The sequence below is a fragment of the Phyllostomus hastatus genome, unplaced genomic scaffold, assembly GCF_019186645.2.
Source record: "Phyllostomus hastatus isolate PE091 unplaced genomic scaffold, TTU_PhHast_1.1 phas_scaffold_1674, whole genome shotgun sequence".
NCBI classification, from domain to species: Eukaryota; Metazoa; Chordata; class Mammalia; order Chiroptera; family Phyllostomidae; genus Phyllostomus; species Phyllostomus hastatus.
In genome coordinates, this window is record NW_025334011.1 from 26,953,558 (window position 1) to 27,059,565 (window position 106,008).

A 106,008-nucleotide genomic window follows, 5' to 3' on the forward strand; every position below is an offset into this window, starting at 1 on the left:
TATTATCGACCCACCAACCAATTACCCACCAGTTATTATCCACACCTGGCTTTTAGAGTCTGGGCACCACCTTTTCATCTGGTAGATACACAGTGTAGCTGGAACTGCTTGTTTATTTCATTTTCCAAGAAACAATAATTTCAAAGACATTTGTATGTGTTGTAACAATCACATCTAAACAGATGAGCTGAATAACACTGACAGGTTAACAACAGCCTCGAGGGCCAAGAATGGGAAAATGGCTAACAAAAAATGTAACATCCATTTTGTGGAGTATTATGCAGCCATTAATAATAATCACAAGGTCTATGAAAAATGTTTGTAGTATAAAGGATAAAATCAGATTACACAATAGTATCAACAGAATGATTGTAATTAGGTAAAAATACAAATGCATTGACATAAAAACTAAGGGGGGGATGAAAACAAGGGGTGTGTTAGTCTCTGGCGATATCTCTTCCTACAATATTTTACTCTTGTTGAAAGGCTGTTTGTTCCACAAAGACATTAGGAGAGAAAATAAAAGAAACAAACATGTTGCTAGTGTGAAATAAATGAAAGGAAAATATGTGTCATTAGCAGTTAATCATTTAATAGCTCAACTATGGACTATTTAAAAAAAAAAACATGCAACCAATAAGAAGTGACAGTAGCTGGTCCCACAAGATTTCTACAATAAAACCATTGGTAGAGAAGAGCTTTGAACTAAGTCAAAGGATTTCATTTTTACCATCTACCATAAGTTGTGAATGTGTCCGATGCTCCAGCCCAACTTAGAGGTTAGTCCTAAGTCTTCTGGACTCCCGTCTCAAAAGAAAGATACCTACTTGTGAACTAAAAGTTGAATTTTGGAAAATCCAGGTTATTTGAAAGGGGACAGTAACAGCTCTGTCATTTCAATCCTCCCAACAGAACTGGGACCACATCTTTGTGTCTCCCCTTCCTACCACCCCTCTCCCACTGATCCCTGTTTCTGACCTCATATCTGTTCTTTGTCCTATTTGTCTTAACTGATTTCTGCAAAAGTACAACATTAAGAAAAGTGAGCTTCATTTTCTTCACCTTGTAGGACTCTCCGATTCTGCTCCAGACCTTGGTGCTTCTGCATTGTTCGTGTTTGTTTTAAGGCCAGTTTCCCCAACTGGAACAGAAGTTCCTTGAGGACAAGGATCTTCCGCCACGTGTAGCACTTTGCTGACTATAGGGTTATCACTTAATGAAAATTTGATGAATAGTATTAGGCCTGAGGGTCGGGGTGTGGAGGAGAGACTGTTCCATGACTGCTGTGTGTCCTGCAAGCTGGACCAGGTCCAGAATGGAGGTCGTCCTGTGCAAAACCTCTTAGAGACTGTCTGACTGTAAGTGATGTCCATTCCGACATAAACCAATACCCCTTCCTTGCCTTCTGCTATGTGCTCCTTCCTGGAACAAGTTGTCTGACCTGGTCAAGCATTAAAGCAGTTTCCTGTACCTGGTAGTATTCATGTATTAGTACTTGTGACTATTCCCTTTGCCCTACACCATTCTTTGGTCCCTGCCAAGAGGCACAGGGATCCATTTTATCTTGCAACTGCCCAAGACACACCTCATACATAAGCTTCCCTTAATAAACTCCATTAATTATCAGGCTGGAGTAACCTGCCTGTTTCTTGGCTCTTTCCCTGCCATTTGCTTAGGAAGGTAGATTTTCAGTCTTGGGGCTTTGCCCTGAATTGGCATGTGTGAACAAGGGCGCCTGGGCTGACTGCGCTATGGAAGGGGAGGACTGGGCTATTGTCTGAACTTGATCATTATCAGGCTACATGGCTTGAGAGAATTTCTAAACTTCCTAGGATTTGCACATGTAATAGCCTAGGCTTCTATATGACATCCAAGCATTTCTATGACCAAGTAGAAGTGGGTTTTAAAACCAGGTGGATATAATAAAGGAAGATCCAGTGAAAGTTTTCCAAACTGTTCATGAGCATAGGCAATTATTTATTTATATGGCCTTATAAATAAGGATGCAAAAGTTAACTGTCCCCCCAAAAGGGGCTGAGGTGTCCCCCCACACTGATCCTTTGATGCCATGTTTCTTTCTCTTTCAGGTCCAGGAGGAGATGATTTTCCAGTTTGAAACTACTGAACTCCTAGAACTTCCAAGTTGGAAAAGACCCTAAAGGACATCCTGCCCAACACTCTTTTTCCAAGAGGACACTTCAAGGGGCTTGCCCAGGACCACACACCTATTAGAGACAAACTACCAGCAAGGCTCCAAGTGTTCACTGACAGAAATCTAAGCCCAGGGCTCAGCAGCAAGTGTGAGAATAAAGAGGAACTGCCCTCTGCAAGAGGCCTTCTGTGCCAGCTCTTTCAAGAAAACATCTCGCCAGGTATTTGAAGGATGGGCCAAGGATCCCCAAATTTTAGAATCAGACTCCTTGGAGTTACCAGCTTTATCCTGGTCTCCCCATTGAGACTGCTAATTGATGGACCCAAAGCCAGGGCTGCTCTAGCCAAGGCAGAGACTGATGAAGAAAAGGAAGCTTGCGCATTTGTTTTCTTTTTCTCTCCTTTGAATTTAAGCCCTGATGCCTCCTGATTTCTGTATACAGCTGCTCTGAGACTGAAGCCCTTCCCAAGTCCTCTGGGCACCGCCTCAGTTTCATCCTCCCCTTCCCCCAGCTCCCTTCTGAGTGTCTATGAGGCCATTGTTCTATTCTGGGCTCATTTACCACTACGTCTCACCTTTTTATCTGCTTATATGACCTTGTGTTTCTCTTGGACCCCTGACAGTTTTGCATAATTGCTATAGTTTCTTACAACCTTGGCTTTCTTCCCCTTCTGAATCAAAGACATTGGAGAGGAAAGGGATTCCTTTGGCTTTAGCTCTATGATTTCTCAGGAGCCCTCAGTATCTTAGGAGTCTAGTTACACCCACTTTTTACGCACTTTACCAACCATTGAGTTTTATCTACAGACAAGAATTGTGGAAGGGGAAACAGAGAATGAAGTTTTCTAACTTCCTCTGACTGATGATTTTGCTGAATTTATCGACTATTCACAAACTGCAACACATCATATTTTATTTTAATTATCTGTGTAATTAGACTCTGGTTTCCCCATGGGCAAGGATTATCTCAGGCACGTTTTTATATTTCCAGTCTCTGGCACATGGCCTGGAATAGAGTCGACATGTAGTATGTTTGAGAGATGAATGAGGGAATGTGTATCTGCCATTATTCTGTCCTGTGATAGCTGTGTGTGATACAACCAAAGTTTAGACAGAGTCTATGACCTGGAAGAATTTACCATGTAGATCTGAAGGTGGTAGCAAAAAACATGTGAGATGCTAAGTGGAGAAGAGGGTGAGATTGTAATTGTGGAGTAGAATAATTAAAGAAGTCTTTCTGAAAGAAGTAGACATTACTCTTTGCATGAATTGGATTTTGAAACCAAGATGGAGAAGAAAGAACACTAAGAAGACAGGGAAATGACCGAGTACAAGAGCAGAAAAGGCTTTGACATTTGAGGAGTGACAACACAAAATACTGGAGGAAAGTCTCAAATTTGAGGAGCTACCTGTAAATTTTCTTGAGTGAAAGGTGGGAAAGAAGAGTACAGGGGTCTTCAAATGCCAAGTTGTTGACCAGCGGTGTCTCATGAGAATGTTTTCTCTGACTTCTTGCAAAAGGAGAAAAATAAAGGCATTGTGATAATTATTTTCCATTAGGCCATTTTTTTTAAATTTGAAGAACTATCCTTTGCTCTGAGATTCTTTCCCTCCCATTCATGACTATCTCACTGTGGGCCCATGCGATGGAAGAGTGAAAGGGGGGTATGTCCTCAGAGGAGGATGTATGTTGGAGGTAAGAGGGAGGAGATGGTGAACCAGAATCTTAGGAAGGCATTGGGAGTGGCAGATGTCATTTGAAAAATCTCCCAGATAATTTAGAAATCCTGCCCACACACCCCACAAACATTGCGCCAGATATCTGGAAATAATAGGAATTATTACTATTTCTGTTTCCCATGCTCACTACCCTTATTAAGACTATAAAGTGAGTGGATGAATACAAGTACTTTTTAATGACATCAGTGCTATTAACTCTGCCCCCAAGATTCATCTGGGTTAAGTGACTGCCTATAATTACATATTTAGAAAGCTCTATAGATTAATGTGATGTGCCTAATAATTAATGTAAGCCTCTGGCAGCAATCTTTATCAAATCTGCACACATATATCTATTCTTTGTCCCATCAAACCCACTTGGGGAATTTATCATACAAATAAACCTGCTCAGAAACAAAATGATGTAGGTAAAAGTTATTCATTACAGCATTGTTTCTAATGCCCAGAGACTGGAAACAATCCAAAAGTTTATTGACAGGAGTCCAGTCGAATATAACATAGTACTCTGAAGCTGGAAGAAGGAATGGGGAAACTTTCTACATATTGATATAGAAAGACATCCAAAATACTATATTATTAGGAGAAAAAAGAGCAAATGTAGTATATACTGGAGGTTGTCTTTAATGTAAGAAAGGAAGAAGATTAAAGAGCATATTCATAATGAAATAGATTTGCATAAAGAAATTCTAGGAAATGTAAACAGTGAAGAAGCACAAGGGGAAGAGGGAGTGATGAGAGGATGGGGACAGGGCAGAATCCAGCAGAGGAAGGGAAAGGTTTGTTCCCACATTTAATATTTGGTTTTTGAACACTGAGAATGTACTACTTGTTCAGGATTAATCTCTTCACTTACATGTCTGTCTTTCTCACTAAATCCAGACCCAGTGGAGGACAGATTCCACGTTCTATTTATATTCATACATTTTGTCAGCATCCAGCACATCACCCGACCTTGAGAAATGGTTTTTGATAAGCGAGGAAGTCTCAGGTAAATGGTATGTCTTCCATGTTGTGCTTTTCATTGGCAGTGCCTAGAATACCAGTCTGCATGGTCACTGACTGCAAGCAAGACCTTACATACAAAAAGGATTTACCTGAGACTGTTACAGAACAGGGCCAAGGGGGGTGACAATATACTGTTACCGAAAGGACCCCCACTAGGTTCGCATTGTCTGCCGCCAGAAGAAAGACATCTTTCAATGCCAGAGATTTGTGAAAAAGAAAGGAAATGTTTATTTAAAGCTATACAGACTTAGAGTAGTGACCCAATGTCTTCATTCAAATATTAAAGTCTTTTAGAATACCCACGGATACACACAGTCCTTTCTTCTCCCTCTGCCCTAATCCGGGGTACCTATTTCAGGAAAAAAAGTAAATGTCTGTGATTCAGGCTTCTAGCACCATCACCATCCAGGCAGGATCTCCAATTAATCCAAAGTCATGTGGCACCTTCTCATGGCCCACCAACAAAAGTCCTTGCACCCTCCTTCCAGGCAAAGTCTCTCTTGCTTCCTAGGGCACGTGGCCAAAGGGTACACCCCAAAGCCACGTGGTCCTCTTCTAACAAAGCTGCAGGGGTCCCCACCCTGGCCAAAGGCACGTGGTTCTCCTTTTACCAAGGCTATGGAGGTCCCCACTCTGGCAAAACCATGTGGCTCTCTCTTCAGTGGCTGCCCTGTCTGGGTTTAAATCCCCAAGCCAACCTTCCTCTGCAACCCCATTTCCAACTCCTCCTACAATCAGTTACACCTGCCAGCATTCCTGTATTCTTCCAAGTTTACTAGGCTGCCATCATGAATCTGGGCAGGTGTGGACCCATGTCATGGAGCCAATCTTGTCCAAGCTCTCACGCAGGCACTGTAACCAGGGGGAGCTGCCCCTAGTTACATCTTGGGTGGAAGTCCCTTCCATCCCCCTGGCTCAAAGCATGGCCACAGCTATTTAACATATCTATGCAACCAGTTAAAGGTTATAGATATGTTAAATGGCCACACCAGAGGTTAGCTGCAAAGCTTTTGCTGTACAAAACAACTCTGCATGTTTCTTCTCCATGTATCCCTTCCCCCAATTAACACCTGTGGAAGGGAGGGGTGAGCACATCTTGTGTATCTTTCTAATATTTCCTGGACACCTTGAGTTCTGGACCTCATTCCAAATTCCTATTTGGGGTCCCCCTCTTGGCTGCACACTGTTTCAAGACTTCTGGCCAAGATGGAGGCATAGGCAGATACACTTTGCCTCCTCACACAACCAAAAGAAGGACAGCAACAAATTTAAAAACAAAAAAAATAAGCAGAACTGCCAGAATATCAAACTGTCTGGAAGTCTGACAACCAAGGAGTTAAAGAAGAAACATTCATTCAGACTGATAGGTGGGGGCAGAGACAAGCAGCTGGGATGGAGAGGAGACATGGCAAGGCAGCAGCTATAGGACCAGGTGGAGGAATGGGCAGTCCCACATTTTCATGGATAAACTGGCAGGAACAACTGGGGAGCAAGACAGACTGCACGATCAAGGTTTCCAGCATGGGAAAAGAAAGCCTCAAAACATCTGTTTGAAATACTTATGGGTATTGTGGTGGTGGGAGAAACTCCCAGCCTCACTGGAGAGACCCATGGGTGCTAGAATGTACACAAACCCACCCACCCAGGAATCAGCACCAGAATGGCCCAACTTGCTTGTGGGTAGTGGGGGAAGTGACTGAAAGCCAGTACAGAGCCAAACAAGTTGCATTGTTTCCTCTCCAACCCCTTTCCCACAAGTAGCACCAAAATGCAGCAAAGTGGGATGCCCTGCCCTGGCAAACACCAAAGGCTTCACCACTCACAATGTAAAGCGCAGGCTGAGACAAAGAAATATGGCCAAAGTGAAAGAACAGATCAAAGCTCCAAAAATAGAACTAAACAATGAAGAGTTATCCAACTTACCAGATGCAGAGTTTGAAACTCTGGTAATCAGGATGCTCATAGAAATGGTTGAGTATGGTTACAAAATGGAGGAAAAAGGGAAGGCTATGCAAAAGGAAATGGAGAGAAATGTACAGGGAACCAACAGTGAAGGGAAGGAAATTGGGACTCAAATCAACCATTTGGAACAAAAGGAAGAAATAAACATCCAACCAGAACAGAGTAAAGAAACAAGAATTCAAAAACATGAGGAGAAGCTTAGGAACCACCGGGACAACTTTAAACATTCCAACATCTGAACCATAGGGGTGCCAGAAAAAGAAGAGGAAGAACAAGAAATTGAGAACTTATTTGAAAAAGTAATGAAGGAGAACTTCCCCAATCAGGCAAAAGAAATAGACTTCCAGGAAGTCCAGGAAGCTCAGAGAGTCCTGAAGAAGTTGGACCCAAGGAAGCACACACCAAGGCTCATCATAATTACATTACCCAAGATTAAAGATCAGGAGAGAATCTTAAAAGCAGCCAGAGAAATAAAGGCAGTTACCTACGAAGGAGTGCCCATAAGGCTGTCAGCTGATTTCTTAAAAGAAGTATTCAAAGTCGTGAAAGGCAAGGACCTACATCCAAGATTACTCTCTCCAGCAAAGCTATCATTTAGAATGGGAGGGCAGATAAAGTGCTTCCCAAATAAGGTCAGGTTAAAAGAGTTTATCTTCACCAAGCCCTTATTATATGAAATGTTAAAGGGACTTATCTAAGAAAAAGAAGATGATAAAAAATATGAACAGTAAAATGACAACAAAGTCACAAATATCAACAATTGAACCTAATAAAACAACAACAAAAAAAGCAAACTAAGCAAAGAACTAAAACAGGAACAGAATCACAGAAATGGAGATCACATGGAGGGTTATTAGTGGGGAGGGGAAGGAAGGAGAATGGGGAAAAGGTACAGGGAATAAGAAGCATAAATGGTAGGTACAAAATAGACAGAAGGAAGTTAAAAACAGTATAAGGAATGGATAAGCCAAAGAATTTATATGTATGAGCCATGGACATGAACTAAAGTGAGGAATGCTGGTGGAGGGAGTGCAGGATGGAGGGGAATAAAGGGGAGAAAAAAATGGGACATTGTATTAGCATAATCAATAAAATATATATTAAAAATAAATAAATAATAAAAATAAAAAACAAAGAGGATTTACCTCTCTGCAGGTGAATATTTTCAAAGAAAAACATTGTATTGCCTACTCAACTGCCAAAAATGTTTTAACACACAATTATCCCTCTCTATTATTTATTCATCTTTGTTACAGTTAAAAGAACTGGGAAAAGAGAACTGAATTACAGACTCTTAATACAATGTTCTATCTGGTGCTTAATCTTCTCTCAGAGTATTACATTTCTGATAGACTTGTATTCTACCTGATGAGAAGCAAGTTCTGATCCATCAACTTCCTCACTCCTACCTCTATTTTTCTTTTGCCCCTTCAAGATCTCCCCTCAAACATCTGCACTCAGAAACTGCTACAGTCTTTCTCCAAATACACACACTAAGAGCATCTCTCACTCTGAAAAATGTTTAAAGGTTATTTTATGTAGTACTATAATATTAATATTCCTGTGGTCATCAGAAGACACAATGAGCGTTAATTTTGCCTCCTTTCCTAAAGGAGAAAATCATAGCCAGTTCTTCACTCTTGGGCATTAGCTGTGGATAGTTGTCTTCAGTCATCTGTGTCTGCATTCATGTGTAGTGCAAGGTCAGGCAAACAGTGCTGAAGATATATCTGTCAGTTGAGTGATGGTTTGTCTCTACAGAAGTGTTCATTAAACACCAGACCATCTCAGTGCAAAGTTAAGAATCAGTTTTTTTTCTTTTCTAAATCAAATGTTTTAGTTTTAGTCATTTTTATTTTCTTTAGAAGGATGCCTAGAAGGACAAGTGGTATTCTGGTTCTCTTGGCTTTAGCTTGGGCCCACAGGAAACTTGGAAGAGCACAGAGGCTTTGCTGACACTCTGATAGAGAGGGAGGTTCGATGCAGCCTGCCTCAGTGCCCACATGAACGCCCCACTCTGCTACTTTCTTTGACTCCCAGGCACGAAGACAGAAGCCAGAAAGGCCTGAAGTTGATCCACAGGGTGTGTTTTGTCCCTGAAGACTTGCCAGATCTTTTCCAGATGTTGAGATATAGCCAGAGAACTTTTGCTAAAAGCCACAGGTGTGCCTTTGGAAGGGTTTGACTGAAGCAAAGTGTTGGTTTTGTGGTTGATGCCGAGAGCTGTATCGCAGTCCATGAAATCAAGACCTGTCAGCAAAGCTGTCATCAGGTTGTTTTGGTGGTGCTCAGGGGCTTGCTACCTGGCTGACAAGGGAGAAACCCTCTTTCTTGTCTGTGTCACATGCAGCAAGTTTAGATTGCACAGGTGCAGACTTGCCCAACAAAAATACATAATCCCATTTTTCAATATCTCAAGGTTATCTCCATACTAAGTTCCCACGTAGCATGAACTTTACTCTTGCCAATTTATGATAAATCATTCATATTTTTTGAATCAAATAATTGTTTTCAATTTAGGTTCTTTGTCTTCCCATGTATCTCTCCATTGGTTCTAAGTGCCATAAGTCATGAGGGAGAGGAACCACTGGTCCTTGGTCATCACCTGCATTATGGACTAAATGTTCATGTCTCCCAAAGTTTGTATGTTGAAGCTCCTCACCCCCAATGTGGAGATGGGGACTTTGATATATATAAAATTCTCCAAACCCAACTGTAAATAAACACTCTGATTAGAAAATGAGCAAACGCCATATAAAGACATTCCACCAACAGTATATATGAATGGCAAGTAGAGATGGGAAAAGACAGTCAACACTGTTAGCTCTTAGAGGAATGCAAATTAAAACCACAATGAAATATCACTACATACCTATTAGAACCACTAAAATAAAAAAAAACACTGACAATACCAAATCCTGGCAAAAATACAAAAAAAAATAGAACTCTCAGAATTGAGGGCAGACATGTGAAATGACACAGTCACTTTGGAAAACAGTCTGGCAATTAAAAAAAAACTAAACATACATTTACATGCAATCCAGGAATCCCACCCCAGAGCATTGATGCCAGAGAAACAAAAACTTATGTCCACACAAAAATCTGTGCATGAATATTCATAGCAGCTTTATTCATAAAAACCAAAAATTGGAAACACCTTAGCTATTCTTTAGTGGGTAAATGATGAAACAAACTATTGTACATTCTGCCTATGGAATATCACTTGGCAACGAACAGGAAGAAAGTGGTGATACATGCAGCAGCTTGGATGGATGCCAGGGCATTATGCTGAGTGGAGAAAAAAACGAAGTTCACATATTATATAATTGTTTGTATAACAATCTCAAAATAATAAAATCATAAAAAATAGAGAAGAGACTAGTGTTTGCCAGAATTTAGGGACAGGGCCAGAGGCTGAAGGAGGGAGAGATTGGGTGTAACTATAAAGGGGTCATAACTCAAGGGACATTTTTATGGTGAGGGAACAGTTCTGTATCTTGGCTGTGATAGTTGGTGGCTACACAATTCCAGATGTGTGACAAAGTTGCATGTGAACCTGGTGAAATCTGAGTGAGTCTGTGGATTGCACCAACAACAGTTTCCCTCATTTTGATATTGTGCGAAAGTTATCTCAGATGTGACCAGTGGAGAAATAGAGTGAAGGGCACATGGAATGATGTATTATTATTATAATTTTTTGTGAACCTATAGTCATTTCAAAATAAAAGTAAAATAAGAAAACAAAGTTTAATTTACCTACATCTTTGTGGAAAATGGAACCCTAAGTGGAGGAAGGGTCAGGGGAAGGAAAGAAGGGTCTTTTCCTGCTGTTCCCGAAGTTTCCAGCAACTGTGTGTGTGTGTGGTCACCTTCTCTCTCCTTTATTCCATAGTCTGACCACCTTTATTTTTTATCTGCTCACTCAAAAATAGAGAATAAAGAAAGTCATTCTATCTTGGCTTATTCTATCCATTAGGCAAGACAAAACTCATGGAGGAAACTGTTGGCCAACAAAATTCTACTACCCAGGGTCATTTCTTAGCTTTGCCACTGATTACTTAATGTAACTTTCTAATAAAGTATCATTTCTAAAAACACTGCCACAGTTTTCCCATCATTTAAAGGGAAATACCATTATGTTCCTCCTTCTGCCAAGAGTCTTGCTAAGACAACTTTACAAACACAAGAGAGACAGCTGCTTTGTTTCTCTTAATCCAACCCTATGTCAACATTATACCAGGGGTTGTACATGCCATATCTTACTTCCTCCTCAGGCAATCTCCATCATGCAGACAAATATTACTTCAAAGTGATAAAGTAACTCCTCCAGGTTTTGAAATAGTGGAACTTGGATTTAAGAAATCTATACGTGAACCTTAAAACCACAACATAGCTTGTATTTCCTCATAAGGCTGCTGTGTTTTTAATTAATATTTGGTCTGTGTTATTCTCTATTCTAAATTTTTTAAGTCATTGTATACAGCAGGGAAAATGTCACTGACTATGCAATTGAATGTCATAATGGAGTATCTTTTTTATTTTTACATTGCCATGGTTTTACCACCTTTCAACTAGGAATACCACTAAGGTCCCCCTAATATCAAAATAATTTTATGACCACAACAGGGAAATATCCTTTTCTATATTTGTATCATGCATGCATGTTGTATTTCCAGTGGTAGATGGCCCAAAAGAACATTGGTATTTGTCTCCTGTGGCTGCTGTAAAAATGACTACATATTTAACAGCTTGTAACAACACATCTGTATTCTCTTACAGCTCTGAAGGTCTGAAGGCTAGAGATGGGCTGGCAGGGCTATGTTGCTTCTGGAGACTCTAGAGGAGAATTGTTTTGTTGCCTTTTCCAGTTCCTGGCAGCCACCTATATTGGCTCGTGGTCCTGCATCACTCCAACCTCTGTTCCTGTGGCCACATCTCCTCTCTGACTCTGACCCTCCTTTCACCCTCTTTCTTTTATAGGGATCCTCGTGATTACATTGGATCCAACCAGATAATGCAGGGTAATTTCCTCATCTGAAGATACTTAATCATGCCTACAGAATCCCTTTTGCCCTGTACAGTAACATATACAGAGGTTGTGGGGATTAGGACGTAGAAATCTTTTGGGGTTCTTATTCAGCCTAGCACACCCTCTAAATATTCACTTGATGTTCTGCCCTAGATCCTACACTTTGCACACCTGAGGAGAAAAAAAGAAAAGCATCTTCTACAGGGACTCTTTCAAAGATCAAAGACAAAATGATACATCATGCCACACTGCAACATGAGTGCCACCCTTACTCTCCATGCAGGTCTTAAAAAGATGTGTCCCCAAGCCAGTTTTGTGCCCCTTCACTGTCCACCCTCCTCAAGGGATGATGGTGGAAGGACTGAGGTAAGGGACCCTTTGGAGAAGGTTGTCTGGTGCTCTCTGGTGTCTCCACTCCCCAAGTGGCTGGCTGAAGCCATCTACGAGGGGAAAAGGCAAACTTTTCCCCTCGTAGGGGAAGTGAACTGCACATTGCCTGGGGAGCACATGCGTGCATTCTGGGAATAGGGGAGCATCCTGTGCAAGGAGCTGCAATGGAGTCACTTGGTTTCCAAGCATGAGGACTGCAAGGAGAAACTCAGTGTCACCCCAGAAGAAGGGATTGAGAGCAGGAAGACTGTGGCTGAGGGAGGAGCTCTGAGCAACTGCAGAACAGACATGGCCATCGCCAAGGGATTTGCATTTGGAGATTCCTGCACTGGAGAAAGTGTCCTGACTGCCTGTTCATGAGAGAAACAAAATCAGCCCCACTCACAGGGCACCTGTCCTCATCAGGGTTCTCCAGAAAAACAGGATTGTGGACATAGGAAAGATGTTTATTGTGAGACATTGGCTCACGTGGTTATGGAGGCATTGGCAAGTCCAAAATCTACAGGGGGAGATGCAGGAAAGTGTTTCAGTTTGAGTTCAGAATTCTCCCTTACTTGGGGGAAAGATGAGTCTTGTTTTATGCAGGCCTCCAACTGATGGCATGAAGCCCACCAAAATCCACCAGTTGACAAGTTAATCTCATCCAAAACAGCCTCACAGAGGAATGTTTGTCCAACATCTAAGCACCATGCTCCAAGCCAGTTGACACATAACGCTAACCATCACAGAGCCTCTGCTGGGTTACAGCTGTGTCTTTCCTGGCCCTCTCCTATCCTCTCTCTCCCTGTATATCCCAGAGGACATATCTGGTAAGGTTTTGAAAACCGGAAGTAAGGGAGGGAAATGAGAAAAGAGACCCACTCACACCTATGGGGGACTTCCCAGTCTAATGCAAGGACCCTGTGGGAGCACCCACTGCTTACCTCTGAATTCTGTTCGACTTCCCTGTTCTCAATACAAGTGCAGCTTGTATCACTTTGTGAATGTACTAAATGCCACGAAACTGTCACTGTAGAGTGCCTAATTTTGTGTTATGTTATTTCATCTCCATTTTTAAAAACAATTTTTAAAAATTTTCCCCATACTCCAGCCCCTGGCTGGCATAGCTCAGTGGATTGAGCACGGGCTGAGAACCAAAGTGTCGCAGGTTTGATTCCCAGTCAGGGTACATGCCTGGGTTGCAGGCCATGACCTCCAGCAACCACACATTGATGTTTCTCTCTCTCTTTCTCTCTATCTTCCTCCCTTCCCTCTCTAAAAATAAATAAATAAATAATAAAATCTTTGGAAAGAAATTTCCCATATTCCAATATCACCAATATGGAGAACTGACACTTAGGATAACTTGGAATCATAAATTTGTAACAAATACAAGTATGCTGGAAGAAAATAACTAAATAATGAAACTGTTTTTCTGGAAAAGTGGTCCTCATGGGTACTCATGCTAGTTTTATTTTCTTTTATCTATATTTTGAAATGTTTTGTGATAAGATTTAAAAAAAAAAGCAGTGATCCCACAAGACAGGATGTGTTCATCTGCATGTGACAGAACACCCAGTGAGCAGTGACCAGCTCCACATGATGTTTATTTTTTACTTAACAAGAATTCCAAACAGGGTGAGCAACTTTTCAAGGTGGTAGCTAGTAAGTGGTAGGAACTAAGGCATAAACCCAGGACCCCATAGACTCTGCTCTTAACCACTCCCCTGGATGGCTGTTGCATATGCCATAGACAGCCTGACAGCATGCTTTGTGTATAGAAAAGTATTCAGTAATATTGATTGCTTGGCTGGTTGATTATTTTCTGCAAGTATATACTCATATCTCCTATTTTGTTAAGTACAGTGTATCCATAATACTTATAAACAAATCATTCTTGTCTGTTCATTATGTATTATATGTCAGAATCAATCAATTGCTTTAATATGTGATGATTTAAATATGCTTTTGGAGAGGAAAACCACATAATCGGTTCTAGTGATATTGAGTTATGCTCATTCAACACACTACAGTAAAGTTTCTTATTAGAGAAGTTCATGCCCCCCTCCCACCCTGCCAAAAGTATGATCCATACTTTCAAGTTCTTCATCCCCTACTTTGCACAAGTCCTGTAGATCAGTTCAAAATAGGTGAGCACCTTTCGCCATCTAGTGGAGACACATTTTGAAAAACATTTCAAGTGAATTTCGTATTCATACCATGCAAATAATATTTTGGGGGACTTATACAATATAAAATCAGGAACATGGAATAAAAATGGGCTCTTTCTCCCAGTAAACTGTGGTTCTAAAATCATTCTTCCAGTCTCTCCCAGATTGTTGCCCCCTTTCTTCTGATTCCACGCAGCAGCTTCCTACTGAAAACACCCCTAGCGTTTGCTAGGAGACACCACACTCCTGATCAGTTGATCCCAAGGATTTATTTTCTTCACAATATGTGGAAGGGGCTCCTGACTAAGTCAGTACTGCTGTCTGGGTACCTGAGGGAGAGGAGCTGCAGGGTGTGATGGAAAGTGGAAATTTGTGATGGCAGTAACCCTTTCTTAGCTACTCGCCTTTGCTGTTTAGGTTAAGGGTATTTAAATGTGCTCTTCTGTGCTTTGTGGGAAGTTCAAGGGCCTCCTTAATATTTCCAAAAATTCTGTATCCACCTCTTGGTAACACCACTTTTCTTCCTGCTGAACTCCCAATCTCAGTTCCAGCTTTCCTCCAGTGGTAGACACTATTCTATACCAAAACCCCAAATCCCTATCCTTTCCAGCATAAGAAAAGATTGCAGTTCCCCACCCACATTCAAATTAAGCATAGCTATGCACCTTGCTCTGTCCATTCACTCATGGTTAGAAATAACATGTCACTTCCAAATAGAAGCAGGCTGATATTACACAAGAAAACTTATCAGAATAAGACTTCAGTTAGAAAAATACTAAAAATAGCCCTGGCTGATGTGACTCAGTGGATTGAGTGCTGGCCTGCAAACCAAACGGTCGCTGGTTCGATTCCCAGTCAAGGCACACGCCTGGGTTGTGGGCCAGGTTCCCAGCTGGGGGCATAAGATAGGCAAACATACACTGATGTTTCTCTCCCTCTCTTTGTCCCTCCCTTCCCCACTCTCTAAAAATAAATAAAGATTTTTTTTTAATTTTTTCAAAAATACTAAAAATTATTTTACTACCTCAATAGCTATTAAGAAGGATTTGGTAAATTGCAAAATTTGTTTTAAAGTGCTGAAAATCTTAGTTTTAGGGGGCATTTTTAATCCTCACTTGAGGACATGCTCACTGATTTTAGAGAGAGGGGAAGGTAGGGAGAGAGAGATGGAGAGAAACATCGATGCCAAAGGAAAACATCAATAGGTCGCCTTTCATATGTGCCCCGACCATGGATGGAACACAAAACCTAGGCATGTGCCCTGATCTGACATTGAATCAGCAACCTTTCAGTAAATGGGATGATGTTCCAACCAAATGAGCACACCAGCCTGGGGAAGAGGCAATATTTTTTTAACATGACAAGAGGTTGTGTGTGTGTGTGTGTGTGTGTGTGTGTGAGAGAGAGAGAGAGAGAGAGAGAGAGAGGGAGAGAGACTATTCAGAAAGGTCATTTTTTTCTTAAAAAGAGAAACCAAAAGATTCATTTTATAGAGGATGTGACTCCTTATCTAGAAAATCTAATAAAAAATTACTAGACATAGTACATTTGTTTAGCCAAATAGCAAGACACAAGATGGAGTGCAAAATCAATTACATTTCTCTTAACTAGTCATTACACAGAAGATAGCAAAAAAGAAGTACCTTATTTTTCCATTCTTCTTCCGATGCCTCTCTGGGCCTGGGCCTCTGAGTGAGGGCAACAGTTAGTATGTCCAAGAATCAAGGAAAATTTTACTGCTTTAACCCCACACTTTCTAATTTTGTATTTTTGGCTTATAATGCATCTACCAATTTCCAACATTTTTCTTTTGAAACTTTTTTCTGTCTGGCCCCAAATTACATTAACCCACACCTGTGCCTAAGAGAGAAGAAAAAAGATAATGACAGAATGATAGAATACCATCTTGAGAAATTAAAACAAATAGTCTTTTAAAACCTAAAACAAAATGTCTTAACCTCAGTATGAGAAGGAAGCCATCAGAGTTCAAATATGTGTAGAATACAGAATTTCTCTATATTATTTCTCACCTGAACTAATGAACAAGCAGTAAATTGTCAGACACAGCTATTTGTAAATTAATTCACCTTTGGCTTTGGACTTTTAAAACTGTATTTTCAGGACTTCCAGCCAAGATGAAGGCATAGGTAGTTACACTTGGCCTCCTCACACAACCAAAAGAAGGACAACAAATTTAAAAACAAAATTTGAACTGGATGGAAATCCAACAACCAAAAAGTTAAAGAAGAAACATTCATCCAGACTCATAGGAGAGGCAGAGATGGGCAGCCAAGATGGAGACAATGTGTGTCCAGGTGGCAGCTGGAGGACAGGGCAGTCCCATATTTGCATGCAGATAAACCAGGAGGAACGACTAGGGAGTGACACAGACCACACAACCTGGGGTTCCAACACAGGGAAATAAAGCTTCAAAACCTCTGCTTGTAAAAACCTGTGGGGGGTTGTGGCAGCGGGAGAAACTCCCAGCCTCACAGGAGAGTTTGTTGGAGAGGCCCACAGGGCTCTAAAATGTACACAAACCCACCCACTTGTGAATCAGCACCAGAAGGGCCCAATTTTCTTGTGAATAGCAGAGGAAGTGACCAAAAGCCAGTACAGAGCCCCACAAGTGGCATTGTTTCTTCTCTTACCCCTCCCCAACATACAGCACCACAATGCAGCAAAGTGGATTTCCCCACCCTGGCATATACCTAAGGCTCCACCCCCTGTGACATAACAGCTGCACCAAGACAAAAAATATGACCCTAATGAAAGAACAGATCAAAGCTCCAAAAATAGAACTAAGCTACCAAGAAGCAATCAAGTTTCATGACATGAAGAGGGTGCACACAGCCCACACAGGGGGCCACACCTCGAGTACCCAGCTTGAATGATAGGGGAGGCTGTGCCACCAGACCATGCAGGATATCTACTACATTAGGCCACTCTACCAAGCCTGGGAGATGTAGAAGTTCTGCTTAATACATAGAAGCAAATATGGGGAAGCTGCCAAAATGAGAAGACAATGAAACATGACCCAAATGAAAGAACAGAACAAAACTCAGGAAAACAGAGCTAAACAAAACAGAGACAAGCAATCTACTAAATGCAGAGTTCAACATACTGGTTATAGGGGGGTTTAATGAACTTAGTGAGAACCTCAACAGCATAAAAAAGAACCAGTCAGAAATTAAGGATATGCTAATTGAAATGAAGAATAATTTGCAGGGAATCAATAATAGAGTGGATGAAGCCAAGAATCAAATCAGTGATTTGGAATATAAGGAGGCAGAAAAAAAATACCCAATCAGAACAGTAAAAAGAAAAAAGAATTCTCAAGTCACATGCCTGGGTTATGGGCCAGCAAGAAGCAACTACACATTGATGTTTCTCTCCCTCTCTTTCTCCCTCCCTTTTCCTCTCTCTAAAAATAAATAAATAAAAACTTTAAAAAGAAAAAAGAATTAATAAAAGGATGATAGTGTAAGGAGCCTCTGGGACAACTTCAAGCATACCGACATTCACATCATGGGAGTGCCAGAAGGAGAAGAGAGAGAGCAAGCAATTGTAAACCTACTTTGAAAAGTAATGACAAGAAACTTCCTTAATGGTGAAGGAAATAGACATACAAGTCTAGGAAGCAGAGAGAGTCCCAAAAGCCTACACCAAGACACATTATGATTAAAATGTCAAAGGTTAAAGATGTAGAGAGAATCTTAAAAGCAGCAAGAGAAAAGCAGTTAATTACCTACAAGTGAGCTTCCTGAAAAATCAAACTGTCAGCTGATTTTTTCAAAAGAAATTTTGTAGGCCAGAGGTATTCAAACTGATGAAAAGCAAGGACTTACAACAGAGATTACTCTATCCAACAAAGCTATCATTTAGACTCGAAGGACAGATAAAGAGCTTCCCAGACAAAAGAAATTTACAGGAGCTAATCACCACCAAACCAGTACTATATGAAAGGTTAAGGGTCTTCTTTAAGAAGAAGATCAAAAATATGAACAATAAAATGGCAAGAAATACATATCTATCAACATCTGAATCTAAAAAATAAAATAAATGAATAAACATAACAGAAACAGAATCATAGATACAGAGAATGTTTTGATGATTGCCAGATGGGAGGTGTGTTGGGGGTGGGTGCAAAAAAGGTGCAGGGATTAAGAAGTACACATTGGTTAATACAGGATAGTCATGAGATGTAAAGTACAGCATAGGGAATATAGTCAATAGCAGTTTAATAAATATGTATGGTGTTATAACACTGTGGGATGATCATTTATTAGGTTATTTAATGTCTAATCACTGGGGTATACACCTGAAACTAATGTAATAATGTATGTCAACTGTAATTGAAAATAAAAATTATTTTTTTAAAAAAAGTGAATATTCTTGTGGCATTTGTGGTAGCGATTTCCATTCTATAAACCAGGAGAGTTTAAGTAACAGTGGATACTTTCAGTTCACCAGATTACAGAGTCCCAGGCCTGAAGCTGGTTGGGAGAGCCCCAGGTTCAGCACCTAGTGACCTGAACACACACCAGCCCTGATAGGGACCCATGGAGCTTCTGAACATCAAGAGATCAAGCATGGTATTTTGTCCAAGACCTTGGAATTTGGAGATAGGCTATCAGCATGAAAAGAGAAGACTGACCCAGGCTGCCCTCGGTTTGGTTGTTCTGAGGTCATTCCAAATACCACATAACAATAAAGGGGCCATAATGTTGGGAATCATAAATATTTTTTAAAACATGCCATAGGGTCTCAGTTGCTCAGAGGTATTATCTCAATAAAGAATGCAAAACTATGACAGGATTTTTCCATGAAAGTTGGGCAGAGGTAACTACAGGGCTAGAAGCTCACCTGGCCCATTTTAGACAAGGGAGGGAAGGGTTGGGTTAAGGTTAGTTCCTTCATACCAGTATCTAATTGTTTCACTACTATTGATTTAGGACTGAATTCATTCCCCATTATTTGTTGCTTTAGATTTATAATACATTCTATATGAAACATTTCTGAACTCACTATTTTATTGCATTGATTAGTTAGTGTATATTTAAGCCTCAAGCCATGTTTTTTAATCTGTGCTTTGTAATATATTTTAGAATCTAAAGAAAAGAATGAGGCATAATTCTTATCATTTAAAAACCATTGCTTTTGGCTTTTATTGTCTTTTCGTTCTCTAGAGTTTTCAGGTTTTAAAAACTCTTCTATGGAAACACTAACATCGATATTTTATAAAATATATATATTAATTTAACTAATGAATCACTTATTAGCTAACTCAGTCATTAGTATGAACTAGTAGTATTTCTAACAGTAGAATGCTCCATTTATTCATGTCTTCTTTTATTTTACCAGAGTTAAAGATATTTCCTCTTATAAATCCCTACTTTAATTTCCTATGTGCTTTTAATACAATTGGTTAAAAAGGTACTTCTTTCATGCTATTTTCTATGTAATTGCTATTTAAGAAAGTGTAACTGATTTTGCACCTTGTATCTTGCTGTTTGGCTAAATAAATGTACTACGCCTAGTAATTTTTAATTAGTTTCTCTAGATATTCTAAATAAAAATCACATTCTCTACAAAAGTAATCTTTAGGCTTCTCTTTTTAAGAAAAAAGTGAAGTTTTCTGAATAGTTCTCACATATACACACATACATACACCTCCTGTCATATTAAAAAAAAGTCCCTCTAAAACTATTTTTAGTACTTTAATCTGAAACAAATTTTGAAATTTTTTGAATGGCTTCTCCATAGCTATTAAGATAGTAAAATAACTTTCAATATTTTTTACTTAAGTCTGATTTTGGTAAGTTGTCCTGTGTAATATGATCCTTGATTTCTTAGGCTATTCCATTCTCAGTTTTACTGAATTATTCTTTCATGGTATAAAAACGTTGTCCAGGAGCATATTTTTTATTTTTTATTTTTTTAAGTCTTTCAAGTCAGGAACGCTTTAATAAAATGAGTAAAACCCATTGTAACAACGGCTCTTCATTACGTGGATTCAGATACACAGCAGGCCAATTTTGTTCCCTGACATTTAACAACCACATTCAATAAAAGCCTGTTAGTTCATTCCTCAACACTTTAATTCTAAGGGGCTTCCTCTTTTCAAAGCTTGCACAAAGAAGTTAAGCACCAATAAGAAAGACTGTTAGCAGTTTTATTTCACCATCTTCCTCATCATCAATACACATTCCGATTCTTCCTTCTGTGTACATGACATGGTCAAATGGGTGCTACACTCTGCCTGTGGTACAAAGTTTATGAATATATATGCCAATACAAAGCTGAAGCCGTTAAAAAGAGTTTAATAACAACTAGGAGGTAATTAAATCTATAGTGTTGATGAAATGTATGGAAGAGATTTAAAAACAGCACACAAACTCAAACGTTTTACTTGGGACGGGGTGAAAGAGGAAAGTTTTTTGTGCTACTGAAGGGTTTTCTAAGTTGCTCCAAGTTTACTTTCTTTCTGCGATTATCTTGAAATGCTGCGAAGCATTGCGAGCAGCATCACTGTGTGCACTGCCACAGGACATCCCAGAGCCATGGCAGACCGCCAAGGGGCGGCTGGGCAGTTCAGTGAGACTCTGGTCCTGCCCGTCGGCACTCGGCTCTTCTGTATCCAAACATGTTCTATGAAAACCTTGTTACTTGGCGGTTTCACTAAGCAGTGGGATGTAATCTGATTTGGAATACTGAGGAGGCTTCTTTGCAGTTGGTTGATCTTTTCACCAGGAGAATCATTCCTCAAGTGCATCCTAAAGAACGCGCTAACCACATTTGTAGAAGAAATGGTTCTCTGGAGAAACATTACTGATTTTGGCGAGAAAATTCTCAACAATATTTCTCTTGGCTTGTTTCCAGTTTTTATAAATGACTCTAGCCTGCAAATGGTGGTATTTTCTCTCTTACGCTCAGATCTTCTTCCCTCCGGGAAAGAATGTGTTCAGGAAGTCTCCAGCCATGCTGAGTAGCGGATTCCTGCAACCAGCCAGCAGGACTAAGCTGGTTCGTTGGTTGCAGGGAAGGGTCGGGCATCAAGGGGTCAGAACTGCAAAGCAAATCCTTTCATTGGCTTTCAGAATGCTTATGGCAGGCTCTGCAGCTCCGTGTTTCGCCAACATCTTCCTTGTAGCTCCTTCACCTGTGCAGGTTCTGTCACCAACAGTTACTCACAAGGTGAAAGCGGGCACGTGTGTTTGCATATCGGATCTTTCACATTCATAAACGGGGATGTTCTTGGTCTTCGCGCCGTATTCGTGTAATACCTGAATCGGCATTTTCCCTGGTTTAGCTGGAATCATCTTCCCCGAGCTGAAGCTCTCGCTATTTTAGCGCTCCAGCATCGGGCCGGCGCGAGGCCGGCTCTGGGCCGTGGAGAGAAGGGAGGCTCGGCGGCGGGAGGAAGAGCGATGCGTACCGACCTCCTCGCCGGGGTCGGCGGCCCGAAGGCAGCTCCAGAGCCGCCACAGCCTCCCCAACTCTCCTCCTCCTCCGACCCGCATCCCCTCTTGCGTCCCTCTTGCGGTATATTTATTATGTTTAACAGATAAAGATATATTGGACCTAAATGTGTGTGTGTAGTACTTTTCAGATTTGGGAGGTAAGAACAATGCTTTCCTCATTAAATGAAGAACCACATTATCACTTTATGTTGTACAGATATTATATATTCAATGAAGATCAAAAAACTGGACAGGCTGCAGTCTTTTTTATGTAATTTTTATTTCTTTCTCTGTTTTTGGTCTGTTTACCTCCATATCATGGGCCATTTAAAATATTTTACATTTCATATTAAGATTTCTTATGAATTTGACAAATGGATCAATATCTCTATTAGTAATATCTACACTTACTATAGAAATATCTTTCCTTGGCCAGGTCACTCAGTTATTTGGAGCATCATCCCCTACACCAAAAGGATGCAAGTTCTATTCCAGGTCAGGTTGCAGGTTAGATCCCCAGTAGGAACATGAACAGAAGGTAACAGATTGAAGTTTCTCTCTCACATCAATGTTTCTCTTTCTCACATTTCCTCTCTCTCTAAAATCAATAAACCTATATTTGGGTAGGGATTTTAAAAAGTATATATTTCATGTTAATCATCATATACTTCATTTTATTTTTAATTTATTATATTTAATTTATTCTGTTTCCATAGAATTGGACAAATCATCACTTTCTTCTAATTTAAAATTTTATTTTATTTTCATCTCCTTTCCCCAAATAGTTGATTTCTAATCTTAGATTTATTGATATCTTCTGACTTTTTTATTATTTGTTATGACATACATTTAACCTGATACCATCTTTGTAATCCCTGTTTTTGGAGTATTTGAAGTAGTGTAACTAGAACAGATGTTAATGCAATCTTGACTTTTATTCTGTTTTTGTCTCATGGAGATAAAGTGTAATTTTTAGAGACAAAATATGGTTGACCTTTTAAAAAGTTAGAAACCCTTTATAATCTTACAGATAAATTTAATCAATTTTAACTTTATATCTTAAATGATCTTTGGCTTGAATATAATAAATAAAATCATAGTTTTTAAAATACCATCCTACATATTTTAACACATAAGTTTTTCTTTTTGGCATTGTTTCTCATGGTCTCTTTTCATCTGGAATTATTTAAACCATTTCCTTTCAAACCAAATCAGAAAGCTATCTCAGACAACTGACCTACTTATTTATCTAGAGTTCTATGTAATCCTCTCAGTGACTCTCTGAGGAGCAAGGGAACCTGCTGAGTCTAGTCAGACAGAGATCTGGTGGGAACAGCCTACATCCTCATGTTTCAGAGGCCATGGCTGACTTCCTCATCCCATTTTAGGGCAAATTGCCTTGGAGAGTAGAGGTTCCCAGCAGCAGGTCTGTGACTAGGTGCTAGATTAGGGCAAGCAGATGTCTGGAATAATAGAGACTCAAGAAAAGGGCTCGTCTCCCTGGCTGGTTGGAACCCCGTCCCATATACTCAAAGGTTGTGGGTTCAGTTCCGGTCAGAGCACGTACCTAGGTTTCAGGTCCCATTCCTAGCTGGAGTGTGTTTGGAAGACGGCCAGTCAATGTTTCTCTCTCACATCTCTCTCTCCCTCTCTCTCTCTCTCTCTCTCTCTCTCTCTCTCTCTCTCTCTCTCTCTCTCTCTCTCTCTCTCTCTCTCAGCAACGAAAAAATGTCCTCAGGTGAGGGCTATAAAAAGGAGGCTTGTCAAGTAGACTTCTCACCCAAGTTGGGGAATACAGGCAAATTCTAGTCTAAGTTCACACCCGGGACAGTGGATCCTAATGATGGAGGGCAGGTTACCTTCCTTGGGCATAGTCATGAAGAGCAAAGACTTTGGGGTCAGGCTGACCTTGAATCTTGTCTCCACTTAGCAACTGTGAGATGTAGAATAAATTATTTATCCTTATTGTCCTCAATTGTAAAGGAGGATAAATACAGTACACTCCTCACATGGCTCTTTCATAGATTAAAAAAAATATTAAAGATTGTGAAAGTAAAAGTGCCTGGCACCAGGAAGGGCTCAATAAATCCTAGTTGGCTTTATTATTATATCTAGACTTTGAGTGAGAAGGAATAATACACTCTGCTTCCAAGCTGGGCTTCCCCTGATTCTGGGACTGGAGAGAATTGATTTGCCACTGACCTGAGCAATGGCTGATTAGGGCAGCAGGAACACACACTGTTCTCTTAACCACAGCTTCATGAAGCGTCCTCACTGAAGAGTGTGCTTGTGTGCCCAGCACAGCTGCTGGCCCAGTTCTTCACTTGTAATAGGTACTCAGTTACCAAAGTGAGGGAAAACACTGACAAGGAATGCTTTGCTCAGAAAAGCTTTCAGTTCCATCTCCCACTTTTGCTAGATTCCTCCTGTTTTCATGTAAATCAAAGGGTTTTGTTTCTAAAAACTTCACTTAGCATTTTTCCTCTCTGACTTTATTTTTCAGTATAGTTCCTCTTTGGTCCCTCAAAAAGTATGGCACTTATCTCTAGGTCTCTCTGATTTTCAGAGGAACAGAAACCAGCAAAGGAGTGGGGAAAAGCAGCAGCAGAAGCAGCATGTCCATCCGACCCTGACTTGTCCTCACAGCCCAGGGACTGCCTCCGGCTTTGCTGTTTGAATAACCTCTGGGCGTCCGATCCACCCCCACAGCTCAGTTTGACCTCCAGAACAAATATTTGTCCCACTTTTGAGCAAAGTTTGAGAGCTTTCTTCCTCATTTTTCTACTTTTTAAAAACTAACTGTGCTCCTCTGTTGTTCCTTTGAACTTTGGTTCAGCAAGGAGTGGAATTCTCCACAGCCCCTGCACTGGAGACCTTGGCAAAATGAAATGGCTCACCAGCTTTCTCATCTGGCTCTTTCTCTCTGAGGCACAAGGCTTCGAAATCCCCACCAATGAGCTTCCAGAAGTAAGTACTTTCAGAAGCCTCCTTGTTGTTGGCCTATATATATGCTCAGGAACTAACTTGTTGCTGTTGCTATTCAAGGACTGTATTTGGGTTGGGAAGGAAATTTATGATAAACTCATCTAAGTAGAAGTGTTCACTGTTGTAATAACTGGAGTGTGTATTTACCTTTTAAATCATTAACAGTTTCGCGCAAGATGAAGTCAAGGGCAATGTGCTAGCCCCATCATGTTGCATTTAGAGAGTGCAGCTGCCTACTTCCTATCTAAAAAATGGGAATAATAAGTGACCTAACTCAAAGGGTGTTTGGGAATTAAATGACATATGTAAATTACCTAGCCAGGACAAACACTAGGAAGCACCTAATAATTATTAGGTATGAGTATGATGAGGGTGATGATGACATGTCATCACCACTGTTATACTAAAAGTATAAGAAAAATCACTATCAAAGCACTATATTTTTCATACTTAAGTGGACAATGATTTCTGTAATAAGGACACATTAAATATTCCTATTAAAGGGGAAGATGGGACATGGGTTGAGAGAGTGCAGGAATTCTTCTGAGAGCTCAAGGTTTCCCACTTTGGTCCTTCGGCCATCCCTACATGAGGAAATTCTTGGACTGAGTCATTTTGAAAGTCATACATACAAGAGCTATTTTGATGCCAGAAAAGAAATGTGCATTATGGGAGTATCCTAGGAGATAGAGCAGCTTATAATACTTGCAGAGTGGATTACCTACAAAAAAAAATGCCAAAAAACAGGGTAGCATGCAAGGGAAAAAAATCATTCTCTCTGCTTAGAAACTACCATATTTTCCAACACTTAAAAACCACGAGAGTGTATTGGAAACTACTGGAATTGAAGCCAAGACATCCAAATTAGTTTGTGCTCTTTCAGTCACTTCGTATTAGTATTCCTTCTATACAGACATTATTAATCTGATGGGTAGCAGTTCACATTTATCCAGGCAGACACTGTTGATACTCCCAAGGTCTATGCAATACTTTCCCCAGGTACCCACCTGATCACTGGGTAATTTTTATCCCTACCTTATGTCCCATCATCTTCTAGAAAACTCAGAAAAGAACTCCTTCCACTTAATAACTAGCAAATAAACATATTAACGAAATCCTTGTGTAAAAATGTGAGATTGGTCAGGGTCTAGGAAACAAGATAAAATAATATAATGAATAGCTTTGTGTCTGTCACCAGCAGCCTCTTTTCTTTTGATCTTTTTTATTAATAGAAATAAACATCCTACACTCTTTTTTAAGTTTGCAGAATATGGAGATCTTGAGGAACTGGCCCCAGGCAAATTTCAACTTGTGCCCGAGAACCGGAGGCATCAGGTACAGTAAGACTTAAGTTAGCAAAGAAGAGCCCAGCCATGGATACCCAGGTGGAAGCATTGTCAAGGTGAAATCAAGTGAGGCCTCCACAGAGCTGTCCATGAGCTCCCATACCATAGTGGTCATCTTAGTCCCTTAAAGGATATATAGTTATGTGTTTTCTTCAGATTTGAGGATTACAGGATGATTTTACTGCCTGATGAGGAATAATTCCCTCCTAGGAGGGTTTTCCCACTGCAGCCACATGTTCTCTTTCTTCTGGTCACTGCTCTCTTGGGTGCTTAGAGAGCATGGGAGTGACTCAGAGAACTGGCCACACTGAGGGCTGCCCCTGGAGGCCACCAGCAGCAGCGCAGACAAAATCCTCTCATTCATGCCCGTGAGTTCTCCAGGAAGCCAGGAAGAGTTTGGCTTCTCCAACCTATATCCTGAGAAAACAGGTATTTTTGGAAGCGACCCTAAGCTGACTGATGACTTATTTTGTGTGGGTATTAATTTTTGACTTTCCAGAAGTCCAGGGTTTTTCCCGTTTATGTTTTGATTTTTTGTTTACTTACTTTTAGACAGAGGGGAAGAGAAGGACAAAGAAAGGGAGAGAAACATCGGTGTGTGGTTGCCTCTTGCATGGCCCCAACTGGGAGGACCTTAGAAATCAAGGTTTTTGTAGACTAATAATATTAAAACCCAATAGGCAAACCCTCACATCAGGGTCTTCATCTACCCATAAGAGAGAAAACTTCGTCACTGAGAATTGCACTAAAAAAATCTAAAAGTAGGCAACTCTTGACCTCAGTATGTCACATAATACCCCTTAAAACCTCAATTCACTCCAAATTGGGAAAGCTAAGCCTACACCTGACAAATTATTTTAAAATCCATCAGACATTAAATGTTTATCCATCACTGTAAAGCCATTCAGCTTTCCATGCCTACAAGACAATCTTGCCTGTGAATAATTACCTGGCAGAGCTGTTAGATTATAGAATTTTCCACATGGCAGTCACCTTGCTTAGCTCCACCAAGGATGAAATATATAAAGATCCCTACTCTCATGCAGCTTAATCTAATGGAGAAGACAGACATGTATCCCAACTGTCTTGCATTGCAGAAGGGCTATGCTGCTATAAAATGCTTAGTAAAGTAAGCTTACCTAGCCTGGGAGTGACAGGGGGTCAGAGAGAACTTCACTGAGAAAATTCTGCCTGAGCTGAGATCTGAAGGATGATTAGGAATTAATGATATCGAGGTAGGGGACAGAGGTGATCTGGAAAGTGGAGTATGGCAGACAATTGGGATGGCGTGTCCAGAGCCCCGTGGGAGAAAGGAGCACCCAAACAACCATCCAACTGAATAAAGAAATCAATCAGACAAATAGGATAAAGGTGCTATATGCTACTTGGCATGAGTTTGGTCGAATATTTTCATTTAAAAACATTTGTTTCAGCATTATATAAAAACTGATGTGTATGCAACACAAAAGAGGCTGGGAGATTTTTTCAGAGAAATACATCAGTGGGAAATAGTCTTTCAGAATGTTTGATATTTACATCTGGGCTCCAATGAATGAGTTACAGGGCAGTATTAAAGAAACTTCTGAGAGAAAGCAGTTTTTACCCTCAAGGTAATCAGTAACACACTTTTGAAGAATGATTATCTAACTTCTTTTCACAGAGAAGTGTTTCTGGAGAATCTGGAGAAACCATGGTAAGTTTGCTTAGATTTTGTTAAAAATTGATGTGTGAATGATTTTTCTGTTACCTATTACCTAGAAGCCAGTACTGTTGCCTCCTTTGTCTCCATCACTGAGAGCATTTACCTGACTTTCGAAATGCCCCCTTGCCCAATTCTGTTTGGAAGAGTGTCTCAAACTCAGCATGAAAGAGAACTGTGAGCATGCAGCCAGGAGAGACAGCACCAAGAGCTGAGAATGCCCTTTCTCTTTATTATCTCAAGTTTCACCAACATAGATTTCATCCAAGTGTATATATTTATTCCAACTTAACAGTTTTGATTTAAAATATGACATCTCACAGCTTTAGAGGAAAAGGAACTCTTAAACATGAAATGACCCAACTCCCTAAGATTTTCAAAGCCATGCTTCTTGTGGCAAGAAAATGTCAAAAGGAAGTAGTTTATGTTGGCTTCCTGCTCTGAACTGACAGAAATGGTAAAAAGCACGGGTTTAAGGTGTAGGAAGGACAAATAACTTAGCCTGAGTTTTCTCTTAGCTGGAGGTGAGCTGTGTATCCAGTTGGAAGGTTTCATTATGAATGAGAAAGTTTGGGGGATGACACCTGGTATTGAAATAAGCAAATCCCATTTTTAAAAAAGCAAAATCTAATAGGGCTACCTAGTTGCCCCAGCAATTCTCAGGCAGCACCTCAAAGATGTGTCTTTGTAATCCCTTGCCTCTGATCATACTCATAGTTTTTTACTTTGGGGCTGCCTTAAATGAGTAGAGAAAAACCAGCAAAGAAGATTCAGAATGTCACACCAATAATTGTATCAAAATGATATTCTCTTTGCTGCTCACACCCATCAGCATTGTTACATTTTGTTTTAATGTGGGGAAGGATAAGAACACTGGGGAAAGATTAAATTGCAATGGATGAAATCAAAGACAGTAGACAGTGATATGGGGACCACGTGTGTCTTCCACCCCTCTGTACTCCTGGCTGTACCCCACTCTGGAGGTGCAGCCAAGGTCCCCTTCCCACATTTCAATTCTGTGCCCCTTTTCTCACTACGACCCTGCATTTGAAGTTATTTCATGGACTTTCTCAATCCAATCTTGCTTCCCACAACCATTTTATACTTACGTTCTAACTTTAAAAAATCATTTTTAATAGAACTTACAGAGCTGAAAGGCATCTCAGGATAGCTCAAAATAAAGGCAGATTTCTCGCTGGGGTGCGTTTCAAGCTAGGATAATGCTTTATAATACCTGAGATATACTCATATGCTTTACGTGCCTTGGGTTTATTCACAAGAAAATGTACTGCTCTTTACATCAAATATATAGTGAAGTTCTGTGTAATTTTTCTCTGAATACAGTTACACTTTCTTGTCAATTACAGGAAGATGTTGACCAAGTAACTCTTTATAGCTACAAAGTCCAGTCCACTGTCACTTCCCGCACAGCCAACACCATGATCCAGACCAAAGTGGTGAACAACTCCCCACAGCCTCAGAATGTCGTGTTTGACGTGCAGATCCCCAAAGGGGCCTTCATTTCCAACTTCTCCATGTGAGTGCTTCTCCATAACCAGGAACTGGGTCTGCTCTCCTCACAGAATCACCATTAGAATGGACCTCACTGGCCCATTGGTCCATTGGTGCTCATTCTCAGGGCTTTGGACCCACAGGAGGTCAAGGGCCATTGTGAAGTGAGTCTCACGACTTTGTTTCTGTTCAAAATATCATAATTTGTGAAGAATTTGCTTTTCTTTTCTAATAAATTTAAAGTAAACTTAAGCTATCTCTATAGTAATAACCTCCCACTTACTTGCACTTTAATGTACTTTCTTGGGGGGAGAGAAATATGAGTTGCCCTGGCTTCCACAAAACCATACATGAGTGTGTGCAGAGCACTTCAGTGTCATCTGTCATATGTTTCTCCACGGGTAAAAAAAAAATGAGACCCACTGATTAAGTCCAGCCATCTGTCCAGTGATTGACTTCTTCTATTTTACCACTGACAAGTGAGTTATCCAGGCTTGACTTGATTGCCTCCTTAATGACAAACTCACTATTTTCCATGGCAATCCACTAAATGTTGATAGATCTGTTAGAATTATTTCCTATACTTAATTGAAGTCTGTTCCATTTTCTGCCCAATGAATATACAATTATTTTGGTCTCCCTCAACACAGGGCTGAATTTGCAAGACCAGTGAAGATAGTTGCTTATATAACCACAGTTTAATAGGGGCTGTGCAGATCTCCATATCCAAAATATTTCTTCTGCCTTTTTATCAAGCTTCCAAATCTTCTACCATCAGAAATGATTTCCTTTTGTCTTAAATACTTTTTGGTCTTAGAACCTTAGCATGATTTGATAGAAATAGTGCTAACCTGGCCACATGAGGTCCAGTTCTAACTCAGTCTCTGACCAGCTGTACAACCTTGAACAAGACACATGTCTCCTTAGCTCTGATTTCTCTCATGTATAGAGGCAAACCTAGATGTGTGCCTCAACACGCATGCTATTGGCGTTTGGGAAGGGAAAATTTTTAGTAAAACTTTCCCTCACATTGCAGAATTTCTGGCATTTTTGGTGCCCTCCCATCATGCCAGTAGTACTTTGAGTCATCGGAACAACCAAAAACTTTGCCACATAATTCGAAGTTCCTTCTTGGGGAAAGATACTGTCCATTTGAGTGCCATAAGCTTCCTTTCATTTCTAAAATTCTGTAATTAAACTGCTCTGATGAATCATTTCTTGGTATGGATTAGATGACAGCCAGCTAAAATTCAGATGAGTAGAATGGAGATGCAAAGAGAGGACAGAGATCCCCAAGGGAGATGTTAGTGGGGTAAACACAAACTTTGCAAAGGGGTCATTTGCCAACACCTTCCTCCAGCTTTCTTTACTTTCTGCTACCCTTGTAGGAGAGCAAAATGTCCCCAGGCTGTGGCAGATTCTTGACTCATAGAAGATTGATTTTATAAACCAAATGTAAGCCAGATAATACGACTTATCTCTTACCTCTCCTAAGCACATTTGTGATTCAAAAGAGATACTCAAAGCAACCTAAGTGCCCATCAATAGGTGAGCAGATTAAAAAAAAGATGTGGTACATATATACCGGGTCCAGCACAAATAACACCCCTTTTTATTACAAAATCATAAGCATGTATTTCTGTAACATAATAATATCATACTCAAGCACACTATGTGACATTTTAGGATAAATGTTCAAATTAATACTATAAGTTATTACACCCATATTGTTACCCTACCAACCACACTCAAGCAGGCCTTACTTCTGCTGGACCCTATACAATGCACTATTACTCAGCCATAAAAAAGAATGAAACTTTACCTTTTATGACAACATGGATGGACCTAAAGAGTATTATGCTAAGTGAAATAAGTCAGACAGAGTAAGACAAATTCCATATCATTTCACTTATATGTGGAATCTAAAGAACAAAATAAATGAACACACAAAATTGAATCAGACTCATAGAGGCAGAGAGCAAACTGACAGTGCCACAGCGAAGAGGGGTTAACGGACTGTTTGAAAAGGTGAAGGAATTAAGAAGTACAAATGGTCAGTTACAAAATAGCCACAGGGATGTAAAGTACAGCATAGGAAATATAGTCAATGATATTGTAATACCAATGTATGGGGCCAGGTGGGCACTAGACTTATAGGGAAATCACTCTGTAAGTTATATAAATGTTTATTCACTATTCTGTACATCTGAAACAAGTATAAAATAATATTGAATCTCAACCATAATTTAAAAGATATAAGGTTTTTTTAAACAGACACCCAAAGAAAACAATGTTTAATCTGAAGGGTAAAATTTGAAAATGAGGAAACTTTTAAAATACAAACAGCAGTAGTGAGGGAAAGCCTTTAGGATGGGAGTCTACAGGTCCCTCTTAAATCACACTCAGATAAAGAGACTCCTATGTATGAAATATGCAAATGTCTTTCTTCTCTTTTCCTCCAGATACAAAAGGATCAGTGCCCCCATTCAGTAAATCCATCTGGTTGGCACGTTTGCTTGGTTTTTGTTTATTTGCTATTTTTGTTTGTTTTACTATTCAGACCAACTGGTACCTTTCTGTCATTTGCTAGGAGTGTAGATGGTACCACATTCACTAGTTCCATTAAGGAGAAAACTGTGGCCCGGGCGCTCTACTCACAGGCCAGAGCAAAAGGCAAAAGCACCGGATTGGTGAGGTAAGGGCTGGACAACAGACCGAAGCCCTCGCAACTGCTGTTCCCACTCACCCATGCCCCCTCCCCCAACCTTCCCATCCCTTCTTCAAGAGCACAACAGGCTCGGAAAAACAAAGGCTGTATGGTCAGCTGGTAGAGTTGGGTGGTCCAGTTTCTATTCCCTAAGGCCTCTCTGCAACAACTGAGCTTCCTTACATAGCTTGCAGTTCTGTAGTTAATGGTGACTTGCTAAAGTCAACTACAGAAATATTGGTGATCTGGTGATAACACTCAGCACAGAGAGCTGACCCCTGATGGATGCAATTTGAACTGTGCGGGTCCCTTTATGTGTGGATTCTTTTCAATAGATACAGCCGACCCTTCACATCCCCAGATTCAACCAACCTCCGGTGAAAACAGTATTTTTGCATTCCCAACCCTGGATCCCTAATCCAAGATCAAACATACTGTATTTCTTGCACAGTTGGTTGAATCTGCAGATGCGAAACCGGTGGAGTAGGAATGGGGGACTGCAGAGTCAAAAATTACGTGTGAATTTCTGTTGTGCTGTGGCCTGCGTTGTTTGAGGGTCAGCTGTACACAGGAAGAAAGATTTGGAATTTGTTTTAATGATTTATTTTGCCTTGTTTTTATCAGGTTAGCCCTTCTCAGTATCAGCTACTTAGCTTAGGTTATGCTTATTTTGTTCTTCTTGTACTCTTAAGACACTGGGAATGCCAAACTGTCTGAAAGCCTCTTGGGAGCAAGAAACTTCAAAGATTCTTCTTTCAACCAATCACTTCTCACACTGCGTATATCCTGCCACCTTTTTTAATTCATCTCCTCTTCCTCTTCTACATCCCCAAATTTACTTTTACTTGAAATTCTTCTCATTTCACCCATGCCTTCATTCATTCAATGAAAATTCATTAAGCTCTGAACCCAGCTGACAGCAACACTGCACCAAACATTGCCGGCTGGCAAAGGAGACAGACAAGGAACCTATAATATAGAGGTGGTGTAATATATATACATGGTAACATATATAATTATGTATTATTACATACAGTGTATGAGGGGGGACCTCAAAAACTCAAAATTTATTTATAAAAGATTGTGTATTTATTCTTAAATGTTTAAACTTCAGTCATCTTCAAAGCACTCTCCATTTGATGCAGTACAGCTATCAAGATATTTTTTCCACTGCTCAAAACAGTTTTTGAACTCATCAATTTTGATGCCTTTTAGTGCTTCTTCCATTTTTTGTTTCACCTCTTCCACATCAGCAGAATGTTTCCCTTTGAGGACTTTTTTCATCAGGGAAACAAACATATAGAAGTTGCTTGGGGCAAGATTCAGTGAAAAGAGAGGGTGGGGCACCAAGGATCATACCATTTTGGATCAAAAACTGCTGAACACTCAGTGCAGTGTGAACAGGTGCACTGATAAATCACTCATCATGAAATGGGCAAACACGTTGAAAGAATCTTTTTAAAAAGTTCACTAAAGCCAAACACAGCCTCTTACAACAACTCCTGCTGGTACACTGATACAGATGGGTTCTTAGAACACTCACCCAGAAGGGGAAGCCTGTCCTACAAGGTCCCCCCTCCAGAAGATAATTCTAGTTTGGGGGGTCCCCCCTCATATAATGGAGTGAATACTAATGTAGAGAGGTTACAAAACCCTATGGGAGCTCAAGTGTACAATTCTGTCTGGGAGTCCAGAAAAGTCATCACAGAGGACCTGATGTTTAACTGAAAGCAAATAGATTGTAAAAATGTATCCAGATGTAGGAAGGAGAGAAAAAGTTCCAAGCAGAGGGAACAAACACCTCCAATGTTGATCCAGGTTAATAGGTTCTTTTATCTTTAGGGTATCATTTTGCCATCTTTACCCATCCCTTTGACCACATTGTCCATTCATCAGTTATTTATTCCTCCTACAAATACTTGTGAGTAACAGAAGCTCTTCTAGGTACTGCAGTTACAACAGAGACCATAGACCTCACATTCTAGTCCTCTCCCCAAGTGAGAAGACTGCTCATCACCACTGCACTTCTAAGGTGTGCACCATCCATGCTCATGTTTTTCCTCAGGGACCAGATATCCCAGGGCGACTTCCCTGCAGTACTTGCCCAAACCCCCATGGGCTCATTATCACAGTCTCCCCCTGCTTATTTAGTCATTTAATTTTTTAAAATGTTCATTGTGTATCCTGATCCTCAAATCACCCTCATTTGATAATTTCTCTTTAAAATTATAAACATTTCAAGATCAGTGATGGTATTAAACTTAATATATTCATGACTAAATAAGACCTTATCCTGGAAATACATACTGAATTTGATGAAATAATAGATGTCTTCTCTCTAGAGACTTTCAGAAATATACAGCATTCCTAGAATGAGTCTCCAGTGCAGCAGAGGAAATGTGTGCTGCCTCGGAGTGTATCTAAACTTTGGTCGGAGTCTCAGCGCTACAACTGAGTAGCTGTGTGGTCTTGAGCAGGATAAATGAGGGTACCGATACCCATCTTGCAGAGCTACTTTGCAAGCTATGATGACAAATGTCAAGATTCTGGCACATAATAGGAATCAATAATTGGTAGCTTTTTGCAAATGTCCTTCAAATCTACAAGAAGTTCTAGAAGAAAAAGATCAGGTAGGAGAGGAGACTAAAAGATTAATGGAATTAAATTTATATGGAGGTTTTAGTGTTCAATTTCACGCACAATTGAGCAGGTGTGATGGCCCAAAAAGGCCTAGCTGCCCTCTGCCTAGATTCTGGGTCTTATGCTTGGTTGTGCATGTGATAACTTCCATTGGGGGCTCACATCTTTAGGAGCAATGTTCTTGATATGGAGAACTTCAAAACCGAAGTGAATGTCCTCCCTGGAGCAAAGGTACAGTTTGAACTTCATTACCAGGAAGTGAAGTGGAGGAAGCTGGGGTCCTATGAACACAGGATTCATCTGCAGCCAGGACGTCTGGCCAAACACTTGGAGGTAAGCATGAATTTTCAGGGTGTGCAGTGACGCCATCCCCTTATGGTTCTGTTGTTCACCACCCTTTGTGGTGTTGGATGCCACTCAACTCTGCTAGACAGGTGTACTGCAAAGGTTATAGGTGTGGAGTCCGCCAGGCCACTTCCTTACTGATTTCAATTCCAGCTCAGCTTCTTATTAGCTATGTCGGTTTCCTAGCGCTGCTGTAACAAATGACCACAAACTGGGGGCTTTAAACAACAGAAATTTATGTTCTCACAGTTCAGGAGAAGTCTGAAATAATCAAGCTGTGGGTTGGGCTACACTCCTAGGGGTCCAGAGGAGAGTCTGTGCTGTGCTTCTTCTGGTGTCTGGCAGCTTCTGCCATTGCTTGACTTCTAGCCTCATGGCCACATTCACTCCAGTCTTTGCTTCTGTGGTCCCTCACCTCCTCTGTGTGTCCCAAATCTCCCTCTGCCTTTTTTCTTATAAAAACAGTTGTCATTGGATTTAGGACCCACTGGATAGTACAGGATGACCTCATCTTAAGATTCTTAATACATCTATAAAGACCTTTTTCCGGATAAGGTAACATTCACAGGTTCCAGGGACTTCTTGTAGACATTTCTTTTGGGAGACTGTCATTCAACCCACTACACCAGCCTTCTGACACAGGACAAGTTATCCTGAGTGTCCATGTTTTCATATGTAAAAAAGGTATTATCACATGTTTTGTCATGAGGCTAAAAAACAGTATGAACAACTGTTTTTTAGCAAAGTCAAAAACAGCAAAGTCAACTGAAAAGCTGGAGCTGACTGAAGCTCTTGAAAGTCGAGAAGCCAAGAAAGAAGCATTAAGAGCTCGGGCCCTGGGTTTGCAGCACGGCTCGTCCACTTACTAGCTGGTCACTTTGGATCTCTGTTTTTTCATTTGTCAAATGAGAAATAAAAAAATAATAACAATAACAGATAATAATAATATTGGTGAAAGTTAAATGAGTTTACATATGTCAATTGGTCAGCATAGTGCTTAAATTATACATAGAGAAATGGCAGCTATGATTGACTATGCTTTTGCCAAGGATCACCAAGAAGGATTCCCTCCTATTAGCTCTGTTCAAAACAAGAAAACAGAAAAGGAATAAAAGGGCCCAGGATGTAGGGAAAATAGTCTTCTATTGGCAGCTCTACAAAGTATACGCAGAATCATTCAACAATGGCTTTTCTCCTCTTTTTTTTTTTGTGCTAATAACATGAATGCTCTTAAATGGGATGGGATGGGATGGGATGGGATGGGATGGGATGGGATGGGATGGGATGGGATGGGATAGAATAGAATAGAATAGAATAGAATAGAATAGAATAGAATAAAATAAAATAAATTAATCCTAGAGAAATGAAGCAATAGAAGGTGAATACCGAGTTGCCCAAAGGGTCTTTAGCCTCCATGGTGAAATGCATCACATCCCAGAGAATTTAAAGAATGTGCAGAAGTGATCATGGAACCATGCTTGGTCACTTTTGAGAAAACTTAAAGAAGAGTAGATCAGCAGAGAGCTTAGCAATTGTACTTCTTGCACAAAAGGACTTGAAAGATATTTTGATGCTTTGAGTAATTTTCTTTTCCATCTCTAGGTAGATGTGTGGATTATTGAACCTCAGGGATTGAAATTTCTTCATGTTCCAGATACATCTGATGGCCATTTTGATGGTGTTCCAGTCATATCTAAAGGACGCCAGAAGGTAGTCACATCACTGCATGTTGCAGAGAGTCTAAGTGGCCTCCAGACATGGGTTCTGCTCTCCTCCTGTTTCCTGGGGAATAGAAAAGTGGTCATGTGCTGAGTTGAGGGAACTATATGAAAGAGCAGTGATCCCTGAGCCAAGTCTAGGGTCTCCCAGAGTTTACACAAAGCAAAACTCCCAATGGTGTCATTGTATTTTAACCAGTGACTGTCCCTTTTGGAGCTTCATTTCTCCCAAGCCATCTGCTTGACCAGTAACTAAAAGACAGCTTTCACATAACATATGGTGGATTTACATTAATCAAAACAAGAGATATTCAGCTTAATTCTCTCTGCCTTAACACCAATAACAACCAACTCTGAAGGAGTCAAATTCCTCCAAGCACCTTTCAAAATTAGAGCTGGTAGCCTTTTCTTCCATGGGGGAATAGAGGAATTCTCTGAATCTCTTCAGAAAGGCCTGAAACCTGGCCAACAGCCCCACAGTCTGCCAAATGCTCCCCTCAGGTACCTTGGCACCGCCCCTTCCATCGGTAACTGTACCAGTGATGCTGCCTGGGTGCAGAATGGCCATTGGGCCATTGGGCCATACCTCTTTTCCTGTGGACATGAGAAGGTGCAACTGTCAACCCCTCACCTGCAGAGGAATGGGGACAGGGACGGGTCTCTGACAACTCTGTTCTTTCCAGGCCCATGTGTCCTTCAAGCCCACAGTAGCACAACAAAGAAAATGCTCTAACTGCTCTGAAACTGCAGTTGACAGAGAGCTGGTGGTATTGTATGATGTGAACAGAGAGGAGAGCGCCGGGAAACTCGAGGTGGGTGAAAACAGACTCCAGGATAGCCACGTCTCTGAGGCCAAAGAAGTATCTCTTGTTGAACAAACTCCCTGGCCTCTGGGTAGTTGTCAGCTGCCAAGGCAATTGTCGAGGTTGCAAAAAAGGGACTGAAGTCATATTTCCATGTTGCTAAACATATCTTTTCACATCAAGAAAACTGAATAAAGGGTCATTAGGTCTCATGTCCTTGTCCTATAGAAAGGTGATTCTAGGCCTTATATGAAGAATAATAGAAAATAACAAAATGGGAATTTTCCATAACCTTTCAAGGCCCTTTGCAACTAGACTATCAAAGAAAGTGGTCTTGGGGCTAGAAGGAAGGCACAACCAAAGCCTAGAGAAAGATCATGGCCAGGGGTGAATTCCAAGATCAATGTTCATTTTGAGATTTCCTGGAAAGGGTCTTTTCCTTTTTGTCACATCTTAAGTGTGTGTTTGTATTTCTCTTGTGCCAAAATATAGCCCTTAGAGGGTATCCAGAAGGCTGTGCTTCTCTCCAGGAACAGGGAGATAAGAAGTATTCACAGCTACATACCCGACACGGGAAACCTATAACATGTTTGTAGAAGCAGCCAGAGAGCAGTAGAAAGAGAATGAGGGGAGCCAATCATCACAGCCTGCAGCAGGCGACAAAGAGGACAGTTAAGCATCCAACTGGAATGGCCTCCCTTTCACCTCAGGAACAATCTGAACTCTCTGGAGTGCCCATAAATGTCCTTTATGATCTGCCCTGTTGACTCTCCACCCTGATGCCCTGGATGCTTGAATTCTGTGGCCCCATAGTGCTGAGCAACTTACAGAGCCCCAGGCATGCCACATTCGCTTGCAGCATCACTGAACTGTCTGAAGCTCTTCGTCCTAGCCCTCCCCGTGCCCAACCTGGCCCAGACCCCATGCTGGCAGGCTAACTCCAAACTCATACTCAAGTCAGTATAGATGCCATTTCCTTGGGAAAGACTCCCCTTTCTGAATTAGACACTACTCCACTGGGCATTGGTAGAGCCTTTATATTCCTGATAGTAGCACTTAACACTCTGAGCTATAAACTGCCTCTTTACTTGTCTGGATCCTCCACTGGCCCGCGAGCTCAGGAGGACAGGAGCTCTGCCTGATTCACCATTGGCTTCAGGGTGCCTGGAGCAGAGGCTGTCAGTGAAGACTGGGAGGAGTGGAGGACAGTGAAAGAGGCCAAGGGAGAAGTGAAACACCCTGGGGAGGGCTGGGACCTTCACAGGAAAGGAAGAAGGGAGACACTGATGGATGCCAAGCTACCATTTCTGTTCCCTTCTTTACGACTGTCCTGTCTCCTGCTCACTGTGAGTCACCTCTCCTCTGTTAGTCCCCAAACTCCTATTTTCCTGCATTCCAAACATTGGTAATGGTTTGGTCCACAAATATGTTCTGTTTTTTAGGTATTTAATGGATACTTTGTCCACTTTTTTGCTCCTGAAAACATGGACCCAATTCCCAAAAACATCCTCTTTGTCATTGATGTCAGTGGCTCAATGTGGGGAGTAAAAATGAAACAAGTAAGTACCCCTTGTTGTCATGGCATGTGGGACTCCCTACCTTCTTTGATCCCCTCCCAATGGAGTTATCATTCCAAGCACCTTACCTCCAGGCTTGCCTTAGACAGCTCAGGCTGCTGTGACAAAGTGCCACAGACTGGATGGCTTATAAGTAATAGAAATTTAACTCAAAACTCACCTTTGTGAAAAATTTTATCTCAATATAAATTCTTCTCATCCTGATCATGCTTCTGCTTAATAGTATTTTGGTTTTTCTGCATAATGTTTTACCTTAATATCTTGCCATTTTTCACAAATAACTTTGAAAGCATATAAGCTTATCTTTCCTAATTATACTGCAGTTCTTTGAGGGAAGTCACCGTGCCTCATGTCCTCCTGCGTGGAGCTCAGTGTAGGCTTATTTAGCATTAAATTATTATAGATGTCATTCTAAAGAACAAACAAGGAAATTTCTTATCTTATTCATCAATCCATTCATCTAACCAATTTGAACAACCTACTTTCTATTTATTCATTCACTCATTCATTATTCAACAGCCATTCCTGACCATCCAAGTGTTCACTACTCTTCTAGCATCCAAAAAAAAAGGGAAATACATGGCCCCTGCCCACTGTGCTCATACTCCAACACTAGGTTTCTCAGCAATGGCATTATTGACACTTTGGATGTGATAATTCTTTGTTGGTAGGGACCACTCTGTACATTGTAGGATATTCAGCAGCATCCAGGGCCTCTACCCAGTAATTGCCACCCCCTCAGTTATGACAGTCAAAAATGTCTTCAGACATTGCCAAATGCCCCTGGTAGGCAAATTACCCTCAGTTGGGAACCACTGCCCTAGTACAACAGTTTATTCATTGCTTCCTTGCTTTAGCCATTCCTTTAACAAACACTTATTAAGCACCCACTATGTGTCAGGCACTTAGTTCCTCACTAACAGAATCGACCAAAAACATTTTTTAAATTATTCCCGTCCTGATGGAGCTTACAGAGCTTACATTTGGAGGGAGGGGGAGAGAGAATAAAGAATAAACATAATAAGTAAATTTAAAAGTATCTTCAATGGTGGAAAAGTTTTTTAAAAAGAAAAGAAAAAGACGAGTGTATTAGGAATCAGGAATCCCATTTGCAGGGAGGTATCGGTGGTGATGAGCAGTAGTAGTTTAAGAGAGTGGGTGAGAAGATAGACTTGGGAAATACATTTGATTTGTAGGCACCACTAATGGGGAGCCTGAAGTTTGTGATCCTTAACTTAAAGTAAGAGTAGTCAAAGTGGTTGTGTATAATCAATAAGTCAGTAAGAGTTTTAAGTGTCAAAATGCAGACAATCCATGTTCAAAATAAGTGGGAAGTACATCTGTGTTGATGGAGGTGGATTTCAGAGGTTTTTTGTAAGAATTATAGCTTGAGTCAGTACTTGAGGGATGACTAGGGTGAATTCTTCATCTTCCTCCTTTCTTCTCAAGCTCAGAACTTATTTAATAAGATCCTTCTTCTTTGTCTTTTGAAATAGACAGTGGAAGCAATGAAAACCATACTGGATGACCTGAGAAATGATGACCAATTCTCTGTGGTTGATTTCAACCACAATGTGCGAACCTGGAGAAATGATTTAGTCCCAGCTACTAAAACACAGATTGAAGATGCCAAGAGGTATATTGAGAAAATCCAGCCCAATGGAGGTGAGTAGGTTTCGCCTAAAGCCTAGTGAGAAGCTTCCATAGGGTTTGAATCTTGATTCACTGAAGAAATATTATTTCCTACCACAGTGCTCTTTGTACCATTTGCAACGGCCTGTCTTAAATAATATTTATTATTAAATGATGAATACTAAGTTCATTGCAAAGGTACAATACACAATCCATCCCATACAAGTTTTTAATTGTTCCTACCTTCCTCAGAAAAGAGTGTCAGTAAAATAACACTCGCCTTCTCATTACTTGCACAGCATAAAATATAACTGTCCACAGAGTAGTGTCCCATTCTGTCAGCAGGGCTGGTTTAGGCACCTTCGACCTGGTGCTTAACCAAGTGAGACTGTGCTTTGAAATGGCTAACTCATCCCTAAGGCAGTAGTTTACTACAAAGAAAATATTTTACTCCCCTGGAGATCTTGACCAGCTGGGCAAAATTGATGTCACTTGGAAAGCCATCAAATGATTTGGGTATCGAATAAATTGTTCTTGAGTAATCACCAGATTGATGAACCTGAACCCAAGGTGTGATTGTTTCTGTGCAAAGGAAGAGCATATAACAGAATGAGCACATTATATTATTACTTTACCAGGCACAAATATCAACGAGGCACTCCTGAGGGCCATCTTTATTTTGAATGAAGCCAATAACTTGGGAATGTTGGACCCCAACTCAGTCTCGCTGATCATTTTGGTTTCTGATGGTGACCCAACAGTAGGCAAGTAGCACTTCAATTTTCTACTACAGATATTTTTACTGTTGTTTCTTGGGAACATGATTAGTTTACAATGGGAAGTCTAATGGCATTAACGTGAGTGTCTAAACCATTTTAAACCCATGCTTCCTAAAATAAAGACTTCTTTTGACCTTGAAACACTCATCCTGCTTAAACCAGTGTCCAGATATTTTTTCAGTGATGCCCTTGAATGCCTGGGTGTCACCTCCACAATGTGGAGAAATTTTAATTTTAACTGTAATTGTATGCTATGATGATTGCTTGTGCATACTAGTGAAATGCATTTATTTCTTCAACTTAAGGTGTGTGAGGTGATGAATGGAAGGGAGGTGTGTGTGATGGGCATTGGTCCCAGATCTCCAGTTGTGCCTCTGGAGTCCTCAGTAATATATCTTTATTGCCCTCCATACTTCCCCTCACCCCGCCCATTTCCTCTCTGCAACCAGAGAAACTACTGTCTCTGATACAGCCTATATGTTAAGCATTTTTCTTATCCACAAAATAGCTCAACATCTTCCTGCTTCTATCATGTACTATTATTTTTATTTGTTTTGTTTGTCTCTTTACACTGACGAATATGAGGAAGAATGAGTGAGTGCTCGGTTATGCCACTGTCAGTCATGTGGATGACGACTGTACCTAACCTGTGCCTGACAGCTCCGGGGGAGGAAAACCAGAGACACGGGCATGACAGTGGTGCCCGAGGTTTAGAAAGACAGAGAATGACCATTTTGTTAATGGGGAAACTAGAATGGCAGTTGTTATGGATTTGTTGCAGATTCAGTGGAGTTTTTTTCCCTTGGATCAGATTACTTGAAAAAATCCAATTATAGAATAAAATAATAAGGAAAAAAAGGAACTATAGTAAAAAAAATTAAGTCTTTTTCTTACTCCTGTCCCTCAATTATCCAGCTCCTGTCCCCAGAGGCAGTCACTTGTCACCAATTTCTTGTGTATTTTTCCAGAGATATTCTATGCATGTCTGCATACTATATATGTGTACATGCACACATACATGTGAATACATACACACACATAGGCATACATATATAAATACATATACATATTGTTTTCCCCTTTAAAAATGTGTCTCTGAGGTTATTCAAAGTAAATACATAGAGTTGCTTTGTTCTTTTTAATAACTATAGTATTTCTCAAATTGAATGTACCATAATTTAACCAGTCCCCTCTATTGCTGTACATTTGTTTCTAATATGTAGCTGTTTCCAATTATGTTACTATGTACTATTGCCCATACTTCATTTCAACATGTATGAGTACATCTGTAAGAAAAATTCCTAGTAATTGAGTCACTGGATCAAAGAGTGAGTTTTTAATTTTGACAAATTTTGCTAAACTGCTTTGCACGGATTTTCCAAAAACTATAACACTGCCTCCTCCTTTCCATCCTTTCTGTCACCATCAATTCTAGGTGAACTAAAGTTGTCAAAAATTCAGAAAAATGTGAAGCAGAACATACAGGACAACATCTCCTTGTTCAGTTTGGGGATAGGATTTGATGTTGATTATGATTTTCTGAAGAGACTGTCTAATGATAACCGTGGGATCGCTCAAAGGATTTATGGAAACCAGGACACTTCTTTCCAGCTCAAGGTAACATTTTTTTTCTGTTCTTTTTTTGTCTTCACTCAAAAATCATTCAACCAGCACTATCTTATACCTAAAAGTAGATAGCCAAATTTGAGTGAGAATTGCCGTTATTTCAGCCGTATTTGGTTGCAGGAATAGAGAGTTTATTCCTTTCCCGTACCCCTCCACGCTGCCTGTGTGCATCTGCATGGGCTGTGAGATGAGAAGCGAGCGGTGAAGTGGGGGCGCTACCTCACTCCTGGACAGGGTTTTCCGAGCCACCATCAGAGCGCTGTGGCTCTGCGGTCCTGCCCATCAGTGGATCCCCCTTACCAGCATGGCCATGTTTTTTCTTTAACGTACACTGGATCTTGCATTTTAACTTTTTGTAACGAAACACAGATCAAGATGTAGCCTGTAAGTTGCCTTAAACATAAAGAATATGAATTCCTTATTTATTTTGACTAAATAAACAAGAAAAAATGTAGGAGAAGAATAGACTGTACCCCACCCTCTGTCAGTACCAGGTACCATATGTCAATGGTGGACATCATATTTAAACTTGGGGACAGAGAGGGTAAGTTCTAATTTGGGGTCTATCAACCTAGCTGGCTTTTCTGATTATGAGTGTCCCATTAGGTTTTCATGCTGGTCATAATAGGGAAAAAAATCCTGGGCTCCTAAGTCAGTGGTAATATTCTTAGTGAGTCTTTATCTTCTCTGTGTTCCAGTTTGTCTGATAATTGTGAGAATTTTCCTTGTTCCATAGCTCTCCACATAGATCCTGTGAGAATAAAAATGTCTCTTAAGCATTTGAAGAATCTCAGACAAAAATGCTTTAGACCTATAAAGTGATATCAAAGTAATGATTTCTCTGGTTCTTTTTTGTTGTTTTTCTTTGTTTTTGTTTTTGTTTTTTTTATGAATTGTAGAAATTCTACAACCAAGTCTCTACTCCATTGCTCCGGAATGTTCAGTTCAACTATCCCCATACATCAGTAACGGATGTCACTCAAAACAGTTTCCATAACTATTTTAAAGGCTCAGAGATCGTGGTGGCAGGAAAATTTGACCCTGAAAAATCAGCGCAATTACAGAGCATTATCACCGCAACTTCGGTACTTCAGCTTATCTGCTTATTCCAAAAATACTAACTGGTCCTCTGGATACCATCCATCTTGTGTATTAACAGGCTAACACTGCATTTCAAGAACCATGCATGTGCCAGTAAAATAAAAGCAATAGTGAAAGGGAAGGCATGACAATGTCTCTGCTATCTTCCCAACTGTCGTGTAAATCCTTACCTTTTTCATCCCAGACTAATCGAGAACTCCAGAAGTATGCCCTTAACTTCCTCTTTTGTATTGCTTTGATATATTTTCCATTCTCCTTAAAATTGCATAGTACTGTGGTTCACTCACAGTAGGTAGGTATGAAAATGTGAATTGACTAACTATAATTCTGCTCTCCTGGTATCTTTGAACTGAACCTTGCATCATCCAGGCCAGCACGGAGTTAGTCTTGGAGACCCTAGCCCAAATGGATGACTTGGAGGATTTTCTATCAAAAGACAAGCATGCAGATCCCGACTTCACTAAGAAATTGTGGGCCTATCTGACAATCAACCAACTTCTAGCTGAGAGGTAAGAACTGCATACACCACAGGGATTTGCAAAACTGGAAGATTTGCCTTGAATACTTGGGGTAATACACAAAAAGATTAGAATGAACAAAAGCCAAAAATTGTCATGGGGCTTGGATTATTAATTTCCACTGGTTCCTAGCACTATAACTAAAGCTGAGTTCACCATATTTTATTTTGTTTTGAGGTAGAACATACATAAAATAAAGTGTGTGAAGTACACTGATTTTTAGCGTACAGTTAAATGAAATTTCATACACATCACCTATGTAATCTGCACCCAGATCCAGATAGGAAAGGCTTCTTTCATCTCTGAAGTTTCCTTTGTTCTCTTCCCACTCAACCCCCACCACCACCTGCAGCAGGAATCACTGTTCACACATTTGTCACCATTGATTAGTTTTGTCTGCAGTTGGTCGGGTTATGGTCCAACGAGAAATCTATGATTATGTGATTATGATATCACATCAGGAAGGGCTCCCTAATAGTCATCTGTTTCATCTCTGGCTTCTCAGCTGAACTGCACTGAAATTGTCCAATATAAAAACTGTATTTCTAGAGCAATGGATGGTTCTTTGACCACCTGCTTTGGAGTTCCATACAAGTGCTGGATAAGAAAATTACTATTCTTGAGCCCACTCTATCTATTCTATCAGATTCTCAGAAAAATGGAACAGAGTCACCTGAACTAGGTTGGAGGAAATAATATAACTACTCACAGAGAAAATCTATGATGTCAATAAGATTATAAACAGACACATGGCTGCAAGCTGTGGCTTTGAAGTGAGCGAGAAATACTTCTGCCCCTATACAGAAGCACACTGGATGCAGTTAAAGGCAGATAGCAAATTGCTGTGAAAGTTAAATATTGATTTTTTAAAAAACAATCCCTGTAAAAAGAGATCAATGTTTGCTGGGGTTGGAGGGTGTGGAGAATGAAAAGTTGGAGAACAGAGATTTTTAGGGCAATAAAGCTCCTCTGTATGACCCTATATTGTTGAACACATGTCACTATGCATCTGTCCAAACCCATAAAACGTGCAACTCAAGAACCAGCCCTAATGTCAGCGATGGACTTTGCATGATAATGATGTGTCAGTGTAGGTTCATCGGTTGTAACAAATGTACTTATGGTGGGAATGTTGATAATGGGGGAGTTTGTGAATGAGGGTTATTTGGGAAATCTCTGTACTTCCTACTAATTTTACTGTGACCTTAAAACTGCTTGAAAAAAAATGAAGTCTATTTAAAAATTCCTTAGGATTGCATGACTAGACAAAACACTAAGTTCATTCTATTTTTCTTCGTGGCCCCCAGGGTCCTGGGGGCCACGAAGTGGAGGTGGTGGGACTTTAACTCAGCCTTAAATAAAGTGACCCTCTGTAATGTCTCTGTTTCTCCAATGCAGAAGCCTGGCTACTACAGCTGCTGAGAAAAAGAAAATTACAAAAACAATCCTGCAGATGTCCCTGGAGCATCATATAGTGACCCCGCTCACGGCCATGGTGATTGAGAATGAAGCTGGGAACGAGCGCATGCTGGCAGACTCCCCTCCGCAAGACCACACTTGCTGCTCAGGTCGGTGTGTTGCTCTGGCGGAGAGACACCGCGGGCCAGCTTCCGCAGGCTGAGTCCTGGTCCTCAGGCCTCTGCCCCTCTCCTACTCCCGCCCACCTCCAGCTCCCAACCCTCTGTCCGCAGAGCTCTTCTGTCAAATTACTTTCAGGACAGTTTATTGCCATGATCTTTGAACAGTTTCCCTCACATGTTTTCCAAAGGAATTTCAATAACTTGTATACCCCTTCATACATTTAAAAAAATCAACATTAACATTTTTTCCATCTTATTTAAGTACTTGCAATGAATTTAATGTCTGGTCTTAAAATGAAACTGTGATATAACTCCTTTAAGTGTATCCAATGAAATTGAATACCAGATTTGACACTTACTATCATCCATTTAAAAAATATGTGAACAAATTCTATTTGCATTACAAGAAATTTCATATTGTTCTTTTTAAAATATTCTTATTTTTAAATATATTTTATTGATCTGCTATTACAATTATCCTGATATTTCCCCCTTTGCCCCACTCCACGTGGTACCACAACCCCTCCAGCAATCCCCCTCTTAATTCATGTCCATGAATTGTGCATGTAAATTCTTTGGCTTCACATTTCCAGTACTGTTCTTAACATCCCTCTGTTTACACTGTACCTACCAATTATGCTTCTTAATCCCTGTACCTTTTCCCCCATTCTCCCTTTTCCCCCTCCCAGCTGATAACCCTCCAAGTGATGTCCATATCTATGATTCTGCTCCTGTTCTGCTTGTTTGGTTTGTTTTTTTAGATTCAGTTGTTGATAGTTGAGAATTTATTGTCATTTTAATGTTCATAGTTTTGATCATAGTTTCTTAAATAAGTCCCTTTAACATTTCATATAAGAATTGCTTGGTGATGATGAACTCCTTTAGCTTTATCTTGTCAGGGGAGCACTTCATCTGCCATTTGATACTAAATGATAGCTTTACTGGGTAGAGCAATCTAGGTTGTAGGCCTGCTTTTCACCACTTTGAATACTCTTTACCAGTCCTTTCTAGCCCACAAAGTTTCTTTTGAGAAGTCAGCTGACAGTCTTATGGGCACTCATTTGTAGGTAACTCTCTGATTTTCCCTTGCTGCTTTTAAGATTCTCTCTTTATCTTTAACCTTTGCCATTTTAATGATGATGTGTCTTGGTATGGTCCTCTTTGGGTCCATCTTGTCTGAGATTCTCTGTGCTTCTAGGACTTGTATGTCTATTTCCTTCACCAAATTAGGGAAATTTTCTTTTATTATTTTTTCAAACAAGTTTTCAATTTCTTGCTCTTCTTCTTCTCCTTCTGGCATCACTATGATTTGGATATTGGTACATTTGGAGATGTCCCAGAGCCTTCTTATTTTATTCTTGTTTTTTTTTTAATTCTTTTTTCTTCTTGCTGTTCTGATTGAATCCTCTTTTCTTCTTTATGCTCCCAATTGTTAATTTGACACTCAGTTTCATCCCCTCTGCTGTTGGGAGTTCCCTGTAGATGTTTCTTTATTTCACTTAATGTAACTTTCATTTCTGCCTGGGTCTTTTTATGTTGTTGCCTTACTCAGTGAATTCTCTGAGCATCCTAATCACCAGTATTTTGAATTTTGCATCTGATAGGTTGGTAATTTCCATTTTGTTTAATTCTTTTTCTGGAGTTTTGTTCTGTTCTTTTAAATGGGCCACATTTCTTTGTCTCCTCAGTTTGTTAGTCTCCTTGTGTTTGTTTCTGTGTGTAAAGAAGAACTGCTTTGACTCCCTGTCTTAGTGGTATGGCCTATTATAAAGAAGCAGACCTGTACATTGTGTGGGGAGGAGCCTTAGGTGATCACCAGGGCAGGGCAACCCATGTCACCGCTTTGTGGCTCTGTGTGGGGAAAGGGCTCAGAGAGGGGACAAAAATGCTACTTGACTTTTGGAGGTTTCCCTGGGAAGAAGGTGTCTCCCAGGACCCGCCCTATTTCCACCCTGTATGCCACTTGTGCCCTTCAGCTGTTGCCCTAGTGCTGAATCCCAGAGTGGGGTGGGTCTAAGTCCTAAGTGCATGTGGGCCCTTTAAAAGGAGTCTCCTGATAATCTGGCAGTTTCTTCTGGCGACCCAACCTCCACTGGTTTATACAGCCAGAGGTTATGGGGATTTATCTTCCTGGCACTGGAACTCTGGGCTGCTGGGTGGTCTGGTTTGAGATTAGGATCCCTCACTCCAGAGGCATCCCTCCCAATTTATACGTACCACACGTGAATGTAAGACTGCCAATCCCACTCCCTTGTTCCTCCGCCTCTCTGCACCACTCCCACGGCTCCATGCCACTCCCATTGCTCTGTGCCTCTCTGTGCCTCTCCATGCCTTCCCACCTCTCTCTATATCCCCACCCCTCCTATCGGTCTGCATGAATGTGGCTTCTTTAAATCCTTGGTTGTTGGACTTCCACACGAACTATATTTTCATTTCACTTCTCTAGCAGAATCATATTCTAACATAATATATTTTATGCTTGAAAGTCTTTTATTGATCATCCTTCTCCTCTATAAGAAAAATATGTATGCAAATTTAATTTTTTCAATTTCTTGTTCCATAAGATTCTGAGTGTTGAAAGTTTTCTTCTGGATTGAGTTTTATGAAAACTACCATGAAAGATGGCAGTGTAGGCAGATAAAGCTTGCCTCTTTGCACAACTACATCAAAATTACAACTAAAATATAGAACAACCATCGCTCAGAACCATCAGATAGATAATCAAGTTGAAAGGAAGTCTGACAACTATGGAATTAAAGAAACCACATCCACCCAGACTGGTTGGGGGAGGGGGAAGGTAGGGGCAGATTAGAAATGGGCTAGTCCTACATCCACATATGGTAGATAAACATTTGAAAGGGATATCTCAGGAGCAAGGAGTACCAGCCCCACACAAGGCCCCCCAGCCCAGGGCTCCAGTGCCAGGAAGATAAATCTCCATAACTTCTGGCTGCAAAACCCAGCAGGGATTAAGTCAATGAAAGAAACTGCTCAAGCCCTAAGCAGTTCCTGCTAAAGAACCCACACACGGACTCACCTACTTAGACTTACTCCCTCTGAGTTCCAGCACCAGGGTAGCAGCTTGAAAGGTATCAGTGGTATACAGGGAGAAACTGAAGTTTCTGCCATCAAGGTAAACAGAGGCCATTGTCCCTTTTCTAAACCTTCCCTCCAGAGCCAGCAAGGTGGTGCCATATCTGAGACTCCATCAGCCTGGTTAACATTGTTTGACCCATCATGAAGATCCCCAGAGGCTGCTCTGACCAACATACAGCCCCACCCAAGCTACTTTTCCATATGAATGGCTGGTCTTTGCTCATGCTTCACAACTTCCTAAATCCTATCAAACAAGCAACAGCAGGCCTTACTAAGCCCCCAACCCTTGTACTTCTTGCTAAGTGGCCCCAGGCCTGGCATTAACAGTGGCCAGCCTAGTTTCACAGTTTGGCTTCACCTGGGAATGTCCAAGCACAGCACAAGTAGCAGCCATCTCAGATTGCTTTATAGCTCAGACAGGGTTCCCTAGGCAAAATACATGTGGGACTGAGCTTGGCCTGCACCACCTGGGAAACCCCAGGACCAGCACATCCAGTAGACAGCTACAGACTGTGTTGGAACACCACCATCCCACCCCTGCATAGCTGATCCCCCATAGAGGGCAGAGATCGGCAGTCAGTGGTCACAGCTAGTCCTTACAGCTGACTGGCCTGGGTAAATCCCTCCCATTGACCTGCCAACAGCAACCAAGTCTCAACTACAAGAGGAGGGTGTACTCAGCCCACACAAATATTGCACCTTGAGTATCCAACTTGGGTGACAGGAGAGGCTGTGCCACTGGACCTTATAGGGCACCTACTACATTAGGTCATGCTACCAAGACAGGGAGTCATAGCAGCTCTACCTAATACATAGAAACAGACACAAGAAGGCTGCCAAATGTAGAGCTCCTTGCCCCTTAAGGAGTAGTTACATTTAGACAGTCCTAAAATTACATTTGGCCCTTTGAAGGCAACCACAAGGCTGACATGGCCCCCAGTGAAAATGAGTTTGACATCCCTGCAAAGGGAATGTTTTCTGAATTTTCAATTTTTTCCAAGTGAGATGTTAGCTATACAAGACTGGCCCAGGATTCAAGGAACTCTGACTTCTGGACTCCCAGTTACATTAGATTGGGACATCTAAATTTGTCTAGGTAAACTGGCATATCTAAGTGACACTGCATCACCTAAATAAAATGCCTAGGTGAGCTGGCATTTGCTTCTCAAAGACAGGGAGACTGACTGGATATCAGAAAGCAAAATGAACTTTTTGTAACCAATATAGGAATCTCTTTAGGAAACTAAACTGCTCAGATTGCTTTTTGGTGGGTAAATGGCCATGCATCGGGTAGGTGCCAACCGTAATCCAGTATTCTCCAGGGGTGGACTGGACATTATCTCTCCGGCCTGTACTGAAGGCATGAGGCCCTTCCCCCGCTCCATGGAACCACCCCTCCTGCTGCAGATCCCAGCTCAGGTCCAAGACTCTGAAGAGGGCCTTACAGCAAGCCCACAGCATGATGACAGAGAGCTCAGGAATAAAAATAATAGGAGAAAACCTTATCTGAGAACATCTGGGGCCTGCATAAATCTTGGAATCGTAAGTAACTTACCTGGAAACTAATAGATATGGGTTTTTCTACCTAGGTGCTCTGTATTACGGCAGCAAGGTTCCTCCAACTTCACTCCCATCTTGGGTCAACCCTTCACCGACACCCAGGATCCCAATGCCTGTGGTAGGAGCTCCCGTGCTTGAGTCCACTCCTCCTCCGCATGTGATGAGAGGTGAGAGAACTGTGACATGGGTTCAAATCCCGGGTCTCCATCAGATCATAATCTGCAGGGCACCATACATTAACAAAATCACTGTGTTCTGGCAAACTAGCTGACTTTTATAGGCATCGCTGCCTTCTGTTGAAAGAAGATAACTCTATGTGTTAGTCAAAGTGTGATTAAAACAACGGAAATTTTTATAGTTCTGGATGCTGAAGTCCAAGATCAAGGTGCCAGCAAGGTAGATTTCAGTATTTTGGCTTGTAGGTGGCCACCATCTTCCTGTGAGTTCACATGACCTTGGGAGAGAGAGAGACTAAAGGCAAGCTCTCTGGTGATCTTTTTTATATGGACACTAAATCCAATCATGGGGACCCCACTCTCATGACCTCATCTAAATTATCTCCCACAGGTAGCCCATGTATAAAATGGGGATGTTCATACCTCCCCTGCAAGGTGGCTATAAGGTTCCTGGTTCTCAGTAGAAGCTGAAGAAACACGAGCTACCCTTATGCCCATGGACCCCAGCCAGACCCTAGGAATCTGTGAAGTTAGTCATGGGAGCCTTCAATGTACTTTTCAGTGTAATCAAAATTTAGGCTGCGCAGATGAACTTAAACATGATGTTTTTTTCTGTTGCCTAGACCTGTATCCACTCAGTGTGACAGCACTGATTCTTTTGCTTACAAGAAAGTTTGATTGGTGGGATCAGGGATAAGTAAAATGGCAAAAACAATTGTTATCTTTAACAAAAACATTTTTTTGAACAAAATGTTTCAAAACACCATATTCAAGAAGAAGGAAGAAGAAAGCATAATTAAGTGATTTAAGAAAATTTTTTAAAGAATTAGCAATCTTTTGTTCTGTGTCTTAACAATGCCCTCTAGTGCTCAGCTCCAACACAAAATCAATTAAACAAGCATTTATTGAATACATACATGAGCTTGGTGGTACGAGGAGTGCAAAGAAATACCAGGTTTTGTTCCTGCCCTGGATGAGTTTATTCCTAATTCTAAGTTTCAGAACACACACTTGAGAATGAACAAGCACATCAGAGTGGTTGGGAGAATGGGCTTTAATCAGGCAGCCTGGGTGAGAGCCATAGCTCTGGCACTTACTAACTCCATGATGTGACCTTGGACAGGTCACATGTCCTCTGCTCGGAGGATGAGTTAATGTTTGCAAGGAGCTTTGTGACAATATCTGGAAAACAGTAGTCTGTCACTGGATGGCAGCTAACTCTTCTCATTTTCTCCTGGAAAACACAACCACTGCTGGTTTTCAACTCAAGCCTTCTTCTTCTTCAATCCCTTCAATTACTGAGGCTAGAAGCCCAGTAGTGCTGAGTTGTTCCTCTCTACTAGTTACCAGCTATCATGGATTTTACCAGATGTCTCCTGAATGTTCCCTCTCTCTCCAATCCCACTCACCATCCTAGTTTCTTAAATTTAACATTTCTTACCTGGGTTACTGCCATTTTAGCTGTTAAATGATCTTCCTATGTCTGCTTTCCAATATTTAACTTGGAAAGTTAAATAAATGTTGGTTACTATAACCAACATTTTCCTAAAATGAAGTTCAAATCATGTCACATGTATTCTGAAAATCCTTTATTAGTTATTCAACAGAATAAAGGTCTGTTCTTTAGCATGGTGTTCCATGGTCTCTATCACCTACATTTTCGTCTGATCTTTTTCTATGTTCTTCAAGAACCCATCCTCTATTCACACTGAGTTACTTTCTAAACAAGTCATCAATTTTTCTACTTTTATGCCATTCCTCATTCTGTCTGCTCAGAATAAAATATCTCTCTTTCTTGTGTTTTAGTCTTCCCTTCTTCCCCTCCTACCTTGAAGACTTAGTTCAAAAGCCAAGTCCCTCATAAGACCTTTCTGAACTTTCCCAGGTGGCGTCAACCATCCTGCATCTTCATTCTCAGAGCACTGTGCTTGGGCTATTATTGTATCATTTTCTTTATTTTAGCTTGCATTAGTGGTTATGTCTGCTTCCTTGAAAGAAGGAAAAATACTGTTCTAACTGTTAAAGAACTAAATTATTCATGATATTTGTGAAAGCATGGTAAGGAAGACTGTATCCGAGGAGGGATACTGTGAGGATAGGGATGGCTGCAGTGGGGTTTGGCAGTGGGGGAGACAGACTGCACTCAAGTGCAAATACAGTGTGGGAGAGTGGGACTGTAGAGACAAGGAGCAGGGTGGGGGGCAGTGGATGAAAAGTCTGAGAGGAAGCAACCAGGGGAAGGGGGTCCAGGCTAAACACTCCCAACAAGATTCTTGCTGGAGGCAGGATGGTACGATCAGACATCAGCTGGTGGGTGGTGGGGATGAGGAACCTGATCAGAGAATGAGGGTGGTCAGATGTGGAGGGTGGGGTTTCTGGTTAAACTGATTTAGCAGATCTTTTGCTAAAATAGAACAGTGCAGAGTCCAACACAGAAATCCAGAGGTTGAGGCCTAGCTGAAAAGTTCAGGGGAGCCTGGGTAGAGTTTGGTCAAGAGAGTCTTTGTCGCTCTTTCATTAAATTGGTACTTTCCTATAGCTACAGCAAACATGGCCTAATTTAGTGTTTTGCATGTAGTTTTTTCTTTCCTCACTAAATGTTTGTTGAATGGTTAAACAAATGAATAAACAAGATCAGCCAGAATAATGGTGTCCAGTAACAAAGCAGTATTCAGTAATTTCTTGGGAGCAGATTAATCTTTTGTTGCTCTTGGAATAGATTAATCTGTATGCTAACAAATAATGTTCTCTCTTCTTTATTTTTATGCACTGTGTATGCCTACTTAATAAAATACATGCATTTTTATCTATCTATACACTCACTGTATATATATATTTACACATATGTAGTATATATGTATACATGTGTAGTGAGTATATATGTCTTATTCCTTGTGCCTTTCTTATATGTTTTTATCTCTAGCCTAGTGCATACCATATTTTTAGGACTATAAGATGTACCAGACTATAAGATGCACCTAGGTTTTAGAGGAGAAAAATAGGACAGAACTTTTTAAAGCAAAAAAATGTAGTAAAATATTTAATAACCCGTGACTCCACTCCACTGCCATGCCCCCCACCCTCAGAGCCATGTAAGCTACATTCTTACTATAAGACACACCCTCATTTTCTCCCAAATTTGGGGGGTGGGGGTGCATCTTATAGTCTGAAAAATACGGTATGTGATAGCTACCGAATAAGTATCCACCACACTTGTAAAGTAACTTAAAGCTCTGATGGAGGCTGTATGAGAAAGGGACAATGGGTATGGACTGCTGGGCTCCCGGTGCTGAGAACAGTGCCTAGCATATAGGGGAGGCACAGTAAATATGTGTCCTTATGAAATTAAAGATGTTTAGGAAGAAAATACTTTTCAAAATCTTCTTCCCTTCTATGATGTTCTTATTTTCATTTTTTCACATATTTTCCAGTTGAAAATGACCCACACTTCATCATTTACCTACCAAAAAGTCAAAAGAATATTTGTTTCAATATTGACTCAGAACCTGGAAAAATCCTCAACCTTGTTTCTGATCCAGAATCAGGTAAAAATAAAAAGATATGATATTTGAATTGGACGATTAGATCTTTGTCATGCTGCACTGCCACTGGCTGGGATTTCTTCCTTTCTCACTGTAATAGAAGTCCTATGTTTTCCAAATTCCTATAACTAGTAAGAAAAAATTGTAAATATATTCCTAAGTGTTTGAACCATTATAAATAATATACTCTCAGTATAAACTAGCATAATTTGTAATATAATTAAACTGTAATAAATTATAGCTATATAGTGAGAGTTACAAAGGAAAAAGTGTTATATAAATCCTAGAGCAAAATAACAATAATATGTCCAGTTCTATAAGTTTGAATTATGGTGCCCACACATGAAAAAAGAATGGCAATCAAGAGAGAAAACAAACTTTTTTACCCCTGTAGGGATTTTGGTCAATGGACAGCTCATTGGTGCCAAGAAGCCCAAGAATAAAAAACTAAGCACCTATTTTGGTAAACTGGGATTTTATTTCCAAAATGAAGACATGAAAATAGAAATTAGCACTGAGAGCATCACCCTGAACTGGGGCACTCGTACGTCGGTCTTATCCTGGTCTGACACAGCCCAGGTCACTCATCAGAGGCAAGTATTATTATGTCTGAATTTGGGCCTGTCCTTGAAACATTACATAAATAAATCCCAACATCTGAGACATAAACATAAACCTTAAAATCATCAGTTTAAATATGAATAAGTTGATGTTTAGAAAAATTCTTGCTACCCACCCACCCTGCTCCGAGCAGCCAGAAGCCTGTGTCTGGTTCACCAGGTGTCTCAGTGCTAGCCTAGTGCCTGCCACTTAGTAAGTACTCAGTAAGTCCAAGTTGGGTGAGTGACTGAGTCCATCAGCTGAAATCCACAGGCGACTCTGTGTCAGAAATGCTCAGATACACTATGATTGTGTCCTGTGAGTAATAACTTCCCTTTAGTATCTGTTTCAAAAAAATATACATTGACAGAATTTCAGAGATGGAGAAATAAAACAGCATTTTGTGGCAAAAACATGGTAAGGGTCCTAGAAAGCTAGCGGGATTGTACTGGGAGGAATGAGAGTTCATATAAAGGGTGAGAGTGGTGACTTTCTAAGAAGAGTGTGCTCCTGAAGTGTTGATTCCATTTTCACTTTTCCACTAGGGTGCTTGTCTCACTGAAGAAAGAGAAAACTGTGACAATCACCCTGGATAGGGAGCTGTCCTTCTGTGTGTTACTTCATCGTGTTTGGAAGAAGCATCCGATCAACGTAGACTTTTTGGGGATCTACATTCCCTCCACAGACAAGTTTTCACCTAAAGCACATGGACTAATAGGTAAAGTGTTGATTAACCATCTGACAAGTGTGGGGCCATGCTAGGGCTTGAGCAGCTTAGGATAATGGTGGTTAGAATGTGGGAAAGTGGTAGGTGTGAACTCAAAAGCATAGAACGCACGTTCTGAGCTGGGGTCTTAATTTGTAAAGGTGACTGAGCAACAACACAAAGAGGCCAATGCCACTAGAAGAAACATTAGCTGTTAGTACCAGATTCTTCTAGAAACAAGAGGCACGGCTGGCTGTGCCAGACCACAGGAGGAAGACCAGGTTCTGGTCGGGGAAGCAGGAGCAAGTGATGGTGTCAGGCCAGAGCCCTTATAGAGGTTTCCATGGAAAGACAAGGCAGAGCAGGGTTGATTAGGGTTGGCTGTTTTGAACAATTCCCACGGACTTTGGGCTATAGAGTGGTCTCTAGCTTCCTGGCACATGGCCCTGGAATGATGTCTTCTGCATTATACAGGCCAGCAGATGAGGTCTGCCTCTGGGTTGGTAAGTTGTATACAGAAGGCATGCTCCTGGCAGAGTCCTTCACTATCTTTCAGAATTGGCTAGCCTGGGAAGGGCAGTTCCTCCCAAGCCAGACAGGGGTTTTAAGATGTCAAACATCATACAATATATAGAAAGTAAGAAACATAGCGGTGCAGGGTGATTCAGTAATGCTGTATAGTGAGGACCTTTACCATTCCAAACAAGGTTTCCCAGAACCTGGATTTCATCATCTCAAACTGGGCAAGAAAAGAGGCAGGTAAACTTTAAGTTTTATGGTGAAGTTTTTTTTCTAACTGAAGAGAGGTGAACTGGCTGAGGAAGTCTGTGATAATAAGCACATCTAAGCCAACCTTCCCTACATTTTAAAGAATGGTTCCAATTTAAGCCTCTGACACCCCAAATAAACCTGTTCCTGTGATTTGAGCTATGCTCTCATGTGCTGAACTTCACCCCCTGACCTGACTCAGGGATTTGATTTTACTTCAGATCCAATAGATCAGACTCATATGTAAAGTGACTGTGGGGTGAGCAGCACGGATTTGCTCTCAGAAAGGAGCCATCTCTCCTGTCACTGTGCCCTTTTTCTCTGAGGATGCCTTTCTACCCCAGAAATTCTGGAGGGAGGAACAGTTGGTACCTTGGCTCAAATAGCCAGCTCATCTTTTTTGTTTATTCTTGGGCAACATGTAAACCACTGCCTGGCCTTTCTCTCACCAGGCCAGTTCATGCACGAGCCAAAGATACACATCTTCAATGAGCGGCCCGGAAAACACCCTGAGAAGCCAGAGGCGAGCATGGAGGTGAAAGGACATAAGTTGGTTGTCACCAGGTAAGCCTTGGAGGCATATGAGAGTAACAAAAAGGGCTCCTGCTAGCATTGGATTCACACAGCATGACCCATGTCAACCTAAGCGATCCATCCAAAAGGAGCACATACATAACCTGTGCATAAGGACACTGCGTTTTGTCCATTTGAGATGAAAATGATGACTCCATATATACACAATTAATCTGTTGTTCTCACCTTCATACATTAGAAGCTGTGTGGTCACAAGCTGAAAAATTGAAAAAAGGCGATCAAAGGAGGAAATCGTAAAAATACCCACATGCCATCATGCTAGAAAATGTAGATTTTTTAAATTAAAGCTATAGCCTTCTTTTCAAGTATGTGAGGCTATGTCCACAACACTTGAGAGTTGTGTTCCCACCTCCCTTCCACTTCTAAATTAACTAGCCCTCTTTACTTTGCTGGAAAAGTCCACGTTGGTCAGTCTGTCAGGATTATTTGAGTTACCGAAGGACACGGTTTATTCTGTCCCTCCAACACTAAGCTGCAGACTCTGATGACTTGGGGCATGGCGATGGGTGGGAGCAGGCAGATTTGGTGGTGGAAGGGGCACAAAGAGCAGCAAGGGAGGGGAGCATGCCTCCTTTTGAGATATGCAGCTGGCATGCCTTGGTCTGTGCCATAACCACACGCACCATTTTCCTTGCAGAGGCCTCCAGAAAGACTACCGAACAGATCAAGTGTTTGGAACAGATGTTCCCTGTTGGTTTGTACACAACAGTGGAAAGGGTTTCATCGATGGACACTACAAGGATTACTTTGTGCCTCAGCTCTATAGCTTCCTCAGATGGTCTTAAAGGATTTTACCTTCGAAAATTGCATGTATAAATATACATTTTCCCAGCTGCTCTTGCAGTCACTCTTCAGTTTGAATAATTTAAAAAACTAACTAGATATTAAGACATATGAAGAAAATAAATGCTTTACAAAGAAGCTTTGGGGTTTTGTTGTGTCTTCAGATGCTAATGTATGCTCATTTGGACGATATGAAGAAAAGCTGCTTTGGCGACTCAGGCTGGTATCCAGGCAGGGCCCCAGATGTGGCATTTACTGTGATTTTACTCAGTGCCAGGTCTTCAACTTTGCAGGTTGAGTACATTTTTACGTTGTCAGTTATGTGGGAAATTCACTTATGAGGTTATAGGGTGAGCATGGAGTAAGAACAGAGTAAATTATAATGTATAAGGAATTGACTTGCATAATCATGAAGGCAGATAGTCCAAAATCTGTGAAGTGGGCCAATGGTGCGGGCCTTGGAAAGCCGACATTCTGGTTCAAAGGCCGCTAAGCAGGAAGAACCAATGTTGCAGGTGAAGTCCAAAGGCAGTCACTTGGGGAAAGATCGGGGGTTTTTCTGTTCAGTGCTTCAACTGATTGGATAAGGCCCACCCACATTAAAGAGGGTGATCTGGTTTACTCAGTTTACCTTTTTAAAGGTGGATTTCATCCAAAATAGACACACCAAGTAAAATATCTGACCGACTCTCTGGGCACCCTGTAGCCCATCTAAATTGACACATAAAATAAGCCATCACAAGGCCTTAGTTGCCACTCTCATTCTGTTAAGCCAGCCCTTCTCCAAGTAAGATAAAATACAATTGGGTCGATGTCTTCCGATTAAATTACAATCCTGTAGCAGTCTTGCCTCCCTGACATTATTCTAAAATCACCTTGGAAACTTTGTTGCTCTTAAATTCCTCAGGTTTAAACATTGCTCAGGGTATCATTTCAGATGGCTAATTGCATGCAGTACTGACGTTACTATGATTCTGAATCTCGGTTCCAAATGCTCCGGAAGCCCCTCTGTCTGTGAAGCCACAAGTTTCACACCGATTTAATAGATCACCTTCCTTAGTAGTTCTCCTTGTAGGTCTTTCATTTTGTTTGTAGCTAAGCAATTTCTAAGAGTAATGCCCTTTCATTTTAAACCTTATATGATTAAATTTATTTCAAAATAAGTTAACTGGCAAATTATGTCCTAACAAAAGGCTAATGGCATTCATAAGGCAAAATAAGTAAACAAGAAATAGAAGGTGAAATCAGGTGACTGTCATGTCTGCCTTAGTACAGAAGATTTTGGCGATACAGTCCAAGTCTTACCCATTGTAATTCTTTGTTTTCCTTTGTTTATAACTTCCCTTTAAAAATCAATTTCTGCCATGGCTGGTGTAACTCAGTGGATTAAGCATGGGCTGTGAACCAAAGGGTCATAGGTTCAATTCCCAGTCAGGACACAGGCCTGGGTTGCTGGCCAGGTCCCCAGTAGGGGGCGTGTGAAAGGCAATCACACATTAATATTTCTTTCCCTCTCTCCTTCTCCTCTCTTTAAAAATAAAATCTTTAAAATCCATTCCTGAAATGCACATTTTCACAGCCAAATTGATAAAAATTACTTATAAAACTGAAAGGTATTTTTATGAAATTTTTTCTCTACAATTTGGTAACAATCATTTTTCATTTTAGAATGCAGACAAAAGTACCTCTTCTTGGAATACTCAACCCATAGTTAAAAAAGCAAGTGATTATATTTTGACATAATTGTAAAATTTTAAACAAATATGATTATTTCTGTAATATAATCTCAGTACTAAGTGGCATACCTTTTAGTTTCATTCATTTATAAAAACTGGTCTCCTTTGATGTATCTTAAAAAAATCTGTTTTCCATTTCCTATTTCAAAAATACTACTTAAAATGCTAATATACAACAGACTTCAAAAATGGGTTCTTAGTTATTATTTGTTAAAAACTGACTTTAACATTGCAACCTTTAGATAAGTTTAATTTGATTTGTAGTATTTTATTTGTGCTTTGGTGTTTTTCAAATAATGATGAAAATGTTGGGATGCATATTTATATGCAACAGATATGGAGCAAGAGTCCTATAAAAAGAAACTAGATTTAAAATTAAATTCATGTTATTCAAATTATCAAAACTTATTAATAGCTGTTGTTTTTAAAATTCATTGCCTGCAAAAATTTTAATATGGTTCACACGTTTCCCTTGATACCAGAAATATGCCTTCTCTATATAATTAATTTTGAATTACAAATGAACAACCACTTTTGAATTCCAAACAAAAGAACCAAATTAATGGGAATCGTTGGAAAGGAAGGGACTCTTCCATGTCCACCTTTTGATTAGTTTCTGAAAGTATTATGCTCTTGGTGATGAAGGAAAACCTGACAATTACCTATATTACGTTTATTTTGTGGAGCACCTTACAACCCACTGGTAATTGATCAATATTTAATTTTGTATAGAGCTGGGGTATTACAGTGCTGGTATTTGTCAGATATATTAATCATCTTTACCATTTATGCAGTCTGTCTTCAAAGCTTTTCCTAGGTATCAATCTAAACAGTTTCCATTAAACCAATTAAATATACATGCCTTGTCAGGAAAATGAGCCTGTGTTTCAGAAAAACCAGACTTTTGGCTCAGATCGTTCCTCTGTCATAAATTTGTTTGTGTTTTTAATATACTGAAAATTAAACGAGGTTTCTTAGCATTGGAAACCTGGCAATTTACAGCAACAAATCAAAAAGGGGAATTAAAGATGGTCTCAATGCACGGTAGAAATGAACTGTCAGGTCAGTACCTACTGGTCTGAGGTCTTATTCAAATCATTCTATATGCTTTAAAGGATCACTTAGCATCAGAAAAAGAGGCATCTTCTTTTCAGCCTTATCTCAGTCAGAAGTGAGTCCAAAGACCCAGTATGACCCAGTCCTTAAAAAAGGGCTGTTCACACTCTGAATCCCACAGCACATGACAACCATGGGTGTCCAACCTGCAGATCACAGGCTGCATGCGGCCCAGGGTAGCTATGAATATGGCCCAACACAATCGTTAAGTTTACTTAAAACTTTTTTTTTGCTCATCAGTTTTTGTTAGTGTTTGTGTATTTAATGTGCGGCCCAGAGAAGCCAAAAGGGTGGACACCCTCCCTTTTCAATTATGTGAACTACAAATTCCCTTTTGTTTGTGCATATGCAAATGTGAGGTGGGTTTCCGTCTTTTGCATCCCTACATAATATACTGCTTTACTTATTTTAAAATGCATAGTTCAGCGCTGCAGGTGGGATTGTAAAATGGGGCAGCCACTTTGGAACACAGCCTGGCAGTTCCACGAAGTGCTAAACACAGCTGGTTATCAGGTGAGTCCCAGCGTGACTCAACAACTCTACTCCTAAGAGCTGAAAGTGAATGTTCACACGGAATCTCGTACAATGTTTACAGAAGCACTATTCGTAATACCCCCAAAGGAGAAACAATCGAATGTCCACCAACTAGTAAATGGATTTTTCGAAGTGTGGTTTATCATACAATGGAACGCTGTTCAGCAACAAAAAGGACAAGTACTGAACCATGCCACAACATGGATAAGCCTTGTAAACATTATGCTCCATGAAAACGAGTTGTAAAAAAATCACATATTGTATGATTCTGTTTATATGAAATGTCCAAAACTGGCAAATCCTTAAGATAGACATAAAGATGAGTGGCTGGCAGGGGCTGAGAAACTAGGAAGAACAGGAGTGACAGTGGGTACAGGCTTTCTTTGGGGGGTGATGAAATCTTCTAAAATTAGTGGTGATGGTTGCACTACTCTGTAGATATACTAAATAAAAACCACTGAAATTATAAACTTTAAATGAGTGATAGTATGTGGTATATGAATGATATCTCAATAAAGCTGCTATTATATGTAGTTTGACTTTTTAAAATGTAATTATATTTATAGTTCAACGTTACTACTAAAAATATAAATTTAGAGTATATGAAGAATTTCCTCTAATTATGATTCTCAATTGTCTTATATAAAACTTTGTAATAACATTCTTTTAATGAAGACTAAAAAAATCAAGGAAATATTAAAAAGAAAATAAAAATAAGAACAAATTTACATAGTTTTGATACTTTATGAGACATAATTAGTTTTTAAAAATTTAGCTAAACAACTATACAGTAATATTTAAATAAATCCATTTGACTTATACAAAAGACACACCCTAACACAGTAGAGTCTCATAATGCCTTGGGAAACACCAATTTGATGCTTTAGGATTTTAATGTTAATAAATTTTCAAACTCAAGCAAGTTTGGAAATGTCTTCATATTGAATTCCTTCAACTCTGCGTCCTTTTAAAGGACCCTGCGAATGAAAGAAATTGAAAAGGTTAAAAACGCACATGTACTTAAGACAGGAAAAGGAACTACACTTAGAAATACAAATTGGGTAGCTAACATTTCTGTATGTCTATGAACTTCAACAACTTTCAGTGCCATTCTCATTAGGAACTACCATAATTTTCTTCAAAGACATTTGAAAGCAGTTATCACTCGATGCTGTGGCACGACCTGCTAGCTGTTCGGTGTCTGCTGTGCCTCCCAGACAGTGAGATGCCCTAGCTCCCTGAGCAGTAGGTGTGGCCATGAGGTGGAGCTCCAGCCCATGGAAGTGAACAGAGGTGAACAGAAGTGAACAAAAGTGGTGCGAGCGTTTCCAGGCCAGACCGTGCTATCTTCCACTCACAATCCAACGCTCTCCTTGGTCTGCATGAAGCAAACACAACTGTAAAAAGCCACTTACTAAAGGTGGTAAAGCCACAGGGGCCTTTTTTCAGAAGGGCTGCAGGCTCACAAATCCCTTTACCCTTTGGAAAAGAGCTGTTCCCTGATCAAGAACACCCATTTTGGACTTTTGGAATGAGAAGTTAACTTCTACTACATTTGTACCATTATCAATTTGAAAGTTTTTCTTTTTTATATAGCAAATAACATTATTTTAAGCAATATAGATACTCAAACATGTCTGTCTAGTTTAGCTATAAAAGTTAGCTCTTCTTTATTATAGAAAATAAGTCCAACTTTAAATATATTTTCATCTTCTCTTCATATCCAACCAAAAGGGGAAGGGAAAACTAGATAATGAAAGTACTTGTCATAAAAACTGACACAACCTGAGACAATGGAGGCTGTGAATACAGGCTCTGGACCCAAGTTTAAATACCATCCTCAACCTGTGAGTAAACCATGTATTTTTGGATTGCTGGAAAATATAAATGAGTACATACATACCAAATACTTAGAATACGTGGAACATAATATGAGTATGAGCTCAATAATTTTCAACTCACTATTAAATCTTTTGGTTAAAATATAACAGTAGGTTCTCTCCTTGCGAAATATAAAATGATGGTGCGGATGATAATGACTCCAACCCTGAACTGAGATTTTAGTATTTTTTACTCTTACTCATGCTTTCCATTTAAAATGCTTTATAAAATGCCATTCTTTTAATATACAATAATGATTGCATTTAAAGGAAATGAGTTCCTATATAATGGATGACCCAGGTTGAGTCTTTTTTTCTTCCAATTTTATTTTAATCATTGTTCAAATACAGTTTTCTGTCCTTTATTCCCATCCCAGCTCAGCCACCCCTCCCTCCCCACCTCCCACCCATTTCCACCCACCCCTAGTTTTTGTCCATGTGTCTTTATACTTGTTTCTGCAAACCCTTCCCATTCTCCCTTGAAATTCCCTCCCTTCTCCCCTCTGGTCTCTGTCAGTCTGTACTCTATTTCAGTGCTTTTGACTATATTTTGCTTGTTTGTTTGTTTTGTTGTTTAGGTTCCTGTTAAAGGTGAGATCATATGGTATTTGTCTTTCACTGCCTGGCTTATTTCACTTAGCATAATGCTTTCCAGCTGCATCCATGCTGTTGCGAAGGGAAGGAGCTATTATCAAATTTAAAGGTCAATGATCAATTACACTTTTATGATAAGAACTAGAAAGTTGGGGACTAAAAATAAGTCAGATATTTGGGTTAATTAGGTAAGTAGTTAAAAGACTGAGGTTGTTTCTGAACACTTTGTTAGCTATTTAAAAATCATAATATGTAAGAATAATAAATGTTTCAAATATACTGATAATAAATTGAAGATTGCAGAAATGGTAAAAATAGCAGGAATCATCTGAAATGTTCACGTGTTTCATGCCAGTGACATGAGAAAGCATGGGCACACAGAGAGACACATGCAAACACAGATTTTTTTTTTTTCTGAGGGCAGGCAGGCCACAAAAGAAAAAAAAAACAAAAAAATTAGCAGGTGGGTTTCCTCTTCCAAAAGTAAGTACTGCTTTGCAATTAACCAGAAAGGCTTTTTATGAGGAGTTCCTCATAGGTTTTATTTCAGGACACGTCTGTATGCAACTAAAGCATGCGAAAGGAAGGTGAGACTAGGGTTTCGGTGCAGGAGAGAAGAAAGTAGTTCTTAAAAGTTATACAAACTGTAAACCAAAGATTATCTGGATGGAACCTAGAACACCCTTGACAGTAATTAGTTGTTTTGTATTCCCCTAAGATGAAAACGTGAAGCACAACCTAAATTGGATGGTATTATGAAATTAAAAAGTGGAGGAGGATCAAGCAGCTACAGAAAAACAAGATTTTCCAGAACCATATATTGATGGAGTCAGAGAGAAAAACTTAACTGACTTAAAAATAAACCCTCAATCTGTTCATTCAGTCAGCTTGATAAATTCCTTAATGACAGATGATACTACCTTTCCCTTTCCCCCTCTAGTTTAACATAGTGACAGTTTCTAGGTCAGTATTGTCCAGGACAAGAAAAAAAATGCTTCACCTACTTAAAATGTGATTCCTCTCAAATAAAGAGATGCTATTTTCAGAAAACCTTCATGAAACACATATTCTCTAACCAACCCACAAGTGGGTTTAGGGGCCTAGAGTTCCTTAATACAACAAGTACATAAAATTTGGCAGTTACGTACAATTTTTTGGAGAGAGTTCAAAACTTCCATCAGACTCTCCAAGGCGTCTATTATTCCCCCCAAATATTCACACTTGCTGAACTGGAGACAAAAATGTCTTTCATTTAGAGGTAAAGATACATAACACATAGTTCAGATTCTAAAGAGTATAGGCAGTTAGGACAAAGCATGTTTCAGATCCTTCCTTCTTCAGAGGTCTTAAGTCTCCCTTACCCTCATGCACAAATCCATATATTACTGAAATATCAATTCTAAATCAACAAGCAATTTTTATACGTCAGATTTCTTTAAGTTAATTATTTTATTGATCTTTGCTACCTTACGTCCTTTACAAAAGAAAGGACAATTTTAAAAATTGATCTCTGTGGCCTTTTCCCTGTTAATTATGACTATACATTCCCCACTAATTATACCACACCAAAATGAGTTTTGTATTAGATGTGAGAGAAAAAAGTCAGAATATGAAAACTGTATGTGTTGTAGACAGTTTTACAAAATGTAAAGACTGAAAAAGAGCAGACCAAAATATTAATAGGCATTATCATTTGTCTGGGAGATTATGGGTAATTTAAAAAGTTATTAAGTTGTAATTTTCAGGTTTTATACGAATATTACTATTGACTGAGTATGTCCCACAAAAACTTTGTATATTGCTACCTGATGCCCAATGTGATGATACCTGGAGGTGGGGCCTTTGGGTGGTGATTAGGTCACAGAAGCTGAGTCCTCATGAATGGATTAGTGCCCTTGTAAGGGGACCCCCAAAAGTTCTCTTGTCCCTTCTACCATGTGAAGATACATAAAAAGGAAGCAGGCCCTCACCAGACACCATATCTGCCAGTGCCTTGATCTTGGACTTTTGGACCTTAGACCTGTGAGAAATACTTTTCTATTGTTTATGAGCGACCTGGTCTATGGTATTTTGTTCTAGCAGCTCGAATGGACTAAGACACATAGGCATTTCTTTTGTAATTGGAAAAGAAAATGTTTTAACAATGGTAGAGTCACTAGAGAAAGTAAGCCTACAGATTTTTCTAAATATGACAGAAGGCAAACAAAAAATCCAAACTCTAGATTAAAACAAAGACCAATCCAATGACAAAGAACCGGCACATTTTAAAAAGCACTTTGACATTTCTGTCTTTGTGTGAACACACTTACAGTTTCAATGACTATAGTAGCTGAAAAGGTCTTCTCATTGATGGATTCTAAGGTACCTTCATTTCCTCTGTAGCCTCCATTTAAAACGAGAATTCTCTTTCCTGCAATAGAGAAGAATGTAACACTGAATGCAAAGAAAATGTCCACTTTTTCCTTCTGTCACAGCAAAATACAATTACACTGAATAAATATAACAAAAACCAAAACCTTCCTCTTATAAGTTCTTAATCATTTAAGAACTCAATAATATTCTAAAATAGAGTTTAGAATACCATAATTACTATCACATTATAAGACTCCATTCACTTCTTTGTGAAAGGGGTATGGTTTTAATTTTAGATTACACGGTGTATAACGTATTTGGAAGAAATGTTCAGAGTCCAGAAGTAATCAGAGAAAAACCCGCTTACTTTAATTCTTCACTTTTTAAAACTATAAGAGAGGAAAAGTGAGAGGGGAACAATTATACTATAGAGAAAAATGAGAAAAACTGGGGGCAGGGGAAGGGTGATAAATCATTATCTTTTTTTTTCTTTTTTGTTTTTAATTTTTAAGATTTTATTTATTTATTTTTAGAGAGGGAAGGGAGGGAGATAGAGAGAGAGAAAGAGAGAGAAACATCAGTGTGCGGTTGCTGGGGGCCATGGCCTGCAACCCAGGCATGTACCCTGGCTGGGAATCGAACCTGGGACACTTTGGTTCCCAGCCCGCGCTCAATCCACTGAGCTACGCCAGCCAGGGCTATCATTCATTATCTTGATTTAAGGATGGTTTTATAAGAGTATTCACATGTTAAAAAAACTTATCAAAATGTGTACTTTAAAGAAGTCCAGTTTATTGGGAAAATTTCTAATTTATTAGATGAGTTTTTATTTTAGAGTGAAAGAATAAAGGCTCTGATAAGTAAATGTTTTACATACTAACATGATCATTGTTCCAGCAATGACATCACCATGAAGAAATTGTATCACAGGCAAAGAACCTGACCAGAGAGCATTAATACTAGACATTGTGTTAGTATCCAAATGATCAAGTTAAAGGGAACTATGTAAGAAATAGAAGATCAAAACTGTGAATGTTAAAATGGTAACAAATTCACAACTATTAAAAACTGAATCTAAAAAATAAACTAAGCAAACAAGCAGAACAGAAACAGAATCATAGATATGGAGATCATTTAGAGGGTTATCGGTTGAGAGGGGATGGGGGACAATGAGGGGAAAGATGTAGGGATTAAGAAGTACAATTGGCCCTGGCTGGTATGGCTCAGTGGATTGAGCATCAGCCTTTGAACCAAAGGGTTGCCAGTTTGATTTCCAGTCAGGGCACATGCCTTGGCTGCAGGCCAAGCCCCCAGTAGAGGGTGTTTGCGGGCAATCACACATTGTTTTTCTCTCCCTCTCTCTCCCCCTCACTTCTCCTCTGTCTAAAAATAAATAAATAAGCCCTGGCTGGTGTAGCTCAGTGGACTGAGCGTGGGCTGCGAACCAAAGCATCGCAGGTTCAATTCCTAATCAGGGCACATGCCTGGGTTGCAGGCCACGGCCCCCAGCAACCGAACATTGATGTATCTCTTTCTCCCTCCCTTCCCTCTCTAAAAATAAATAAATAAAACCTTAAAATAATAAATAAATAAACTCTTAAAAAAGAAGTACAAATTGGTAGCTACAGAATAGCCATGGGGATATAAAGTACAGTATAGAAAATAAGAGTAGCCAAAGAACTTATATGTATGACCTATGGACATGAACTAAGGTAGGGGAATGCTGGGAGTACCATGTGGAGTGGGGCAAAGGGGGAAATATCAGGATAATGGTAATAGCAGAATCAAGAAAATATATTTTTAAAAAGATACTTAAGGAAAAGAAAAAACAAAATACTGGATTTTACTTTATATTTCAGGTAGCTAAATAAATACTGAATATTAATAATAACCCTAATGTGATTGAATTTATCCAAATATGTTTGTATTTTGCTCCTGAAAAAACAAACTCCGGGAAGGGGAAATTTGTTCATGACACAAAGAGCTTTCTCAGAAGACTGGCAAATTACCACATCACCAAGTGTAGGATCAGTTATAATGGCAGCTATATATTTCTAAAAAGGAAACTCATATCTATAACTATCAAGTAATGTCAAAAAGCTATGGTTTGATGAATGGAAGCATTCACATTGATGGCATATGCATTAAATGGTCTGCACAAAGATTTACCTGGTGCTGGAATTACTGTTTCTAAATGAGTCTGGTCAAGTTTCAGCTTGTCTCCAGAATCAATCATCTTTACAACAGCTGTGTATTTGTCAATTACTTCCTGTCATGTAAAATCAATACGTTTATAATAGAAGAGATATGTGAACATAAATTTCAAAACGATAGAAATAAAATGAAATAAAATTCCATTCAAAAGAAGAGTAACTCCTTCTATAAACAACACTATTTTCTAGTAACCATTTACTATTTCTTAGTCCACGTAATCAATTTTCAACTTTTTTCATCTCATGGCACAAACACACAAAATACTAAAATTCTGTAGCACACCAAAAAATGTATTTTTTGCTGATCTTAATAGGTATAATTTTTATTCATTCACATCAGACAGCCACTGTTGTGTTGGCTGTTGTCATTTTTTATCTGACAACCTAAGGGAAAAAAAAAGTCTGTGCCCCTGACTAAACAGGTACGGCGAGTTTTAAAAATTCTTGCAGCACACCGGTTAAAAATTGCTGGTCTATGGTTCTTTGGATGCAACACAAAGCCTAGTTAAGGTTTTTATCTGAAAAGAATAAAGACTGGTTATCTTAAAATAAGACTTTAAGTCCTCGCTGGTATGGCTCAGTGGACTGGGTGCTGGCCTGTGAACCAAAGGGTCTCTGGTTCAATTCCCAGTCAGGGCACATGCCTGGGTTGTGGGCCAGGTCCCCAGTAGGGGGTGAGCAAGAGGCAACCAGAAACTGATGTTTCTCTAACTCTTTCTTCCTCCCTTCCCCTCTCTCCAAAAGTAAATAAAATCTTAAAAAAAAAAAAATAAGACTTTAAGAAATATAGTGAGAGAGATAATTCTGTCTAGCTTCAAAGACAGTGGAAGAACAATTTATGCATGTGCAGCCTGGGTGCTGAAATGAAACTATATTTAGGAAAAGCGAAAGGGAAAAAAAGAACTGGAATGTTGATTTTTCAATTTTAAAATCCTGGAGCAGTCAAAAGACAGTCTCTCAGGCAAAACACATGGAAGACCTCCTTGGAATTCTGGGAGCACAATTGTATTGCCCATCATCAATAGAAAGAGTGTATCTTACTGATTAGCAAGGTGTGCACACTGAGTTTAAGAGGTGCCAATGGGATTTCATCCATACTATTCATACACACTCCAGTAAGAAAGCAAACGGAGGTTAGGTACAAACAATGGTTGAACATGAATTATTTCTCCAATGATTATGAATTTAACTTTCCTTTCACAGGACCATCAAGACCCTTAGGTGCTTTCTGCTACTAGGACTTGATTTGTAAGGAACACCAAATGGCCTTCCTCAATCACCCACCAGCTCCTTTCACAAATTCCATCATAACTTCAGCTCTTACCTTAACAATGCCCTTTTTCTTATGATATTTCTCTCCAAGTTTTTTGGTTATAATTTTCACGATAATTTCCTAAAAAATTACAATAAAAAATAAAGATAAAAGGAAATATATAAATTACCTTTTCTGTTTTACTTCTTCATTTTAAGTGTTCACCAAAAATCACTGTAAAATGCGAATGCTCTGCTAAATAAGAAAATCTGGAGTTCTAAGCCTTCCCAACAATGGTGCTTCCTTAGTAGTCTCTCATTCCTTCTTTCTCTTCTTATTCAACACAGTTACCAAGAGGAAAAAATATCTATCTAATGACTGATTTCCATAGTAAAGGTTTCTTGAAGTCTAGGACTTTTATCTATAAATCTTAACTCTATTACTTCACGTCTTCCATAAAGAGTTTTTTTCTTCCTATCCATTTAAGGAAGTGAAGAGTGTTGAGGACATTTTCTGTTTGTGTTCACTGCAGAGAGGAGTACAGATGGCAAGAGACTCACTGGGAATTGTCAGGACACGACACTCTCCACAGTGTGCTTTTCTCATTATGTTGCTCTGAGTTACTGGTATAGACGAGATTCCTCCAGATTAAGTACCCTTCTGTTGAGTAACTATTTTCAAATATGAGGGAAATCTGGGCTTATTTTATATTAACACATTTTGATTTTGCTTCTTTAATTGTTGTTTTCCTGATTTGGATTAGCTGCGCTAATGGTTGATAGTGGAAATTAAATCACCTAACTTATTGCTATATATTCACTATAGTAATTCTACATTTGCTACTTCAAGTAATTATAACAGAGGTACCATATGGTCACAAGTACTTCATTAAACTGTGCTAACAATTGTATGAACACAAATTCAGTGAGGACTTTGGGAGAGGGTGTTTAATAGAAGGTAGACACGTTTAAGAGAAGACTTGAAGGGTCTTATTCTTAAGTCTCTGTTTTACTAAGACTCTCAAATAAAGAAAATAATACCACAGCTTCTCTGATTTAGCCAGAATATTTCTGGACTAAATCTCTCAAAGGCCCTCATTTAGAGACAGCTCATTACATCATTGGACTTACTGACATCTGCTCACAACAAATCTGTTCAAAACCTTTCTTTTCTGAATTTAAAAAATGAAGCTCTCTGATCGCTCTCTGTGGACTGCTGGCTATGTAATAAATAAAGCAAACAAACTGCCTATTTCAAAATAAGAAACATACTGAGTCATCAGAGCATTGATGGTTAATTCTCACTTTAAGGTAACACTCTATGAGAGGAACTACGTAGAAAAGCAGAATAATTTACAATATGAGAAAATTATCAACAGAAAGTAATATTTAATTGAATGTTTTGTTAACAGGAAGAGAATTTTTAGACTACGTAAAATTTGGAATGTTTTGCCTTTCTTCTTGCTGCTTTTAGTTTGTTTTCTTTTTCCTTTAAACCAATGGTTCTTAGCCAAGGGTACATATAAGATTCACCTAGGAGGTTAGTGAAAATGTGCACTTCACACCAGGAGACTGGATGGCAGGAGTATTAAGCATGTGTATTTTGAAATCCCATGACCTTGCTGTTACCCTACACTGTCATCTCCAGAAGACAAGTATATGTAATAAAGTGTTCTATGTTTTTTATTATAGACACTGAGATACACACAGAAAAATATTTTTTAATCACTCCTGGTTAAGAACTAACTACTGCTGTAATCAAAATTGTTGATTACATTTTCAAAAACATTATACAAAACTAGTAATGTTCAAATGCTAGCTACTCTAACAGGGAAAACGAAAATAATTCATGGGTGGTCTCTCCCCTACAGGTTCCTCCTGTACTACTCTTGACCCAAAATTCTACTCAGAGATGGAGTCAGGGTGACGAAAGCTTCCGAGGAAGTACCACTTACTAGTTAAGAGTACAACCAACTGAATCAGACTGCCAGGGAAACCCAGGCTCACCACTAACTAAATGGCCTTGAGGAAAGTACTCAAATACCGTATACCCCAGTTTTCCCACCTATAAAATCAGAATAATAATAACAATTACCTTACAGGACTGACATGAGAATTAACTGAAATAATTTATTCAATTAGAAATAACTTAGGTACCCCTGAAGGTTTTATGAGAACTTTACTTCCCAGTAAGTTCAAAACAGAGCATCAATAAAATAATTTTAATATTATTTACATGTTTACAAATTGCTATAAAATTATCTTAAAATAATAAGCAATAATAAGCAACAAAATACAAAGCTTTCCTTGACCTTGTAAAATTAAAACCTGTTATTTTTTTAAAAAGTACTTAAATGGATATTCTAAGTTCAGTAGATGTAAGTTGAAAACAAGTACGTCTGCATTTACACTCTATTTAATTCTATTTCTGAAACTGTAATCTTCTGTCTTATAACAAAAATGGAAAATAATTCTGGGCTTAAATTCAAGGTGCCATAAATACATTTAGCATTAAATTCAAGGAATATTATTAGCCTAATAAACATGAAGTAACCCTCCAATACAGGTGCAAGCCCTAATTAAAGATCAAACAGGAAAAAAAAAACCTCACTGAAGTTATATCAATCTTTGCAATTTATATAAACTTAGAAATGTAGTCAATTTATACCAAATGCTATGTAAATAATTCCCCTGAAAGTACGTTCAGAAGCTGAGATGCCCCAGCGGAGTACGTACCGGCTGCAGCCAGTAGTCTGTCCGGGCAGTTCTTTTCTTCTCCTCTTCAATCTGTGGAACAGACAAGACAATCACAAAATGATCCCTTTAGAATCCTCACCTCATTTGAATAACATTCTATTTAGCAAAAGAACAACAGAAAACATATACTTCTCAGAAGATCAATGATATAATTTGCAAGCTCTGATACACAAATAAACGTTTTCACAATTAGTTTTGATTTTTAAAAACTTGGATTAAAAAAATGTCATAAAGCAAGTCAATTGACCAAGAAAATAAACACAAATAACCTCTACTTAGGCAATACTGCAAAGCCATCTGCACACCAAAGCACTGCCCCCCTCCGCCGTCCTCCCATGTGACTGTCATGAAGGAGGAACAAGCGATGTTTTCCAGTGGTAAAAACAACACTTACAGACCACTTTAGCTCAGCACAGTTAGGAACAGAGTCTGAGGGCAAAAGGAGCTTCCCTGTTTGATAAGGATAATGAAGCTTATAAATGGAGGGGAAGAAATATACAACGAAGAGAGATGTAAATAAAAGGGAGACCAAAAAAATAAAAGGCTAACTGGCCACTATGGCTTTATATCACACCTTTTTCTTTCTCAGGTGCTTAAAGCTAGAACCTTAAGTACCAACTTTCAATGGAACTGAATGATGTCATTCTTCGGTTAATCCTAAACCTCATTTTAATTCCTCCAACTTCCTAAATTCAGCACATTTTACATTCCAAGCAGGTAGATCTGGCCTTCCACTTTCCTTTGAATTCAATTTAAAAACTCCCTCTCTGCTTCTCTGTCTAACCTCAAAGGCCGCCACTCTTTCCTGTACCATGCAGCAGCCACACTGACTCTTCCTTTAGATGTCTGACCTCTAGCTCCTCCCTGCCTTCGAACAAGCTATCTCCCCACTCTTGATGCTCAGACCTCCTTAGGACTTAGCATTTTGTACGTAATTACTTTTTGGTTCACTTGTTTGGGGAATGTCTCCCTCACTAAAATGAAAGCTCCATGGCAACAAGTCCTGTTTTTATCCTTATTCTACAGACCCCTGTCCTCACACAATGCTTACCCAGCACATAACACTGACTCAGCATTTGTTGAATGATGTAATCACCATGTCTCTGACTGTACACATCTTGTGTTATACTTTTTTACTTTATAGACAGTTCCTCATTGTGTGAGAACTCAGTAACAGGGAAGACTGAACAATGATCTCCTATCCCTTCACATATGAAGAAAACGATGGGGGTACTACAGGAGATATTACAGGGGGGAAAAAAGCTGTTTCTTGTATCCATTTCTTCTTTCTCTTCACCTGTCCTTCCTCTTCTCTGTTTCCACTTATTTCATAAAATTGATGATAAGGTAAGGTCATGTGTTAGTAGGGAGAAAGGAATATTTAGGACTACATTAAGAACCTTTTGCAGAACTGCTCTAGAGTTCCAGGCAGAAAGTATGGCCTTAGATTCAGATAATTCCAAGTCCTCAATGATTCATCTCATAAACTTAGCTATCAGGTTAAATCAAATTAAAACTATGCCAGTTTCTTCCTGCTGCCAAGAAGGCGGCGAGGGGAAGTTAGACAGTAGGAGAGCACAGGTTGGCAGGGGAATCTGTGGATGACAATTTCACGGCCACAGAAGAGGAACAGAACTTCACTTCCAGCTTCCACTATAACTGAAGTCTTTCTCTTTGAACTCTACTGACCATAGTTGCATGGAGAGTTGTGAAGATCGCACTTGAGGCAGGAAACTAAACTCAGTTAGGGAGTTCTAATTCTATTCAAATAGAATTGCACCTCGGATCCTTTTCCCTGGCCTAGTATATGTACATTTTTATAATTTTACAGTAATCTAACAATGGTGAAACTATTTAAGTTTCCTTGGTTTAAACTGTATCAGTGTGTGTGCAGGGAGTTATTGAGCAAAAAAAGAAACAAAAATTTTTGTTTCTTTCATGGAACATGGAACATGTTGCATGTTCACTGAAAAACTCATGAACATGGTCAACAGTGTGGTGATTGCTGGCAGCAGGGTGTTGGAGAGAGGTGGAGGGGGATTTGGGGAATAAATGGTGAAGGAAGGAGATTGGCTTGATGTGGTAAACACACAACACAGTGTACAGATGAATCATGCACTGGAAACCTGTACATTTTTGTTAATGTCACCCCAATAAACTCAATAAAAAGAAAGAAGAGTCACCAGGAAGTTTATCAACTGTACCTCCATGATTTCATCAAGTGCAGATTTCTTTTTCTTTTCTTTTGGTTGAGCTGAGCTCCGGGAAGATTCTTTCCGTTTCACTGATGCTGCAGTCTCTATCACCTTTAGTGCACTTGGTCCCAAAGAACTGAGAAAAAGAACCATGCTTGTTAACAAAAACTATACACAGACAAAGGCTTTAGAATGTGCAGAATAAACAACATGATTCATTTATAACAGATTAGTCAAAACACTGAAGGACCCATTTGTATCCCTTACAGGACTACTGGCACCAGGAGAACATGTAACCCTTCCTGTGTTTAACTACCTCCTACCTCCTCCTCACACTTCAGTGAGTGCCAGTATAATCAGTACAGCACAGAGGTGACAGCATCGGCTTTGGTGTTAAGCAGATCAGGCTTTGAGACTACTTCTAGGACTTGGAGTCATAAGCTTTTCTAAGTGTGAGCTCCTCATCTAAATGGGGATAATAATGTGACCCAACTGGGAGCTCAAATGCAAGGATTAAACATTTGGTAGGAGTCTAGCACATTACTGCCAATTCTATTTTTTTAAAGCAAAGATCTTTTTTCTTTTTTTTTTAAAGATTTAATTTATTTTTTTTAGACAGAGGGGAACAGAGGGAGAAAGAGAGGGAAACATCAATGTGTGGCTGCCTCTCACATGCCCCCTACTGGGGACGTGGCCCACAACCCAGACAAGTGCCCTGACTGGGAATTAAATTGGTCACCCTTTAATTCACAGGCTGACGCTCAATCCACTGATCCACACCAGCCAGGGCTCAAAGCAAAGATCTTAATATACCACTTAAATACTTTTGATTGCCTCACTGTCTAGAGTTGACAGTGTAAGTTCTATTTTTTTAGTGCTCATATAAAATTGTCACCACTGATCCCAGTGGAGTAATATCTCTGGCTTACTATGTTCACTGGCCACTGTAAACAATTTGCTATTGACTGAGCTATGCCCTATGCTTCATGCCTTTGCAAATTTGTACATGCCTCTTTTATACCTTAAATAATCTCTCTCCATTTATCTACATCTGTTAAAAGTTTTTAAGATCCATTATTCATGAGGTTTCTTGAATGTTTTTTTTTGAAATGCCATAGCACTGTAAGACATACATGACACCCCCCCACCTTGTAGTGTGATTATTTAATCTGTCATCTTTACAAAAAATTAAATGTTTGTACAAAGCTACCATGGAGATAACCAAGAAAAAAAGTGTGATGATTAGAAAATACAACAGAATTATTATTGTCCATTATTTGTTCTAAATATTAAAAATTTAAAAAAATATTTAAAGGTCCCATTAGAACATTCTTTTCAGGGAAAAACAGAGGGAGGTCTGACACATACAGAGGAGGTGATATGAAGATGAAGCAAAGAGAAATTTAAAGACCCTGGTCATTAAGACAAGAGGGATGCAGCCATAAGCCAAGGAGTGCCAACAGGTACCAGAAGCAGATTCTCCCCCAGAGGCTCTGGAGGGAGCACAGCTCTGCAGACGCCTTGATTTCAGAATCCTGATCTCCAGAAACAGAAAAGATTTCCACTGTTTCGAGCCACCTAGTGTGTGGTAATTTACTAACAGAGTCATAGAAAACTAATACAAAGGTGATCAATTTGGGGACATTGGGACCAACCTTAACATTCATCTACACTTAGGAATAACAAATAATAAAGGAGAACAAAGAGAAATACAGAAGGGTCTAAAACCATATGACATGTGTTATGATATATTCAAGCCTGTCTTCCAGGTCATATCATATCAATAGCTTAAAAAGAATTTTCAAAGGTACCATATACAGAATTCAATTAACCAATATCTTCATGATACCTAATGTAGGTGTTAATTCTGAAACATTTTGATCAAAGCTATGACATCTGGTAAGCCACTGTGAAGCAGTTATACATTGCTGGCTCAGCCTGCCCACGTCCTTCAACTCTCCTAGCCACTTCAGTCATGCAAATAGGTGCTAGCCTATAAATTAACCCCTGCTCCCTGCCCCACATGAGGGCCTTAACACACAACATGTAAAACACAGCTTAAAGCTAAATTCACATATATACTGGTACCTCCCTGAACATCTCTTATATTTAGCCTTTAAACCTCAACTAAATTGACTGCATTTGCACAACACAAACAGTGAATAAATATTTGATAAAAGGATATATAACTAAAAAGGAGGATGAAAAGTGGACAGAAGTGACTACATGCTATATCAGGGTTTAGCCAACTACAGCTTGTGGGCCAAATCCAGCCTATGGCCTGTCTTTATAAATACGATTTCACTGGAACACATCACATTCATTTGAGCACTGCCTACATCTGCCTTCCCACTCTGAAAGCAGAGTTAAATGAATGGTTGTGACAAAGACATACCTATGACCCAACGATGTCTAGAATATTTACTGTGTGGCCCTTCACAGAAAAGTTTGTGGACTCCTGCCTGTACTACACTATCTAGAAGTGAAAGCAATTATTACTGAGTGCCTACTAGTGTATTTATACTACACTAGGTGACAGTGTTAAGGAGATAGGTTAATAAGTCTTTATTCTCAGAAAAATCACAACACATCAGATAAAACAAAAAATGTATACCCTAGCTAACATTTAAACTTGCTAAGGGCAATGATAGGAAAATAAGCAGTACTCCAGCAGCACAGAGGAACCACTAAGTGGGGAAGGATGCATGGAGAAGCAACAGTTTATCTATGTGAAGCCATTAAACAAAAGAAGCCTTTTTTCAAAAGACAGTCATCTCATGACAGGCAAATAAGAAAAAAACAGCTGCTAAAAGAAACCACACACACATGCACAAAAAAACCCCAACCAGCCATCAAACACAAACTAACAAAAATAGAACCAGAAAAAAAAAAACTTATTCACAATACCACAGCTTTTAAAATGTAGTCATCAACATTTCACAAAACTTCTCAAATTCTAAGATACCTGTTCATGTAGCTCACCTTGACTTGGAAGATGTTGCTGTTGAACTACATGCTCCTTTATTCAAATTAAATGTCACTAGAAGAGAAAAATTGGTATTCCATGTATTTCAGGAAAATGATAATAAAATGTATCAGATAAGATACCACAGTATATCCACATAGAAATTCATGGGCAGTCTGTCGTCATCGTTTTCCATGAGCACTCTGAATAAATGAAAGCAGGACTGCTGCTATGCAGAAGTCATGAATTCCTGTAGAATATACTGGATGGATGCTTACAGGGCTGGGAAAGATCTTCATGATCCATCTGTAGCACAGCCTTGGCCGCCTCTCCACTCCACTGCCCCAGCTCCCCTCACTAATAGAGATCCAATTTTGTTTAGGCGTACATACCTCTCACACATGGTGCAGAGGATGTTATGGGCTGAATGCTTGTGTCCCCCAAAATTCACATTTGAATTACTTGAAACCTAATGCCAAGGTGACAAGACTATAAGGTGGGACCCTTGGGAAGTGATTAGTAAGGTTCTTATGGTCTAAATAAATCAAAATCATCTCATTCGCTTCCCAGTGACTGTTCTTGAGGTAGACATGTGCTAGATTGGCCAATGACATTCAAAAAGAACTCCACTGGGGGGAGAATTATCATCTAGAAAACCTTCCTTACTCATAGGGTACTCCAGAAGGGATGTTCTCTGTCATCCTCTGGACAGTGGTTGGTCTGCAGTGATGGCTGGAAGTGCCTGCAGCGGCCATGTGTCCAGTTGCTAAGAGTATGGCATCCTGAACTACCCCACCTCTGGGACTCTCAGCATGGTAAAACACTTCCTTATTGTTAGGTCAAATTGTTACTTGCCAGTTTTGTTACTTACAGCTGAGGGCATCCCATCCAATTTGCTAGCACTGCCTTTTCATTTTATTGATGAGAACGATGCAATTCAGACAGATTACGTCTCACTAAGCATGCTGTTAACTTTTTAGCAGAACCAATATAAGAGCATTCACATTAAAAAAAGAAAAACAAGTAAAATTACCTTTTTCTTCATCATTTTCTCTGCTTAATTCTGTAAAAACAGGAGCTTCCTAAGGGGGAAGGAAAGTTTGAAGGTTTGGTTCATAGAGAATTTACTATTAGTATTCATTATTCCTAAATTAGGACTTTCTACCTGTAATGCAAGGCAGCCCTAAGATACAACTTGAAAATGATTGAGACTCTAATCAAGAAATTACATGTATTATAAATATTCTCCAATTGAAAACTATCTTACAGAATTTTTAAAAATCTTTTGTTCATTACTGTACCCCCTGTGCCTAAAGGAGTGCCTGGCCTGCAGAAGGGACCCAATAAATATTTGTTAAAATAAATGCCTTGATCTAGTTATTCTAACCCCTGAACCACCACCATGCCCTTCCTTCCCCATTTACCTGGATTCTGACCACCAATAACAAGCCTTCTCAACACATGGGTTATATCTACCTTCAAACATTTCACATCTGCCCCAGGCTGGAGCAAGCTTTGGCTCTCTGTGTTCCTACACAGTGTTTATCTCTAGTCCTGCATTAACTACAATCAGGAGAAATTATCGATTTATTTCTTCCCCATTAACTATTGCCTCTTTTTAGAGATACAAATATTGAGGTTTAGAAGATAATTACACAAGATTGTGAAGTCAGTATGTCAGGGATTGACCCAAGTTTGTCTCAACTCCAAAATCTGGGCTTTTACATTCAGCTCTGTACTTCCTCTCTTAGTTAAGGAATAATATCTACAAAACTCAATCCGATGCTTAACAAAACAAGCAATTCTGTTTCTTTATCCCTTTTTCTATCGTCTCTCTCAATCACATTGTTGCCCACCTGCTCTTTTCCTTCCAGCCCTCTTCTCACTTGCTCTTCAATAAATTTGGCAGTTTTTTCTTCATCATCAAGGTCCTGCTTCTTCTTTTTCTCTAGTTCCAGTTGCCGGCGGATAGTTTCTGGGTCCCTGTCTATATACTGAATGTACCAGCCTTTCGGTGTCTCATCCACTTTACACAAGCCTTAAAAATATTAAGCAGACACCATAAATTGGTATACAATCAAAGCTAAAGGTAAATGCAAATGTGTTCTATCTCTGCTTTATTTACTCATTCATTCAAATATACAAATTCATGCAGTACATGAATTTTCCATATTCACAGTTAATGAGATTTAGATATTTTAAGCAGAATATTTTATCTCTTTGAACACAAAAAATTACTGTTCTGAGTTTTAACTAGTAGGCTGAAGCAACATATTTAAATGAAGAAAACATAGAAAAGAAGTATTATCTTGCTTAGTAATTATTCAACTGTGTATAAGTGTTTGACATCCAATGAGTACATGATATTCTGTTAATTAAATAGAAATTAGTCCACAAAAATGGAATAAAATAACACACTTGAATAAGTACACATTAACACAAAACTTCCTTCTCTTTTCTTTTCCCCAATTTTTCATGCTATGAAGACTAAAAATGGAAAAAGAAACAATAAATTTTAAAAATCTCCTTAAGAAGAGGTAACAAGTTTCCTAAAGTGAAATGAATATGGGCGTGATGGGGGGAGGAATAGAAGAGGATTGATAATAATCCTTAATCTAAAAGAGAAGTTGCTTCAGTGATAAATCTTGGCTCTGTCCAAAGAGCAATTCTAGATATCCATACTCAACTATAATATGTAAAATCAACCCTGGAATATTATGCTTATCTCCATCAGTTTTTAAACTACCCTACTCATCTTCTTTTCCATAAATTTACACAGAAACTATAACAACTCTCCTTGCAATGGAACCACATACCAACTGTTCAAATATGTCTTATTCTTACCTTCTCTGCCCAGCCACTTGGTAAAATCAGTCAGAGTCTCCCACTGAGTGGCATTCATATGGATGTGCTCTCGGTGGCTGATATATTCATTATAAACAATGTTGTTGTGAACTCTCTTAGTGCCTAAGAACAAAATATGGAACTGTTGATCCTGAATAGGTTATAAGACTAAAAGTTACTATGTGCACAATACTTAAGATGCTTACCAAAGCGTCTCCTGAGAAGTTCTAGAAAGTCATTTCTGAATTCCCTAATAAAGAAAGGAAAGCATTAGGTAATATCTATAAATATATAGCATTACCTTCCTGAAATTTAAGCCATTGAACAGTCTGAATTTTCAAAGGATGTAGGGAACATTTACTGAATATCTGTTAATAACCTTTAAAAACTGAACAAGGAAACTATCGCAAAAGATTATAGCTTTCAAGAATTAAAGTTATGAGTCAGTTTGGAGTTGAAACTTTTTGTCTTAGCAAATTAGCCATAGCAAAAGTGACCATCATCTTTGGAGAGCATCCTTCATGGAGCCTCTTAGCACTACCAACTGTGGCACAACAACCCCATTCTACAGATGATAAAAAAAAACCAAAAAACAAAAAACAAAAACCTCTTATTCCATAGATAAACATAGGTAAATAAAACATAAATCTTCACCTAGGCTACCATCTAGCAGAGCCAATCATAACAGAAGTCAAACTGAAAAAGAGATGTAACAAAATGTCAGAGGAAGAGTTGAGGGAGATACTCAGAGGTGCCCAGAGGTGATTTTGAATATGAGAGGTGAAGCATAAATAGGACTTTTACAGGTGAGGAAGAGCCCATTTCCAGCTGGCACAGAGACAGGAAAGCTTCACACATTTGAGAAATGACAATCAAATCTGGAAAACACTGAAGGCAGATAAAAATAACTATGAGAGTGGGGGTAGAATAACAGGGAGAAGACATAGTGGGAATATGTTAGGGCTAATTTTTTAAGTACCTTGTAGGTCATGCTAAATAGGTTGGTTTTGTGCAGACAATGGACAAACATAAAATAATTTACTTAGGAGTTACTCTGTGAAAATCTGTGATTTGGGAAGATAATTCTGGTGGACAGTATATAATAATAATTCTCATAGTGTGGTCCCAGACCAATAGCATCGACATCACCTGGGCGCTCGATAGAAACGCAAAGTCTACAGCCCATCCCAGAGCTACGGAATCAGAAAGTGGGTGTTGGGGGTCTGCCATTCTGCCTTCACAAGCCCTCAGTGTGATTCTAACATACGCACTGGCTTGGGAACCACAGGCATAGAACGGGTACAGTACGGGCAGGAGCTGCAGGTTGGGAGACGAGTAAGAAAGTCACTGAAATTTTTTAGGTGGAGACACTGAGGATGATTACTGGGCTGTGAAAATGGAAAAGGCATAATTCTAAAGGACACTGTAGAGAATCCACCTGAGCGAATTCCCAGAGGACTCCGAGGTTTACAGTTTAGCAGTCTGCGTAGGGAGTTATCAGCCAGCACAGGAAACCAGAAGGTGTGGTGGGGAGAATTCTAACTTCAGCTTTAGAAATACTGACTTTGAGACAGCCTTCAGAAATATAGATTAGAACTGCCCAGAAAACAAAAACAAACAAACAAACAAAAACCCCTGTAACCAAGACAGATGTTAGGAATGAACATCCAGACTTCAGAGTTTATGTTTATTCAAACATAAAGGTAACAGAAGAATAATTAACTCATGAAGACTGTGTGAAGTGGGATGCAAAGAAGCCCAGCAGGCACCCCGAAGGCCTTCCTACATTTGAGGAACTAGAAGAGAAAGAGGAGTTAATGAAGGAAGTGAGCACAGAGAGTAGTAGGGAAGAAACCAGGGAAATGTAAATCAGAGAGGTGTTTTAATTGTAAGTTAAGACCATTATCTACTGAGGAGAGATCAAGGAAGAGGAAGATGGAAAAAGGCATGAATGACTCTTCGGGGCCTGACAGAGGTGCAAGGCAGCTACACTGGACAGAGTGAATGGGGGTAGCAAGGAAAACACAGAGGGTAGGGGGCTCTTGCCAGAATGGTAATTCCCAAAGTGTGCCATTTGTACCCTGGTGGTATTCATGATGATCCTAAGATCAAAACTCCTAGAACTTTAAATAGCAAGAGACAGATTGAAGCAAGACTAAATACTATTAATGATTAACAGCTAATATTAAGTCTTCTAAACAGTTTAAAAGTATTAACTCATATAACCTCAGATAAACCCTATGAAGGAAAGACAATACTTGGAAGAGGGTACTGTTTTTAGTAAAGATGAGAGGAAAGCCCAGAAAAACCTAAGTAATTCACCGAGTCAGATAGCTCACAAGTTGAGAAGCCCAGATTTGAAGGATTTAAAGTCAGGCAGTCTGACTCCAGAGCTGTGCTCTTAGCCACACCTGTTTTAGAGAAGATAGTTTTGTTTGTTTGAAGTGAAAGAAAAGAAAAGCTGAATCTTGAGAAACATTTTTTTAACAATTTCATATTATAATAAATTGTCCAAGGAAGATAGGAACTGAGTACAAAGACAACATAGCTATCATGTTGTATGTTAAGGAATAAACAGAACCTCCAATATATAAAATATTAAGCATCTATTAAATGTCCGACTGAGTAAAGCTTATGATGTAAGAATGTCTTTTAGTTACTTACTCTGAAAAATAATCCATAAACTGCTGAGGATTTTCTGAAGCCAGCAATAGTTGCCTCTGATGAGATTCGGACATACAATGACACTTAAAGCCATTCTACAAAAAATGTAAAGAAAGTAGTTAAATTCTGATCTAGGTCATCACAATGGGGCCTAAGCAGAAGCATTTAATTAAACTCTAAAAAAGATGTACTTTGATGGTAAACTGTAAAAATTAATAAAATCACTAGCCATAAGCACCCTATTTTTATTTTTACTATTTTTTATTAAGTTGAATTTTGTAACCATCCTAATCAAAGAATAACTGTAGGTATTAGAAAAATAGTGTGTTAGAAAACAGACATGAGTAAGAAACATTATTGTGCACAGTAACATAAGAATGATTTCAGGGTTTGTTCGTGTTTTTTTGACTCAACAAACTTCTGCGGAGCACCTACTTCACACAGTGTTATACAAGCACTTCAAAGAATATAATGAAATAAAATGGGTCATTAATTTCCATTAAGGATACTATTTTTTCACCCACTTTCCTCTACTTTAGCTATTATCCAAAATACATTGTTACATATTACATAAACCTAGTGTAAATGCCCTAAAGCTGTATCTTATCAGATGATTATAAAAGCACAGAAATTTTGACTTTGTATCTGTTCAACGTAGCATTTGAATCTGATTCTTCACTAGTAATAGAAATGAAAAAATGTGCCTCTCCTTCTGTACCCATCTCAGTCATTAGCACTATACCACACACCCAATCACCCAAGCCAGGATCAAGGCTGGCATCCTAGTGTCTTTCTCCTTCATCCTGCACTCCATTTATTACTGAGCCTACTCAGCTTTCTAAATCAGTATCTCTTATCCAGTCTCTCTGCTCAATCCCATGGCCACTATCCTGATTTCATCTGTCTTGATTAGGGTAGTTTCCTTATCTTTGGTCATCCAAAGACCACCTATATAATTCTTGCTCATCTGTGTGCTACCCATGCATTACTCTTACTTAAATGTATCTTAAAAAGAAACTTGGTGTCATAAATGAAAAACCAGTCCCATTTTTCAAAAATTAAAAGTAAGTCAATAAAATGAAAGCAAAATAATGTTATTAAACCCTAGAAATACAAGGGAGTAGATGAGCAGGAGTGGAATACTCTGGACCTGACATTACTCCCCTTCAATCTTCCAACGTTGAGAGACAGAAACCAGAGGCAGAACTTTTGGGGTCAACTTCTCCTCCTCCAGGCTGTCCTCTCAGGTAGGGAAGGGAAATAAATAGATCTGGAGGCAAACAGGCCAGAACCACCACAAATGCCTTAAAGGAAAGAATTAAGTACTTATCTTCCCTTCCTATTGGAACTGTATTTGAGGATAACATTTGACTGATGAGAAAAAGCTCATTTTTACAAATGAATAGCAGCCAATAACAAATCTATTGTAGAAAAAATTTAAAAAGTAACCCCTCTGCAACTCCTAATGAAATAAGTGACTCAGGTGTAGATGCTAAACCACACAGGAGAAAGGCAATGGAAAACTAGGTATATGGTCATGATTCCAAAGTATCATCCTACCAGTTACTTGCTCTTGCAAGATAGAAAATATTACTTTCTAACATCCTTTTTACTTAATCATATGGGTTTCCTTACTTGATGCAATATGAAATACACTCAATCACCTATGAAGTATTCATCCCCAAAATATTTAACCTGAACTTAATCAAGTCTTTAGAAGTAAAAAAACTACACAAGTTAGAGAAAGAAGGCAAAAGACAATGACAAGGAAACAATTTAACATATACAGAGTAGGAATGCTCTGATAATGGTCTGACCTCGTCTCTCCAAGTAAATGGCAAGAGTGGAAGAGAAGGGAGGAGGAAGTGGGTCCTATTGTAAATTTACAATTTAGAGGCAATTAAAAGTCCTAATAATGTGAAGAACAGAGACTTTTATGGCAGTGAAACTACTAGTCTACACAATACTACAACAGTGGATACATGTCATTATACATTTGCCCAAATTCACAGATTGTCCAAAACCAAGAGTGAACCCTAATGTAAAGTATGGATTTTGGTGATAATGACATGTCATTATAAAACTTTTCAAAAAATAAAGTTTATTTTTTAACAAGTCCTAATAACCAAATCCAATTCATAGGTTTTGATTGGATCTTGGTTTTTTTAAAAAATTGTTTAAAAAGCATTTGGCAGAACTAAGGAAATGTGAGTATGGTGTATCAGATGAAATAAAGAATTTTTATTAATTTTGTTATGTGTGACGGCGTATCTTTTGGCTCCGCAGAAAAATATCCGGATATTTTAGAAGTGCATATTTAAGTATTTAAAGGTGAAATATCCCTAAGTTTGTGATTTACTTTAAAATATTTAAGAAACAAGTAAATATGACAGAATACTGAAATGTTAAATCTGGGTAATGGATATATGGATGTTTAATGTACCAGTCTCTAGTTTCCTGTGTGAGATTTCCACCTTGACTTAAACAGCAAGAACTAAAGAAAAACGAAAACGAGTAACAGTATCAATGTTATTCAATGTTGAGTCCCACCTAAAATATCTCATCTCACATGCACAAACAATGGATTAGATTATTCCTACTGCCCAACGTTCATCCATCCTTCCCTGATTCAATCTCCAAAGAAAAATATCACGTCACTAGCCTGCTCTCAATTCTTCAAGGCGATTCATCCCTCATTAATGCAAAAAAGTGTAAACTCCACAGCAGGAAACATAAAACTTTTCAAAAACTACCCAAAGACCTCCTGAGGTCTTTACACATATTGCACTCATTTACAATGCACAACAATCTTACAAGTAGGTATAGTTATTGTTCCCATTTCACAGGTAAGTAAACAGACAGAGAGAATGTAACTAACCCAAGACCACACAGCAGCAAGTAGTGTGGTTAAGTTTCATAATTCTCAGTCTGACGCGAGTCCACATCTTAACCACAATAATATCCTGGCTCTAGCACATCGTAGCTGCTCCATAAATTGTTGTTAAATGAGTGGCGTCCAATAACTTACTTCTTCTTTTTCATCTGACCCTGAAATGAGGTGTGAATCCTTATCATATCTTTCTCTTAAGAGTCACGTCGTCAAAGGTGATTGTTATTGCCCAGGAGCCTAGCATTTAATTATTCAAATCTCCGTTTTCCGACACCTTGAGTGGAATCATTTCGAGCTGCAAAACCTTTTCTTATTTCCCATTTCTTTGGGGGGGTCAACTGGGAGAAAAGAAGTGTCAAAGGCCAATGATTTCCCACTAGGACGGGGGCTGCAGGGAAGGATGTCCATACGGTGTTGACTAGTTGACTCGCCCAGTACAGACCCGTGATTAGGGACCTGAGATCCACGCCTTCACGGTCATCATCAGGGACTAGAGCCCGGATTTCCAGCCGGACTTAGCCAAGGAAGAGGACTGGGCTTGGGGCTATCCCCCAGGTTAGCTCACCTCGTCCCGGCACTGCTTCTGGCACATCTGGCAATACCAGCGCAGCTTCTGAAGCCCCTTGGATTTGATCCTGTTGGCGATAGCCTTAGGAGTAAGGAAATCCGACTTCCCCATTGCGACCACCGGAGAGCTAAGACCTCGGAGCCCACCGTACTGTCAGCCGGAAACGGAACCGGACTGACCGGTGGGCGGAACAAATACCAGCTAGGAGCCGGAAAAAGGTGGGGCCTTGGTAGGCTGGGCCTCCAACGCTCGCGAGGTTTACGTCCGTTTGGCTTCAGGAAGCGAGGCTGAAAAAGAAAGCGGGATAGGAGTGGGCGTGGGGAAGCTCTTGCACTTGCGCAGTGAGACCTGTCTGACCGACCTTCAGCGGGGCCGTATGCCACCATGTTTTCTCGAGCGGGCGTCGTAGGGGTCTCGGCCTGGGCGGTGCAGCCACAATGGTATGGCAGCTTGCGGTAGGAACGGAAGGGTGCAAGGAATGGAAGAACTCGATTAGAGGGAAGGGGAAGTGGGTGGAGGGGAGTGGGGCGCAACAAGGGTCTCAGGACGAGCCAGGCCCCTGGTCCCGCGGAGGCCCGGGCCTCAGGAAGCGCCTCCTATTCGGAGAGCTCACGCGAAAGGTCTCGAGAGACCACAAGGTCACGCCACTTCTCCTGAAGTGGGATGGGGCAGGATGAGGGCCACGAGGAGTTGTCATCTTGTTCCTCGGGTTTGAAACTTTAGTCCTAATTAATTTCAGGGCTGTCTTGTATTCATTCATCGCATAAGTAATTGCAGAGCTCCTGTTCTGTACCAAGCAATGATTGTGGTGCAGTCTTTTCCTGAGCCCACAAAGTGAGGGGGAGGGGAGAACCAAAGGCAAGGTCTAGGGGAAGGTTAAGTTGTGCTTTAAGTCCTTGAAGGCTTTTGAAACTACCCAGTGTTTGGCAGGGTTTGCATGGGCCAGTGTACAGCGGAGTTAACACTTGAAGAGCTGTTTGATTCAGGCAGAACGTTTATTAAGCACCTACCACGTAATAGGGGCTTTGTTGGGCACTAGTGAATCAAATAAGTGCCCTCGTGGGCCGAGGGTAGTTTGGGTGCAAAAGAGACCTTAAAAATATGTTGGCGAGGAAGAGAAAGACACCTTGCACTATCCTGAAACCATTATGCCAAAGCAGTAGCCCTGCAAGGTCATGAAATTGTCCCAAGGTCCTGAGAGGAGGAGGAGGTAGATTTAAGTACCTAACTGCTGTGTAATTTTTAACAATTTTAAGCATTGGTTCCCGAAAAAAAATAGCATATTAGAAATCCTAGGACGAATAGTCAGATAAAGGATGGTTTGTGGGACCATCTAGTAGGATGAAATGTCTTGATGCTAGTCAAAGTCTGGGACCATTTCGGACACAATACTAAGGAGATTATTAGTTATAGGCTGGGTGTAGCAATTCCCTGGGTTTACAATAAGGGAGAATTCAAGGAGCTATAACACTAAACTAGATTTTTGTATCCTAGTTTATGTGAAGGGACTATACAGTATTAATAGAAATAGGTATGTTTTTCATTAAGCAAAATATTTAAAACAATAGGCAAGATTTTTAGGGTAAGGAATTAATGTAATGCGAAGTGCCTACATAAAAATGTTGGTGGATTTGCCTTGGGAGTCAGTTTTTTCTAATATTGGAAAAGAATATTCATGAGAATTAGGAAGTTACCTTTGTCGAATTCTCAGTTGTGCCATTTGCAAATCACTTGGCACACATTTGTTAGTTTCCTGGTCTGCATTAAGTTGCTAAAACGTGGTGGTCAACTAAACAAAAGACATGTTCTTAGTGATTTAGCTTGCAGAACAGTTCTTGGCATGTGGTGGTGCTCAGCAAACATTCACCCTCCTTCCTTCCCTATCTTACTGTGTATTAATGTTACCTGTCAGTATATTTAAAACCTTGAGTGGTATCCGGGTTGATCTTTTAAAAATGTGAAGAGTTCCTGAAATAAGGACAACATATTTTGCATAACACTGTAGAAATAACCTTTTTTAAAACCCTGTAAGACAATTTTAAGATCTTTTAATAAAGAATTGTTTTAAATAAGAGCTCCTTAAGCCTGAGAGGAGTAATGCCACAGGCCTATATTGGAACCTCAGTTACCAGATGAAGGTCATAGTCCCTGACCTTAATCCCTTTGGAATATTGCCTTTAAATTGGTGGATTATGAATGTTCATCAAACATTGGTATTCCACTGTGGAAAGCATGTTCTGTCTTTTTTGTGTTTTCTGTCACTCTTGAGGCCTGATGTCTTCCCTGTCTGTTCTACCCTTCCCTTCCCATTCATTATAATTGACCTTTAAATTCAGAAATGAAAACCGTCTTAAGTACAGAAATAATTCGGAAGGGTACAAAAATACCCTTGCTTTAGCAGAACCATGAAGGGGCATTCCCTTGGTTTTGGTTATTGGAAGCTTTTAAATGTGCAGTTAGGTGGTTGTTATAGTTTTTGCTTCAAGGAGGTTTCTGTGCTAACAACATTAAGCATGAGGCTAAATAAAATTGTGATGAAATTATTTTAATTGTTTAAGGGATCAGAAAGTACCTTAAACTTTTAGAAATTAACTTTTTTTAAAAAGTAGCATTTAAGAAAATGGAAATGAGAAATTTGAGGAAAAGAGTCTCTGCTTTTTCTGTCTCAAATTAGGGGAAAATACATCTCTATTTCCTACTGTTCATACACTCTTTAAAATGGAACATTTTATGATAGAAGACCAGTGGCCATAAATTGAACTAGATACATTGAAAAGAAAGAGAGATGGCATTTCAGGAGAGAAATGGAAGATTTTCATCTGAAACTAAGAGCAGATATTTATTTATAAATAAAAAGTGTGAGGCAGCAGCGTATAGCTTAAGATGGACTGGAGCCAAACCGCTGTGGTGTGTATCCTGACTGCCTCTCAACTGGCTGTGTGACTTCGGACAAGTTAATGTCTATGTCTCTGTATCATTTCTTTGTCCATTAAATAGAGGTGATGATACTACACAATTAATGGGTTAGTGTGAGGATTAAATGAGTCAGTATTTGTAAAGAACCAAGAGCAGTGGAAGACATGCTAGTGTGGATCCAGGTGTATTGACTGAAAAATTAAAAAAATGAGTTTATAACGATGGTGTCTGTGTAAAATACCTGAGAAGGCTTATTGTGCTTGTGAATGAAGACTCCATCATGGGCGATGGTGAAGAAGTGTGAGGGAGTCGTTTTTTTGGTTGAGGGGCAGGTGATGAACTTCATGCAGGCATTCAATATTAGAATTAGACATACTTCATAATTTTCCTTAATTTTAGTGAATGCTGCTTCCTTGATTTTTATACTATACAGCATTTATATGCTCATTAAAATTCTTTGATAAATCATTCACCCAGCATCCTTGCTGACTTCCTCCACATTGCCTTCTGCAGCTTTCCTAACAATGTTGTACAGTCAGCAGATAATGGTAATCCACAATCTGTGTGATTTTTCCATCCACATTTCTAGTTTCTCAATCTCCTAAATGAATATCAAGACAGGGTGCAATTTTCCAGAACATAAAACTGATTCAGAAGTTTTGGTTTGCAAATACTGTATATTCAGTAGACAGGGCAAGCTAGAGATTTTAGATCAGCTCATGGTTATTCTGTACTCAAATTGTACTTAAAAAATAAAATTGTAACATAGATTGACATCTTTTTTAGAAGTAAGCGGAGACTAAACGTGAGAGCGCTTCAAAATAGAAAATTAGGCCATGAGCAAAGCATGAAGAATCACAAAAGATCCTACCTTTTCATACCTCATTTGGGACACTATGGAAACCAGAAACACTGTGTTCATCCAAATATGGCATGCAATTCAAATTTGTCCACATCTTGCTCTCTGACTAGAAACTTGTGTCGGTTAAGTTGGACTGTCAGCCTATAACCATAACGTCCAACTGTCACTGTTTATAATCTATAAATTTAGAATGTTTGGAGTGAAAAAGTCCTTATACCAAAAAAGGGGTCAGTTTTCAAGTGCTATTTGTTAATGGAATGGTCATTATGTCTGATAAGTCTGTACACAAAATAGCAGTGCTTGTCAGTATTTAACAGCTTTAATCTTTAGTAAATCCATTCTAACCAAACCAATATTTTCACAAAGTCTCCTTCCTCTTATTTCCATATTTTTCTTTAGCAGTGTGATACCAGTAGTAAGATAAGTCGAGATTTTTAAAGATGACTGTTTTGGTTTTGACCTTTCAGACTTACTTTTATGCACGTAAACAATCACAACAATGGAATCAGATAACATTCCATGTCATAACTTGCATTTAAAGTTATTAATAGACTTTATTTTTAGTACAGTTTTAGATTTATAGAAAAATTGAGCATATAGTATAGCATTCCATATATCCACACCCCTCTTCGAACAGTATCCCCAATTATTAACATCTTGCATTAGTGTGGTATATGTACAACAATTAAGGAATCAATATTAATACATACACCAAGGTCCAGAGTTTAAGGTCACTCCTATTGTATAGTTCTATGGGTTTTCATAGATGCATAATGACATGTGCCTATCATTATAGTATCATACAGAATATTTTTGCTGCCCTAAAAAATCTGTCCCCCAAATCCTGGCCACCACTGACCTTTTTACTGTTGGTATAATTCTTTCAGGAATGTCATATAGTTAGAATCAGTATATAAAACCTTTAAAGATTGGCTTCTTTCACTGAGCAATATGCAGTTGAGGTTCTGTCCTGTCTTTTTGTGGCTTGATAGGTTCTTTTTATTTCTGAGTAATACTCCATTCTGTGGATTTACCATTTTATCCATTCATTCACATTGAAGGACACCTTGGTTACCTCCAATTTTTGATGAACATGAGTAAAGCTACTATAAGCTTCATGTGCTGGTTTTTGTGTAGACAAACGAGAAGTTTTCAGCAAAATAGGTTAGATACTAAGGAGCATGATTGCTGGATCATAAGTTAAACTATGTTTAAGATATGTAAGAAACTGAAACCATTTTTTCATTCCCACTGGTAATGAGAATTCCTTTTGCTCCATATCCTCCTCATCAGTTGGTATTGTCTGTTAAATTTTAGCCATTCTTACAGGTTTGTACTTATATCTCATTGTTTCAATTTGTAATTCCCTAATGACACAGGATACTGAACATCTTTTTATATGCTTATTTGCCTCCTGTATCTCTTGGTGAGGCTTCTCTTCCAATCTTTTGCCCATTTTTTAAATTTGGGTTATATTGTTGAATTTTAAAAGTTCTTTTTCTATGTTGGGTAACAGTCCTTTATCAGATACGTGTTTTGCAAATATTTTTTTCCAGTGTGTAGCTTGTCTTCTCATTCTCTTAACAGTGTCTTGAAGAGCAGAAGTTGTTAAATTTAACAAAGTCCAGCTTATCAATTATTTTTCTTTCATGGATCATGCTTTTGGTGTTTTACCTAAAAACCTGGCCAAACCCAAAGCATCTAGATTTTCTCCTGTAGTATCTCATAGAAAATTATAGTTTTGTGTTTTACATTTAGATCTGTCATCCATTTTGGGTTAATTTTTATAAAATGTGTAGAATGTTGTCTAGACTGCTAGTTTTTTGCATATATCCAGTGGTCCGGCACCATTTGTAGAAAACAGTATCCTATCTCCACATAATGACTTTTGCTATTTTATCAAACTTACATTGATGTATTTGTGTGAGTCTGTTTCTGGGCTCTCTGTTCTGTTCCATTGATCTGCTTAGTGCCAGGGTGATCTGTCTTGTAATTTTATAGTAAATCTCGAAATCAAGTAGTGTCAGTTCTTGGGCTTTGTTCTTCTTCACTATTGTGTTGGCTATTCTGGGTGTTTTGCCTTTTCATGTAGACATTAAAATTAGTTTATTGATAGTCACAACGTAACTTGCTGAGGTTTTGATTGAAATTGTATTAATCTATAGATCAAGTTGGGAAGAATTGATGTGTTAGCAACATTGAATCTTCCTATTTATGAATATGGAATCTCTTCAGTTATTTAGATCTTTCATTTCTTAGTTTTGCAGTTTTCCTCATATAGATCTTAGGTATATTTTGTCAGGTTTATATACGTCTTTGTGCTTTTTTTAATTGTAGAGTATATATAGAATTTATCATCTCAACCATTTTTAAGTCTACAATCTATGTTGTTGTTGGTTTTTTACCTTGAAACTTCAATTGCTCATAGCTGGTATAAAGAGAAGTGATTAAATTTTGTATATATCTTACTATAATTGGTTATTAGTTCCAGGAGTTTTTTTGCCAATTCTTTGTGACGTTCTGCTGAGATAATCATATCACCTATGAACAAAAGCAGTTTTATTTCTTTCCTCCCAGTCTGTGTCCTTTTATTTCCTTTTCTCGTCTTACTGTATTTATTAGGACATCCGGTATGATGTTGAATAGGAGTGGTAAGAGAGGAAGGACATCCTTGTCTAGTTTCCAGTTTTAGGGAGAATATTTCTACTTTCTCATCATTAAACAGTAGAGTGTTTTGTAAATGTTATTTACTGGGTTAAGAAAGTTTTCTTTGTTAAGAGGTGATTTATCATGAAAGGGTATTACATTATATCAAATGCTTTTTCTACATTTCTTGATCATATGATTTTTCTTTAACCTGTTGACATGATGGATATTACTGTACCTGATTGTTAAATGATGAACCAACCTTGCATACCTGGAATAAATCCCACTTAGCTGTGGTGTGTAATTTATTTTAATATATTGTTGGATTCAATTTGGTAATATTTTGTTAAGGATTTTTGCCTCTGTTCATGGGAGGTATTCTCTAATTGTTATTTCTTGTGTTTATGTGGTTTTGATATTAGGATAATGCTAAGTAACCTCATAGAATTAGGAATGTCCCTCTGCTTCTAATCCTATTTCCACTTTCTTTTTGGGGGGAGGCATCAACTACTGTGTTTACTGATAGTTATAAACATGTATCTCAAATCCTCATGTGTTGCTCATACCCATTGCACATTTCCACCAGGTCCCATGGTCTTTTTAACTATATCATATACAAAAATCATTGTCCCCAGGGAGATCACCTGCACCCAGCATATCTATCTTGGTTAATAACAACACTGTCCACTCAGGTCATTCAATCAGGAAATTTTGGGTCATTCTTACGGTTTTCCTTTTCATTCTTAAGAATGTGATCTCACACTTAGTCTCTTGTTGGCTTTGCTGACATCTTAGTCCAGGTCCTTGTTTCTTGTCTGGAAGCCGCAGCAGCCCGTTTAGTCTCCATGTCATCAGTATTCCAAAGTCATTTTGTGCTTTTCACTGCCATCCTAGATACACTGAAAAACTAAACTGATTTGTGGGCTTATAAACATTCATTTCCTGATTCTTTAGTTCTTCCGTGGACCTTACTGGGCCAACACAGGTATATTGTATGGATATAAGGGCTGGAAGATAATTTATGTTGGATAACATGTTGTTTTCCCCCATAGGGCAGGGATCCTCTCATACTTATCTGTCAGTAACATTACATTTAAATCTTATGTGTTATACTTTAAAGACTGTAGAAAAACCTAATGTAAATTTTATGTACATCTAAGTTTTCATGAATCTCGTTTATGATAGTCCTGAAGAATAGTTGCTACTTAGTAAATGTTTATTGAATTCAGTTGGAGAAGCTAAGAATTGGTTGAAATAAACTGTACTTTCATCCTTTTGTTGTGTTAGAGTGTATAGCTGTTATTTGAAAAGATTTTGGTGAACCGAGAAAGTCAAGGAATGCATTTTTTAGAGGTAGCTGACCTTGAGAGTTGAGTAGCCTAACGGGAAATAACTTTTCTGTTGGGAAAACAATACAGGCAAAGACATGGAGGTGGGAATAGAGCATGTATGAATGCCATTGTGATTTCAATGAAAAGTTTGTGTTAGGTCAAATAAAATGAGGCCTTTGATACAGCGTTTGGTATCAGTATTAAGAATTTAAAAATATATATACATTCAGAGTCCTATATTTGAGTAGTTCTTTATGAGGTATTCTTTAAGTAAACATAGTAATAACTTTGAGAGTTTTTAAAGTTATATAATTGAGCTATCTTTTAAAAAACTAAAATACTTTTATAACCTTTATTCTCAGGATCCAAGTTCGAAATATGGCAACTCTGAAAGATAGTAAGTACTTTGTTTCAATATGTGAATTAAGAAAAACTACATTTTGACAAATAACACTTTCAAAATTATGCTGCTTTTTAAAGCCCATTATTTATTTGGTCAAAACCGACAAAATTAATTTATATCATATGTGTGGGTCACTGAACTTGTTTTAGAAAAGACCAGTGGGAGGTGACCATGGTGGTTCTGATTCTATTGTCTATAGAATAATAATGTTTTAATTAAGAAAAACTATTTGTAGATATATAAAAAGGTAATGGAATATGTGGTTGAAGGCCATTTTCAATACCATTTCATATTTTTAATGTATGATTTACCATTTTCTTGTGTTGTCAGCTGAGTCTGACCTTTTATTACTGCTCATTCTAACATTAAGACTAGTTTAGCATCATGCTGTTAATTGATGGTCTAAATGCTAATTATTCTACCTGGCAGTTTAGAAAAATACCGTATTTCATTATATTCACAAATGAAATTATAACTTTTATCGTAACAGCACTTCCGTTTTTCAGTTACCAGGCGACTGAAGTCAATCAAAAACATCCAGAAAATTACCAAGTCTATGAAAATGGTAGCAGCAGCAAAATATGCCCGAGCTGAAAGGGAGCTGAAACCAGCTCGAGTGTATGGAATAGGATCTTTGGGTAAGATTAGAGTGTAATTCACAAATTATGAAGAACTATTTAACGTAAAGATGATCATTTCTAATGACTTCTATTTAGTGCTTACCATGATGGTGGGCCTATTTTGAGTATTTTACATGTACTCATTTTCCTTTTTTTTTATTTTTAGAGGGGAAGGGAGGGAGAAAGAAAGGGAGAGAAACATCAGTGTGTGAGAGATACATCCATTGGTTGCCTCTTGTACACCTCCAGCTGGGGACCCGGCCTGCAACACAGGCAAGTGCTGACTGGGGATCAAACTGGCAACCTTTCTGTTCACAGGCCGGCACTCAGTCCACTGAGCCATACCAGCCACAGCTCCATGTACTCACTTTTTACAGCAACCCTTTGAGGGTAGGAACTGATTCAGCCTCTGCTTTGCAGATGGAAAAAACTGAAGCTCATTGACATCAAGTAACTTGCCTGAGATCAGATACCTATTATGTTAACTTTTTAAGTACTCTGAAAAGTTTTCTACATTGTTCAGTGTACCAATAAAAGAATTTAGCAACATAGTGCATCAAACTCCAGTGCTTGATTTCATGCTATTAGTTCTGATGGGATATTTTAGGACTATGTGGTGGGGAGGAGGTGGTATGCTGCAGTGGAGGGTTGACCAAGTAATCATGGACATAGGTTATGAATACATATGTGAGTGCAGTGTTTAAACATCAACTATAAAGAAAGTGAAATTTGCTCATTTCTAAATTAAAGAAAATATGTCTGTATATTATCTGTGTATCAGAAGTAAATTGGTCTGTGCAGTTTTCTTGTGTTCTTCCATATTTTTTAAACGTACATTTATACTGCTAAAGAAAATTTTCTCGAAATGATAGAGCACTAGGCCTCAGTGGAAATGGCTCCTTGGTTTAAAATAACATACTTAGTTTCACCAAGAGGAGAGTTGCTAAGTTAGGTTTTAGTAATTCTTATCAGCTGCAGCTATTTGATTTCATGTCTCCTTCCCTGCCTAGCACAATACTAAGGTAAGCATCTAGTTGGAGGCTCAGCAGGTGTTCATTGCTAAATTACTCTCTAGTTACTTATGTGAAAAAAAAAAGTCATTTTACTTGGTGGTATTGACAAGTGTAATAAATTTGTTACCCTTCAAAAGTCTATAACCACAAAATTATCTAATAAAGAAGAAACTGGCTTAGATATCTGATTCTATTATTTGTGGAGAAATACCAAAACTCCAACTTAAAGTTGCCAATCAGCTTCTAAAGTCCTTCAAACTAAAAATATACTAAAAATATACTAACTGGTAAATATTAAATGACTAATCAATTTAAATGCTTAAAAGTGTTGCCCTAGCCGGTGTGGCTCAGTGGTTGAGTGCTGGCCTGCGAATCAGAGGGTTGCCAGTTCAATTCCCAGTCTAGGGCACATACAAGCCTGGATTGTGGGCCAGGTCCCCAGTAGAGGACACGTGAGAGGCAACCACACAATGATGTTTCTCTCCCTCTCTTTCTCCTTCCCTTCCCCTCTCTAAAAAATATATAAAATCTTTTTTAAAATGTAAAGTAGGTATTTTATACTGTATAATATAAAATATAAGAAGAAACTTAAAAGAAATATTCTCCCCACTCTACTCAACTTTGGAGTTGAGCATCTCTGCTTTTTATTGAGGATCTCTGGTATTGAAATTTGAAAATCATTGCTCTATACTGAAAAAGGTAGTAATAGGAATTTTGTTGAAATGGGTGAATGTGGCAGCCATGAAGATGAACCTTGCAACTACAGTGAGCACTAGCTGCTAAAGTCCATCCTGCATTTGCTGCTATACCATGCTTTCTGTGGCCTGCTGCTGGCCTGCACCTGAGCACAGGCTGATACAGGCAGGCGTGTTCTTGGGAGACCTAGGGTTCTCAGCAACCTTACTGACTTCCCTTAAATTGTACAGTGATCTGGGAAGCTGCCCCTCAGCCTTCCTTTCCATGGCTCAGACCTGCATCATGGTATGACGACTCTGACTTCCTGTTTTCTCACCGGCATATCTCCTAGTAAAGTCCATGTATATTTTGTCCTGCTGAATCTTCTCTTGGCCTTTGCTTCTTGGAAAACTAGACCACCAAAGTAAGGTTGTTACAGTAACACTCAAAATGAAATTGGCATCATTATTTTAACATCACCAGTTTTTTTATTTTATCCTTACCTGAGGATATTATTGATTTTTACAAGAGCTTGATATGCAGATTATATAAACAGGTCAGCAAAGATTTGCTTCCTGGTTTTTTTCGGGCATGTTGTGTACTGAGGGTTTACATTATTTAGAAGTTTGATAGTAAATAAGTTGTTACACTTCTATAATTCTGGCCTCATTAAAAGTTCTTTAATGGTACCAGAGATATCTTTTAGTCAGTATTTAAGATAAAGTTGCCATTAATGGGTCCTTAGGAACCTTTGTTATATAGAGATTTAAACCTTTTTGGTTTTAATTTTAATTTTTAATGGAATAAGTACATGGGGAGTTTTGATTATATTAGTCAAATGCCACCTAAATTGAAATGCATCATTTTGAAAACAGCCAGCTTTTTTGTATTTAGGATTACTGTATTTAGTATGGATTACATATAAAAATTCTTGCTTTGCTTTTTGTTTGTTTTAAAGCTCTGTATGAAAAGGCTGATATTAAGGGCCCTGAAGAAAAGAAGAAACATCTCCTTATCGGTGTATCCTCAGATAGAGGGCTTTGTGGTGCTATCCATTCCTCAGTCGCTAAACAGATGAAAAATGAGGTGGCTACGCTCACAGCAGCTGGGAAAGAAGTTAAGATTGTTGGAATTGGAGATAAAATCAGGGGTATACTTTATAGGTAATTTAAATATATATTATGGGTAAAAGGGTGCTTTATACGCTTTTTGTTTTGTTTTTATTTTACCATTTTATATACTAGAATGTATAGATTTCTCCTATTTTCTACTTGTGTTTCACTTCTTCATCCAAGCCATAAGTGGAATGCAATGTTAATATCAGAAGCTATTGACATTTTTAAAAGTGAGGAATGAACTCTGGGGAGCTATCATCACAGTCTAGAAATGTCAGAATGAACAATAGTTAATTAGGACTGGAAGAAGAAAAATAAAGGCATAGAGAAATACAAAATAAGAAAGGCCTATTTATTAGTCTTTAGTTCTGTGCAGGTGCTGAAGAAAAGTAATAGCCATGATAATGTATGGAACAACTTAATTCAGTGAACACTCCCCCACCCCAAGCAAAAAATACTTGATCCATAGCGATTTCTTCCTTATTTTCCTGTGGTCTTTTAGAAGAAAAAATCCATTGAACTATTTTATGTGCTCTCTTGTATGTCTCATAGGACTCATTCTGACCAGTTTCTGGTGACATTCAAAGAAGTGGGAAGAAAACCCCCTACTTTTGGAGATGCATCAGTCATTGCCCTGGAATTACTAAATTCTGGGTATGAATTTGATGAAGGATCTATCATCTTTAATCGATTCAGGCAAGAAAATTTTAGAAGTTAAAACTTTTTATATTTATGTTAATATTTTAAAATAAGTAAATGTTTAACAGTTTAAAAGTTATTATTTTGAAATTTGCATTTGTTGTCATTTCTAGGTCTGTCATCTCCTACAAAACAGAAGAAAAGCCCATCTTTTCTCTTAATACTATTGCAAGTGCTGGTACGTAGTTTATGTATGACAGGTATTTTTCCACATAGAAAGGGGAGATTTGTACATTTAGGAAAATAGTTTGTCAGGAGCAGAATGATGCTGGACTGTTTCTATCACCATTTATTGTTTGGCTACTCTTATTCTCTTCCTTCATTAATTGAACAAATAAGTATCTATTGAGGGCATTCATTAGATATGTTTTCTGTCCTTGAGTTAGCCTAGCTAGACATTGGCTTTGCAGTCTCTGTATGCAAACTCTACCTTAAACTCCAGTTAATTTGAAGCTCTAGAATAGAGATTAGAACAGTGTTCACAGCGCTTCTATACATTGGCCCAGTAAGTTTTTGTTTTATCGTTTGAATAGAGTCACCATTGCTCAGTGAAGCATTCTAGAAACCTTGTTCTGGAAATGATTTTATTTTCCCAAGGCCCCTTTTGTGTATCACGTTTCATCTATTATTCTAAGATGTACACTTGTTTACATCTCTGAAATTGGGATGCTTCTCCTAGTCAACAGCATATCATTTTTAATTGGCTATGTCACTTTCTTTCTTAATGTTACATCAGATATGGATCATAACCTGTAGCATCTTAAGTTTGATGAAACAGCAATGTTTTTACCATGTTACCCTAATGAAACATTTTTCTGCTCTCATTTTCCTTACTGACACTTTCTGATTTCTCCAGTAATCAAAAGGCTGAATTGAGATTTTTGTATTATATCAGTTTTTGTTCTTAATTTATTGGGGGGAAAAAAAACAAACTGGCTTTGTGCCAGGCACTCAAATAGATGTTATCTAGATAACATCATGACCATGAAATGTAGTAATTTTAAATATCCAGTGCTTTGTTTACATATTTTGCTGAAAATCTGTTGTATTGGACATTGTAGGAATAGATGAAACTGTTAGAAATGAGTCTTTTGACCTTACACTTATTTCTGCTCAGTAATTATAGAGGATTTTTATAACAGTAAGTCATTTTGATTAAATCGGTCTGTACTGATTTAAGTCAGAGATATTTACCACTTGTTTTAACAGAGAGCATGAGTATCTATGATGACATTGATGCTGATGTACTGCAGAATTACCAGGAATACAGTCTGGCCAACATCATTTACTATTCTCTGAAGGAATCCACCACGAGTGAGCAAAGTGCCAGGATGACAGCCATGGACAATGCAAGCAAGAATGCTTGTAAGCACACAATAGATTTCTTTGAGAAAATTCTGCTGTGGGAGTAGCATGAAGACCCTTATATCAAAAACATGACCATTCTTTAAGTAGACCAAGAAGCAACAAAGCTAGGACCTACTCCTGGGCTTTACTGCTGGTACCATGAGACTTTTGACCAAATACTATCTTTTTCCTTGAATTTTCTCATCTGAAAAAATAGAGAAGTAATACTGTCTGCCTTAAAGGAGGTATATCTTACTTGGTAGACAGTAAATTTGCAAGTGCTTGAAAAAGGTGTCTCACCAGATATTTTAAAATATCATCTTGAACTTTTGGGAGGACAACTTTGGCATCATTCCCCTCTCTCCCACAAAACAAAAACAAAAAAAACCACCCCCAAATCGTATTGTTATATTAAGCAACATATATCTATGAATAAATTAATGAAATAATTCCTTTCTAGTTATATTGTCTAATCTTTTTGTTTTGTTTGTAGCTGAGATGATTGACAAATTGACTTTGACCTTCAACCGCACCCGCCAAGCTGTCATCACAAAGGAGCTGATTGAAATCATCTCTGGTGCCGCAGCTCTGTGAGTACTTGTAGATTGCCTTCTGAGAGTTTTTGTTCTCATATCTATATGTCTGTTAGTTAACCTTTGGATGCTTAAAAGTTTTTTGGATTTGTTTTGTCTGTTAAAGATGCAGTGATCAATTTCTTAGTCTTATATCCCTACTGTTAGTATATAAAAATTTGGTGAAAATGGAATGTCTGGTTTATTATTGTCAGGCTTCGTTTCTTATTTTAGGAATCAATATATTGCTAGCTTTCAATTTCCTAAAGCATTAGGAATAGGGATGTGGATAATTCAGTATCATTTATAAAATCTCTCTTTTTAAGTTTTTTTTATATCAGTACCATAAGATAGTGTACCACTTTCCTCAAGAGAATATTGTTTGTGAAACCAGGATTAAGATAATGAGACTTCTATTAAAAAAATTATTAATTGTACACTCACTATATGCAGAGTATAATTGTTAATGAATGTGATCCTTGCAAGGCATTTGTTGTCTAATAGGATTAAACAATGCAGATAATTGTGATGAAGGATCAAATGTGTAGAAGTGTCTTTGACTCGTTCTTTGTCCCCTCCTGCTAATTGGTCACCAAGTTCTCTAAGTTTTACATTCTGAATAGCCCATGACTTTCCCCTTTATGCTTGTTTAATGCAGATCCTTGTCATTTCTCTCCAGAATTAAAAAATATGTATTTTGAGAGTCCTTTAAGTACCTAACCCTGTGCTAGGCACTGAGGATGTAGCAGTGACAATATTTGCCCTCAAAAAAGCTCACAGCCTTAACAGGGAGGATAGACATTATATTTGAAATTGCAGTAGGATGGAAGTCAGCAAACTGAGGCACAGAGCTAAGAATGGTTTTCTTTTACTTTATTATTTTTATTGATTTGAGGGAGAAACATCGATTTGTTGTTCCACTTATTTATGCATTCATTGGTTGTTTCTTGTGTGTGCCCTGACCATATGTCGAACCACAACCTTGGTATATCTGGATAACACTCTAACCAACTGAGTTACCAGCCAGGGCCTGGTTTTCATATTTTTAAAGGGTTATAAAAAGAGAGATAGTATGTGACCCACAAAGCCTAAAGTACTTACTGTCTAGCCATTCACAGAAAAAATTGCTGACCCAGTGACAGTGGTATGACGAAGATAATAGAACCCATTCTCTCATATTCTGCAGAAACAGCTTCGCTTGATGTATGTGTATATGAACCTATGGTTTCTGGCCACCAACACTCTGTAGTCTAGTCTCTTACCAGTGCCATTTCTCACTTCCCTGAAACTTGAGCCACACTGATCTACTTCCAGTTCTACAAACATATCATGCTCTTTCACCTTCAGAGTGGCATGTGTCTTTCCCTCAAATGTCATTCTTTTCTCTCCTTGCACCCTTGGTACTTCATTGGACTGACTCCTGTTTATCCTTCCTAACTTAGCTGGGGGAATCCTTTCCTCCAGAAAACCCTCTTGCATAGTTTGGGTGGGGTACCCCTCTGCAGCATCCTGTGCTTCCCTTTATCAGCACTTAACATTTTATTAGGAATTGCCTTTCTGTGCTCCTACGGCTTAGGAGGGATTGACTGTCTTACTTTTGTAGGCCCATCACCTACACATACTTCCTCAGTAAATTGTGGTTAAGTGAATGAAAAACATGCCATCATAAGTATATTAACAACTGGAAGTTCAGAAGAGGGAGAAGTAACATTTTATTGATTATGTGAAAACATAGGTCCGTGTTTAAGAATTAAGGAAGGTTCATCACTAAGGTGAAATTTAAATTGGTTCTTAAGGATTGTCTCTTGAGGATAGAAACTGGGCAGAATGCCCAAGAGACACAAATAAAACCTACTGAGACCATTCTGTAAGTTACTAGTTGTATCCATGACTAACCCATCACTCAGCCTGGTCACTAATGTTCTAGTAGCATCATAGACTACTGTGCAATGTGTGGCCCTGCCACTTAATGTCTTGTTAAACTTGGTTAAGATACGCCTCTGCAACTCAACTTTGTCATCTAGAACATGGGGACTAATTCAAGGATTAAATAATTATATTACTCATTATCCTGCTTGTTATATGTCCTAATGCAATGCTAAGCCAATTTCTTCTTGGATGGCAAGTGTGGGAAGGCCTGAAGGAAAGACTGCATTCTGAAGGTTCAGGGGGCTTTAAGACACAGAACCAGGGTTCTTTTTTTGCTTTTAAAAAAGGAAAGCTAGAAATAAAGTGTTGAGGATACACCTTATGCCAAATTGCAGACTAGGGTCTTTCTAGATTAGAAATGTGGGAAACTTGACTACAAAGCAGCAAATCAAGGGAAATAAGGAGCAGGAGATTAAGACATAAAACTGAGAATAAAAGAACTCCAATAATTGGAAATTATTAAATTGTCGCCCTTTAGAAAGGCCTTCTACATCCTTTATAAAAAGTCAGCTCTGGCCCTGATCAGTATGGCTTGTTGGTTGGGTGTTGTCCTGCAAAGCAAAAGATCACTGGTTTGATTCCTGGTCAGGGCACATGCCTGAGTTGCAGCCTAGGTCCCCAGTTGGAGGTGCACCAGAGGCAACTGATCTATGTTTCTCATATAGATGTTTCTTTGTTTTTTCTCCTTCCCTTCTCCTCTGTTTAAAAATAAACAAAATCTTTCTTTTAAAAAAGGTAGCTCTGTAATCCCAAGGTTGGATTGTTTTTGTTTTTGTTTTTTTTAAGATTTTATTTATTTATTTTTTAGAGAGGGAAGGGAGAGAGAGAGAGAGAGAGAGAGAGAGAGAGAGAGAGAGAGAGAGAGAGAGAGAGAGAGAGAGATCAATGTGTGGTTGCTGGGGGTTATGGCCTGCAACCCAGGCATGTGCCCTGACTGGGAATCGAACCTGCGACACTTTGGTTCGCAGCACGTGCTCAATCCACTGAGCTACACCAGCCAGGGCTGGATTGTTTTTATGAGTGGACTTGCGTGCTTTCTAACCTATCAGTTTATTCTGGTTAAAGACTTTAATGATGTTTAACACAAACACATTTGGCTCTTTAGTAATAAAATAAAAAGCATGAATAAACCACAGTATTTGAGGTGTCAAATATTAGTTGCCAGCCTAAAATTTATAATATATTGTATGCTATTTATAGGAAAAGTAGTGATTTCGATTATACTTTCAGTCTTGACTACTTGCATGAATATGGCTTTATTGCTTCTAACCAGATTGAGATCTGTAACTTTTTTTATATACTAATTGACTCTGTTTTAAAGGAGTATTTTGGTAAGTATGTGATATCCTCAAGGTAACAAATAAGGAAACAGACTTCTTTAGTTGGAAATTGTACATGAATTAACTAGCATGGATTGCCCTTTGACCAGCTTGTTTGTGTTTGTCTTTTTCTTCTAATATAATAACCAGGGATTAATGAAAATCGAGTTTCGTCCTCAGACAAGAGGTAAAGTGGTAATATTTCACACACTCTCCCCATACCCCTTTCAGAAAATTTGCCTGCCATTAGAGCTGAAGCTAATTTAGCAGCGGTGACACTGATGAGAGGTTCAGATTGCTAGGCCTGTTTACAGTAGCAGCCAACTTATGGCAGCACATGGGTGGGTAATGCTGGGGAGCTAGTTTGAGATATTAAATATAGATTGGGGAAAAGTGATGGATCTCGAGCTTAAAAAACAGCAAGATTCTCATCTTTTTATGTGTTCATGCCATTAGGATATCACATTCTGAAAACTCTGCCAGATACTCTCAAGAATAAGACTGAAGTAGGCAAATAACATTATTATGGAAGTGGTCTTGCCCTCATGGATCCCATGAAAGGGTCCCCAGACCAAAATTTGAGAACCACTAGTGTAGAGTAACATGTAAACTCAGTTCTTTAACCCCCACTTTTAAATATGAGTCATCTCTTTTTCAAAGTTTTTATAGGCTGCTATTATAGCATTTATTAAAATAATGCCATGGGTTAATAGAAACAACAAAGAACCAAAGAATTAAAATACAAGCTATGTTAAATCCCAACTAAAACCCCAAAGTATCTAATGTGTTCATTCATAAGCTAATTAAAAAGCCCAAGAAAGACAAGACACCCAATATAATACTCAAAAACAATTGGCAAGTTTCAGTTATCAAAAGAGTGGATTTTGCATTTTATATTCTTAAGAAAAAAATTTTTGAGTGTTGTATAACATATATATATATATAGATAGATAGATAGATACAAAAATACATTATAAACTTCTAACAATGGCTGTAGGTACCATTACTTTACATGTTTCTCATAGGCCATTGGTTGCTTATGGTACATACATAGCATGAAACTCTAATGGAGACAAAAACATACGTTAGCTGTATGGTAACATACAAGCAACACTCCCTGTATTATCTCTTGATGTCATTATTTTTTCCAAAAATACTGCTTAATTTTTATTCCATACTTTGTTTTTCAGGTAAAGAAGAAAAATTCAGCCAGCTGATTTATTTTTAGCTTACTGCTGTCCTGGTCAGAAGAAATTGTTGGTCCATTGTTTAAATTACCAAAGACAGCAAGATATTTGTAAATTATCTTACAATAAACAGCTTACAATAAAAAAAAATCACTGTGTTAAAACTATTAACATGCTATTATTAGGTTTGGGGTTTTGCTTGTTTGTTTGTTATTTTTGATAAGATAATTGAAGAGGCTCTTCTGAAACGACCTTAATTAAAATCTGGCCTCTGGGATCAGAGTAGAAGGAAGAGGCGAGAGGCCACAACCTCAGCCTAACTCCCATCCTTCTGCACCTTCAAAGAACAGTCAATGTAATGGGGTAAATATATGATTGCAGTTATTAATTGTTCTTCATGTGTGCAATATAAAAATTCCAGGCATATACTTAGCCTAAATATATTTTTAAGTTCTTTTTGCAAACACTAAGAAACATTCCCATATGATAATCACTCCATATTCACATTTAGATAACCATTAAGATGGGATG

At 39.0% G+C, this 106,008-nt stretch overlaps 3 protein-coding genes and 1 pseudogene across 6 annotated transcripts; 2 read left to right on the forward strand and 2 right to left on the reverse strand.

Moving 5' to 3' along the window:
* Positions 1–20,904: 20,904 nt before the first annotated feature.
* LOC123831312 lies at positions 20,905–21,813 on the reverse strand (annotated as a pseudogene).
* Positions 21,814–24,633: 2,820 nt separating this feature from the next.
* ITIH2 (inter-alpha-trypsin inhibitor heavy chain 2) lies at positions 24,634–58,422 on the forward strand. Its single transcript, XM_045857730.1, has 21 exons — positions 24,634–24,858; positions 26,137–26,211; positions 27,883–27,915; positions 29,289–29,458; positions 32,024–32,128; positions 34,951–35,113; positions 36,728–36,835; positions 37,527–37,655; positions 39,089–39,205; positions 40,720–40,888; positions 41,494–41,619; positions 43,070–43,251; positions 44,160–44,345; positions 44,731–44,870; positions 46,278–46,447; positions 51,145–51,282; positions 54,723–54,836; positions 55,228–55,426; positions 55,979–56,151; positions 57,360–57,471; positions 58,139–58,422. Exons 1-21 carry the CDS (start codon positions 24,775–24,777, stop codon positions 58,284–58,286), a joined length of 2,841 nt encoding a protein of 946 aa, XP_045713686.1. The 5' UTR covers positions 24,634–24,774; the 3' UTR covers positions 58,287–58,422.
* Positions 58,423–62,544: 4,122 nt separating this feature from the next.
* On the reverse strand, positions 62,545–87,046 carry KIN (Kin17 DNA and RNA binding protein). 2 transcript variants are annotated; one of them, XM_045857731.1, is made up of 14 exons: positions 86,841–87,046; positions 83,386–83,480; positions 80,928–80,971; positions 80,722–80,844; positions 79,734–79,915; positions 78,911–78,959; positions 77,895–77,952; positions 74,922–75,048; positions 72,697–72,747; positions 70,034–70,102; positions 68,666–68,765; positions 66,454–66,554; positions 65,293–65,373; positions 62,545–62,647 (listed from the first exon to the last, which is right to left on the reverse strand). In XM_045857731.1, the coding sequence occupies exons 1-14, from the start codon at positions 86,952–86,954 to the stop codon at positions 62,585–62,587; spliced, it is 1,257 nt and encodes a 418-aa protein (XP_045713687.1). In that variant the 5' UTR covers positions 86,955–87,046; the 3' UTR covers positions 62,545–62,584. The 2 variants fall into 2 exon arrangements, with proteins under 2 accessions (XP_045713687.1, XP_045713688.1); XM_045857732.1 differs by lacking the exon at positions 65,293–65,373 and having other exon boundaries at positions 86,841–87,043.
* A 92-nt stretch (positions 87,047–87,138) lies between these two features.
* ATP5F1C (ATP synthase F1 subunit gamma) lies at positions 87,139–105,627 on the forward strand. Of its 3 annotated transcripts, XM_045857733.1 has the most exons (10): positions 87,139–87,283; positions 94,961–94,995; positions 95,508–95,639; positions 98,268–98,472; positions 98,977–99,120; positions 99,237–99,301; positions 100,333–100,488; positions 100,964–101,060; positions 104,441–104,477; positions 105,481–105,627. In XM_045857733.1, exons 1-9 carry the CDS (start codon positions 87,228–87,230, stop codon positions 104,445–104,447), a joined length of 897 nt encoding a protein of 298 aa, XP_045713689.1. In that variant the 5' UTR covers positions 87,139–87,227; the 3' UTR covers positions 104,448–104,477; positions 105,481–105,627. The 3 variants fall into 3 exon arrangements, with proteins under 3 accessions (XP_045713689.1, XP_045713690.1, XP_045713691.1); XM_045857734.1 differs by lacking the exon at positions 104,441–104,477; XM_045857735.1 differs by lacking the exons at positions 104,441–104,477; positions 105,481–105,627 and having other exon boundaries at positions 100,964–101,064.
* Positions 105,628–106,008: the final 381 nt, after the last annotated feature.

Coding starts and splice junctions, on each gene's coding strand:
- KIN (XM_045857731.1), bottom strand. CDS start 86,954: ATGGGGAAGTCGGATTTCCTTACTCCTAAGGCTATCGCCAACAGGATC. Junction 70,103..72,696: donor CAGACTACTGGCTGCAGCCG/GTACGTACTCCG, acceptor GTAATTTTTTAG/GAAATTATCGTGAAAATTAT. Junction 68,766..70,033: donor AGAAAAAGGGCATTGTTAAG/GTAAGAGCTGAA, acceptor TTTACATGACAG/GAAGTAATTGACAAATACAC.
- ATP5F1C (XM_045857733.1), top strand. CDS start 87,228: ATGTTTTCTCGAGCGGGCGTCGTAGGGGTCTCGGCCTGGGCGGTGCAG. Junction 87,284..94,960: donor TGGGCGGTGCAGCCACAATG/GTATGGCAGCTT, acceptor CTTTATTCTCAG/GATCCAAGTTCGAAATATGG. Junction 94,996..95,507: donor TATGGCAACTCTGAAAGATA/GTAAGTACTTTG, acceptor TCCGTTTTTCAG/TTACCAGGCGACTGAAGTCA.
- ITIH2 (XM_045857730.1), top strand. CDS start 24,775: ATGAAATGGCTCACCAGCTTTCTCATCTGGCTCTTTCTCTCTGAGGCA. Junction 54,837..55,227: donor TGTTTCTGATCCAGAATCAG/GTAAAAATAAAA, acceptor TTACCCCTGTAG/GGATTTTGGTCAATGGACAG. Junction 57,472..58,138: donor CATAAGTTGGTTGTCACCAG/GTAAGCCTTGGA, acceptor TTTTCCTTGCAG/AGGCCTCCAGAAAGACTACC.